The following is a 144,179-nucleotide window of genomic DNA, read 5'->3' on the forward strand; positions in this document are numbered from 1 at the left end:
ATTCATTAGAATCCTAAATGTTATTGACATGCATTCTTAATTATTCCCTGCTGGAAACAGTAGTGTTCCTGAACAAGTATTTTGCATTTGTTATGTCCTGCTGCTAGCATAGTTAATAAAGTATATAATAATAAAATAAGAAACTATCAGAGCAGAATAAGAGAATTTATTAATATGATTCAATATAAGAAAATTGTTACTTCTCACTTCCACAGCCTAACAACAACATTTTCTGAATACCTTAAGCACACAAAATCTTTGGGATAGGTCTAGCATGGAAATGACGCTGCCAAAAGAAAAGCTGGCAAGATGTCACCTGCAGTCCTCCCTCCAAAAGCATTAACTGGAGTGGTTCATCCTTAGTGGAGCTCAAGGTGTTGCCAGAAGTTTTCAAAAGCAATATTTGGATATGTGTCTGGAATTAGTGTTGTTTATTCAAACAGAAAACCCCAATCCTAAAAATTATATTTTTGCTTCAGAGTTTTCCCATCTCTTCCTCTCTGCACACACATATATACATTTTGCTGTATGGAAAACCCAAAGGTTTCTAAAAAATTAAAAGCTGGTTGTGAAAAACTGTACAATATTCAGGGTTGCTCTCTGGTAGGAAATCTAGAAGCACGAAAAAAGTCAGTAAAATTACAGCCTTTTGTTGTGTTGTACACCAGAGTGCAAGTGATTTGCCACTATGTCCATATCCTTTTCCTTGGTAATTTCCATCTGGCTGCAATTCCTTAAATACATGGCTTTGTGTGCTGTGCAATTAAATATCATCCAGTTTCTATGCTGTCATCCCAAAGATTGTGCAGTTCAGTCTGTAGGATATTTCAGTCTTCTCTGATGCTGATAACATGTCTCACCTTTGACACTGACAAATATCACCTTCTGCATATTTTTAATGATAATGGCAAAATTAAATATTAAACAGATGTAGTCCCAATTTCAGACCATCTATGAACCAATTTTCAGCCTTCTCATTTTGGTATAATTTATCAGTTCCTTGGTTTGATCAGATCTCTTGCTGCTTTATACTTATTGCATTAAATGTTTTCCTCAGCCTGAAAAACCTGAAGTGCTGTTTAATCACAGCAGGACTAAACTACCTGGGATTTCTTATCAAAGCAAATATTAGAATGATCTCAAGGGTATGCTACTGGTACTCTGATACAGGATATTATCTTGTTGTCCATTCATCACTTCATCTTCAGTATTTTTTACCTTTAAAATGTATCTTAAAATCTTAAAACCTCTTAAAGATAGGACAAGGACAACAGGCTCATCATTGATTAGATTGTTTATCTTGCTGGTTTTTTCCAGCCATTTGCAGGTTAACTGTCAACAGCTCCCTGTATCTAGAAATCATAGTGTCTTAGAATAATTTGGGTTTCATTGTGACCTCCAGAGGTCACTTAGGCCAGCTCCCTGCTAACAGCAAGCCTAATGAGATGAGGTTGTGGTGGCTTCTGTCCAGGTGAGTCTCAAATACCTACAAAGAAGGAAAGGACATTCCACAGCTGCCTGGGCATTTGTACCTTCATGGTAAGAAGATTTTCTGTCTAATTGCTTTCCTATGCTCCTCCTTGTGCCTTTTGCCTTTATCCTACTGCTGTGCACTTTAAGAAGAATCTGACTCCATCTTCCCTGCACCCCCTGCTCAGGGAAGCACAGACTGTAGTAAGGACATCCTGTGAGTGTTTTCCAGCATTAACAGGCCCATTTCTCTCTCCCTCCCTTCTTCCATCATCCCCCTAAACCATCTTGGTGGCCACTCACCCAACTCACTCCAGACTGTGCTGGAGACACCAATACTGGATGTTACATCCCAGAGAGGTCTCACAAGTGCCAGACAGAGGGAATGATCACTTCTCTCAACTGCTGGTCACAAGAATGCAGCCCAGGCTAAAGCCTCGTAGGCTCCTGTGATCCAAGGAGGATCTGCTGCTGATTGATGTGAACTTGTGCACCTAGACCTTCAGTTTTTTTCTGCACAGCTGCTTCCAAGAGATTTGGCTCCAGCCTGTCTGGGTTGTGAGGGGCTGTTCCATCCCAGATGCAGGAATCTGTATTTGCTTTTGTTGTTTAACTCCCCAGGCTCCTGTCAGCCCATTTCCCCAGGCTGTTCAGGTCCCTCTGATGGGCTGCCCTGCCATCCCAAAGCTGTGGTATCTGCAAACTTGGCAAGAGGACACTGTGTGCCATCATCCAAATCGTTAATGAAGACATTAGTGCTGATCCCAGCCCTGGTCCCTGAGGGACACCAGCAGTGCCTGACTGCCGGCTAGACTTTGCATCAATAGTTATTATTGATGATTTCTCTCTTGACATGCCAGAAACCAGCAGATTTGGGGGAGATTTGTGTCTTACTCACATTTGTAGTGACAGCACCAGTGGAAAGACAGACACAGTCCACAAAAAGTACTGGTTACTAGCAGTTTCCCAGTGGAGTTTAGTTTGAGTACAAAGCTCTGGGAACACCATTCAGGTCATGCAATTTATGTTGTGAATAGAAACCATTGTCTAAAACTGAAGTCTTTAGCCTGAAGAAGCCTTTCCAATAATGATTTCTCATATTCCATGCATTAATGTGAGGTTTTTTCAAGCAAAATATGTAAAATTAAAAATATTTCCATATAATTCAGCTGGAAATCATTGAAAAGGCCATTAAAATAAAATACAGAAATGGGCTGAAAACAAAATATTTTTTTTAATTGGCAGTACTAAATGATCCTCTTTACCATTGTTTTGTGAAGAAAAATGAAAGGATAAAACAGAAGAGGCAAAACTGAAAGCAGAGCATGTTGTGTCCCCTGTGGACACTTTGGTAACTTTTGAGATTTATTCTCGCAGTCAGAATAACTGGCTGATGCTGAAATAATCCCTTGCCAGAGTAACAAGAATCACTAGCCTAAAAAAAATTTTTTACAGCACATTTTAGTATCAATATTGTCAGCTCTGGGACTTGTGTTCTGTCACTAGTTTTGACAAAGAAGATAAAGCAATTATAGAGCTGAAACATGTTTGCCATCAGCTTACTTGAAAAGCCTTCAACTTAAAAGTGTGTATGACACGAGATTGGGTAATGTGTTAAAAGATATTTAAAATGTACAGGAATAAAGGCTGAATTAAGCTCTTTTCTTACAACACTCTTCAACTTCAGGAAGCAGTCAAACTAATCCATGCTTGATGTTAAGTAATATTTCTCTTCTGCATCCATTCACAAATTACCTGAAGGTAAAATTCTGCAAGATGACATAGACAGGAGTTTGGTGACCCTGTGAAATTCTGGGTTAACATAACAATGTCTCAGCTGTAACCTGTATCAGAAGAGCAAAAAATACAAAGAGAAAATGAAATAATTAGAGGCAAGGCTGAGATAGTAAGGGAAGTATTTTTTTACACTGCTCTTTTAAAGAGAAAATTTGTAGAACAGCTGTTTCAGAGGTACTACCTGGGATCTTATAAGATAAAACAGTAACCTTGTGGGCAGATCTGTCTGACCTGATCATGTTCAGATTTTTAAAGCAGTCAGACAATGAATGTCTCTTTCTCTCCAGGCAAGACATTCTTCAGTATACCACTCCTGTGTGAAGTTTCATCTGTGTTTTACCAGGGAGCTCACTAATGAATGGCTTTGTTCTGTTGACATTGAGGGCAAGAACTGGATATAATCACATGTGACAAACAGGCTGCAACTCCAACAGGAGTTTGTCCTGTAATAACAATGTTTGAGGAGCAGAGGCATTGTAATTCAGACTCTGTATTTGGAGGGTTGAAATGTATCTTCCTTCAATTTCTCCTGAGTTTGGGTTGGTTTTTTTGGTGGTTGTTTGTTTTTTTGGGGGGAGCAGGATGTGTGTATGTGCTTATTTACACTAAACTGTGCAACTTGAGACCCAGTTTGCCAGACTGCAGTTCTAGTCTTTATGCACCACTGCTGTCTGACACAGAGCAAAGTCTTTGGGGGATGAGATTAAACACACTGTGAATCTCCATTTCTGATGAAAGCTCCATGGGAACTCCACTGGGATCCCTGCTACTTGGCTGGAGTCAAAGTTGTGTGAGCCCGGTTGCCATCCCTTTGTGCCTCAGGGAGACAGCAGTGTCATGGATACAATGGGCGTGCTCTGCTTTCATGCTTTAGGGCATTCTTTGCAAAGAATAGCAATGCTTTCCTCTTGTCCTCAAAGCCACTTGTTTACCCACCTCCTTTGTTCAGAACTGAAATATTTCACTTTCAAACCAGAGAGGAAAACTGTCATTTTTTTTTATTTAGCAGCTGTAGGAAAGTCACACAAAATCACTGTCTCTTTTAATCAGCTTATTTGTTTAAGCATGCATGGTGGTAAATTGGCTTTCTCTTTTCCATGTGGTTTAATACCACCCATCTATTGGCTGAGGACAAAACAGGCCATAACTCAGTTTTGTCTGCTGTGGCAAGTGCTAAGATGAATTACATCTTAAAGACCTGAATTATGAGATCCAGTATCACAAGGGCCTAAAGTGTAGTGAACCCTATGCTGACTGGACTATGAACTGCATGTTTGTTGTAAGAGTGAGTAATTATGTACATTTGAGAGGGAAAACAATACAGCCAAGACTGTTAGTGCTAGACTTTTGTAAAATAATGTCTTTGACCAATTCTACTTCTTATTTAGCAATTTCAGTGAGGAAGCTGTTAATATACTGAAGACTGCTACAGTTAACTATCAGTTTATTCAGTGTAAAAGTTTGAAGGTGCCCTGAAAGGTTTCAGCTGGGATAGGTTAAACCACATCAGAAAGTTTATGAAAAGTTTCACTGCTGCAGGGGGTTTCTAATCTGTCAGAGTAGAAAAATCCAAACATACTTAGAATGCACTGTAAATAGGGGCCTCTGAACATTAGACAGTACCCTTAGATAAACACAGATTGTTTTATAGTCTGCTAAGAAACAAGCATTTGCTCCTGGTGTGCAAGTTAGCAAATAAAAAGCCCGCATACAAACAGTGCAATCTCATTTTACTCAGAGAAGGTTTAACACATAAACCCAACACTTATACAGTGGTTTTACTTCTCTAAATACAAGCAGCCAGAAAAAGAGATACTAAAGTTTCACAGCACATCCTGTGCAGGCTTTAGTTGTTCTTTTCCCCAGCTGTACCTAGTCCATCTAAAGGGACTATGTACAGTTGGGGAAAAGAACAACTGAGCTCTTGCCAGGCTTGCAGATACCACAGCTTTGGGATGGCAGGGCAGCCCATCAGAGGGACCTGAACAGCCTGGGGAAATGGGCTGACAGGAACCCGGGGAGTTAAACAACAAAAAGCCATAAAGTCTTAAAAGCAGGTACTGGAGTTACCTGGCAGAGTTGGTGTGTTGAGTTTTGATTGTGTTTTTGAGACACCTCAGGTTATCTCCATCATTCCCACCTGGCTTGGTTTTACTTCTCATGATTGGAGGTGGAGAAAATCTGACACCAGTGTCACTGAGAGCAGAATATGAGAGGCAGCTTGCTTTATATCTGAGCCCATTTAAAGGATTTTTTAAAAAAAGTCTTTAAACATGTACCTAATATTAGCAGAATTCAGCAGAACTCAAATACGTATTAAATGTAAGAATGCTTTCTTCATTCAGAACTTGCACTTGACTCTGGGCAAGAGGCTTGCATTGCTATCTTGCTTTTTAAAAGGGCTGATTCTCCTCCTCTTATTCATGCTGATGTAAACCTGAAAAAACCCCACTGAGGTCACTGGGGAATGACAGAGCTCTTTTTGTGTGTCTGAAATCAGCCTGCAAAATAAGCACAACCAATATAGACTACTTAAAAAACTCTCAGAATCTACTAAGTCTGCCGTTGCATGGGGACACAAAAAATCACTTAAATGTTTCAAGTTCAAATTCAATTTTACAGCTTCCATTTTTGAGGGGCAAAAATAGACAATTTTCAGTGGTTCTTACTAATTTCGAGCTTCTGAAAAGAAATATCAAACAACTGGAGTGGGGACGGGTAATGAAATTCTCAAAATAGAAAACTCTCTTCACTTGAAGGCTGTCAGGAAAACAAGCCCCTGGTTTCCTGCAGCTGCAAAAGCAGCCAGAGCTCACTTTAATGGCAGTCAGTGAGGAAGAGGCACGTTGCTCTATTTTCTCCACATTTGGGCTGCAGCTTACAGTGTATGCAGATGTTTGGTGTTGGGATACACATCCAATCCCCAGTTCTCCCACAGCACAGACATGGACAGGAGGTTCCACACTGGGAATTGTCTGTATACCTTGGTATAAGTGTCAGACTGAGAGTATTCATGCCCTGCCTGTCTGGGTGGTAAGGCCCTGGCATGTATTCCTTACCATGCTATGTGTAAGGAAGTGTTTTGGTGGATCCTTCAGGTCTTGATCCTTAGATAGGAGCTGTGATCCCTCACGTGGGTTCCCTAACTCATTTTTGAGGGGACTTGCAGCTTTTTCTGGGTAGCAGTAGTAGTAAAATTCTCCCTGGCTGTCCAATAGCTGGAAATGAAGCTCTTTAATCTGCTGCAGCTGGGTCACTCTTCACTTGAGATGTGGGATTAATCCTTCCTGACATCTCCATGCATATGGATATGTTTGTTTTCAGACATGTGCTTGAGCTAATGAGTGTTTGGGCCCTTGCTTTGCTAATTCTTTTCATTATGGGCAGTCTGATGCCCATCACAGGACTTGTGCTATTTAGCTCCTCTCTGCAGTGGCTATGATCAAATGGTCTCTTTTTGTCATCACACACTGCACATTATTTGCCTCTCTTACATTCCTCACTCAGTACCCTCCCATCTTTGCTTGATCTTGTCCTGCCCTTGAAACATGCTAGTTAGCTGCATGCAAAAACTAACAAGACAAAACCATCAGTTTTTCTGAAAAGGGAAAAAACAAGTGACAATTGTCATTGTCACTCTGAATCCTGAGTGACAATGACAAATGATTTCCACTGGCAGACACTCTTGATTAACTCTGAATTCTGATAGTCTGCATTCAGCAAGATAGAGGTGACCTCTAGGACTATCATTTGGCCTGATATTTGCTCATTTAACCTAAAAAAATTACACTGTCTTTAATATACTAAAAATAGAAAAATTACATTTCCCCTCATGATATATGAAATAAAGGGCAATCTCCAAATAGCCTTTTTAGCATCTATAATTTTACAGAGCACTCTAAAAGTTACAGTGGTTTGTAACCACTGTACAAAAAAGTACAGTGTTACTTTTCTGGCTGGAAAAATGTCTCAGCTGTAACCAGTATCAGAAGAGCAAAAAATACAAAGATAAAATGAAATGATTAGGGGAAAGGCTGGGATAGTAAGGGAAGTATTTTTTTTTACACTACTCTTTTAAAGAGAAAATTTTTGCAAAGAATAGCAAGCCATCATCAGAGCCATTGAAGTAAACTTTGCTGCCAGCCTCTTGCACATGCTGGACCTTAGGCTGTGGGAAAGTGTCATTCTCCTGACCCAGCATCACATCCCAGCTCAGCATCCTGGCCCTTGCCTCTCTGGTTTGTGTTTGCCATGCTTCACATGTATCTGCAGTGATCGTGGAAATCTTGTAAGAGCTGATTGTTGAGAGCCAGGGATGCTCTTTGTAGAATATTAAAAGAGCTGATTAATACACCACACAATTCACTGAGGAAGGTGCCTCTGTGAAGGCCGTAAACAAGAAACGTTGTTCCTATGGAGAAGCAATAAGTGGCCCTAAGGAGCCCTAACAATGTTGCCCAGCCTCACTGGTTGCCCCCCACCCAAAGGCACCAGAAGATTTAGGAATTAACTGCCTAAGGGTATCGAGTAGAATGAGAGACTTTCTTTGCTTTACAGAATGTACTGGCAAAGATCTGTAAGAACAGGAGAAGCCAAAAGGAATCAGACAGTGCTACAATTACAGTTTTTTAGATATTCTGGGTATACTGTCTGTTGCCTGCTCTTAACTTCTGTTCACAGCAAGTTCCTCCAGGCTGCATCAAGTATTAAAATATGGCTTTTTCACTTCCTTGTCTACAAGCAAGTTCTGCTAAGAGTGGGGCTACTCTTAAGGTTACTGGATTGCTTCCTTTGACAGACCTTAAAGTAGCGAGGAGGGAATTAATTCTTGAAATCCTCACCATATGTGGGTACAAAACAGAGAAACCTGGCTTAGCCAGACTGTTTTTCCTCTGACACACTGAGAAAATACTCCACAACTCATTCATCTCTACATTCTATACACTTCCTTATTTGTTCCTACACACTGGGGTAGTGCCTTCTGTATGTTAGTGCAGAAGAATTGAACCCTTAAAGCGAGGTGTATTCTGACATGAGTATCAAATGCAGCTTGAAATAAATTATATTGAAGTGTCTGGTTTTATAACTGCTTGGTATGTTGCTATTCTTGCCTTGGAGCAGTTACATGTGTTGGTATTGGAAGTTCATCTGATACAGCAGGATATGCATGTGCATGTGTTTAAGTCTTCTGCTGATTCACAATATGTTAGTCAGTGTTAATTATAAGCAGGAAGAATTAAAATTTTGGGAGGGTGGATCTTGCAATGCTATTTATCTCTACTTAAACTAGGACATGGCTCCAGACTATATGTGTTTTGCATTCTCAGCCAATGGATTTGTGCACAGAAATAGGATGCTAAGATACTCAGATACCTAAATTATTCAGTGTTATTCATATTTCAAGTAGCAATAAATTTATATTATTATTTGAAGGTTTTTTCTTCTGCATCCACCCATGTTATCTGTGTTGATGTACACTTTGTTTCCTGGTGGAGCATCAGGTCTGGATGCCAAATGGAGCTGTACCTGCTGGCTTTGATGCAAAGCAGAGTTAGTGCCTGCAGCCTAAGGAGCCTGACATTCCTGTTCCATATGACTTTGCCTCTCTGGTGACAAAGAATACGGTATCAAAAATATCTGTATGTCAACACCACCTTCTGTGTGTGTATGTCCAGAAAGTATTCCAAGGCTTTTCCCAACTTCATTTTGGACAGACAGCAGTGTGGGACATACATGTGCCCTCGATATTGATTTTAATGGAAGAACTTTGCATCAAAGCCAGCAGGTACAGCTTCATTTGGCATCCAGACCTGATGCTCCATCCGGAATGACTCAGGAGGAAACAGCCACCACTTTTCCTGTCTTGCTAGGGTCCCTCATGAGCTGGTTTGATGTGTATCAGAGAATGGGGTCATAAGGAAGCTGGAAGTGATGTTGTCCTGGCTGAAGACTATTTTTCCAGGTAGCTTTCCCCAGTTTTACTTTTTAAGTTAGCAGTTTCCTTGAGAACTAAATATAACAGGGAAATAATATCATGTGCTTAAAATTTTCCTAACTTTATGAACAACTCTTCAGTTTTGTTCTGCCAGAAGGGTCAGAATTCTTCCCCAGCAAGATACCTGGGAATTCCTCAGAAGCCAGGAAGCATTCAGACACTAAAGCCAGTTTTGCTGGCATATCACCATCTGATCCTAACTCACCCAGCAACAGAAGGGCTAAGAGCTGTCACTCTGAATAACTTTACTGCCTACATCTTTGGCAAGTTGAGTCTGAATTTAACTAAAATCACAGCTTGCAGCAAGAATATTTATGAACTAGGAAACCCTCCTGAATCGTATAAGGGCAATCTTTTATATATATACATACAGATATATATGTGTGTGTGTGTATATATATGAATTTTCACACCCTCTCCCCTTCCTCCTATCTTCGTGTTAGCAGCCAGCAATGTGGCCACTCTGGTTGCCTAGGAAGCTGATTGCTGCTCCTAAAGGATCTGTTTAAAATTCTGATCTGGATTCTAGTCAGGTACGTGAGACCCTGGGAATGGAGCTCTTGAAGTGGGGGGTACTTTCCCTTTCCCCCCTCTCCTCAGCTCCTCTGGACTGAGAGAAGGCAGCTGTGCTGCTTTGCCAGACAGAGCAGCTGGGCTTGGTTACCCCTAGAACCAATTAAGTGCTGGAAGAATGGCTTGCCTTATTCCAGGGAGACAGAAGGAGCTGTTTGGGATCATAAATGACACTGGAGAGTAGCTGTGTATGCATGCAGTTATTTTAAGTGTTGTTTTTGAGGCTTTTTCTATGCACCTGCCGCCTTTTTGGGCATTTGTACTTTTATCTGCATTGTTTGAAATGCAAATAAAAGCAATGATACATATTCAGACAATCTGAGACCTGTGTTTCAGACGACTATGCTGAACCTTTTGTGGAGTTTCTTTTCAGAAGCTAATTCTAGTGGAAAATTACTAAATGGAGCTTTAAATAGGTGAAATAGTAAGCTGGCCAAATAGTGCACCTATCAGTGAGGCAAAGGAGGGTGCTCTCTCCAAGTTGGTTTCCATCCCATAGCTCTACTATTTGGAGAGACAAAGCAGGGTTTCTAAGAGGAAAGTTCCTTAACATTTAATTTTGGCCTAAGGCTGTCCCAAAAGCTGTCTGTCACACCTCATTATATGTGCTGTTCAAACCTAGATAGGCATTCAGAGTAACACCTGGAGAAAAGTCTATGAATACAATTACTGATTATCAATGCAAGAGATACTCATTAAAAGAGATCTTAGATAGTAGCAAAAGCTAGAGTCACTTGTTTATGCTCTTAAATGAGTGTAGGATCTCATTTAAAACTGCTTTGAAGTGTGAGTTATGAACAGGAACCCTTTGATCAGAACTGAAGTATGATGTGTCATAAGGTGTATGCCAAAATAAAGAAACCACTTAAGCTTTTTCTCCAGAGGCACTGAGCAAAGGAGAGCTATGGTTCCCCTACTGTGTCTCATGCTAGCAAGTCCATTTCTCCAGCAAGTGCTGGAGAATTTGGGCTGTGAAGATTGCTGCTGAACATCTGAAAGTGGGAAATGGCACTTGGTTTTCTGCTGGACTAGAAATAAGAAATGCTCTATGTAAGTGTTTTATTAGTGTACTTATAAAACCTATGTTCTACTGCATACATTCCCCCCCCAAGTGTGGTCCCACATATTTCCTCTTTCAAAAGTTTTGACTTAAATTTGTGGTTAACTTCAAATTAAATTTGTGGTTACTGCTGCTTGCAGCAATTTCTCCACAAAGAAGTGACAACCAGCTCTTTTCTTCAAAATACATCACTCTGAACACTTAGAAAAAGTACAGCTGGAATGTGATGGGCAACACTTCCATGTGGTGATTCTGTCCCATGAGTGCTAAACTAACTTTGTAGGTAGCTGACTGCATTGTGGTTGGGTGACTTCACTGGTCTTTGCCATTCTGCCATGCACTGGCAATACTCTTGTGGCTCCTGCTGGGATAAAACATGGACCTGCTGGGAGCAGAGGCCTTTATTTTAATCCAATGATTGATCTGCATCCAGCTCCATGGCAATGGGATGTGGGGAAAAAAAAAAAAAAGAGGAGGAAGTAATAGGCCAGACTAACTGTCCAAGTTACATTTGCTCAGAGGTCCTAGTTTAAGTCCTGCAAATAAATCAGTAATTTTCCAAATGAAGGGGTATTATATCCTTCAGGACACAATAATGAGGAAATAGCATTCTTCTGTTCACTCTGAAAAATAAATGGAGTTTTCTATAACGTTTTGAGTTTTCTATCCAAAAGAAAGGGCAATATTGGCATGCACAGCCAGATAAGGCATATTCTTCTGTATCTTTCTTCACCTAGAAACAATGTAGAATTTGTAATTATTATTTGGGATTTAATCAATCCATGAAAGAGTAGAGGAAAATAACGAGATATGTGGTAATATTCCTAGTATGTACTTTAATTACTGATTGCTTGATTACTGCTGAAACTGATGAGGCTGAGTGTGATATTATCAGGAACTAAATCCTGATAGAAGGAGATGAAAACATAACATTTAACATGATCATGATACTCTGCAAAATAGCATCTTTGAGGGTTGGATTGAGCTACTCCCTGCAGAGATAATTTAAATGCTGTAAAGCCATATATGTAGAAATGTTGATGAATAAGATAATAGGCAGCCTCTAAGGAAAACAGAAGCTCCTTTAATGCAAAAGAAGGGTTACAGAAATCTCTGTGCATGGCTGTGGCACCATATCCAAATCAACAGTTACAACATTATTAAAAGATTCCAAAAGATCTAGTGAGACTTAGAGTCTGGGAATTTAATGGGTAATGATATTTTCATCCTAGTAAGTTACAGGAATATAGTTTTGAAATATACATGAGTCACCAAGGCACTCAAAGCTATAAAATCGAGGGTAACTTTGTCAGGCATTGGACAGATACACCACATGACATCTGGAATGACACAGGGACATGCACAAAGCAGCTGAAAGAGGTGACATCAGACCTCAGGTATGTGGTGGTGAAAAGAGGCATAAATAACTGTTTTCAAAGGGGTTTCCTTCCAGACTTGGCATTTTCTGTAATATACTTAAAAGCAGTAGGACTGAAACACAAAGCATCTCAGCCAGTAATTAGCAAAATGAAAATAGTGCTTGCTAAGAATGTCACCTTTTACTAGATGGAGAGTGAGGACTCTCTGAAGCATCCAGGCGTGTAGCTGAGAAATCCAGCCCAAGTCAAACAATGGAACTGAAAGAATGCTTCAGATCACTGAAACTCCTCTGTTCCTAAAAGAAGAAAAATCCCCACCCACAGACTTAGAAGGTCTGAAACTGTCAGTGAAGAAATAAACCTAGAAGTGAAACAAGTGCATGCAAATATTACTTCATATAAAATACTCTCACACAGTCCAAGGATACAATAGCTTAAAAGTGCCCCAAACCTTTCTTTATGCACAGAACTGGCTGTAAACCTATCTATCAGGCAGTAGATGGGATCTAGCTGGTATTTTGGGTAAAGTATTTGAGTTTACTCCCTGATTCTCCTTTCTTGCAGAAGTATTAACTGTTGGATTAAATAGAAAAATGAATTATTTTATGCTGTGAAATCGAATTGATTGTGTACAATGTGTGTTAGAATTTGTCTGCATTTATGAACTAACCCCTAACTAATCCTTCTCCCAAGGATCTCCACATGACAGTTTCTGAATCCTAAATCCTTTTTGAACTGCACTTTGTTCTGGAGGGCTGTGGAAATGTGACTGCCCTGGCAAACATTTGCCATCATGGCAAATCACTGTTTCCATGCAGAGATAATTGTTCTGTAAGGTGTTTTCTGCTTTCTGGGTAGGGGAAGATCACATTTCTTTGTGCTATGGTTGGGCATTTTGCTATCCTAACATGCCTTAAAGTGATCTGGTGAACTGCAGTCAGAACTCGCTGTCCACATCTAGGGGTCCATAGTTTGTCTTCCACTCCTCTACCAGCCATTTTTTTTTTTCAGATGGTTACACTGGTTTTATACAAAATAAGAAAATTATTGTGATCAATTAGGTCTAGTCTGATGTGATGCTGGTAGCAGAGAAGAACAGCTGTGCCTGCATTTGATGTGCAGCAGTGGTTTGCAGGCTGCTGAGCAGCTCTGGGGATGGCTTTTGCAGAGCAGCAGTGGGGAAAGGCTCCATTCTGCTCTGCAGCTGAGCAGCCCCTTCCCACACTGCTCTGCAGTCTGTTGGTTAAAACTAGATTAATTCCTACTTCTTATCCCAAAGAGAAAGTTGGAGAACCTCAGCACATTTCCAGGTGAAATCATACCAGTCATGCACAAGTACAAGTTTAGCCAGGAAACCATGCCCAATCCTTTTCCTGGATATGTTGGCTCTGTGGAGGTGCAACATCAAAGAAAGAAAACTTGGCTCCGTGCTGCTGTTGTCAGGGCTGTGGTCACCAGTCACAGTGACCCAAGAGCAGAGGCCACAGAGGTGAGTGTGTCTGCTGGTCTGGCAGAGCAGTGTGACAGCACAGCTGGAAGCTGGCAGAAGTATCCAGGGCTGCAAGTGGAACCATGGGAGTGTGAGAACCACAGAAATTCTTCAAGGTGCCTCCTTACTGCAACTAAAGATGCTGATGCCACATTTTTTTGTGACAGTGCATAGTTTTGTACAGAAAATCACTCTATGAAAAGGCAGTGTCCTTTTCATACAGAGGAGTCTTTATTCAAATAAAGGGAGAGAGTCCACTTTCTCTCTCAAGGTTTTCAAGGGTGCAGCCTGCCTTTTACCCTGAACCCCCAGTGTGTGTCTCTCTTCCTTTCCCCACTGGCTGAGCTGCTACGAAGGCTCAGCCTTCCCAAACCACTTACCCCATATTCCCACGTTGAACCTGGCATTTTACCCTTGTGCAGACCCTTGTCTATTCCAGGAGTCAAGGTGTCTTGGCCCGGTAAGGAACCCGCTTTTTGAAGTTGGCAGAGACTCCAAGACCCATTTCAAAGACATTAACACCCATACCTTCACCCATCGAATTGTTTGTAAAGACATTAGCACACATCTTTCCTATCACTTTTGATCACCTAGCATTCACATAGGCTCTGCATCCACATGCCAGAGTAGGTGTGTAAAGGGAATTAGGGCATTCCCCAAATCTGCAGAATTGATTTTAGGGTCTGGTTTAGGGATACATGAAAAATTGGTGTATTTGAAAGGTTGCAGGATTGAACAAGCACTCCTGCTAGTGGAGTAGAATTGGCTCCTGTGAGGGGACAGGCTGGTTAACTGGGAACTGCTTTGTTTGGAGCAAATCCTGGTGACTACTGTGCAAGTTATGGAATGAATTCACTTTTATCAGCTGCACAGGAGAACTGTTTGTTATATCTTCGTACTGAAATTTGTCGCATTTCTTCTAAAGGGCCGTGACAGCTTCCAGCCGTACTCCGGTGAGTCAGGAATCAGAAGAACGCGCCAGCGGAGCGAGCGGCGGTACCCACCGCGCCCAGCTGCATCTCCGGGGAACCGACAGCCATCCTCTGCAATGCTGCCAGCTAAAAGCAGCGGGAAGTTGAAAACCAGGGCTGGGGCGTGGGGAACTCGGGCTGGGTGCCCGCTGTTGGCCCCGGAGCCTCTCGCTGCTCTCCGCCGCTGCGGCTGTGCGAGAAAGCGGCTTCAGAGGGCTGACCCTTCCCGGCTCCTCGGCGGGCGGGCCGCGTATGCGGCGGGGGGCAGCGGGCGCCGGTCGCGCGTGGCTGTGGGACCGGCCCGTCCCGTCGCGGCCGTGCCGTGCGGAGCTGCCCGGGCGGTGGCGGGGCGGCGGCGGCCGGCAGGGGGCGCGGGCGGGCGGCGTGGCCGGGGGGGCGGCGCCAGGGTGGGCCGGGCGCTCGGCGGGCGCGGAGCCGCGGCCGTGGCGTGGCGGCTCCGGTGGCTCCAGCTGCGGGCCCGGGAGGAGGCGCCGAGCTCGGCCAGGCAGGTAAGGGGCGGCTGCGGGCGGGGCTGGGCCCCCTCGGGCAGGTGGGACAGCGCCCGGGGCGCGCCGCCGGGGAGCGCTGTGCCTGGTGCCCCGGTACGCCGCTGCCGGGTCCGCGGTGCTCCGCTGCCCCGGTAGGGGCTCGGCGGAGCGGGCGGGCGGTCGCTGCCGACGCCCGGGGACGGCGGGGGTGCGGCCCGTGCCCGGCTCCGAGAGGGGCGGCGGGAGCGCTGCGGGCGCGGAGCCTCGGCCCGGCCGGCCTGGCGGGCGGGGGCTCGGCCGGCGGGGCCTCGGGGCGGGTCAGCCCCGCAGCCCTGCCCCGGACGGGAGCGCGGCCGGACCCGGGCTGTGCGAGACCCGCGGGCAGCGAGCCGCGTGTGAGCCGGTGCCGGTGTGTGCGAGCGGTGCAGGGCAGGGGCTGGCGGGGCTCGTTCCCCTGCGAGTCCCCGCGTGTGCCCGCCTCGGCTGGCAGCGAGCGGCAGCGGGGCTGGAGCGGCGCTGCCGCGGATACCGGCGCTGCTCCGGGTCCCGGGGCTGCTCCGGGTGCCGAGGCTGCTCCGTGTACCCGGTGCTGCTCCGGGTGCCGGGACTTGCCATCCATTGTTGGCGGATACACTGTGGCCGGAGTGCAGTAACTTCGTGCATCCACCTGTTTCCTGATGCCTCTTTAGCGTGTCCCACAGCATGCTTTGCATCGCAAGTAGTTAACCTAGATATTTCTAGGGCCTTGAAAAGACTTCTTATTGTATTTCTGTGCTGCAGGTTCCCGAATAATAGCCCCGAGCGTTTTGACGAGCGTGAGCTTCTCATTGAAAGTGTGTTCTGAGGTGGACCCTGTCTTGGCCTTTGTGCAGTGTGACCCTTAAAAAAAAACAAAACAAAACTCTGAAAGTGTGTTCTAAAGTGCTGGGAAGTAAGGAGTAAACAATGCATTTGTAAACGCTGTAACCTGAATTTCTGGACTGATCACTTTACATAAAGTCTTTGAAATTACAGGGTAGGAAAAGCATGTGTAATGACTTTAAAAGCCTTTTATTTTGTCTGGCATCATAGTCTCAGATGGGCATCTGAGTACAGATCTTAAATTTCCTCTTCTACAAATTTTACAAAGATATTTTTATGTGATGAAAAAGTCAGTACTGAATAAGTGGCTCTATCTTTGACTAACTGCAAAGGCTGTCACATATAATAAGTTATTGTGCCAGTATTACAATAGTAATGGGATATTAAACGAGCACATTTTGGCAGTAAGTAGCTGTAATACTCATGCCCTGTTTTGACGTCTCTAGAAGGAGGATTAGCTCAGACAGAACTTGTAGTGGGAGGGTGTGAGTGAGATGAAAAGCAAAAGCTGCTTAATTTTAATCTTCTCAAAAAGGTAACTACAAGTAGTGCACATGGTTAGAACACATATGCTCCTCTCTAATGGCTTTTAATTGTAGTGTCTTGATTGTGTAATGTAAACTCAGTAGTGCTGAAATACTACATTTATAAGACTCAGTCCATACTGAACAAGCTCCCTCTTCTGGGGCAAAGGAAGCGTTGAGGGACAGAGGTGTCATAGGAAGGTCTGACAACAACAGATCTGTAAAATGGCTTTGGTGTAACTGAGGCTGTGTCTGTACCTGTGTAGAGGTGTGCCTCAGGTTAGGCTGCAGGCTTTAACTTGTTAAAAACTTGTTTAACTTGTAAAAAACTTGCTTAAATAGTTGAATTTGCATGATTGGGAGCTTCATTTTCTTTAAGAGCTTTCTTTTGTCTTCTGAGCTTTTTTTTATTTTTGTTTGGTTTTAGAGGTGGGCATCTTGGAGTGAAGAAACACAAAAAGCAATGCTTCATGGTGTGCAAAATCACTGTTCCCATGAAGTGTGCTTCCTCCAGTGCTTTTATTAGGGGTGTGTATTTTTACACACTTAGCATAACCTCCCTAGACAAACAAAACCTAAAGTGTCCTTTGGGGTTTCTTATGTATGTCTTTTTTTATTTTCACAATCTCTTAGGAGACCTTTGAAACTAGACTTTTGGGTAATTTTTCTGATGAAGTTGCAAATATTAAAAAGAAAAAAAAATCTTTTACATATAAAGGCTTTGTATCTTAAGTGTGTCTGCATGTTATTGCCCAAAAAATGAATGGTGGATTCATGTGGTTCTAAGTGTGACTTTTATCTGGATTTATGGTCAGTTCTAGTTGCATATTCTCATCATCTCCCCACAATTTTATCTTTTGGCCAACAATAGCATGTTGGCAATTAATTAAGTGGAAAACCACTGTGAGATATGTGTTGCTCACAAGCATGCGTCACATGAGCATAGGAATTAAATGTTAATCCACCTACTAACATATGCTTTATGATTTAGATTTTTGGTTTATGATGGATGCCAGAGGGGAGCTGGTGGTACTTTAATTGTCACAAAGGGTGGAGTCTTCAAATCTGCCTCTACCAAAGGGATGAAGGTGCTCTCTCAAGGAGCTTGGGAATGTGCACAAAATACTCAGCTAGTGCTTTGGCTGTTTGGAGAATCATTTGGTGAAGGAGGTGTGAGCAGACTAAAGAAGATGGAGTTTGTTATAGGGGATGCAGGAAAGTTTTGGGAGTTACTGGTAGATAGTTACCAATAATGTGCATGGAAGGGTATTGTGGCAGCCTGACAGGCACTGGGGCAGCACACACACAAATGTTGCCAGACAGCAGCCTCAAGGGTGAGAAAAGAGCTGCTTAAAAAGAGCCTCAGTGGTCCAAATATTGGACAAAGAATGTAGTTTGGGTCAAAACCGTCCCAGCAGTGCATCGTATTTGGGAAGTGTTTGAACATAGCCTTTAATCTTGATTCCCTGGGAGAGGGAGGCAGTAAGTGAGCATTGGTTCACATTCAGAAGGGTGTATTTAAAAAACTCTGGCTTGGGTGGTAAATTATATACAAAAAATAAAACTTAAATTTTGGAGCAAAAAGGGAAGAAATGTCAAATGCTTGGGAGGAGACTTAAATGTAGATTTCAAGCAAGATTTTTACTTGCATGGGTTTGAGTGTCATGGTAATTTTAATGGACTTGTATTAAAATACTGCAGTACTGATAAAATATTGTGCTTCATAATGCATATTTTCTTATTTTCTTTTATGTGCTTTTGAGAATGCTTTCTGTAACAGCGAATGGAAATGCAGGCCAGTGTATGGCATAAGTTACACAGAGACAGAATTGGAAACAGTTGCTCATAAAGCTGTGCAAAGGCTGATGATGACTGAAGGTCTCTGTAGCAGTTTTCCAGGATGATACTAGGAATGCTGTACAGACTGTGACATGCTTCATATTCTGTTAAAATCAGGCTGAATCCCAAAGTGAGTCCCCTGAAGCAAGCATGTAGCTTTGCACACTATTTAGGGCAGATGAATTTGGGAAATTTTATTGTCTAAAATTTGTAGGGGAGGATACATGAGTCTTGACTTAAGTCAATGTAGGAGCACATGGCTTGTTTTGTTCCATTTGGTTTAGGTTAGAATTCAAAATTCTTGTTCTTGTTTGTCTTGAAAATATTAGATATTCTCTGATTACAGCTGGGTGAGGCATTTTCTTGTTCAGTGAAGAAATATAAGAGTGGGAAGGTGTACTGTGACAAATGGCATTTACAATTCTTTTTGAAAAAACAGATAATGCCTGAATCATCAATGTAATGGTTCATCCTAAGCAGCAAGAAAGAGCTTTTTTTTTTTTTTTTTGCATTGTGCAAGCTGATAATAGAAACATTTGCCAGGAGGGCTACAAAGGTAGATGGTAAGTGTGTGATTAGGCTCTAAGTGGTTCTGATGACAGGCAGAGGATTCAGAGCAAGATTGACAGGCTATTTCATATTGATTAGAGAAGTAAACTGGGTTTTGAAAAGATAGACAGCTGGCATATTTCTTAACTGATTTTTGGAAGCTGACATAATTAGGCTTATTTGTTTGTGCTACATGGTGAGCACTTTCAGAATGGCTGTCTGGAAATACTCATCAGGGGCTGTTTTTCAGCTGATCCATTCATAGTTTCTTCTGCCACCCAAAACTTCAGCATGAACCAAGAATGAAGTCAGTTTCCCCTGAAATTGTCACACTCATGGTTTGCCTTGTGAAGATAAAACCACAGACAGCACAGTTGTGTGTCAGGGTGTGCGCTGATGAATGTCCCCGTTACCTGGGGGTGGAGGGTGCTGTGCTGTGCCTTGCTGCTGCTGGCAGTGCTGATGGGGACCCTGCAGACACACAGCTGGTACCCTCAGTGCTTAATCACTGTTAAAAGGACAGAGTGATGCTGGCACAGGTTCTTGCACTTTGCCCTGCATTTCTCATGCATTATTCTCCTTCCCTGTGTCTGTGGTTGTGATGTTGGTTTGTTGATTGCTCCTGAGTCTGAACACAGCCTTGTGTTTCTTTGAAGACCTTTGGGTACCTTCATGGGGAGCTTCTGTGGGCTGATAAAATGTAAAACCAGCTAAGCAAATAAAGCAACAGAACTGGAGCCAAAGGGCCCTTCCAAGGGAATGCTGGGACGTGATGTTTAATGCCAGCACTGTTTACCTAAACCTATTTTTATTTTTCCTTTCGAAGCAATAACTCTCCTGTCTGCACCTGTGTGTTCAGCTGTCTCTCTGTGTAAGATGATGTGTTCCTAGTGGTTAGCTTGTGCTGCTGCCATGAGGATCCAGGGAAGAGCCAGGCATGCCCTTTTGCCAGCAGCATGGCACTTTTCCCAGTTTGTTGCCTGTGTTATTCCCCATTCAGCTCTCAAGCAGCCAGGCGAGTTGGCAGCTGTGCAGAGTGCTGTGGGGAGGAAAGGGCAGCAGAAAATGCTGACTGTGTGCTAATGCATCTGTGTAATCACCATTCTGGGGTTAGATTGCAGGAAGATGACAAAACTGCTGAAGAAAGTATGTTTAATCTTTTATTTTTTTCCTCTCCAGTATGAGTTGCAGTGGGTAATAGTAGAATGTGTGGAGAAGCACAAGTTTTCCATTTGGAACAGAAGTGTGTATCTGCCCTGTAATTTTGAATCCTTGAGATTTTATGGAAGCGGTTGAATATGGAAGTTTTAGGTGACCTGACATATAAAACCAGGATGGAACAGATCTCATGCAGGGCTATAGGCAGAAGAAGACTCTTTTGGGATAAGGGTCAAAATATAGCTTGAGCACAAGGACAGGATAGAGTGGAAATGTGATGGGTAAAAATCCATGTCATCCCTTCCATCCCTCTTGCAACACTTACCAGGTTGTTGCACTGCCATTTTCCACATCTATAATTAAGCTAATTTAGTAAAATGGTGTTTTACTGCCTGGAAAGCTCTCAGCAGTGGCCAAATCAGCAGAGGTAAAATGGTGAATTTTGGGGTGAGAGTGGTGAGTGGTGCATTTCCCCCTGACAGCTGTGGGGGAATGGCTGGGGCACTGGGTTCAGATTCTGGCAGTTCCCCAGAGGGTGAGTGTGAAGGACCAGGTGAAGATGGGGCACAAGACAGGATGGAGAATGGGCTGAAGAGAGAAAGGCTCCCTAAATCCATTCAGTTTGGATACTGTGAGCCAATCAACCTGTGTGGGCCCCTGAGGTCTGTGAGTGTGTAACTTCCACCAGCAGGATATGTATGTGTGAGCTAGGGTATAAACTGACCCAGGATAAGGTCATTTGGAATGAAAAGAAGTGCAGATTTGGGAACTCAGATCACATTCTGAAATCAAATCTAACCTGAGTGGAAGAGCTGACAAGCAGTGAAAAACACTGTCCTTAATGCTAACATCATCTTGAACATTACATGGGATAAATTTGACTCAGTGTGGGAAAATAAGCATTTCTCTGTGTTTATGAGGTTTCTTCACTGATCTGTTTATTCCACTTGTCTTCCCTGGTTGTTCACAACAGGCTTTGAGTGCATCCCTGCAATGTTTACTTTCAAAGTTAGTGCCAGAAGAAGTTATTTGCCTCAGGACACAGCCCCTGACACTGGGGCACAGGGAGGCTCAGGAAACATGCACAGGGGAGTGTTCTAGCACGAGATGGAGTTGTTCAAACAATTCAAACTGTAAAAAGTAAAACCTTAACTTAAAAACAAACCCCAAAAATAATTTAATGATTTAAGCATGTTAACTGCTTTGCCTTTGTGTGCTTTTTTGGAGCTGTGATGTTATCTGATCAGCCACTGGCTGTGATCTGGGGGTGATTAGGACCTATGCTTATAGTTATGAGCATATGGCATATGGCTTTTAAATGGTAAGTTTAAAATAATTACATCCTGGTGCTGTTTTTAAAGAATTATTTAATTATCTCTATGTTCTAGAATGGTTTTGCTTCCAGTTAATATTCACTTCTGGCCTGGAGCCATCAAAATCATAAGGTTTCCTTCAAGTTTCATAATAATGTTAAAATAGAGTTGCTCAGTTTCCTTTAAGGAAGTAAAAGAACTTCCTTTGCTTTGAGTTTTACTTTCTCTGCAGTTCAAAGGCTTGTATGACCTAGTATTGCATAGGAAAGGGAGTAGGAATATGGGGACGTTCCTGAAGAGCACAACAGAGACTTGGGCTTCTGACAGATTTTCCTGGGTATTAAAATTTGGTTCAAGCAGAGCCTCCAAAGTGCTGTGCTGGACTGATGGGTTGGTATTGACTTCAAGTTTTTTAAGACTTCTACACAGTAGTGTATGACATTGATCTTATTTCCAACCAAAAGGAGATAATCAAAGCCAGATCAAAACACTTACTGAAAAGTTTGTCTGAACTGAGGCATCTCTTGAGCTAAGGGTTTACGTGGTCCAAAGGAAACCAAAGTTAAGGACACCTACTCCTGGAAGTATTTAATGATCTCCATTTGCTGTTCAAATGAGTAAACCATGTGAAACCTATAAAGTCATAGCTGGAAAACCAAAGGCCAAAGCAGGGGGACTTTCAACAATTCATAAAAGGAATATGAAAACAAGAGAAGAGATTTTAAGCTAGCAAAGAAACTGCAGTGGTCTCTTCAGTAGTTAAGATTTGGGTATGCCATGAAGTCTGACTTTTTAAACAGAGGAATTGCTTATGATCCATTGTTATTTGAACTCTGTTGAAGGCTTTGTAATTTGACAGATTTTATTATAGATTGGATTTTATTGGTAGACTGTAACACACCAGAGAAGCTTCTCTGTGGTCTGAGGGAAGCAGTTCATGCTGTATCTTGTTCTGTCCAAAATGCAGCTTCAGATTCAAACCCACATCCATCTTCAGGGATTGTGCTGCACTCAGAGCCCTTAGAGCAGCATTGGCTGTGCCAAGCAGACATTTCTGGGAAGGAGCTCAGAGATTCCTGTGGGTGCTGTGTGGAGCTTTCCTTGGCATTTTCCATGCTGGGGAGCAGAGCTCAGGCATGGAGGTTCCTACCTGGGCTCTGAGCCCCCAGAGTGAAGTGATGCATCAGTGACTAAAAGTATGAATCAAAAGGGAGAGCATGTGTGAGCTGGCAAGTGTGAATTTTGCTGCTGACCACTGTTTTGTCCTCTGGTCTAAACAGATGTCTAAATCTGTGAGAAAGCAGAACATAAAGGACTCTGCAGACAGCTTGGAATAAACATTCCATAATTGTTTCTATGTGCAGCCCTGCCTTTTCCCTTTGTTTACTGTCAGAGCTAATTTAGACTTTTGTTATGTTCCTCCAGGCAGGGGCATGTCATCCCTGTGTCCTGGCTGATGGGAACACTGGATATTCTGTGTCAACAGCCCAGTGAAGCTGGTAGGAGCAAAAATGCCTTTGCTGCCAGGGTGCTGCCAGAGCCTGGGCACAAAGGCAGCAAGCTGGCTCCAAGCTGAGCCTCTAAAGGAAAAGTGTTCTGGGAGAAAAGGAGACTGAATTTATAGTGGTTTTATTTATTTATTTTTAATGAAAGGATGTACAGGATGCAGAAATAGTATTTGAATTGCAGCTGTTGGAGAACTTCTCTCACATATACTGATAATTCTAGGAATAGCAGAGAGCATGGAGAAGGAAAACAGTGTTCTGGGGCAATGACTTCATCCCCAAAGAATCAGATATTTATAGTATCTTATATTTTGAAACTATGTTTTTATCTCTAAATTAATTCATGTATTTACTTATATTTTTCTTATTAATAGTTCTAGGAACCACTGATTATGTAGAAACTGCAGTACTGATCCCATTTAGAGAATTCATGTCAGAAATTATTGTGCTTGGTTTAAAAAAACACCCCTGTGTTGGTATTCAAGCGTTTATAAGGGTATTTGCAGCTCACAATTATGGCATTTCTTCCAAAGGTACTTGTTTGAATTCTCAGAAACATTTGGTTTTAGAAGTGTTTCTTTACAAGACGATTAGTGGTCAGAGTACAGGGAGGTAAGATGACACACCTAAATGGTTTGCTGTGCAAGGGTGAAAAAAACAATTAAAATCCAACACTTCAAGATCTTTGCATGCTTTTTTAACAGTTCTTACGCCTTTTTTTTTTTACTCACTTATGTTTGTTCAAGATAACATGGGCATCATTTCATCAGAAAATTGATGAATTGAAATTCCAGAAACTGGAGATTTCTGGCTGCAGAATAAGTCAACTTCCAATGCTGTGAAACTCATAAAGAATAGTTGCAGTATTCTAAGGTTACACTGCATTAACTATAACATTAATACACAAAACTTAAACATAGATGTCTCTGTGTGACTGTGTTTATTGGCCAGTTTCAGGAGATTCATAGACTGGTGGGTTCTAAGTTCAGTAAAACAAATACATTCTAAAGGACTTAGACTGGCAAAATCAAATGCAAACCCAAACTATGCAAACACTTGTTCTGCTCACATCTCTTGGCATCTGTATCTGAGAGAAGGCAGCTCCTAATGGTGACTGAGTAGGACAGAACTGAGAAGAAGGAAAGCCCTCTGAGGGATGCAGACTGAAGGTGGCTTTTCTAGCTTTTCCAGTGTGAAACTTTACAAGAGTCCTGCTCAAACTTGAAAGCTGCTTAGGAGAAAGAAGTGTTTAAAATGTTCACCAGTTTGTCTGCTTGTGCACCTTGAGGTTTAAAAGCTTAGATTTTGGAGTCAAGAGAACCCTGTATTTTGAGAGCAGTGTGTTATCTTTGAGGTGTGTCAATGCTCAGCCTGGCTGGGGGTCCCTTCATCACTTCTGTGTGCTCAGCACTCATCAGGCTTACTAAATTCAGGGGTAAATCTGCTGCACAGGGAAGGTGAGCGCTGCACAGAGGAGCAGAATTGTTCAAGTAAGATCTGTTTGATCCCTTGCCTTGTGTGAAGTGGGAGCTCATGCTGCTCACTTGAAAGGCTGGGCGCTACTGCTGGGCCACTGCAATAGCTCTGCACTGTGCAGGACCAGCTGTGCCACCATGGGGATTTTGGAACTGCCTAGGTAAGGAGGAAACTTGCAAATGGAAGACAAGAAAAAGTGGATGTGGACATTTTCATGTGATAAAATATATTAAACTTCAGTGTCTTAGCTGTCTTTCTTTTTAAATCAGATACTTGTTGGTAAAATGTTAAGTGATTAAAAAATAGAATTATCTTCTAAGTAACTGTTAGTTTTTACATATTAACGTAGCCATGCTCTATTGGACAGGCACTTGCTTCTTGCTGTTTCCATGCTTTACTTGTGGAGTGGTACAAATTGTCCTTTTTATCAGGGCTTACTTTATCTTCACTTAGGTGTTGGGGGGTTTTTTTGTATGTGTGGTTTTTTGTTTGTTTTTGTTTCATGAGGCTGCTGACCTGTTTGTACTTTCATTTGAGTTTTGTGTGGCCTGTGGTTACTGACTTCCAGTTTAACTCATGGGGTGGGTGGGCTAACACAATTAACACTACTGAGCAGGTTTTATTTAATATTTTCAATGATGAACCAGTTTTACTCTTTTTAGAAATGCATTTATTTGCACCAAGTGTTGTGACCTATTTTTCTTAAATGCTTTTTTTTTTAAAAAAAAGAGTATGTTTCTTGTTTTTTTCCAATGGGAAAATGGAGAATTGTGCTGAACAGTATCCCAGATGCTGTGTTACTTTGTGATGCTGTGCAAAATGCACCCTCAGTGTTGCAGGGATCATATGTGCAATTTAAATTGCTGCTGCTACAGTGACTGCAGGGGTTTTGTGAGGGTTTCCTCACTGTGACAATTACAAGCATCAGTAACCAAGCAGGTCATGCTGACCAGAGAATTGGTTCTGCTGCATGTTCCCATTTCCACTCTGTTCTGGTTCTTGTCATGGGTCTTTATATCTCTGGTCCATTTGGTCATGATCAGAAAATCCCAGCCACTGCTTTGCATTCCTGCAGGAAAAAAATGCAAATCACTTGCAAAGTGCCAAAGAAATGGTTTGGATTGTGCCATTTGCTGACACAACAGTTTTCTGTAGTTGCTAATTCAAGAGTATGAGCTCACTGTCTGAAGTTGTCTGGGGGCTGGACTTGGGAGTAGATGAAAAATTGCCTGGTAGGCTGCTGCCCAGTGGCTGGGGAGTCATTGGTGGAGCAGCACGAGTTAAAGTGAAAGTCAAGGCAGAACTTCTCATTATAACTGATCAGGAGTTGTCATCTTTATTTCAGATGCCTTCAAAACAAGCTTTGTCAAAAAGTAAGCCTACAGATGCAAATGAAAGGCAAAAGATAGATCAAAAAGAAATGATAGTTAAAATCTCTTATGCAGTGTAGAGGTATCAGACTAATGGGTGGGTCCCTCTGTCATTCTGTGACCTGTTCTAAAACTACCTATGAATGTTACTCCAAATCAACCTTATATTGTCTGTGGGCTTTTTGTTCTTCCTCCCACACTCTATAAGCTTGCTCCAAAATACACTTTTCTCTGTCTTTGGCACATAGTTATTTACAGACTGAGCATTGCCTTCCTTTTGGGGCAAAGTCTCCATTTGTCTTTGCTGGTTTTTTCATTGTGACCACTTTTGCCATCTTATGTTTCAGTAGACAATGTCATTTTGATGCAGCACATCAGATAAATACAGTAATTTTATTGAGGCAGACTTTGAGGAGTACTATTGATTATTTATGGAGACATGCTGTTTTAATCAAGTAAACTCATTTAAGCTGTCATGGTGAGTCAGTATAATTCTGTGCTTATGCTTCATGCTGGAGAGTAGGTTTGTATTATAGATGATGCTGGTGATTTAGAGGATGTAACAGCATCAGTCAATTGGCACAGGAGTTTGGCAGTGCTGGTTTAGTGTCTCATATAATCTCACAAGTGCTTTGAAAGCATTGATGTAAAGTTATTTTCAGGGCCTGACTTAAACAAAAGAAGTGTAGCCAGTCTGGAAATGCCTTGTCTCTGGTTTGCTGAGTTGCTGGTGCTGCCAGGGGAGGTTCTGTGTGATGCCCTGGCTGGCAGTGCCCCTCCAGTGCTGAGCAGAATGTAGGTTAGTGCTGCCAGCTGCTCTGCCTGCCTGGGCTGCAGGCTGCCTGCCTCTCTCCCAGCATTTCTGGGTAGTTAATAATTTTTCCTGCCTCCCTGGGCTGGCCTTCACCATAAGGCTGTTTTTACCTTTGTGTGAGCATGCAATAACACCTTCCACCAGCACTTGTGTGAGGTTAGGTAAATACTGAGGGTGCTCTGAGTGCTGTGAGCCATTCTGGCATGTTTTGATGAGTTGAGAATTTGGATTGTGTTTAAAAGGAAAAGTTCCATTCTCTGGATAGGTATGTAGGTAGGTATGCTGCAAAAGGTGACTGAGAAGGAGCCTTTTACTTACCTGCATTTCAATGTAGGATGCTTTATTAATGACTATCCTTATGATTTTCTAAACTGTTTAAGTGTGCCACATTTAAAATTAGTGTGACTGAAATGTTTGGAGTTGTAAAAGTCACCTTTATCAAGTACTGCATTTCTACAATAGAAACAGAATTGTGGAATTGTTTAGGTTGGAGAAGGTCAAGTCCAACCGTCCCCCAGCACTGCCAAAGCCACCAGCAAACCCTGTCCCTGAGCACCACATCCACAGGTCTGTTGAATCCCTCCAGGGATGCTGCCTCCACCACTGACTGCCCTGGGCAGCCTCTGAAGAAATTTTCCCTAATATCCAATCTAAACCTCCCTATCTCAGAGATGAGCATCAATCACTGCATTTTGGGCAGGAGCTGCTGCTCCTGGCACTGAGTGCCACCTCACTGTGGTGCTCAGTGCCCTCCAAAAGCAGTGGGTGCTTCCTTGGCTCTGAACCACATTTCTGGAGCCAGCCAGGTGCTGCTGTCAGCTGCTGTGGGATATCCCTTGCTGTGGATGGAACCATCCCTTCCTGGTGTGGAGATGTTGGGGCTGAGCAGGGCCTGCACTCTGTCTGGGTAAACAGATGAGGATCAGCAGTGCCTGAATGCCAGGTTAGCAGGGGATGCTCTGCACTGCTCCTGCTCTCTGATAGTCTGTCCTGCACCCCCCAGCTGTGTTCTGCTCTGTGGTTTGTTTTGTTTCATCTGCATGTAAGAATAGGTTTTGTGGGAAGATAAGGTTGGTTTGCTTTTATTTCTCCCCCCTCCATGCTTTGTTTTACCATTTTTAGCTTAGCAATGCTCCCTTCAGTGAGTGCCCACAGTGGTTATTGCACTCCTCGTGTGCCAGCCTGGAGGAGCAGAGGCTCCAGGATTGTCTCACATCCCTTCACCTGCTTCCCTGCAGCTTCTTGCCGAGGAGGAGCTGATGGCAAATTGTGTTGACAGGCTTTTAATTAACAGCTTCTCAGCAGGAGCTGTTCCTATGCCTCATAAGTCACAACAGAGCAGCTTTTAATTTGTTAGCAAGCCAAAGTGTATTCAAAAGAAAAATCTTTCCACTTTGTAATTTCTTGAATGATGCCTTTCACACTCAATGTGAAATGATCTTGCAATTAAGGCTTAAAGCTCATTAAGCTTACTCAGGAAAACATTTTGCTAATATGAAGTGTGTAAGATCTCCTATTTTTCAGTCTTTAATTTTTCTTTTTTGTGGCAGCTTTATTTTGTGCAACAACAGTATTAATCTGTGTAGACTGTGCACAAGACCTCTTGTTCCTGAGAGCTTTTTAAAAGATTTTACCTTCTCCTTCCTGCTAAGTCTATTTTTTGCCTTTTCCTGTGGTTCCTTCTGTTGTCCCATCTGTTTGGTTGAACTGCTTTATTCTCTCCTGGTGTTTGACATACACTAATCCTTTTACCTTCTATCCTTCACAGCTTTGTTGAATTGCAGTGTGTAGTTCAGTTTTGCTTCTGCCTGCCCTTCACTAGGATGTTCGAGGATAAGCTATGATTTTTTGAAATTGAGAACTGTTGAAAATTGTTCCTTCCAACTTTCCCCCCCCTCTCTTTTTACTTTATTTTTATTACTGCTTGCACATGCCATTTATGGTGCTGTTAGCCTTTGGGAAAAATACTGTAATGACTCTGGTTTCTTGCTTCTCAGAATCTCCAGATCTTTCCATTTTTCCACAGTTTCCAAAAGCTGTAAAGGTAGTTGTCCAAGTAAAATGAGTTGGAAAGACCTCAGTCCTGCAAAATGTATGTGTATAATGGATTTCACTTACTGCAATCACACAACTCTTTTCAATACCAGCTCCAGTGGGTAAAATAAGTTCAGTGGCTCCTGAGACCTTTTTAAATACCACTAAGAAAATTAATTGGAGAGGAAGGGAATTGTGTAGAAAAAAAAATCAGGATTTTGAGGTTCTGGTTTTATCAGCACTCAGAGATTAAAATCTAAGATGGTTCATTTTTGGAGTCCAGAAGAGTTTTGGTAAGCAAATATATATTAATTACATGTGTATGTAAGACTTGTCACTCTCAAAAGCAGGAAAAATAAAGAGAGGCCTCTTTCTGTGAGGAAATAAGTTCTGGGGCAAAAAGAAGCAGTGGAGGGGAAAAAAAGTTACTTTCTGTCAACAGGTTTGAATGTTCTGTCATAAACAGAACTCAGTTCAAAGGATCTGGGAATCTCAGAAGAGTTCTTTCAAGACTAACCAATTTCCTGCAGCACACTCTCAGTGCTAGGAGGAGGCATCTCTTGCATGTAAGAGCAGCTGGTTGTTTAAAAACAAAGAAAAGGCATGTAAAGGGGGAGAGCAACCCCTTCTCCTACTTATTTAGAGCAGTTTTCCACAGGAGAACGTACATCTGTGAAAACAGGGCACTTGAGCAAATTCTATACTCTTCAGAATGTCATTTTGCAAGGAAAAGTGTGTTTGAAAGTTTTCAGGAGAGGGCTTGGTTTTTTTTGTATTTTTATTTTTGCAATGACTAACAACTGCTGAGGCGTTATTAAATTTTGTTTACTGTGTAGTGGGACTGACAGCTTTTATTACTCTATCTTAAGAATTGTGAATGTGAGTATTAACCTTGTGTTAGTAGGAGCAAGCTTAATTTTATGGAAAATAGAAATCTTTTTTATTTACCTGAAAGTTTTGTTGTGGAAATACAGTTAATCCTATTGTTAGGGTGAAGGCCACTTCTCCATTCTGTTGTTGCCAATTTGAATTGCCTTATGTTCTTGACATTATAGAATAACTGATGCTTCCACATCTGAAATATATATTTGCCTCTATTTTGTTGTTTGCAGGAACCACAGATATCTGAAGATGAAGCCATGAGGAGTGAGCAGAGTGAATAATAATGCTTTTCCGAAACCGCTTTCTGTTCTTGCTGGCCTTGGCAGCCTTGTTAGCCTTTCTGAGCCTCAGTCTGCAATTCTGTAAGTGTCCTCATGTTTGTTTTCTACATATGGTGCTCTATAGGTGGGTTTAAATATTTCCATGATTACATGTTGTTTAAGCATTCTTTCTTTATTGAAATACTTGGGGTTTATTTTGGGTTTTTTTGTTTGTTTGTAATGATTTTTGTTTGCATGTTTTCCAAAAAAGTAAGAAACAGTTTTGTGTGCTGTGTAGGAATCTATATAATCTAGAGAGTTCAAATCAGGCTACTGTATTAAAAAAAAAACAAAAACAACAGAACAAAAACCTGCATTTTGTAGTGCAGTTAAGTAATTGAGTGTGATTGAATCCTTCCATGAAAGTAGGCAAACGACATTGGAGTGAAAACTGCTGCAATTCCAATTTTACATTGCATCAGACCAGATGGGATTTAGGAAACTGCTCTGAGAGGTTTGAGTGCTGGAACTTCTCCTGGTTTGTACCCTCCCATCAGGGAACTTCAGGCAGTTGGATTGGTTCATCAGAAGTGGGTGGTTTGTTCAAGAGCAGATAAATTGTGTTGTGCCTCCGAGGGGCAGCGCAGGTGACAGATGGGCGCTGTGCCCTGGGCCTGTTATCACCTGCTGCAGCAGAGAGAACATTTATAGCTGAAGCCATGTTTTGGGATCATGTGGTCTGTACCAGTTAATGCACAGCAATGTAGTGAGTTGCTGTCAGAAGGCAAGTAAAAGTACAGCCCACAGGATAGGATAACATTCTTTGTTGTTCTTGTCATGTTCATTGTGTGTTACTGAGCACAGTCCTTCTGGGCTGTGCTTTTTTCTGCGCAGTGTAAAAACCCCCAAACCCAAAAGGTTACATTAGAATTAGAATGTGTCTTTTGTACATGACAATTTCAAAAAAGGGGGGGAGAGAAGATGAAAGAAACTTTGTGGTTTTCTGTTGTTATTTTAGTGTGCTTAAACTCATCTGCATGTCATTAAGGGACCTGTGGCTCTGAATTGCTTTTTCAGCCTCCTCTTGGCACCAGCCATGGGTCTGATTGCAGCTTGTTTTGCCCTTTTGGCTCATTATAGCTCTGCCCTTGATGCTGTAGGGTCGGTTGTGAATTGTGCATAGGGTGAAGGTCCTGCAAGAGCTGCAGCTGAAACATGAAACTGAATTGTTAACTAAATGAGTTTTATTTAGAGATGAGGAGGTAGGCATTTAGGAGAGTGAATCACATTTCATCTAAAGATAAAATGATTTTCTGCTTAATTAGAACATAACATTTCTGCTAGAGATAAGGATGTTTGAGAAGAGCTTTAAAAAGCATGTAAGCTGCTGGAGGCAGCCAAGGTGGAGCTCAGTGCCAATACCAACACTGATAGAGAGACCTTTACACCATGAGAACTGCAGGACAGTCTGCTGGGAGCCAAGACATCCAGGTAGCCTGATACTTTAACTTCTGCCAGCTTCAGGATGTAGAGCAATTAGTCCAAACTTGGAGCAAAGTCCATCTCCACAGCAAAACCAAAAACTTTTTAGATCTTCTTGTGCTTCTAGGTGAGCTGTGCCAGCTGGGCACCCTGCAGCTTCAGGTGCAGTGCTAGCACTTGTTGTTTTATCAGGAACTTTGTCACAGCCTCATCAGTGCCTGTTTCTGTCAGGAAACACTGATTTTTCACATCCTCAGAATAACTGTGGAACTTTGAGATGGGTGAGTCTGGCTGGTCTCAGCTTTCTTCAACACCAAAATTAGCACAAACCCCTCCTCCATCCAGCACTTACAACTTCTTTCAAATATGTAAAATTTGAGCTGTTTTACCCCCACTTAGGCAGAGCATTCTGCTACAGGCCCCTCATGACAAGACAGAAACTGAGATCTGGAGCAATTCCCCAGTGGAGCTGGTGCAGGGTCTGGAGCACAAGTGTGGTGAGGAGTGGCTGAGGCAGCTGGGAGTGTTTAGCCTGGAGAAAAGGAGGCTCAGGGGGATTTTATCACTCGCTACAACTACCCAAAAGGAGGTTGTACCCAAAAGGAGGTGGGGATCAGTCTCTTCTTCCAGGACAAGAGGAAATAGTCTCAAGTTGTGCCAGGGGAGGTTTATATTGAGTATTAGGAAAAATGTCTTCACCAGAGGTGTGGTTTGGCATTGAACAGCCTGCTCAGGGCAGTGGTGGAGCCACCATCCCTGGAGGAATCTCAAAGACATGTAGATGTGGCACTTGGGGTCATGGTTTGGTGCTGAACACAGTGGTGCTGGGTTAATGGTTGGTGTTGATCTTAGAGATCTTTTCCAGCCTAAATTATTGATAATATGGTTTATGTTTGTGGAATGAAAATGATTGTTTATACATTTAGACTCAGGAAAATGCCCAAGCCAGTGATTTATTTTGTTTTGTTAGAAGGGAGGTACCTCCTGAAGCATTTGGAGTGGAAATGAATGTTTTATGCTGTTGTGAGATTGTGAATCTCTGTTAGCAAGCAGAGCACAGCTTTGTGGAGGAGGGCTGGTAATTTTAAAATATGCTACTGCTTTTCTGAGCATGAAGTGCTTAAAATGTCTGTTCCTTTCTGTCATAAATTTGTTTATAAAAGCAAAACAGTAACACTAAATGTATACTTATACAAGTGGTACATATCTTCTATTTTCAAACTTCTTCTTTAGAGCAGAGCATAACTCCTGTAAGCACTTGATATTTTATCCCTCTTATCCACATGTGGAACTGTGGCATTTGAAGCCAGACTTGTGAATTTTAGCTGACTGAGGCAAAGGGAGTAGTAAAGGGCAAGCTCAGCTGTTTTTCTGTAGGTTCTGATTCAATATTACAAACAGCCCACACTGGGCTGGCTGACAAGGTCACAGTCTGGCTCCTGCTTCAGCTGTGAGGGTTCAGGAATTGCTTGCAGCAGTTTGCCACCCAGTCAAACAGAAAAGGATGCTGGTTGACTTTAATGTGCTGTGCTGGGAAGGACCTGGAACTGTTTTGTGAGCAGTGATTTCTGCAGCCACCATGGGGTGGAGATGGTGGGTGGTCGTGGGAGCAGTCCCAGTCAGTCTGTCCTTGCTTGTAAGACAAACTCCTGAGGCACTTGTTCCAGAGCTAATAGCTGTCACATCTCGAGTTCAGCACAAGGAGAGAAGTGCTGGGGAAAACAACCAGGGCAGGACCTCAGAATCTTCAGTGTTGGTAGCTGGGGATGAACCCAGGATTGATAAAAAACTCTGTCCCCTGTTGTGATGTTTGGTTATTCTTGGTCCCTTTCTTTTCTCTTATGGTTTCTGAGTGCTGTATTCTGCTTTCCTGTGCTGTTTTCACCACAAGGCCGGTGCTTTCTGTGGACACTCACAGCTCAACTCACAGGGTAGATCCTGGAGAAAACTTCCCCCAAAGGCTCTCTGAACAGCTCTGAGAGCTAGAGGTGTTCTCTCCCATCAGCAGTCTGAGGATGGACATGGAGCAGCTGGCCAGGAGCCGGGTCAGGAGCTGCCCTCACTCTGTCCCAGGGTGGGGCAGGCAGCTCCTGGAGCACTTGGTTTGTGTTTGTCACATGTGTGTGCTGGCTTGGCTGGCTGCATCAAATGCCAGCTGCAATTCCTTCATCTCCTCACCCTGGCTAGAAGGAGACGTGTAAGCAGATTGCTGCACAGCTGGGGACTCCTTTTAAACTATAACAGTCATTCTTCAAGGTGATGTGGTGCTGTGGATCCTGTGAGACACAATCCTTCCTGCCAGGATCCTCTGTCCTGTACATCTTGGGCAGTGGGGCCCTTGGCTGGTTCTGCTGCTCATGTCCTTGAACAGGAGCAAAAGGCCCAGGGGCTCTGTTGAGCTTTGTCTGCCTATGGGGCTTGCTGCTTTCCTGGGAATTTCACAAGGAGCAGTAGGGTAGGGGAGCTGGCTTCAGGAAGTCCTACTGTTTTCAAGCTCTGTGTATTTATTGAGATAAATAATGCCACATCTTTTTTTTTTTTTCCTGAACATTCCTGGTGGATGATGGGAGAAATGCATTTGAAACACATTTGAAAATTTACTAGGATATTTTAATACCTATTCATAGTTTTGTCAGATTTGGTTACCATTTGTAGTAGGCACATAGAAGACTTTTAACAAGGAGTTTATACTTGCTGGAAAGGTACAAGCCTTAACAGTTCTAGGCATCTTTAATATAATTGTGTGGCCTGGACTTCAAAACAAAAGGCTGGGGCCAGATGTGCCCTCAAATTCAGTTTTGCTATTAATGCATTGTACAGAGTTAAACTTGGAGAAATCTGCAATAGAGGGAACCTCTCTTTAATGGCAAATGCCACTGGATTTTGTACTTGTTTGAATTTTTACATAGTGTAGGAAAATGACAGTGTTAAAAGTTAACATGAAAGAAATGTTCCAGTGCTGGCTAGAAAAATACTCTGATGTCTCTAATGGATAATTATATCAATAGAACATTTTTGTTTGGGAAGCCCATTGGATTGGGAAACTGGTTGACTTCCAAACCAAATATGACTGGCAGATTAAAGTTTTATTAGGAATTGTCATTGTTTCCCTCTTGTTTTATGTTTTGGGGCCAGATCTACAGAAAATAGTGGAGAAGTATTTTTCTTATAGTGTTGATTAGTCCACATGTTTTTATTTTTCTCTTCCTTGTTTATGTAAATGGGCACGGTTGTAAAACAATTTAAAACTTCAGCATTAGAGACAAAAGGAGAACTGGTTTTGATAGACTTGTCAGTTAAAGCTGTCCTAAAATGTAATTATCTTGTTTTTATCTAGAGTTTTCAGTGTTTCACTTTATCAGAAAAACTGCGGAATGGAAAGATGAGCTGTTCTAGACGGTGTATTTTTGTCTCTGTAAATATTATCTATAATGCTGTTGACTAAAACTGGGCAGTTTGCTTCTGTACAAACACAGAATATATGTAGGGACACTTCATTCTTTTTTTGCCAGAAGAAGAGGTTGCAGTGGCTGAGGTTTTTGTTCCTGCTCTGTGCTGTGTGACTGCCTGGAGCAGTGCAAAGGGAAGGTAAATGCAGTGGCTGGGGGCACCTCTTGCAGTTCAGGGACAGAGGATGCACCTGCATCCAAAGGATGTGTTAGGATTCAGCTGTGGTCCTGCAGCCTCCAACTAAGGAGGTGAGACAGAATTTAGGACCCTGTCAATGTTAATTGCATTGGTTAGCCCTTAGGTCAGCTCAGGAACAGGAGTTTACAAGTAGGTCTGAAGAGCAGCCTTCTTTTTGCTCCAGGGATTGGTACCTGAGAACCCAATTACTGGGCAAACACCGGCCTTTCATGACATTCATTAGAAACATCTGTGACTGGCAGCAGACGCCTCAAGGTGGGACTCCTTGAATAAACCTTGGCTGAACAAAATGGAAAGGCAATTTAAAAGCTGTCTCTTAGAATGCCATGTGTACACTCTGTAAAATTTGCTTGACAGTGGTTTTTTTACTCTGCAATCAAAGGCACGGAAATTAATTTTTCCATGAAGTAAATACTTTTTGGTTTAATTTTTTTCCGTATTTACTGAAAGCCTAAGGAAAAAAGTAACAGTTAAGAGAAGAGGACTAAAATGATAGTGGGAAAGCATCCCTTTCTACAGGGTTGTTTTTTATAACCCTGTGGCTGACATCCATTCCAGACTGTCCTTCTGAGGGCTCTGGCTCTCAGGCAGCTCTTGCCCATGGAGCTTCTCTTCTGGTTTAGAGTTTGTTTTCCTACATCCTTGGATACTTTGATCAGTGGCTTAGGCTTGCCTTTTGATAAAAAGGATTTTGGTGACTGCCACTGCTTTTTAGGATGTTGGCCACTGCCCCAGCAGGGTGCTGGTTCCCATGTAAAGTGTGGAGAGCTGTTTTATGGGTTTTTGGGAGTTTTTAAAAAATACTTTCTCTGCCTCGATGGGTCATGCTTGGGTGTTGGTGTATCAGCATGTCTGGAAGGGACATTTTGCTGCTCCAGTAATAATTTCCCTCTACTTTCTGTCATTTGGTTTCACACTGGAGGTTTTGGTTTTAAAGATGAGTCACAGGAAACAGAAATTGGGATTTTCCACACAGAAAAGCAGAAGAGTTTTATTTTGTTGGCTTGAGCTTTGCCAGCAGCTCTTACTTGAGGACAGTGTGGGCATCATGTGCAGCACTGACGTGTTTGGGGTTTAGCCTGAGATCTCACCAAGGCTTCCTGCAGCCCCTGCTGGGAGCCAGAGCCCTGGGGCAGTGGCTGCTCAGGTGGGGATTGCATTTTGCTGGTGTATCCAAGTAACTATATTTAAAAACCCACAGCTTTAGAATTCTTGATGTAGAGAACTTGTTTTTGTCATGTGTTACCAGCATGTGAAATTAAAAGGAGAACAGATATCTCCCTTCATGAATTTTGCCTTCAAGCTCATAAGCATGGCAAATTTTCCACTCATGAGAAATCTCTCTGGGTTTTGCTCTTCAGAAGTGGTAATTTAATCTGAATTTAAGATTAAAGGGAAAAACGACCCACAAATAATAAATCCAAGGCTCTGTGTATTTTAGCAACAAATGAAGAGAGCTAACTGTAAATACAGATGTGGTTAGTTGGACTGTATTGTAGCAGAATTAATATGAAGTGTTAAGGCACATGTTTGATGGCTACTATACAGTTGATTCTGTAGTGGTAGGTCAGGTGATTGATTTATTTATATATTAGCAAATTCTATTTTGTCATTAAACCAGTTCTCTGCCTTTCCTTTTTCACAGCTCTTGAAAGTAGAGTCTGGCTGCCTTACAGGTCAATGCAGGCATGTTTGAGAATGGCATGTTTGTCTTTTAAATAAAATAAAATTATTCCTAGGATTTTTCCATATGTTACTTGTATACTAAACTATGTTTTAACAACTGAAACATTGTTTTTAAATTTGGATATTCACCCTATTTTGCTTATTGAAATAGCAGAAGGAGAGTATTGTTTTAATGTGCAGCTGTTCCATTCTGTGTAAATGGTGAGTCAGAGTTAGCTCACACAGGTGAAATCTGCACAGTGTAAAGCCTCAGTTCTCCCAGGAGCATGGCCCCTCTCTGTGGGGTTTGCATTCTGGCTGTTGTTTGGGGTTTCCAGGATAGCTGATGGCAGTGTGGGGTTTGGGGTTTCCAGGATAGCTGATGGCAGAGTGGGGTTTGCATTCTGGCTGTTGTTTGGGGTTTCCAGGATAGCTGATGGCAGAGTGGGGTTTGGGGTTTCCAGGATAGCTGATGGCAGTGTGGGGTTTGCATTCTGGCTGTTGTTTGGGGTTTCCAGGATAGCTGATGGCAGAGTGGGGTTTGCATGCTGGCTCTTGTCCAGGATAGCAGAATGCAGAGTGGGGCCCCGTGCCCAGCCCTGACTGCCAGGGCTCTCTGGGAGAAGGGCTCTGGGCTTTGCTCACCTGTGGGTGAGGCAGCCAAGGCAGAGCTCACCTGTGTGTGGTTCTGCCCTCCCTGCTGGGTGCTCTCTTGGGGCTGGCTGGGCACTGGGCAGTGACTCTAATCCCTGAAGTTTGCTCTTTCCATAAGCAATTGCTCAGCTGATCATCCCCTTGCTACAGGGCTGCTTTCCCTTGTACTCCAGTTTTACTCATGTTTTACAGAGATGGTGACATCAAAACAAAACCTAGATGTCTTAAGCTTTGTTCTAATAAGAGTCTTTTGTTAATCTTTTGCTGACCACTCTGATTTTTGAACAGTTTTCTGAGAATTCACAATCATTCACACTTTATTAGCTTTATCTCTCTTATTTTACTTTTACCAAAGATTTTAGGACAATGTTATCCATTAATTGCAAATGAGTTCATCATACTTTAATAATTTGCTGTCCTTTGTTTGAGATTTGGGTTCTGCATCCTTATCAGAGAATATTCTGACTCACATTTCCCTTCTCTCCTTGTTCAGTGAGCAGAGTTTCAACAGGACAGTATCAGGAAAACTACTTTAATATCACTGGGTTTGCAGGTTGTGCTTTCCCTCTTTCTAGACCATGTGCAGTCTTCTGAAAAGCATGGAGGGCTACTTAAACTTCATGTTTGATGATAGGTTTGTTTCTCTGAGCTGTCCTTTGTTCTTGCCTTAATCCCCACTGTGCTGCTGCAAATGAAAACCATTGGGGTTTATGGATGTGCTGGTTCCACTGTGTGTATCTGAAAGAGAGATGCTTAATATGCTTCATACAGTTGTTCATGTTTCTCCTTAGTCCTTTTAATTTTTCTCTTGTGAGTTGTCTTTCAGGCAGTTTTGTTCTTTTCTCTGTGCTTTTGCAGGAATATCATTGCTGAAATGATACAGTGACTGACTTAATCCAAAGTGTCTTGTCGCTTGACTGTAAAGATTTTTGAAAAATTTATTGTGTGTTCTTGGGCATGTGGAGTTTCTGTGATTAATGAAGTGTCTCAAACTGCACTGATTTTGAAGACTTTAATGCCTAGAGGCAGTTTTTTATTGCCTTTTGTTTTTTCTAATAAGAATAATCTCTGTTCCCAAAATTAGTTCCCTTCTGGCTTTTCAAAGCTCACTCTCTGAGAGCAAAGCAGTGCTTGTACATACTAAATGGCATTGTGGTTTATTTTAAATGAGGCAGGGTCTAAGTAGTTTGTATTTAAAAACTGGGGCTTTTGTGGACTTGCTGCAGTGAAATACGAAGTCTTGTAAAATTCAAGTGATCTCTCTTCATTACTTTTGTGAGATGGCTGGATTAAAAGAGCTGGAAACATATGTGGTGTAATTTTGGATTTACCAACTGTGCACATTAATGCTGAATGAAGACAAGAAATAAGATTCACTGTCTTCCCCTAAGCTGTTTTATGGCAGGAGTCCCAAAGATACCAATAATTCTCTGATCCAGAGAGCACTGCTCTGAGTTCCTGAGATTAATGACTGTCAAGGAAGGCATCCCCAGCACAAAAATCTGTCAGGTTCTACTGTATTAAATATGTTTTGAGGTTTGCTGCTGGCAAATCCATGGCAGCTTTCTGTGCCTTGGCCTGGTGTTGACAAGGACAAACAAGAGAGCTGGCTTGGCTTGGGTAAGCAGTGGCATATGGTGTTGAGATCACTTCCCTGAGCAGGTCACTTTGTGGACAGAAAGCAGTTGGGATTAGATGTGAAACAGAAAAGTGCTAATTTAATGCAGTAGTGAAAATATTGATTTGAATTTGTAAGGCTTTTTATCTTGGAAGGACAGTGCTGTAGAGAAGTGCCAGATGTCTGTGGGCTGTGTCTGACTGATGCCATTAACATATGAGGCGCTTGGTGCCCTGTGCCTTGGGCTGGCAGAGCTTTGATCTCTGCCTCCAGCCAGGTGTGAGGCAGGGATGCTGCAGGGAGGGCAGGGACAGGTCAGGAGAGGCCCTTACCAGTGAGCTGATGTAGTTTGCAGCAGCCCAGAAGCTGCTGCCTTGGTGTTTTAACACCAGGGGATCAATACTCGTGAAGATGTGGTGGGTAGAGCTAAGGTATGGTTTTAAGTCTCTTTATTTCTCTGTTTTCCCTGTGTATTTTGGGATTCTGGATGTTCCAGTACACATCCTAATGACAGATGACTTGAATGTCCAAAGACATTTTGGGATGAGTCTGAGGAGACTGAGTCTCCCCGTTCTTAGTCTGGGGAGAGCCCTAAGGAAAACAGGCACCTAGGCTGAGAGAAAGGAGAAGTGCATGCTTGTCCTTTGTGCAGGGAGGGCTTCAGCTGTGGAGAGCTCATGTCAGCAGCAGATTGCTGGGTAACAGAACAGCAGCAACTCTTGAACCATCTTGAACTCTGCTTTATGGGTTGTGTTTTTGTATCATGCCCAGCTGCTGTAGATGAAAGGATCACTGAAGCCTGAGGATTTGTAGCCCGTGTTCCTGAGAAAATACTTTTTGCTGTGTGTTTTTCTGCTGTGCTGAATCTTCTTGGCTGCTGTGTTGGTGTTCAGTTCATGTGTGAAATCTGCCAAGCATCCTTTTTTCAGTCATGTTGCAATTGCTGCTGCACAGCTTCCCACTCCACTGTTTGTGGGACTCATACAGGACAAAAGGAAAGAAAAAACCAAGCAAACCCCAAACTAAAAGCCAAGGTCCCCACCCCCTGGAAAAGGATGGCAGAAGCATTCAGTGCAGTGTATATCAGTGTAGAGCAGTTGATCTTTAATTTGGGACAATACTATGGAAATGGGAAGAGTTGCCAACTGTTTCTGAACACAGCTGATAAAAGCTGTTTGGAAAATCTGTTCCAGGACAATTCAGTTGGATTAGTTCATTTAGCTGGTGCTGAGTTCTGTAGACAGAAGCAGGACAGTGCTTTAAAATCTTCTGCAGTGCTCATGACTCTTGTTGGATAAACAGCAGTGGCTGGATCTACTGTATTTATAAAAATCGTGCTCAGGCCACAATTCCCCCCTGTTTAGTCTTTGTGTATTTAAGCCTTGTTTGGTGGCCCCCAGGACGCTGATTTGGCACAGATGAAGTCTTCTCACAGCATGATGAGATGTGGCAGCTCTCAGCAATAGGAGGGACTTGTCCAGAGCCTGGTGGTTTATTGCCCCTCTCACTTGGCAGTGCCACTGAGGCTGTGGTGGCCCAGGACTGACATAATTGTGTCATTGCAAGCACTGCTGGGCTCTTTTTGCATCTTGTCACTGAACAACCTGGAGAAGGAGCACGATGTGACTTGAGCAATGTGTTTATAGAGCAGCAAATCCATCTGTTTGTCTGGGTGCCTCATAGGAGCCTCCCCCACTCCCCCCAGACCAAGTGCAGAGCCAAGCCATGGTGGGTAATTAGTGACATGCTGGGAAAGAAAGCTTTAGCATGCATGTGTATTTATTTTAAAGCAATTAGCATATTAAATTGATGAAAATATAAATCTGTTTGGTGGTGAACATTACATGTAGAGTTTCAGTGTAGTAGGAAAATATGATAAAATGCAGCAAGTAATTTTTCACTTTGGGAGGAGAAGTGGAAAATGCTTGTCATCTCTAGAGCTTGAAAAGGCTCAGATTTGCAGTCAGCATTGCTGTGTTATTGCTGTCAGGCTGAAAATCCTGGAAGCTGTTTAAGCAGTGCCATATGCCCTTCTGAATTGTCCAGTGAAAAACAATGGGGGGCGGGGGGAAACCCCTGAAATGATAAAGCTCTTTTCAGAGCCACATCTGGACTTTATAATGCAAGCACATTGTGTAATTTAATGTATCTGCTTAAATTAGGTCTCAAACACAAGAGTACAAGGCCTGCCATGTTGTATTTGGTGCAAAAAGGATTTTCTTAACATATTTATTTTCCTCATGTAAGTTGGATTGTAACCTTGTAAAAAAATCTGCTAGCCGTGCAGCTAATGCAGCTGGAAATAAGAAACCTGTTCCCTGCAGTACTGGTGTTTAAAGCTGGTAAGCTACCAGGCATGGTGGTTGTGTGTAGTTATTCTATTTTACCTTTGAACATGAACACACAAGTACTGAAATCTGGTTTTTTGCCCTGACTCTGATATGGAATAAGGCCCTGGGTCAGTCCTGTGAGCTGTGGCTCCATGGGCAAGGGCTGCATTGGGCAAACGCCCCAATATGAGGAAAACCTTTCAAGAAGGTTCACAGCTTGTGAGGCAGAAAATAGGCAGACAAGTAGGCTTTGCCCCACTCCTGGGAAGGGGTAGGAGGGTTGGCTATTTCTGTCCAACTCTGTGAAAAGCAGCTGAGGAGAGCAGCCTATTTATAGTCGCTCTCAGTTGTCCACAGGAACATTTGCATCTCCAGTGGAAAACTTTAGGGATCTGAAAACTAAGAAGGCTGAAAACTCAGGTGGCATTAGACTGAAGAATAAGCTTTTGGTTGCATTTCATGTAAGAAAATGACACCAGGATTGATTAGAAAAACTAAGATGCACTTACCAGTTGTAGCTGCAGTTATATTATTATTCTGGGGAGAAAGCAGGGACTGTGGTGAAAAAAATGCTGGGGTGTGTGTCTAGGCTTCCATTTTGTTTGTGTGTGGCAGGAGAGACTTAAGTCTTTTAAGTTTTTTTTCCTTATGTCCAAATGTCTGTGATTTTCTTCAAAACATTAAAAATCTAAATACTCTAGAGCTCACACTCCTTCCCCCTTCATCAGATCTGACTTCCACTGGGTTAGCTGAGCTCCATCTGCAGCCTCCTAAATTCCCTGCATTCCCATTTTCTGTCAGTGAACCTAGGATATACAGGATGCTTCAGAAAACTTACATTTCCTACACTTTGAACAGAGTAACAGCATTTTATTTAAAATTTCCCCTGGGTATTTTTGCAGTTGGAGGAGAGGGTTCCTCGTGTTGGCTGCCCTGCTCCCATTTCCAGCACGTTTTGGATGGAGAGTGGCTGTAGCTGAATTCTCCAGGAGAAAGACAGGAAGGGACCTGGTGCTTCAGGCTCTGTGGTGTGACTGAGTGTGCAAGGCTAAAAGAAAAGGGAAATCTACCTCTTTTCTTGATTAAATCACAAGAAGGAGTTGGGGGAGGAAATGGGACTGTTAATTCTGTGTTGTCACTATGAAACTGAAGATGTTTGAAGAACTGCATGAGGAAATATAAACATAGCACATAACAATTTTAAAAGCAGTGTTTTTTCTGATATTGACTCAAGTAATGCAGAAATTTACCCAACAAAGATGAGTGCACTAAAATGGACACACACCCTCCTCATCCACCCAACTAAGTGAATTTAATCAATTTCTCATGATGGGTTAAAATTTCTCTGTAAGAATTTGAAATATGATGCTCTGTTTCACAAGTCTGCTGCAGCATTCCTCATGGTCTTCCAAGGTAATTGGTTTTTTTGCTGTAGGAAGGGAGATGTCCATGTTTATTTGATAGGATCGATAGAACTGTTCTAGTGGATTTTAATTTCTGGTGTCAAAATATGCTGTGCTGAAGGCCATGGCAGAAGTGTGGCTCTGCAGTATGAAGTGCAGGTGTTCAAGGCTGCTGTAGCAAGCATTTTTCAGCACTTTTGATTAGAAACACTGCCATGAAAAGAATATTTATTCAATGATATCTGCTACTTGCTTGCTACACCTTAGTACTCTTTTTTTTAAGTTTGTCCTAGAATGTGACATGTAGGCTGCTGGCAATAGAACTGTGCTGTAAGACTACTTGAAAAGTCTCTAAATTATTATGATTTCTTTTACAGAGGGAAAAACAGCAGCAGCAGTCATAACATTGAGTGGGTTCAATAGGTGTATGTGTCTGGGCACATGTCAGCCCATAACTCACCACTGGTGCTGAGTGTTTGCAAACTGTTGGAAACTCAGAGGGGATCTGAGTCTCTGCTTGCTCTCGTTTGGCTCGATCCCATGAGCTTGGAAGTTCCTGCCTTGTTCCCTACTGAGGCTGTGATGAATCTGTGTTGGATCACCCATTTTCAGAGTTTGGGCAGGTAGGATTTCAGGTGTGTAAGGAGGGAAGGGCTCCCCTCTGCTGCCCTGCCACAGCTGCACTCTGAGGGTTGTACCTGTGTCACCTTGGAATGCACACAGCTGTTAGGTTGAAATATTGTGGAGAAATTGCACTCCAAGGAACCTTCTTTGTCTTCTCAGGGGTTTGTTAAAGCAGAGCATTTCATTGTTGCTATTCCAGGTTAAATTTAAGTGTGTGCCCTCCTCCATTCCCCACTGTTTTTCTCTCTATTACCCACCTCCCCCATAGCTCCCTTCACTCTTTTTTAATTTCCTTTGTGATTGTGCTCAGAGAATTTAGCAGCACTGTGGGAAGAAAACCTTGAAGCTCAGAGGCTGTTCTGTAGTGCAGAGGGGGCTGTGGCTGCCCATGAGCACCTCTGGGCTTGAAGGACCCCTTTTCCCCCTGCTCTTCAACAGGCAGGACACACAAAAGGAGTGGAGAAAATGGAAGGGCAAATGCTTGGGGAAGCAGAGTTGTGGTGAAAAAAGTAGTTAAGGGATTGAGATGAAGACACTGAGGATTGTCATTTGTTTGTAGGTTCAGTGTGGACCGATGTTACATAAAAAAAAATTCCTCTTCAAGTTCTGTAGGGCAGGAGGTTTGATTTAAAGTAAAAATTACTGGGGTTTTTTTGTTAATTAAGCTACACATTCTAATAAACTAAAAACCAGTGAAAATTTTAAGACTGTAAAAGTTAAGTAGCTCCATTTATATTTTATATAAATGCTAAATCTAAAGTTAGAAACTTGTGTTCACAGGCTTAGAAAGCCTTTCAAAAGACCTTTATGGTTATTTTTTAGAATAGTACTTGATAGTTTGACCAGTGTGAGGTTAATAAGCCTTTTTTTGTTTGTGTGATTACTCACCATTCATATACAGCACATTAGTGATTGTGGCCTTATGCATTATGGATGAAGGCCCTTGCTGTTAACACAGATCTCACCTTTGAGCCACTCAAAGCCTTTATTTAGCAATGCAAAAGCAGAAAATGAGAAAGGTGGGTTGTGTGTCACACAGGCACATTTGAACTTCATTAATACCCAAATGTGCATTTGCAGTCCAAGGCAGAGCTCTAAGGCTGATCCTGGGGGATGAGGGTGGGGTTTGCAGGGATCACACCTGGGACTTGCAGGCTCATAGCCAGGGTCACAGGATGTCAGAGCTCTGTGCTCAGGTTGCTTCATTTCTCCACTGCCTGTGTCCCTTCAGTGTTGCAGGATGTGCTCTTCAGCCCATGTGTGCCTTAGCTGCTTCTTCCAGATTGTTTTTCACTTTCTTTTTTCAGACTGTTTCTTCACCTTTTCCCCCCTACCTCTGTTATTTTCAAGAATTCCTGCCTCTTTTGGGTTGTTCTTCTGTACAATACTCCTGTTCTAGCTTCCATTTTTTCAGAGAGCAGCTAGAAGAAGAGCTGGGAGCTGGGGTGTTTAACCTGGACAAAAGCAGGCTTAGGGGGACCTTCTCTCTCTCTAGAGCCTCCTTTCAGGAGGCTGTAACCAGGTGCCAGTCAGTCTCTTCTCCCAGGTATCAAGCAGCAGGACAAGAGGAAATTGCCTCAAGTTGTGCCAGGGGAGCTGCAGACTGATCTGAGGGAAAATGTGTGGATGTGGCATTTGGGGCCAGGTTTTAGTGGTGAAGACAGCAGTGCTGGGTTGACAATTGGATTCAGTGATTTCAGAAGCCTTTTCCAGCCTTGATGAGTCTATGAATCTGTGGAGTCCTCATTCGTCACCAGACTTTGAGAAGCCTGAGTGTTCTGCTCTGTGCTAGGCAGCCTTGTTAACTGCCCTGGTAGGAGCAGAAAGGGGTGGGGGGAAAGGTGTGAGTGGATAAATAACTTCTTGTGCTCTCAAATGTGCGTTTGCTTTCCTTTACCCGTCAGCAGTAGGTTCCTTACAGTGGGCTTGCTGTTCTTCATTTCTGCTGTGTGGCTGCATTTCTATTTGACTGTTTTAAATAGTATGTTTGCATGGGGCTGAAAGGACCTTCTGTATTATAAAAGATGAAAACTTCAGCTCTCTGTTAAGTCAGAAAATTGAGACTAACATGGCTACTCGTGCTGCTGCTTCTCAGGCTGTTTGGAGCTATAAGGGAAAACAACAATGGAAATGGGTTTTATTGCCTGTCTTTCTGATTTTAGGTAAATATTCTTGATTCCTTTTCATGGATAAATGTGTTTCTTCTTGGTAAACAGGGTTGCTACCTTTTGTATCTCAGCCTGAAAGTAGGACTACAGGAGGGAGGGAAATTGATAATGAAGTGATTTAGTGTTGAATTTGGTGTTCTTTCTACATGAATTGCACTTTGTGTGTTTGGTTTTCTGCTGTACTGAATTCTGTCAAATTCATGTCAGTTTTGTAGCTCTAATGGGTGTCTGGCCTCCTGCTTGGGCTTCAGAGCACAATAGCTGATTTGGTAAAATTGCTATTTTTCCAGTTGCTGTGTAGGAATTGTTGTCATTCCACTGAAAGCACGTCTGAGTCCCTCTTGCTTGGAAGCTACTTCTCTGATATTTGGGGGTTTATATATTTTGGGCATTCAGGAACTTGGTGGGGGGGAGGGAGTATGGAAGTCATACAATTAACTTCTTGCTCTTTAAATTGGTCCTAATTAATGTACACTGGAAATAAAACCTTACAGTGTTTGAGATGCTGCTGGGTTTGTTAAACACATTTCTTAGTCAAGCTGTTGAGTTCATTTTAGAATGCTCTTCAGGTTCTTAGGTGTGATTTAAAATAAAAGGTTCCGGGAGGTTTTTTTTCTAATTAAACTTTGTATCAGAATTTGGATTTTAATTCTTTTGAATTGTGTTGACTTAAAAAAAATAATCTGAGTTTAGAGCTGCAAGAATTCTTGAAGCAGTGATTCTACAGCACTATTGAGGTGTAATCTTGTGTGACCAGAGCCTCTCTGTCTCACAAGGCAGCAGCTGCTGTTTGACTGTTCCATCAGGTCTTACTTCTGCCTGATACCAGCCCATGTATTCAGTTTTACTTTGTGTTTCAAGCAATTTTAGCCTGGTGGGACTCTGGGAAGAGTTGCATTGAGCACTTTCCTTTTATTGTTTCTGTAACTTACTACTTTTTCCCCTCGCTATAACTTTTTCAAAATTGTTGTTTCAAAGTAGTTTTTATGTAGCTTCTTTAGTTACAAAAATAAGTTTATGAATATTGGGAAATAAAAATGTTTTCTCTTTCCCTTTCTGTTGTCAAGCTAGCTCTGTAATAACATGTCCATATACTTTATAGTTTCAGTGTTGGCAAGGGTTCCAGTTAGATGATGAAATATGTTTCAGATCTATTTTATTAACTGCTCTGGTTGGGCTAAATGCACATCAAAATCATCTGTTACATTTCTGGTTTACGTTGTTGTATTCCTGTTGTAGTGAAACATGAGCTTTGAAAGGCACAGCAGTGGAAAAATCCTGCTCAAAACCTCCCTTAATCATAGATTTAAGTGTGACTATGTGCACACTGGCAGACTTCTGTTTTGGGCAAGTGCATGTTACTGTGAACTAATAGAGAAATTCACATAAAATATTGCTAAGCTGTAAAAAACAATGTGAAAACTGTGTAGCAGTGTTCTGACCTTGTAATGATTTACAGCTGGAAGAGCAGAACCGAGTATGGGAAAAAAGAACAAATTTCAGCTTCATGTGAGGGGCTTTTTAAAGTTTATTTTTATTTTTTTTTCTTTTCCTCTCTGAGCTGTATCAGTTCAATACTGTTTGTACTTTTGTCCCTTACAAACAGACCAGAAAACCCATGGGGGAGACAGAGGTGGCATTGACACTGCAGGGGAGGATTTCAGCAGGGAAATACTTGGATACAGAGAGACTGTCAGCTCTTCTTCAAAGAGCTTTAGAGAACTGCTCTGTGTGGGACAGGGAGTACAAAAATGAAGGACCAATGGAGCCTTCTGTGCAAAGGGAGCTGGAGAGGATGAGAGTGTGAAACAGGACTGGAGAAGTGGGATAAATGAGCACAGCAAGGGAGCATGAAGGCCAAGTACTTGAAATGAGAAGGGAGGGAGAAAGGAGAGAACATCATAAATACTAGAGGCACTAACAATGTCCAGGGAATGGTAGGAGATGAGGAAATAATTGAGAAGCAACTAAGAATAAAATTGAATATTAAAGATATTCAATATACACTGTTGTTTCAGCAGCCAGAAATACAAAGGGAGGATGTGTTACTTGGGATCTTCATCCCAAAGCTCTGAAGCTGCAGGAGTGTTGCAGCTTCTGAGGAGCTTTGACAAGGGCTGAGGAGCACCAGTGTGGCTGGGTGGGATCTTCAGGGTGACTGTGCTGAGCTATGGGACGGCAGCTCCAGCTGGGATTCATCTCTCCTTGGTGCTGTGTTGTCATTCTTCCCTGTTCTCCTCCTCCTCCTCCCTCCTATCCCCATTCCCCCAACTCTGAAATCCTTGTTATTTTCATGTAAAAGCACCTGGTGGAGATTTTTAGGAGACTGCAGAGACTGGTGCCCAGTTCATGTAATTCCTTTTTCTATTTAGCTACATTAAGTAGATGACCAATCTGTTTGAGTAAGTAATTTGATTGATTGCCATTATTTTCATCCAATATGTGTTATTTCCAGTGTGTTAAAAGCAAATACTGCTTATCATAGATATTTTCTTCTCCCTTGTATAAGCCAAGCATATTCACTGTATAATAAGGACAAGTTTTACCAACTGTGACATGAACTATTGATACTTCTAATCTCTGAGTCCATTTCCAGTCCACAAAATATTTTTGAGTCATACTGACTTAAGAGTCACCTTTAAAAATGTTCTTTCAGTTGCTTTTTAAATTGCAAATGTATTCTGGCAGTCCTGCAGGTGTTATTTTAAATATTCAATGTTATTCTTAGTGTTCAATGTTATTCTTAATCTTCAGTTTTATTTTTAATATTTTAAAGACAGTAGATGCTTCTCTGTAAGATTTAGTGATTTTCCTTATTCTTGAATTTGTTGGCAGTGTTATGGCATTTATTGAACCAGTTTGATTAGAAATGAGACTTGCTTTCTGCAGAGAGGTATTTGGCCTCAAGAGTCATAGGCACTTGATTTTAAAAGCTGCTGTATGCATCTGCCCTTAATGGTCTCAGGACAAAAATGGGATCTGTAGGATTTTTGTGGTTAAAACTGCCTTAGATGAAAAAATTAGGATCTTTATTTTACTTTTAAATTTAGGATCAGAGTTACCTTGGAGTTTTTGCTGTTGGGGTATGGTTTGCCCTGTCTGCTGAAACACTCTGTGTCTAAGCTGACTTGAGCTACTTGAGCCAGCTCTGAGTCTGTGACATGAGGGAGCAGTAGCTGTGTTGTTTGTGGGTTGCTCTAGAGAGAATTGCTGCAGAAAGCTGGGAGTTGTTGCTGTAACCTTTTCTGGCTTGGAACCTCGGCCAATAGAATGTTCCTGTAATTTGTGCTGTGGACAGATGCTGTCTGTAGTGCTGTTTATTTGCAGAGTCCAGTCACTGTTGTATGACATGCTTGGGTTTGAGGTTTATACCCCAAGTGCAAGTGCACAGCACAGCCCAGAGTTCCCAGCCTCTGGCAGGTACTGCCAAGGCTCTGTGTTACTGCCACTTTCTTAGGCAGGGGTTTGCAATTCTCATAACCATGTGAGTCTAAGCAAGGGGTTAAAAATTGAGTCTGGTAAATAAAGGCTGAAATGGCAGCTGAGCTCCACAATTAAAGTGTTCAAAGTCAAAATTGCAGTTTAATATTCTCACCAAACACAGCTGAAAGCAAAATCTGAAACAGCTTAGTGAAAAGTTTCAAGTCACTGCACTTGGCAGGTATTGGCCTTGTCAATAGCTCTAGCAAGGCTGTGGAAAATGCTTGGGTTCTGGTTTTGGCAGACAAAGAGTGACCACATCAAATATTTGAAGTGTAATGTATTGTAGTGTAAGAATGAAGAGCCTGTGTTTATTACTGCTATGTGTTCATAACATCTGTGTGTGTTTTGCTTTGGTTTGCTGTCTTCATTGGTTTTCCTGGTCTGTACAACTATTTATTGTGGAAGAAATTCACCTCTGAAATTGAAACTGGGAGTCAAGATGGAACTGAGGAACTGACACAGAAGAATTAGTAAAGTTTTGCTTTGAAATTTGTTGTCTCATCTGTTCTTTCTTTTTTTTTTCCTCTCAAGATAGAAGACTAAGGGGCTATAAATATGAACATTTTTCCTCCTCTTTTCTACCTCTAAAGCTTCTGATTGAAATTCCAGAGAATAGAATAGAATAGAATAGAAGCATTTGTTATTACAAGTGTAGTCTGGTTAGACTCATAAATTAAGACTCACTGATGCTCTCACATTAAGGCAGGGTCATTACAACTCTGGCCTTACATTTAGATATGCTTCAACTTTCATCTACATGTCAGAAGACTTAGTGGTGATATTTCTGTTACCTCTCCTCTGTATGTGTTTACTGCATTTCTTTGTGTTTCATATTTTTTTGGATAGTCTCAGTTTCATTCAAAGAAATGTATTTTCTATGGTTTTTTAAAATTTATTTTATTTTTTTTTAAATAAGCCAGACTGTTTAAGGTTGACAAGGTGGCAATGTAAGGACCAGGATTAGTGAGGAAAATTATGAATAATCCAGTCCTTCAATCTTGACTACTTTGTTTTCCCAGTGGTTTGTACTGCCCTCATCATAGCTGTGCTGTGTCTTTTGCTGATGTCCTTCAGTGTCAGTTTTTAAATAAAAATGATGAGGGACAGCCAGACCTATTGTGGCACTTTTTCTGTGATTCATGCTGAGAGACTGAGAGAAGAAGCAGCTTCAAGAAGAGTGCAAAACTCAGAGTTGTTCTACATCGGGGTCTGCTCCTGAAGTCTTAGCCAAGCATTGACTTAGCTAAAGAGCTTTTCTGGGCTATGTAAACCAGGAAAAAAAAATCACAGTGAAGTTGTTGCATACTGTTGAGAGACATCCTTTCACGAAACTATAATCTTTGTGCATAATTACTTAAAAATAATGATTAAAAAGTCATAATCCTCTATGTCCCTAAAGTCTCTTGAAGATGTATGATGTATGTTTTCTATCTTTCAGTGCACTTAATCCCAGCAAACCCTGTGAGGGAGGATGGGTTGAATCCCAAGAGCAGGAAGAGAATAATGCCTGATTTGCTGACGGAGCCCCCTGCCATAGACCCCGTTTATGAAGCCCAGGTGTACTGCAACGTTCCCAGCATCGCCGAGCGCAGCATGGAAGGTGAGCTGGGCTGGGGAGGGCACACCTCAGCTCAGCTGCTTCTTCCTTTGTGCTGTTATGGGAAATGAGAACTCTGTGCACTGGCAGTTCATTGCTGCTTGGAGAAGGTGGAGCAAATGCCAGCTGGTCACTGAGTTACATTAAATCATTCAAAACCTCCTTTCCGCTTTCCCCTTTCCCCTTTCCCCTTTCCCCTCTTGATTTTTGGAAATTGTTCTGTCCACCCACTAGTCAGCTATAGGTCTAAAACTGAAAGGGTTGGGAGGGGTATAGATATTTAATATTTGAATTGTAATTCTTGTTACACATCAGCTGCATTTCAAACAGTTGACTTGGAATTCAGGAAGAAAAACCCCACTGAAGTAATTAATTTTGGAATTACAAGCCATTAGACATGGTCAGCTAGAAGGCATATTTGCATTCTTTACTCCACAGCAGCTGCAGCAAGTTTGAATGAAGCCCTTCATTAGCATATCCTACTAATGGTTATCAAATAAATCACAAAGTAGTATGTCAGAAAGATCCAGATTAGACATGCTGCAAAATCCATCATTATGATGGGGACCTGAAGAGAGGTGTTATGAAAGTGGAATAACCTTATTGTGCTTGAGTAGTGTTTTGTGTGGTTGGTGGACTTCAGATGTACTATGGAGATATGCTAGGAGCCTCAGTTTTGTATAACTTGTCTTGCAATCTGAAGTAAAATCTTGCTTGTATTGGTAAATTGTAATTTCCTAGGGGTGTTTTCTTTCATTTCAATACCAATGCTGTCAAGCTAATGATACCTACTTTCTTTTTGTATTAAAGGTAATTTAAAATTTAAATTATAGGTAATTTTTTCCCTTGTTTTCTCTTTCTTCACTTTAGGTCATGCCCCTCATTATTTTAAGCTGGTGTCAGTTCAAGTGCTGATTCGACACGGCGATAGGTACCCCCTGTATGCCATTCCCAAGACAAAGAGACCTGACATCGACTGCATGTTGGTGCCCAGCAGGTAAAATTCTTGGAGGTTGTCTTTACTAAGCTCTTTTTTTGCTTGAGAATATTTTTTATCCTCTTCAGGAAACAATTTGTGCAGCCTGAAGTACACTGTGACTTCTGACCATTGTGTATTGCCATGGTTAAAAAACCAACCCCTGGATCAGTGGTGCACAGTATTTTCTTTGAAACAAAAGCTATAGCATGTTACCAGTTCAGACCAGAGTAAGTTCTTCATATTTCTTTAAAAAGCAAAAGCTATTTAGTTGGATATTTAAGTTGCCATTCCTCTTAGATAAGTTTCTACATTTCGAAAATGTAAGTGCATTTTTTGAGATGATCACTTCCCTTCATGCTTCTCTTCACCTGAATACAAAAAGCTCTCAGGCAGTTCAGCACTACCATAAGATATTTGTATTTATTTATCCATATTTGTATTTATTTTTTCTTTTACTCTTCAGAAATATAGGCTATCAGAACTTTCCCTTAATGATTTGTGTCAAAATTCAGGAAAAAATGGGAGTTGTACATTTAACTGTTAAAATACAAGTTAATGACAACTCCCCCTTTCCTGTAGTTACCTCTCTCTGTTTAGATCTGTCACAAGTTAGTTATTTGTGTCTAACTGCTACTAAAACATCATTTTCCTTTCTGTTTCAGTGTAGTGCTTTTGTCTAACACCATGTCTTTGTAGGTTGCTGAAAACTGTTTTCACACCTGCATCACTTTGAGCTGCAGATCTGATCTGAATTGCTCTTTGTGCCAGTACCTTCCTTGTTTGTTTAGATTCTACTCACTGATACAGGTGAATTATAGTGTGCAACATTAGCAAAGCCCAGTGATGATGTAATTTCCCAACCTTTGCCATGGCTTGTTTGATTACATGTAAGTACTTTTAAGTAGGATGATGATGGTGATTTTTCAGCAGAGGACTTACCAATGAACCTACTGAATACTTAAAATTAAAATACCAAGATATTAGCAAATATCTGGGCAAATCTACCCTTTCATGCTGCTGTCCCCTCAGCAGTGTCAGGTGTGGAGATTTCAATGGCTGAGGGCTGTGTGTTGTGTTCCTGCATCCATTACTCAGGAAAAGAGGCACAGTAGGTACACAAAGCAATGTAGATGGACCATAAATACCTTTTTCCAGAATGGTATGGAATCTCCTCTGTCTTTAATTCCAAACCAGAAAAGCAAGAACATTATTTCTTGACTCACAAATGGCTTTACTCAGTTGTGCTGGAGATGTTAATGCCACACTGAAAGTACATCCTTTCACCTTGGTGCCTGGGAGATCATGGAGCAGATCTTCATGGAAGGAATTTTTAGGCAAGTGCAAGACAAAGAGATGATCCAGGACAGCCAGCACAGCTTTACTCAGGGCAAATGTGCCTGACCAGTCTGGTGGCCTTCTATGATGGGGTGACTGGCACAGTGGTCAAGGGAAGAGTGACCAGTGTCATCTGCCTGGAGTCCTGCAAGGCTTTCAGGGTGGTCCCTCATGGCATCCTTAACCCAGCTGCAGACATGTGGATTGGAAGGGTGGGCTGCTCAGTGGTGAATGGATGCAGAGGTGATCAGTGTCTCTGTGTCTATGGAGGCCAGTGGTGTCCCTCAGGGCTCTGGGACCAGTGCTCTTCAATCCCTTCATTACCAACATGGACGTGGAATTGAGTGCACACTCAGCAAGTTTGCAGTGACAAGAAATTTGTGTCCAGCTTGAGAAGCAGATCCATGAGAAACTCGAGAGGGTCAAGAAGTTCAAGAGGTTCACCTGGCTCAGGGCAATCCCAGACATGGGTACAGACTGGGAGGAGTCACTGAGAATAACCCTGCAGAGGAGCTGGGGGTGGATGAAAAATGACACGAGCCAGCAGTGTGCACTGGCAGCCCAAGAGGGCAGACATTGGCTGCTGCTGTTCTGTGTTCACATTTCAGCTTCTACCAAAATGCCTGTTTTGTCAAGAGGTGTCATCCAGGGGTCTGGTCCAACATCCTTCAGGAGAAACTGGATTTCCTTGAGAGGTCCCTAACCCCAGAAGCACTCTGTGCCCACTGCAGACTGAGTAGCTTCTGAAATGAGATGTGCATTCCTGAGGCTGCAGAGAGGAGACCAAACTTCAGTTATCTCTGCCATAGAGTGGAGTGGGAGTTGCTTTAATCAAAAATTATTTTTCTAAAAGATGGAAAATGAATTGTTTGCTAAAAGCTATGATAACATTTTTAATGACCTGCTTGTAAGGGGTGAGATTATTTTCAGCATGAAATTCTAAGTAGAGAAATATGATCCAGATTTCTATTGGAGTTCCTAAAGGCTCTGATCTTCTGATCTTTCTTAATATCTGTCATGTTAGAATGTATGTGAGAAAGCTTTATTGAAAAGATGTTAACAGCAAGTGACAGTGTTAGATGAGTAGCTGTGGTTCTCAATATTAGTGTGCCACATGAGACCTCAGTTTTGTATTTGTCAGAAAAGCTTTTATAGCTGTTTCCAATTCAGTTTCAGTACAACATGAAGGCCCTGGAGTCAGAAAAACTATCCCTAAAAGGCAAGGAAGCAGTGTTGCTTTGACACAGAATGACCAAGTGGAGCAGTTGAGAGGGCACAGCCAGGCTCTGGGGAGGCCAGAGGGGACACCCGTGGCTCTCACTGATTTGTGAGCATTAGAGCATCACTGTGTAAATGACACATCCCTTACCACTCACAGCCACTGAAAGACCTTGTCTCCTCAAGAACAAAATTTATGTAAAAGAGCATCTCCCCTCCTAATTTAGGGCAGCAGAAAGATGAAAGGAGTTGGCTCTGCACCATTCTGTCCAGATGTGTTAAAGCTGACCTTACTGAATAAAGCTAGAATGGAGCCATTGTTTTGAGTGGAACATTCATTACTTCAGCATCAGGAAGTTATTTGCTGTGTTTGGCTGTCAGGCTTATATTCCTTTGTGATGTAAATTTGGAGCTTGATTGTAAATGTGTTTATATGGGGAGTGTGACAGGGTCTGTAATCACTGCCTTTGAACTGAGGCTTTCTTGCTGCTGTGCAGTTGAGCTGAGATGTCTGATGGAAAGTCTGGCTTGTTTAAGCTTTCTGGACTTACAACATCAGATAAGCAAGCTGCTCATATGCAGGCTGCTCTTTATTTGACTTGGCATTCAGCTGATGGAATTCATTAATTAAGCAGATTATGCCCCAGCCCCGTGGACTTCTAATGGATATGCAAAATAGCCTTGAGGTCACGCTTGGGTTTTGTGAGTTATGGATTGTGACATATAAGTGTGGGGTGAATATAAGCAAATGGATTAAATGCTTTGGAGATTTTTTCCATCTAAAACTTCAATTAATATTATTGTTATAATTTTTATTGTTCTGGATGTAAATTTCCAAAGGGAACCAAATAATGCATACTTTTTTCCTCAAGAAAACTACTTGAATGATGTTATGAAAATCTGTTCATTGTAGTATTTGCTTATGGGGGAAATAAATTAATCCCACACATTTTTTTCCTTATGTAGCTCACATTTATAGTGTCAGAAGTAAAAAATATGCAGTGTTTCTTCACTGAGTTTGTGAGAGGGAAGAAATGCTTTTTGGAAGATGCTAAAATGATTTCAGAAGACTGCTGTAATTTGATATAAGCTGAGTTAATTAGCATATACTTGCAGACATTTTGAGAGGTGTTGATGGTAATCATAAGAAGCTTAGTAACAAATACTGAAATTTTAGGTTCAATATGCACATGTTTTGAAGCTGCCACAGAAACAAGCTGGGAGGTGGGAGATGAGACAAGTATCATACTGTGAGCTGAAGGGGGTGTGGATCTGACTTGGAGCGAGGTCAGAGTAGGATCCAGACCAGAGTCAGGTGGAGAAAGGTCTCCTGAGGCCTCTGCTGGCTTTAAAGAGTCAGACAGCAGTGGAGGAGATGGAATTCCAGAGCCATAGAATGGTTTGGGCTGGAAGGGACCTCACAGATCCTCTCATTCCCCCTGCCAGGGGAGCACTGAGGAGTTTGTATAAAAGTGTACAAGCTGTGAGACCTTTATGAATAAATAATCCCTAACTGTACTACTGCTGCCTTAGGATCTCTTCTGTGGACTACACTGATCTATTGTTGGGTGTAGTGGCTTTTCCCATTCATTGGTTTTGTGAAAAGCACACACTCTAGTAGTCCTTTGATCTCACACGTTTTTTTGCCTACTTGAACTTCACAGAAAATGTTATTTTTGCTTGAAGTTCTAAAATGATTTTTTTGCATTTTAAGTAAAGAGAAAGAGACTCACTCTTGGGATAGTTTGCAGGCAGAATCTTGTTTTGTATGATCACAGAAAAGTCATGTTTGTGTGTCTGAAGCCTGGTGGGGTCATGTTTACTCACTGAGTGATGCACTGAGGGCTCTGCAACTCCTTGTGAGAAGCCTGCTCCTTTCAGCTTTTGCCATGCATTTTTGTATTAACTCCTTAAGGAAAAAGGAAATTTTATTGAGGGATGCCAGCTCTGTTCCTGGCAGAAATACATAATATAGTTCAAAGAGTTGTGCAACATTTTTCCCTTGTACACTGGTTACAGTGTAGCAATAAAAGGTGATATTAGAGCATTTTAAGGCCTTTGCAAATATGATATTTAAGTGTTGATTAAGGATTTAAATGTTGGTCCATTTTAATGCTAGTGCATGAAAACCAGAGTATTCAATCTGGGATCTATTATCCCTGTACTTAGGTTGTAAATAACAAAAGGATCAACTGAATTAATTATTTGAGAGAAAAGAAGCATCCTCAGTTTTGTTACAGATAAAATTTATTCTATTGTACACAAATAAAATTATTAAAAGGCAGATTAACAGATGTTAAATAAGGGAACAAAGTGCTAAAATTGGGAAGTGTGGCTGTTGTTAGTGGGTTTAAATGAAAAGCTGTTCCATTTTCTGACAAAATTTGGAATTTTTTTTATACTCCTACCTTTTGCAAATGTAGTAGCTTGCCATTGTAAGGCCAGGATATCTCTTTAGTTCATTTTTATTTTCTGATTACTCTTATGGAAATAGAATTTTAAGGATAATTCAGTCTTTTCAACTGTACAACTGGAGCAATTTCCTTTGCTTCCTGCTCTAGCAGCCCCAGCAGCCTCAGCTGTGTTGCCTGGATACTCCATCTCCTGCAGCATCTGTAAATTGGCCAATTCAACAGGAGGATTCATATTCTAAATAAAAGCCAGGTCCTGGGGTGGGAGGGGGAATGCTTTGTCAGCTGCGAGCCTGAGTGCTGCTGCAAGTCTTGCTGCTGAAAAAAATAGATGTTTGTTTGCCCAGTTGTGCAGGGATATCTGTTTAACAAGGAGTAAGCTTTGAATTTCTATTCTGAAAGATGTCCAAAAGTAATATTTCATATAATTCATAATGCAGTTCTGCAGGCTTGGGCTTATATTGTGCTCACTTTAAATCCAGTGTAATCCAAAGTTAAGTAACTTGCATCTCCATGTCTAATATTATTAATACACTGTATTAATACATTGGAATATAAAATCATCAATTATCATCCCTTTTGTAATTTGATCTTAAAAGTTAATTTATTTTGCCTGCCATTTTTTTTCAGAAAAATCCTTTTGCAAAGTACAGATAACTAGTTTTCTTTCTTCTTCCCTTTCTTTCTTCCCACAAGTGATTGCTGGCAGTTTTATCAGCACAGATTTGATTCCATTAGCATTCTTTCAGGCTTTTGTAAGCAAAGCAGCAAAAGAAGCAGAATGGATAAAGCAGTTCTGTTAGTTTTCTTTCACATGTATTTACAGAACTTATTAATTAAATGAACAGAGTTTAAGGAAAATTTTGATTGTCAGTTTATTCATGTGTAGAGTTTTACAAAGTTCAAAATTTAGAGAATTGGTGGTTCAGCCTGCTACCTCTGTAATAAGCTTAAAAAGCCATTTTCTAATGGGTGTAATTTAATTTTCTCAACTTAATTCTTCCATTTTTAGATTTCATTTCTGGGCTGTGAAAATAGTGCAATGTACAAAATGTTCTGTTGGAAATGTTCATCTGGAGCTGGCGTAAGCTTCTAATGTACGATTGTACCACAGGAAGCCTCTACTGCTTGAGAAACAAAAATCAGGCTTTGTTCTTTCTCTGCTTTGCAAATACTGATCTTCAGTTGCCCTGTTAAAATTACAATATACAGAAGAATCTATGGATTTAAAATATCATTAATTGGCTGGTTTTCCTTTAATTTGAAGTAAAATGAAAAAATTAGTCTGATTTTTAATCTCATTATGCTTTCTGTCTCATTTTGCATTTTTTCCTTACTGGCAGTTGTGGCATAATAGTAACATTTTCCTGACAGGATTTTTTTTTTCCTGAAAAGAAATTGAATACTGGAAAATTCAACTTTTAGTAAATGATATGAGCTACCTTTCTGTTGACAGACACTGATTCTTATGAGCTTTCCTGTATATGCAGGCTGTGAGCAGAGCTCTGCAAGAAGTCCTCTCATGTGTGGCAGTTTCTCAGTTGGCTCTTCTAAGTGAGCATGGATGTCTTTGTCCCAGTAAACTTCTATTCCAGACTCTCATTCCTGCTTTAGTGGTGTTACTGCTCCCTCTGGTGTGTCATGCAAGTCAGGTTTCTTTTTGAGACCTGAGATTTTTATATTCAAAATAGTTTATCCTTCTAACAACTGTAAATATGAGCAGTAAACACAAATCCCAGAGTTATTTAAGAGATCCCTGACAAAATTTATTTTATATCTATTTTTTTAAGCAACATGGAAATAACTGTATTCAAACTGAATATCCTTATTAAGACAAGAGCCATCTGGAGCAGACTTGGGTTGCCAAGCAGTTTCTGATGCAGTTCTGCACAAAATTAGAGAGGTGACTGTGTAACCTTTGGTAACTGCTGACATTTAACAAGGAAGTCCCCACCTGTGTAATGCATTTCTGCTGTAGGAATGTGATCAGAGATTTATTTTTTAAAGGTTCAGGTTACCTTTGGGTTACATTGTGGGATTTTTTGTACCTGTAGCTTTCTGTACAGCAGTACTACAGTGAGCTGAATCCATGGTGTATTTGAAATTTCCAATGCAGTATGGGAGATTTAAGCATTCTTTCACTGACTTGAACTCTGTTTCAATGAGTTAACTTGGATATTTTAGTGAATATCTCTTCCAGCTGCATTCATTACTTCCATGGCAGAGTATCTTGTGTATGTGTCCAGCAGTCTTGGCCTCTTTTTTCCTGGATAAAAGTGCAGTACCCCAAACAATGATTCCAGTTTTAATGGGGACACTGGGTGCTGCTTTCCTGTCCCACATAACTGAGACTACACTTGCAATTTGATTTGAGGCTGAAGCAAGTAGAAATAAAAGCTGAGATTGTGGTCAGTGTTGCACATTGCAAAATCTGAGAATTCCTTCAAGATCACCTACTTAAAGTACTGTATTGAACCCCTTTAGATTGTAACTGGCTTTGCCTGTGCTGTTAAAGAGTGTTGGTACTTCAGAAACGAGAGAGGTTTGGAGGGTTTTTTAAGGATTTTTAAATATATTTTCTTTTTCATTTTAATTCATACAGGCATTAGTGACTGAATTCAAAGCAACCAGAAATTGCTCTAAAATACTTAGTGATAGGTATCATAATTTTAACGTGACAAGACATAGTTCTTTGTAGTTCTTTGGTAGATAGTAAGTAGTTAGGTTTCTTTTCCATACTTGCAAAAGTCCTGAGTAAGAGCAGATGTTGTCCCAGTGGGAAATAACTTCACATCATGAAATTTCTGAGCTGACATACTTGGAATACTTGACTCTCTCGAGCTGCTTTCCCATATGCTTTTGGAAGTTTCACATTTTGGTTTTTATCTCTCTAGGAAACCTTCTCATCCTCAGCTTGAAGCCTTCATTAAGCATATGTCCAAAGGGTCTGCAGCCCAAATGGATGGTTCTCTGAGCAGCCTGCCTCACTTCCCCAGTCATTCCCTGTGTGAAATGGGAGAGCTTACACAGACAGGTGAGTTCCCCTAGCAGCTCTGTCTCATCCTCTGCTCTGTTGAACACAGTCAGCTTGAGAAGGGACCTTCTGATTCTCTTTATATTGACATAAATGCTTTTTTATGGCATCTTACCATGCTGGTCATATCCTCAGCTATGCTGGGCTATGTAACTCAGCTGTAAAAGTGGCAACAGTTGGTAGAAGCCATGCTTTGTCCTATAGCTTGACAATCCTGTTACACACTGGTCAATCTTGGCATCTCTTTTAAATTCCTTTGTAGCAAGTCAAAGCACCTTTCTTTCATGTTGCTTCACACCTCAAAGCTGCTCTGTTACCCTTGTGACAAACAGCACTGCTCAGTCCCTCCTGAGGAAGATCTGGTGCTCTGTTACTGACAGGGTTGGGATTCAGAGGGACTCTGTGTCCCCTACAAGAGATGCTGATGTAGCAGACAAACCGGGCATTATGGAAATGCTTTATACATCTGGCACCTGTCAAATCCTTGTGTGTTCTGGGATCCCTTTGGAAGGAATCCTTGGCCACTGTCAAGTCTTGCAAAGTGATATCAGGAGAAAGCAAGGCAGGACACCACTGAAATTGCACAGACACAGATTGTGTCACTGAGCTGGCATCTGGGGACTCCTGTGGATTGCAGCAAGGTATGCAGAGGTGTTCTAGTGCATAAAGGGTTCAGGCCTATTGCTTTGCTGCTGTGCAAGAAATGTGGATTCTGGGGTAGATGTTTTGGCACATGAGAAGGATACACTCCAGCTGGATAAAGGCAGAACTTTAGCATAAATTATCAAGCAATTTAAATACTCCCTGAAGGAAGATGGAGAAGGAAGCTGGATGCAATTGCTACACCTCATGATTGTTTTGTGAGTTTGTACACTAATTTACATTTTATGTATTTGTGTCCTGACTGCTGGTGGTTTTATTGGCTGCCATAAATTTTCAGGGGTGCAGCATTCTCTGCAGGCCTGAAAACCTGACTGAGGTGCAGTCTTCAAAAACACCTTACTTTTATAGTCATGTTAGACCCATTCGGTCTGTGTCTTAGTCCAAAGAATTAATATTAAACCACTGAGGTTATAAACAAACTTTATGGAACTAACTTCTTTTCTGTATATCAGGCTAGTTCCTAGAATATGGGAGATACTGAAGAATAGCAAGTTTCTCATGTTTCAGACAGTTTTCTTAACAGTCATCATAACTGCAGTTCAGTTTTGTAAGTTTATCAGTAAGGCTACTAGCTGTAATTTTTTTTTTTTTGCATAACTGCAAAGATTCTAATCAGGTGTTGTAATTTCTGTCAAAACACAGGGGTTGTACAACACTTGCGAAATGGACAGCTGCTCAGAGAAATTTACATCAACAAACACAAACTGCTCCCCAGTGACTGGACAGCCAAGCAGCTCTACCTGGAGACCACGGGGAAGAGCCGAACCCTGCAGAGCGCCCTGGCCCTGCTCTACACCTTCCTGCCAGATTTTGACTGGAAGAAAATTAACATGAGGCACCAGTGGAGCACCATTTTCTGCTCAGGAAGCTGTGACTGTCCCATGAGAAACCACTACCTAGAGGAGGAGCAGCGCAGGCAGTACAGCTTACGGGTGAAAAACAGCAATTTGGAGAGGATCTACGTGGATATGGCAAAGATTGTGGGCATTCCCACCAGGCAGCTGAGAGCTTCTAACCCTATAGATTCTCTCCTGTGCTATTTCTGTCATAATGTCTCATTTCCATGTACCAAAGCTGGCTGCATTGGTATGGAACACTTCAAAGTAATCAAGAGACACCAGTTGGAGGATGAGAGAGAAAGACAGGAAAAGAAACTTTACTTCTTGTATGCGCTGTTGGCTACTCATCCTCTCCTCAACCAGACTGTCAATAGGCTGCAGCGTATTGCAGAAGGCAAGAAGGAGGAAGTGTTTGTCCTCTACTCTGCACATGATGTCACCCTGTCACCTGTTCTTAGTGCCTTGGGCATTACAGAGGCCAGATTTCCCAGATTTGCTGCCAGATTAGTTTTTGAGCTGTGGCAGGATGGGAAGAGGCCCAAAGAACACTTTATCCGCATCCTGTACAACGGTGCTGATGTCACATTCCAGACCTCCTTTTGCAAGGATCATTATAAACGTTCCAGCAAGCCAATGTGCCCACTAGAAAAACTTGTCAACTTTGTCAAGAGGGATATGTTCTTAATTTTTAACAGTACAAGCTACTATGATGCATGTCATAGGAGAGCACTGTAGAGAAGGGAGGAGGAAAGGAGGCAGTGTTAACTTATGTCGGTGATCTGTTTTCTGGCAGAGGCACAGTTCAGTTTTCTTACTTCTTGTGTTTTCATGTGTAAGTACAGAAGGGTAATGCTTGAAACATTTTTCAAATAGTTTAATTTTCATTCAGGCTGCAGATGGCCTTTAGTAGAAGAACAAATGCCAAGGGTTATGCGTGTGTGTACACTCACAAATGCTGTTAACTGTTGTGATAAACCATGTGGTGAATGTAACCTGGCCCTTGCTTGATAGAGTGAGAGAGCATAGACTTTGTGTTCCTCTGTTCCAGAGCAATACTTGGATAGCCTAAGTTTAAAGCCAAAACTCCATTTTTTTCTAACATCATCTCACAGTCATTTTAAGCACTTCATGTCAGGGTCATTATGAATTCCAGGTGTCTGCATTAAGGCATTTTAAAGGAATTTTTGAATTTCTTTACTCAGAGGAAGCCATAATATTAGAATATTATGGTCCTTAAAGGAAAGTGCATGTGTGTGTGTGTGTGAATACTTCCTGAGCATGTACAAATGAGCGTGTGCCTTCTGCACCTCACAGACCTAGAAACCCTTGGCTGTTGTTGCCAGTGCCAGAGAAGGGTGTACTGGAGAAGGGATACAAAACTCTACTCTCTGATTGCACTTTCAGCACTTTGAATAGTTCAAACACAGTATAGAAATATGTGAAGGCCTTGTGACATTAAAATAGGTAGCAAACACTAACAGTACCACTAAACTTGGTTGGGAAATTAGGCTTAGAAATCAGTTTTATGGTGAAGTGTTGGGCTCTTTTCCATTGTGAACACATTCAAGCTGTTGTGCTATGGTACAAATCAGTATTTTAGGAATTTGCTATGGTGACTGCTTGAGACAGCTTGACTAAATACTGAGAAAACTTTGTAGTTGAGTTAGTATTTTTATGGACTAGGAAGCTCTTATTTTGTAAGACCAGACTTGTACATATTGTACTGTGTATATTTATAACACAGTAGATCTTTCTTACTTGTTTAGTTTGTAAAGACTTGTGGAGGTCACTTTTTAGACATTTTTTCCCTTGATCAGGATGTTTAGACTTAAGAATAAACTGTCTCTTATGGGTAATTTGAACAATGAGTAGATATGAAAACTTCAGACTGCTTTCATCTCTGTAGGAGTAGTAAATTGAGAACCAATTTTTAATAGAATTCCTAGAAATTTTATAATGATGGAGGTTTTGTAACTTCTAGAAATAAATTAGTCTGTGAGTTGTGATTCAATGGTGCTAGTTTGTCAAAGAAAACATAACTCAGCATAAGTTCTCTGACTCTTGGCATTCCACTCTCTCTGTTTTCAATGCTGCATTTGAACATGTTTCTTTAAATAAAATTCTGGGGTCTCTTTGTGTTTTTGTGTTATGTTCGTTGTGACTTCCTTAGCTGTTTGCAGGAACAAGATGGATATTGTTCAGCTGCTTGTTGCATTTCTGATTTCTGCACTCAATCTGTCCTGGGCCCCAGTCTGGGCAGGAGCAAGTAAACATTTCATGAACACTGAACTAGAAGTCCTGATAGAATATTGGGGCTTTGGTACCACATTGGAGTGGTAACATTTCTGTCTAAGAGACTAGATCTGCTTGTGTGCTGGAGACCAGACAGGAAGAGAGAATCTGAAAGTTGAGCTGACTGTAGAAATTATGGCAAGGGGACCTTTTGCCCAATATAACTAGCAGAGACCCCATAACTTTTCCTTCATGTTGAGGTGGGACCTCCTGTGATTGTGCCCCCACTGCCTCTTCTCCTGTCACTGGGCAACACTGTGAAGATGTCTCTTACAGTTCCCTTCAGGTATTGATGAGATTTCCTTGAGCCTTCTCTTCTCTGGGCTAAGCAGACCCAGCTCTACCCTCATGTCAGGTGCTCCAAATCACCTTGGTTGTCAGCGGGGACTCTCCAGCAGCTCCATCTCTCTTGTCCTGGTGTGAAAAAGAGCACTGATAGCTGTTTCAGCCAAAAAAGCCTCCACTGTGGTCAGGGTAGTGACAAGAAACCTGGACTGGGGAATTTAGGTAATCTCGAACTAAATTTCAGCTACAGCTTCAGGTTGTCAGTATCTGCTCACCTGTATGTTTGAGGGTCACTGGGTGGGCAGAACCAAATCTTTAATGTAAAAATAATTTTTTAAAAAGGGAAAAAGCTAATTATTCTTCAGTGTATGCACAGTTCATTAAGATCTCCTGTAAGCCATACACAGAGAGGATCTGCAGCAATGAAAGCCTTGATGCATCTCCAGTGTCACCAGAAGAGCTAAAGGAAAGAGCTGCAGGGCTGAGATCACTCTCACAAACCTTGGACCTGGCTGTGGACATGAAGTGATAAGCAAACTGCATTACTGAAGTTGATTAATCATGACATTTTGAAGTTTTGACCTAATTTATGATTCAATTTGTAATTTCAAGTGGATTTATATTTGGATTAAGGTAACAAATGTAACTACCTGAACAATGAAAAGAGGAATTGGTGGGAATTTGTTTATCCTGGAATTGATAAATAGCCTTTCTGTAGGGGTGCACTCATGAATTAGATGTACTAACTGAGAAACAATGGCTTGAGCAGTTGCACAATTTAATTAAGTGCTGCTGCTTTAAGGAATGCTGCTTGAGATCTTGCTCTTGGCTTGAAACCGATGTAGGAGTGGGCTGATTTGTTGTGTGCTAAACACGGTATTCAGAAACTGATGTTTAAACATGTTGAGTACTTGTGCTGTGAATGAAATCCGTGCAGTGCTTCCTCACCCGATCCAGCTCATTTTCCAGCGCAGTGCCGATGTCCCGTCTCTCCCTGCCCGCTCCTCCCCTCGGTTTGTTCCATTTCTAGGAAGCCGTAACAGCTTTAGCTCCAAGCGCTCCTTGCACGCTGTGAGTGCCAAATGGCTTGGCCTGAGCTGCCGTGTATTGTTAGTGCATGAAAAAGGGAGGGAAGGGCTCCCGAGGCGAATTCCCGGGGGTGCGGGAGCGGGATCCCCCCGGAGACGGGAGCGGCAGCGCGGCGGGGCTGCGGCGCCCTCGCGTGGCGACTCCCTGCGCTGCAGCTCGGACTGCGGGAATTACACCGGGAAAGGCTCTGGAAAAGGAAGAGTTAAAACCAGGTCACCTGTAGATGGATTTCATCCTGCAGGCCGAGAAACCCGCGGTTTAAGCGAACGGGTATCTATGTGAGATGCTCAAACCCTTGTGGGGTGAAGAAGGAGTAACGACAGCTGTGGTGGTAATTTTGAAGTGAGTAATTCATGTTGTTGAGCACAGGTGTATTCTGCAGGTATTCTGCAGCTTTGCTGGCCTGTGTACTAAAATCAGCCCTACACTTTTCAGCAGAGTTATTTTTGAAATTAGTAAAGCCTATTCTATATGGATGTATAAAACAGAGTATTATTTTTTCCTGTCAGTTTTCTGGTTTGGTCTCAGTTTGCTTGCCTTGCAGTTTTGTTCCTTCCCCCTTTTTCACATGAAAGTAGCTATGCTGCATGTGAGTACTAAGACCTTATTCAAGCAGTTAAGATGTGACAGAGTCTGAACTTCGTAAATTTCCTTCAAACTGAAATCGAACAGCATTAAGCTTGTTATTTCCAAATGTTCTGAAGAGCCATTTTCAAAAGTGATTTAGAATTACACTTAAGCTATTCCTTTAGGATCCCCTGGCCAAAATAATAATTATTTTTTTCTTCTGTTCAAAGTAAAAATGTAGGGTGAAAGGAAAATGATGGCATTCTAAATGTAAAGCAGTCCAGTTTGCATTCTAAAAAGTCTTTTTGGCAGGGTAAGAAAAATCATCTGTTTGGCAGTTTGTCTCAGTTTGAGACAAATTAGGAGGAAACATCCTGAAATGAACGTGTTCTCTAAAGAAAGGTAGGTTTGGGCAGCCCCTCCCCACAGGTTTGAAAGGAATTTCTTGGAGGAAAGTGAAAAAAACAAAACACCCTGTTATTTAACAAACAAGAGTGCAGGCCTGGAAAAAAAGAGAATGAATTACGTTAGGTAACAAACCTTCTCATTGTGCAGAAGGCTGGTATCTTAGAGTCCGGAGGCGGGATGTCCCTGCAGCCTCCCCCGCCGGGCCGCGGGGTGGGGCTCCCGGTGCTGGCCGGGGATTTGGACCGGAGCACAGCTGAACAGGTCCCCGAGAAGCAGCCACAGCCCCAGGAGAACTTCGTGCCTCAGCCAACAAACAGGAGCTAGCTAAAAGCAGAGACACAACTCTCCTGGCTGCACAGCAGAGAGAGATGGGGAGTCTGTGAGAACTGAACACAAACTGCATGCTGAGGAATTTCCCTGGCTTCCCCCTCCCAGCCTTAAGTCACAGGACCCACGTTTGGGACTAAAGCCCATGGTAGGTGATACAGTGTCATAACATCACCCCAGGACACAGCCTTACAGATGCCATTGTAGAATGGTCATGGGAAGATGTGGGAGGGGAAAGTTTGAGCAGAAGTTGTTGCTGTAGGTCCTTGCAAAACAGGATACGTAGGATAAGAGATGAAAAATAGAAAATAGCAAATAGACAGTGTGGCTTCTTGCATCCACCTTTCCTGGAGCAGGTACAGAGGCAGTGGTTTGAAGCTGTTACTAACCAGGAGGCTGAGGACAACAGCCAGCTACAGGACAAGGAATGGCTAGGGGCAGCTGCAGGGTGTCTGCAGGGTGTATGTGTGACTGCTGGGGTGTAGGCAGCAGTGGCTGAAGTAACTGGAAGGTTAAAGGTCCAGGGCCAGCTACTGGACACACCGAGTGCTGTCCTACTCCTGGTTGGACCTGTGTAGGCACAGCTGCAGCTACTGGGTAGGCCCAAACAATTTTGTCATCAGAAGCAGAGTGATCTAAGAAAGGATTCTGCAGATTTAGATGATGAAAGGGATGATTATAATACTGTTTCATCTTTATAAAAGTCTGTCTGTCCCCAAAAGTGGTGAGTAACAGAGATGGAATCAAGTCTGGTTCCTGATGAATCAGTATTGATCCACTGGTTGCTAATTTCATTTTCCTTTTTGAACTGATCACATACTGAATGTTCTTTAGCAATGCCAGTTATAACAGGCTTTTGACCAATTCAGTGCCTTAAAAAAAAAAAAAACAACTTCAACAACCAAACCTTTATAAGTAACAGGCTGCAATGCTTTTCTTCTTTGCTCATACATGCATAAGCATATCTTGAAGGATGATTAATAGCTACTGTAATTTTTAGCTGTCAAGTGGACAACAATAATGGCTTGAGTCCTATCTCAAGCACTAGAGAGATGTCTTTTTGCTTAAACCTCTTCCAAGGGGGATTAAATGATGTCCATGACTATGTAATAGGACTGGTGTAAGATGACATTTGTCAGCAATTAGTGTACTCTCAGCTGTGTTCCTAACCCTTTAGCTGTGAACCCAGAGGTAAGTAGGTTTAGGGAGAGTTTTACCTGTTAATATTTAACTTGAGTCTGCAATGTGGTAATTGGGGTTTTGGTAAGAAAGAGCACTGCATCTTGTTGAAGAGTGATAAAAATACTTTCCTTTTCAGAGGGGACTGGAAGCAGGCCGTGCTGCTCTGAAGTGGTGTTTATAAGGAGGAGGCAGCCAGCTTAAACACAGCTAGACAGGGGCTCATTAGCTGTGAGGGCTTGTTGTGAATCTGGGCTGCTTCTGGCAGTGCTTGTTCTGATTGGCAGAGAATGGAAGGTAATTGTCACAACAGGACCCATGTGTCCCTGTGAAACCACTGGATTTGACTGAATCTCCTCTTTTCACAAAGGACTGACTGCTTGCCATCCGTAATTTTCATAAAGCACTTCGCTGGGGCGCAGACCTTCGCTTTGCCTGCTTTGCCCGGAGGAAAACTTCTGCAAATGCTGGAAGCCAATGGCAGGAGGGAAAGCAGCCTTTGTGTGTCCTCAATAGCTCCTGGGGTGCTCCTTGGGCCCTTGGCTGGAGCTGCTGGAGCCGTGGGGTTCACAGTGGCTCTGGCCCTGCGCCTTCCCCGCTGCCCCATCGCCTCCCTGCTGCAGGTTAGATCCTGCAGGTTTGCTCCTGCTCGGGAGCTGTTGCCCTTTTCACTGCTGCCATCCTCTGATCTTTGTGGAGCAAACTGAAAAATGCTGTCTGGGGCCTTGCCAGTGACTTGGTGCACACACAGTTTTAATAGCGGTTTGCTGACCTTGGCCGTCATCAAGGGTTTCAATTCTAATTGGGGGTTGCGGTGTTACTTCCTCAACATCAGATGACAACGCAAACGGTACACCTTGTCTTTTGTCAGGGAAATAGACCCCTTTACTGTCTTCCAGCTCCTTCATCCGATGCAAAAAGTCGAATTTTCTAAGAGTGGCCCAGATTCTCAATCCTGCAATTCCACCTGCAAGGTTCTCTCATACCGAGGGCTCTGAGGGGGCTGTGGGGGGCACACGGGGCTGTGAGGGGCACACGGGGCTGTGAGGGGCACACGGGGCTGTGGGGGGCACACGGGGCTGTGAGGGGCACACGGGGCTGTGGGGGGCTGTGGGGGGCACACGGGGCTGTGAGGGGCACACGGGGCTGTGAGGGGCACACGGGGCTGTGGGGGGCACACGGGGCTGTGAGGGGCACACGGGGCTGTGGGGGGCACACGGGGCTGTGAGGGGCACAGAGGGGCTGTGGGGGGCACACGGGGCTGTGAGGGGCACACGGGGCTGTGGGGGGCACACGGGGCTGTGAGGGGCACACGGGGCTGTGAGGGGCACACGGGGCTGTGAGGGGCACAGAGGGGCTGTGGGGGGCACACGGGGCTGTGGGGGGCTGTGGGGGGCGCACGGGGCTGTGAGGGGCACACGGGGCTGTGGGGGGCACACGGGGCTGTGGGGGGCTGTGGGGGGCGCACGGGGCTGTGAGGGGCACACGGGGCTGTGGGGGGCACACAGGGCTGTGGGGGGCACACAGGGCTGTGGGGGGCTGTGAGGGGCTGCAGGTGCCGGCCGGGCCGCACGGAGCTGAGAAGGAGGAGGATGCTGAGGATGCTCCGGTGAGCCGGAGCAGCCCCGGGATGCCGGAGGAGGGCACCGGGACCGTGTCCTGCCCGCTCCTGCGGCTCGGTTCGGGTACGGACTGCCGGGATGCGGTACCCAAAGCGGGGAACGTGCTGTGAAATCAGGTCGGAGTGAAGCTGCACTGAGACACCCCCGGGCCGGCCCTGGGGAGCGTGTCCTGGAGACGGGCCCGGGACGGGCCGCGCTGCAGGATCCACGCTGCTCCCCAAAAACGGGACCAGCAGCAAAACTGCGGTCACCCGGGCGTTGATTCGAGGTAAGGGAATGGCTCCAAAGGGCGCATTCCGAAGTGGCTCGTGTGTAAGATGTGGCAGCTGAGGGATGGTGGGGCGAGGCTGAGGCACACGCTCCGCTCCCCGCAGCCCTGTGTGTGTCTGCGTGCGTGAGCAGCTCTGAGCAGCAGCACAGCCCCATGGAACGTGCAAGCCAGGGCTTTCCCTGGGGACAGGATCTCCTCTCCCTCCAGCAAATCCCCAGAAAGTATTTCCTCCAAATAACTGGAATGCCACCCTAAGCAGTCTCCTGCTTCATCCAGAAAATTTGGATGCAGGTTGAGTTCATGCCCTGTGCTGATGTTGTACCCCAGCTTCAAATACTTTTAAAATTTCCTGTATTTATGCTCTCATGTATCTGTAGAGGGAGTAAATCAGCACTGGCATACTTGACAGTCATACTTGTTGCACAAATGTTTATTTCCCTATAAATATGGTATAGATTTCATCCACCTTTGGCTGTTGTGAAGATATTTTGTTAGCTATATACTGGGCTTGGAACATGTCTGATCAGAGAACATAAATATTAAAAGTATGTGAGTGAAATAAGAAAAATACAGAATGTCAAATATTAGCCACTCATAACAGCAGGTGCAGGGAACATTTTGCATGCAAGCTCAAAACTGAAATATGTTATGAAATCCCTTTGAATATTTGTGGATGTGACACTGAGAATATGAAATTGGATTGATGATCCTTCAGCCCAGACTGTTCTGTAATCCTGTGTGGTTAATTTGTGGATGGAAAGATGATAGATTAATAAATGGTTCATTGTGCACACTTCTAACTCTAAACACAGTATGAGCAATTTACTTATTGCTATGGAATAGGAAATGTAGTATTTGCTTTACTTTCTTTTTTAAATGGCATCATTTCATCAGTACAGAATCCAGGTCATGTTTTTTCAATCCTATGTGCTTTTAAATAATGAATATGGGTTGAGTATGAAACATACTCAACCCATATTCATTATTTCAATTTATCACAGAAGCAGTCACAATTCTTTGGCCTCTTGGAGCTCTCGAGCATGTTGAAACATATTATTTCACCAGTAGGAAATAGTGTTAAAATACCTGGTGCAACCTTTGAAGGTTCCTCTCATCTATATTTATTAGAAATAGCTCTCAGGATAACTCAAAGAATAAGTGCCCTGCAGACTATACTAATTAAGACAAAATACAACTATTTAGCAACAACATTGACAGGGGAGGAAGGGGGGTCTTTCTCAGAGCCTGGATGGGGCTCTGTGTTCCTGAGGGTTGTGTGAGAGAGAACCAGAGCCAAGTGGTGCTGCTGCCTGGGGAGTGCAGGAGGGAGATCCAAGGGAGGAAAGGATGCTGCACTAAGGAAGTGCTGTGGCCCAGGGAATGCATGGAGCCATCCTCCCTCTCCCTCAGAGCTGGTGAAGGGCCTGCCTCAAGTGCCATGCCCTCTTTTGAACATCCAGAACAGTGAGAAAGCTCAAAACTGGAGGGAGATTACTGACAGAAATCAGGAAGGGGAGAAGGGTTCAATCAAATGCAAATATGGTTACTATGAAAAAAAAAAAAAGAGAGAAGGATTTGAATCTCCTTCCTCATGGTTAGGGCTAGAAGTAATTATAGCTAAAAATACTCAAGTTGGGCATTTAAGAAAGAAATTGTGGGAGTAAGAGTAGAAGAATGGTGGGATGAACGGGTGGGAGAGGTTTGAAGTCACAGACCTTCAGTGTCTTTAGGAACAGGAGATATGAACACCTCCCTGAGCATTTATGTTCTTTTGTAATGAGGAGATGAAGAGGTGACTTCTAAATCTCTCTCATCCTTTATTTTTCTTTGGTTGTAGGGAAATACTTCCCCAATGTCCACTACTTCTGGCATGTATAGTGGCAGCCTCCTGGCAAACAACTCATGGGTTTGGGTGTTTGGAAGCTGTGCATTTCTCCCCATGTACAGCAAGTTATCTAAAGCCTTTTCATCCATCCAAATGAGGCCACATAGCTTGGCAGGGCTGAGGTTTCTCTCAGTTCCCACAGGAGTGTGCAAATGTAGATTTCATTGCTGGCTTCCTGCCAAGAACCTCCTCAGGGAAAAATCTGTATCATCTTAATCTGTTACCTTTCATTACTTCCTTCATTCCCATGCCCTCCCCTCACAATTTTCTCTCTTTCTAAAGAAGCTGATATATTTTTCTCTTGAATCAGTGACCACTCAGGCAACTCCAAAATGTTGAAATATGTGTTGGGGGGATTCTTTTCCAGACACAGAATTGAGAAGGGCTTATTGCATCTCTCATCCAGAAGAGAAATGCTTAGAAATGTTATAAAATTATGAATTTTAACTTGTTATTTGATCTTGTTGCAAAGTTTGGCTTTTCCAGAACCTAAATGGTGCCTATGAGTTCCTGTGCATTTGTTTGTGTGCCTGTACATAAATACAATATCTTTCAGGGGTTTCTCATAAAGCTTTTTTCACTGTTTCTTATTTACACTCAGATGTCAAATTTGTCAAGTCAGAATTGGGATTGAATAGAACACTTTGTTTTCTGTGCACTGTTCTCTTTCCTCAGAGTCTCCTAAATGTGAATTTTCAAAATTTCTTTATGTGTTTTTCCAGCAATGTTCCCTGTACAGAATGGATTATTTTTAATAAGAACATGTTGCTGCAAGAGGAGATTAAAGTCCTGAAAAATATTGATCTAAAATTTAAAGCTTGTTTACAGCATTTATCAATCCAGTTTCTTTCAAAACTTCTGGGATTTGTCTAGTTCATCTGGACAGACATAGGCAAAGACTTTGTTTGTTAACTCCTTCTGAAAATGACTTTGCCACTGGAAGAGAGTGAAGTGTCCTTACCAAACATTCTCAGCAGATGTCTTCTCTATTGAAGAGTTTTCTCAGGCTGACAGAGTGCCAACATCTGCTGTTACCCTGGTGGGCCAGCTCTGTAAATCACTGATTTGTTGGATGTGTGGAGAAAAGAGCACAAAGCTTTGGTTCTTTAATCTGGTACTCAACTGAATCTGGTCTGCTGGGAACACCTCAGCACAGGAGAGAAGGGTTTTTGTAATCTCACCTGGCACTGGTTTGGGGAGAGGTTTCCTCTTGGTAAATTTTGAACATAGGTGGATTTCAACATTTGTCAGGAATGTAGAAGTCACCAAACTCTACAGATTTTGTGAATATATATGAGGAGAGAGATTCTCTAGGGGAAGTTAAAGACTGTTCTGAGACACTGAAGGTGATCAGAGGCAAGATAAAAATGCACAGATACCAGGCTTCTAAAATCCTGAGCCTACTTTTTTCTTTGTTGTTTTCCATCAATAGACACTTGTTCATAAATGTTGTGCAGGTAAAGCACCATTTCCAGGTTCTGCTTGTGCTCCCACAGAGCTGGCCTGAAGAGAGAGGTTTCTGTAAGGACAGCAGGAAGGTAAGTTCTAAATGATTTTTTTGCCATGGCACTCTGCTTTCTTGATGTCAAGAGAAGAAGCAATTTCAGATGAATCTGCTGGAAATGTTAGCATGCTATTTGCATTAAGAAATGATACATGCATCTCCCGGGTGGGTGTTATTAGTAATGAGCATGGCCCCTTCACAGATGTGAACCAAACTTTGGAAAGGCTTCCCCTGCACTCTCATTGAAAATCCTGATCTGATTCCAACAAGAAATACCTGTTGGGAAGCTCTGCCAGAGCACAATTCCTTTGTGATTTTACTGATCACCGAAACTGAGAGTCAAGTGAAGAAATGTCAATCCAAAATAAGAATGGCTGGAGGAAAGCCTTTTTAATAATTTAAGTTTTACAGACTTTCACAAGAAACAGTGAAGGGAATGTCATCCTTAGGATTCTGATGAAATTCCCGACTCTGTAATTATATTGACTCTGAACTCCACCTGCAGTTTCTGTATAAAAACTGCTCTGCTTCCAGCTGCAGCCTGCTGTGCAGTGATGCTGCTCAGTGTCAAGCAGATGCTCCCTCATCTGAGAGGGAAATGATAATACAATTTATATAATTTATACTGTGCTTTGTTGCATATTTCAAAGTCTGTTCAAGATTCCTCTGGATAAAATGCACAGCAGAAATGAGATACTATTTGAAGAGATTTTTATGAACCTGGCTGATTATTTAACTTTTTTGGGGTGCAAAATTGTTATGCTTACTTGTGGGTTTTGCCAAAACTTAAAACATAAATGCACTAGATCAGTGTATACATACAACACCAAGAAATGCTAAGAATTTTCTTTTTCTTTATAAATTCCAAACTATAATTGAATGTAGAACTGTTTGAAGTGACTGGAAGGCTGGGGCTGAATTTAATCAGGGCTTTAATGTATGTTATATATAAGTCTCATTCCTTCCTAGAGGTAATTCATATTCTGCTAATGCTTGAATGAGAAACCACTGTGTGTGTTGGGGTGGGGAGGGGGAGAGCAAATGATTTGGGGAGAACTCCTGACACTGTGGGATGTGACTCAGTGTGAAATGGCAGCCTGAGCCTGCAGGTGATGATTTAATGTTAAGTAACTTGAAGGAAGGAATATTTTCCTGTTTGCCTTGGGCACTGAGAACCTTTGTGCTTAATGCATCTTAGAAATTTTCTCTGCAGACTTTTTCAGGCTGTGAGAACTTCCTAGGGGCTTCAGTGCCTTATCCTTGCTGTTCATCCCTGCCTTGAGGTAAACAGTGCCTGGATGCTCCTGGAGCTGTGAGGAATAATTCCCCTTTGATCAGGCATAGCCTGAGCCATGTGCTGCTGCTGTTCTTCCACTGATGTTTTCTAAATTGGGCTGCAAACTGAGAGAAGTACCTGCAGTTTGATCAGTTGTAATTTATTACAAACTTGTCATAGCACAGGAGACCGTGGTTAGAAGCTCTGCAAATGAGAGCAATGTTAGCAATGTCAAATGAAGTTCAAAATTCACATCAGCGACCACTCTGACCTGTGGTTTTCTCTCTCCTTGCACTCTTTTTTGCATCTAATTAAGATCCAAGTCAGCAGTGTCAGAAGCTGTCCTGCTCTCTGCACACAGCCATCTCAGGAGGCAAAATGAATTCCCCAGGTGTTCGTTCCACTCTGGTGTCGGAGGCATTGCTGCCAGTGTGAATATGCCATGCTGGAATCCAGGTGCTCATTTGGGAGCCCTGTACCTGTAAAGGTCTTTGATTTTTAAAGGCTACAGGCAGTCAGGAACTTGCCACACTGTCACCTGTAGCCTGGTCACTGGCACCACAAACCCCTGCTCTAGTCACTGCTTTCTTATTCACCCACAGGCAGTAGCATGTTGATTAATATTTTGCCTCTTGGAGGCATTCCTTTGAGAAGTTTCATAGGTTCTTTTATAAATTTTGCAAATGACATCCTAAGCAAAAATGAGTGGATTAGTGAGAACTGCCATAATCTATAATGATGTGAAATGATGACATCTTAAAGAAGTGAGTGAAGGAAATGTGTAGAACTTAGACTTTTAGCCAAGCACGATGACCCTTTGTTTCCATCTGAGATATTTGAATTTTTAACTTTAGGAGGTAACCACCTGAATGGTGATGTTCTGCCTGGCTCAAAGTGTTGTATTTTGTGATGCAGGGAGTCAGTCCACCAATGGGATCCCCCTTGTGGAGGATCTGAATTTGAGTAAAAAGTCCTGACTTATTTCATCTAGAGGTTCCTGTCTTTATGATTCTAAAATAGCTGTTAATAATGAAATGTGAATGAGTGATTTTTCTGAAGGGTGCTGTATCTAACAGTGTCTTTGTCAGTCCAGAGAAGAATCTTTGTATATCAAGGGGAAGCATTCCTACTTATTGTCATGATACCAAGTGTTGTGGTGGTTTGTCTCCAGATCCCAGGAATATCACTAATTTCCTATTCTTTCACTACTGGAGCAGAGGAAGTGTGTCTCTTTCTCCAGGAGAGGGTGTCCCATCACTGCATGCCAGAAAGATCTTACACTTAGGCTTACACACACTTTGCTCTGCTTTTTCCCATGCTGTGTCTTTCAGCCAAAACCAGCTTGGAGAAATGCAAAGAGACTAAATAAAAAAAGAATAGAAAGAATAAGGTGTTAGAAAAGAGTATTGTTTTAGGAAAGGAGAAAGATTCCACATATGTCTCTTTCACTTTCAGGCTTATTACTATTTACAAATCCTGCTGTTGAGCATAGAATATAGTTAAAGTGTCCTGGGGGAATTGTACCTATCACAATTCTTTTTTCCTTTTCTGTTTCTGTAACTCTCTGTGTTATATGGGGTATTTCATTAATTCCTTACCAAAATGCAACACCTAATTTGTGGGCCATATTTCTGTCCTTGTTAAATTTTGTTTTCAGAAACAAGTTTCAGTTTATTTACAGCAACTATAATGTTATAAACACCTATGCTGTGGAGTACCTTTATTTGATTTTAGCTCCTCTTCGACAAGAATGCACTGTGCCTCTTTCCCTCTTTTCTCTCTAAAATGATTCGTTATTCAAATGCATAGCAACTTTAATGGAAATTTGCATGGGGTTGTAGAAGTCAGGCTGGCAGATGGTTATGGAATGAATGTGTGCAAAATTTGTTTGGGACTTCAGGTTCTTTGTTATAGTTTTGGTTGTTATTGTTTTCCAAAACCCTGGCAGCTGAAGAAGGAGAAAAAGAATAAGCAGAGAGAGAGGATCAATAGCAGGAAAATTAACTCATAATGTAAAATGACAGCTTGACAGTGAACACAGTCAGCATGAATTGCAAATACAGCAAAGTCTGGGAACCCTAATCTCATACTTTTTTCCCCTGATTCTATGTAATTCTTCTACAGATAGTATTATATGTATTAACATAGGATCATAGGAGGCTTAATATAATCAATATTATATTGCAAAAGCATTCTCAATATAATTGGAAGAGTCTCATGCCTCCTCAGCAGAATTTGCAGATAATTTTTTGCTGTGGTAAATGTTAGTTTTGGGGGAATACACATAAGTCCAAGGAAGTAGTCTCTGCTCCATTGACTCACTTCATAAGAATAAATAATTTCAAGACTTCTCTTCTCTGGTGCTTAGATGTCATGGAAGTAACTTAAATTGGTATTATTAGAGCTGAATCAAAGCACTAGTCCTGACTTGTCTCATGAATTGTGGTGGCAATCAAATCCAGGCTCAGGTCCTCAACTCTTTGTGTTTAAGGGGATAGCTGATGGTAGTGTGTGTGTGGTGTTCAATTTCTGCATTGTGTCCTTGGCAGCTGGGGTTCAGCTGCTTCTCCAAATGCTGTATGTAGTGTTTGGGTTCTTCTCTTTAGCTGATTTAGTTTGCTAGACCTGATCCTTGCCCTCCCTGAGCTTTGAAACAGCCAACACACTTTTCATCCTGTGTGAGCATGTACATAGCCCCCCTGGACTTTCCTTTTGTGTTTTGGCTTTCCCAGCCTTTGCTGTGTGGCAGTCCCAAAGGACCACATGTGGAATGTTTCATCTGAGATCCCTAAAAACAACAGCTAATTCTTTCAGATACTTTCCACAGCTGCAAAGCATTCGTTAGAACCAACTTGATTGAAAACTAGGGAAATGTCTCGTTTAGTAGCAGTAAAAGGATTAGAGCTAGATGTGGTTTTGTGGCATGAGCCTGTTTTATGTCTGAAGCTTAACATGTAATAGAATGTGTGGCTGAGAGACTCACCTTGCAGTGGTGTCACACATATTCCTGTGCTTGCATGTGTCCAGTGGAAAAGATGACATCTGAGGAAAGCCAATGCTTGACTGTGCTCCCTGAAATTTCCTACAGGGACTTAATGCCAGTCTCCTGAGAACCCCTTGCAAATCCTGTGTATTGCAGTGGTTCAGGTCCTCTTTCACAGCTACAAACAGACCCATCAATTATTCTACATCTTAAGCCAAGAGGTCATTCCCTGAGCCCCCTGCTTGGCTCCTTGGCCGTGGATCACAGCTCCTGCACTGGGGCTCATGCTCATTCCTTGGGCTGGTGGAGCTGGAAGATCCTCACAGTGATGGGAGTGTGATGATGTCTCTCTCTCTCTCTCTGCCCGAGGCTCAGTAGCGCCCACTCCGCCCCTCTGGAGGGAGCAGGGACTTTGTGTGCAGGTGTAGGAGGGGTCACAGCGACACAGAATCCATTTTAGCAGCTCTGGCTCTTCCCTGTGGGAAATAAGCCCGGGATTCCCATCCTGCTTTGTGTCACACCGCAGCACTGCTGGCACATGCTGCACACCCAGGAGTGTGCTCGGGCTCTCCTGGACTGAACCCCGCAGTGAGAGACCCTGAGCGTGTGTGTGAGTGTGTGTGTGTGTGTGTGTGTGAAAGTGAGTGTGTGTGTGTGTCAGTGTGTGTGTGTCAGTGTGTGTGTCAATGTGTGTGTCTCTGTGCGTCAGTGTGTGTGCGTCAGTGTGTGTGTGTCAGTGTGTGTGTGTCTGTGTGTGTGTCTGTGTGTGTGTCAGTGTGTGTGTCAGTGTGTGTCAATGTGTGTGTCTCTCTCTGTGCGTCAGTGTGTGTGCGTCAGTGTGTGTGTGTCAGTGTGTGTGTGTCAGTGTGTGTGTCAATGTGTGTGTCTCTGTGCGTCAGTGTGTGTGCGTCAGTGTGTGTGTGTCAGTGTGTGTGTGTCTGTGTGTGTGTGTCAGTGTGTGTGTGTCTGTGTGTGTGTGTCTGTGTGTGTGTCTGTGTGTGTCTCTCTCTGTGCGTCAGTGTGTGTGTGTCAGTGTGTGTGTGTCTGTGTGTGTGTCTGTGTGTGTCAGTGTGTGTCAATGTGTGTGTCTCTCTCTGTGCGTCAGTGTGTGTGCGTCAGTGTGTGTGTGTCAGTGTGTGTGTGTCAATGTGTGTGTCTCTGTGTGTCAGTGTGTGTGCGTCAGTGTGTGTGTGTCAGTGTGTGTGTGTCAATGTGTGTGTCTGTGTGTGTGTCTGTGTGTGTGTCAGTGTGTGTCAATGTGTGTGTCTCTGTGCGTCAGTGTGTGTGCGTCAGTGTGTGTGTGTCAGTGTGTGTCAGTGTGTGTGTGTCTGTGTGTGTGTCTGTGTGTGTGTCAGTGTGTGTCAATGTGTGTGTCTCTGTGCGTCAGTGTGTGTGCGTCAGTGTGTGTGTGTGTCAGTGTGTGTGTCAGTGTGTGTGTCAGTGTGTGTGTGTCTATGTGTGTGTCAGTGTATGTGTGTCAGTAGTGAGTGTGTCAGTGTGTGTGTCAGTGTGTGTCTCTGTGTGTGTCTCTGTGTCAGTGTGTGTCAATGTGTGTGTCTGTGTGTGCCAGTGTGTGTCTCTGTGTGTGTCAGTGTGTGTCTGTGTGTGTGTCAGTGTGTGTCTGTGTGTGTCAGTGTGTGTCTCTCTGTGTGTCTCTGTGTGTGTGTCAGTGTGTGTGTCAATGTGTGTGTCTGTGTGTGTCAGTGTGTGTCTCTGTGTGTGTGTCTCTGTGTCAGTGTGTGTGTCCATGTGTGTCTCTGTGTGTGTCAGTGTGTGTCTCTGTGTGTGTGTCAGTGTGTGTCTCTGTGTGTCAGTGTGTGTCAATGTGTGTGTCTGTGTGTGTCAGTGTCTCTCTGTGTGTGTCAGTGTGTGTCTCTGTGTGTCAGTGTGTGTCAATGTGTGTGTCTGTGTGTGTCAATGTGTGTGTCTCTGTGTGTCAGTGTGTGTCTCTGTGTGTGTGTCAGTGTGTGTGTCTGTGTGTGTGTCAGTGTGTGTCTCTGTGTGTGTCTCTGTGTGTGCTTGCACATGCCCAGAGACATGGTGGGTACTGTGCCCAGTCAGAGATGGGAATGGCAAGGCATTCCACAAAGCCTAGAAGGGATAATAAAAGCATTTATGAATACTAGTCATAACTGTTACATTTTTTAAGACCTCCAAAGGCTGGACTGATTTATAACAGTGCAGCTCTTAAAAAAAATTTAAAAAAATATCCAAACTTACTACATACAAAAGAAATTAGGGAAGTCAGAAACTATGCCTTCAAAGAACTATCTAAAATAAGAAATACAGCTATAAAGTTTAATATCCCACTGAGTAAAGGAGAAGGTTTTTCTTGTCTGACTACAAGAGCATGTGCAGTTTTGCTGAAATGTAGTTCTCATTTTGCCTCATACAGTCTCTATGGCAGTGATTGCTATTTTTACTTTAGATGGGGGCTTTTTAATTTCATTTTTTATGTTTTCATTAGCATCATAAAGGAGGTATTGTGACTGTTCTCAGCATTCTGCATGTTTAATTCCAAACTCTGACATGCAACAGCCCTGGTTTGGGCTACGGCAGCTGGAAATTCAGTACAACTGGCATGCCATCTCCAAGTTTGTGACAAAAATACAAACTTTGCAATAGAATAAATGAAAAAAATGCTCACAGAGACCAACTGGTGTTGTATTACACTCACATTGTGACTGCTCTCTGTCACTGTCTGCATGCTTAGTGTTTTTGTATAATTTTGGCTCTGTATTCTTGGGTGGTGTGGTAGGGATTCAGTGTTACAGCACAAGTGTCCAGACGTGGAAGTTTGATGTCTAACCATGGCAGCCCAGGGTGCACAGTGCAGTGCTCTCATCCAGTGACAGAGATGCACATTTTGGTAGCCTTAAAGAACAGTCACTATGAGAGAAATTCTGGAAGTCAGTTAAGGGAGTGAATCAATGGAGTGAGCAGCTGCTTGTCCCTCTCAAACAGTCCCTATTTTTACTGATTCTCCTGAAGGACCTTCTGTTTCGGTGAGAAAATTTTAGCTATTCCACTAAGTCTCTACCAGAAGTGTGAGCAAAAACTTATCAAAGTTTTGCTTCTTTTCAAAGAATTGTATATTGGCTTATTTGTCATGCTGATAGTCATGTAAGAACTGGCCCGTGCAAGTAGAAATGTGAAATCTAGTACTGATGTACTTGATTCTTGGATGTAGAGTTCTTGGATGGAGAGTGTAGACAGGACTTTGGCCAGCCAAGGTGTTCTGGCACTTGAGAGGTCTGACTTTTAGAGAGAACAAAAACTGAGTTTGTTAACAACCACTGAAAATGAGACGTCAGAAATACAGTAAATAGTAGTGCACCACTTCATAAAATTTAGAATTCCAGTCCAGAAGTTTTAGCTTCATATAAGAATTTAATAACACAAACATTTATTTTAAACTGCTGCATTGACTACTTATAGGAAACCAAATTATTTTCATTATGCACAAAAGATGCAGCTCTCAGAAAATACCTATACTTTATTTTTATTTTTATCTTTTTAATACGCCTTCTTCCCAAGGTGATTTGAGTTGCATTAAAGAAGTTATGATAAACAGAGCCTGAGAGCTGGATAGATTTATGTTGCTGAAATGCCTCCTTAGCCATGCAGAGAGATGGCAGTGAGAGTTTGTTAATTATCACCTGAAGCCAATTTCAAGCTGTTTTTGTCCATGCCTGATTTCAGCCATTGGTCAGGAAGACAATAGGGAAATGAGAGTTTAAACACCAGCCCCTAATTAAATCTCTTGGAGGTTTATTTCTGGCCTTGCTTTGTGCTTGCTGAGTGTCCCTCAGCCAGCCTCAGATTTGCTTTGTTAAACACTCATGCACATTGAACAAAGGTATGAATTGATATATAGAGTTTTGGGGTTGATTGGATTTATTTGTTTGGGATTTTTTTTACTTCCAAGTTGTTGCAGTTTCTTCAAAACCCATCAATTTCTGTTATTCAAATGTTGAACTACATTAGACAAGTGCAGGCTTAGGAAACTAATGCAGGACAAATGCAGGCCCAGAAAAGTCCCACCTGGAAATGCAAATTACATCTTAAAGCCCTTCTTCCCCATCTTGCCCATCTCGGCACACTGTGAGTAGTCTCCTCTGGAGAAGGCAGTGAGATGAAAACCATATGAATGCTCTGGAGAGGGGAAAGGCCCAGAGCTGAATCAAAAGCATCATTATGGGCTCATTCAGGCTGCTGATTATCAGAGAAAGCTGAGCCTTGTACCAACTTGCTAAAGGTACTTTTAAGCCATTAACACATCATCATAATACTATAGGAGTTTGGATGGGGGGAAATGAGCCACAAAAATAGTTTTCTGTGACTGTAACTTAATCTGCTCAATGACAATATGTTCTCAATGCTGTTTGTGTAGTTATCATTATGATTGTGGCCTTAAATAATTAGTTAATAAACAAGGCTATGGTAAGGCCTATGTTGCTGCTTTCATCATATGCTGGAAGTATTTCAGAGGTTAGGAATGAATGGCAGGGTCAATGAGGTCTCTTTGAACTCATTTGCCCCTTAATTCTTCTATAATCTTTAAATCTGCATTCCATTACCTGTAAAACATTTGCTGAACATGATTCTATGTCAGTTAAGATGCATATTCCTGGGTTCAAATAACCTCCACTGCCCTCTCTTCCTCTCTGTGGCCTCCACTGGGTTCCACTTAACTGCATTTCAAGCTCTCCAAGATGTGGTAGCTATTTGGGAAAGCAAAATCATGTTATTTCTTCTTTTGTGATAATGGCTGCCTTCTTGAGTGCTTTCTGTCAGATCTTGATTTTCCCCATTCAGTGTTTCTGGTACTGATGGCTTTCCTTTCTCTATTCTTTATGAAAGAACCACTTGTAATTTCATTCTTTTGTCTCACCAAGCTGCTCAGTTCAGTGAAACTGTTGAGATCAGTAAAATGGGAGAATTTCTGCATAATTTTATGGTCAGTGTTTGAAGTTTAATCTGTAATGTCCTTTCATGTCCCTTTTCTTAACCTGATCATAAGTGATTGTGTAGTGCTGGCTCTAGGCCTATCTGGTTTTTTTTCTGTGATCATGTGGCATTTTCTGTGTTTTTTAATGAGCAGTTTTTTGTTTCTTGGTAGTTTAAGGTTTGTTTTTTTTTTTTTTTCTTTTCTACACTTGGGAGATAGAACTTAATGTGTTCTCAATGCCTTTCTCTCATATTATTTCTTGATCATTCTTAGACTGTGTTCTAGTTTTTCATCTCTCATTTCTTCTCCTGTATGTTGTTATTCTCTGGATGTTGGCATTGCATTCTCTTCCTCCTTGGATTTTGTCACCAGCCCATCTTGTCTGATGATTGTCCCTTTTTCTCTCCAGCCACACCTCTAGCATCTCCCTCAAAAGATCTTTCTTCCTCCTTCTGTCTGAGGGTGGCACACAGAACCTCTCTTTTCTTTGCACCTTTCCAGTGAATATTCTTGTCCCTGATTAATTTTATTGGTTATAATGGAATTCAGTGACTATCTCTTTGTTGAAGACCATTAGATGGGCCCATTTCAGATCTGATTCCTTAGGGCCAAATTAAATCTTCATCTGGTCTCTCATATCTTGTGGATGTCAGCTGCATTGCAGGAGCTCTGATCTGAGTGTGTTGGGAGAATCTGCCCACATTTCATGGCTTGTCTGTTAACAGAGACACAGCTGTCTGTGCAGACACTGAAATTGTACATGGTGCTTTTGTTTTTCACTTGCTTCCATGGGTTTTCCTGATTGCTACAAGCTCTCTTTCTGCCTGTTAGGTCCATTACTTGGAGTGCTTCATGTGAACCTTGAGAGGGACCTCTGTGGAGCCAATTGTATTTGTACTGGCTTTTGTACTTGTTTTAGTCTTTCTTTCTCATGCCTTTTGTGCTCAGAAAGACATGCTCCATTGTATTACAATCTCTGGGACAAAATATCGTGAGCTCAGAGGGTGTTTCTTTGTCACCCTTCTGCTAAGAAAATAGCACTTCTCCAATCTTCCATGGTCTTTCAGCCTCCTAAAAAGATCAGTGGCTGGATTTTGACTTCTCTAACTTCCTTTTTAGCTCTTTAATAGTTATGTTATTAGTAGAAAATGAGAGTTCTTTTTCATCTTACTTAAACTAATTTTACACCTGTATATTCCCACAAGCATTGACTTTATTTACTGTAAAGTGAATGGAATCAGAATCAGGACCACTGAATGTATAAAACATGCTTGGGTGTGCAGGTCTGATGAGCTGTGAGATGTTTGATGGCAGTTTTGAGTGCAGGATGGTATACAATAACACACTGTTTGGTACTCTGGGAGAGCCAGGCCCACAGGGCCCACAGGAGACAGGCAGGAGAGCTCTGTAAAAATGAGAGAGGTGACAGAAGAGCAGGTGAGAAGAAGAGAGAGGGAGAATGTGAGGACAGATAGAAGAATGTGTAAATGGACTGATGAATGATGAGGGAATGTGCAGCTGAATTAAAGAATGTGTGAGCTGATAGATGGGAGATCGGGCAGGCAGACAGAACCAAATGCATTTTAGGGTATAAAGAAATGTTCCAAGGAGCTATAAAGAGGAAAAGAGGCTTAGGGGATATAAAGTTTAAATAAAGGACTCAAAAGATAAGGGCATTCACAGCCAGGCTGGCAAACATTAGAGTGGCATGACCAGGAGAATATTGCTGAGCAATTAAGGAAAGGAGAAAGACAGCAGGGAAAGGCTTCAGTGAAACTTCTAAGTGACACCAGTGTGGCAGGGCAAATCTAGTAGTGCTTTGAAATGCCCTCTGAAGAAGCTGGCTTTTCTTCTGGGGTAGTTCAGAGAGGTTTTTGAGGCCATGTATTGTCTCTGTTCTGTGCATGTTAACTTGGATGGATGTGCAAACATAGCCTGGGTTGAGAGCCCACCGATGGCAATTGGTTGCTAACCCTCCAGAGGCTGTGGTATACCCACATATTTGTGTTTCCTGAAATAACTTTGGAAGTCTAAGGAACAGCTTGAACGATGTAAGCTCCTAATCTGGCACAGAAATCAGTTCCCTTAGATTAGACACTGTAAACCTCCAGGTCATGAGGTGCAGTATGCTCAGAGCATGGAGATGGAAGTGATCTCTTCAGTACAGCTTTAGGGAGATTACTTAGATTTCAGTAGAGGGGACTGGGTCCACTCTAATGAACAGTGAGAATCAGCATAGTTTTTCCACTTATTCCTTGTCTATTTCTTTCCCTTAGAAAGCCTTAACTCATGGGAAATGCTGGTAAGAACTGTCTATGTTGTCATTGTATGTTTTGGCTGGAAGACTGTGGCTGTCACTTCTTATGGAGTCTTAGCTGGAATTTACTACTGGAAACTAGTCTGAATTAAAATTAAGTGCTATTTTTGACTGGTCAGATTTTATTCTCCATCTGCTACATAATCTGTTTTGCCATGGTGCTGCACAAATGCTTTTGCTGGGATGAGAAATGAGGTTGTTAGGGACAGAAAGAGGCAGCTGTCGAGTAAATCTGCTTTTTGTTGGGCAATGCTACCTTAAAAGGGTGTGTGAATCTATAGACAAAGAAGCTTCTTACTTACAGTGATTTTTAATTTTTTTTTTCAAACTGATGTAACAGAGTTCACCATGGGTCAAAAGAGGAGGGTGGAGCTTTCTTGGACTGCTGTCATGCAGCAAGTCCTATGTGACAGTATAAACCAGCAAGGACAGGGGATATGTGCTGGTGAGGGACTACTGGCTGGATTCATCATCTTTTAGGCATGTAGGAGCAAGATTTAAGTCATTCTTACTCTCTGGTCCCCAAAGAGAGAATACTCCTATGTTAACTCAATATGGAGCAAACTCATTGTAACAAACACATCCACAATACATAAAGATTTGCAGTCAATCAATTTATTTCTCTTTATAATTCATGAGCATTATTTTGTCAAAGTAAATGATCTTTTTTGAGTACTGAAGCCATCCTATCTGATTGCTGAAACCAATCAATATCACTAAAAAAATAAACTATGACAGTGGTCATTCATGAAGGGCTGTTTTCTGCAGAGATTGTTTTGGTAGGCAGCAGAGCTGTAGAGGTTGCTGCATTTTTAAAGCAAACCATAGCATGCAAATAAATCCAAACTATAAGAATTCTCTTTCAAGAAAATTATTTTTGACATATATTCCTAAAAATTCCATTCATCTATTACATCAATTTACTATCTGTGTTCTGCCAAGAGCTTTATGAAACAGAACTGCTTCCTCTCCACCCTTGTTATCTGAGATGTTTTTTCAGGTTCCAAGCACAAGAAATGCACTGATTTTACCAATTTGGGGCAAAGCTCAGCAGAAATCATGGGAAACTTTGCAGGTCATAGAATAACCTGGGGACTCCAGTGGCTCCAGGCTGATTGTGGCACGTGTCATAACTCGCATGGTGTAACTGCACTGTGTGCTACAAGACAAAGCAATGTTAGAAATTACAGGGTCAGAACAGTCACTTGAAAGCAAATGGGCCAAGGTAAATTAGGACAACATTCAGGGTACTCTGCTGGGAACATCCAACTCAGCCCACAACCCTCCTTTTTCACAAGCTGTGGTGGGTTTATCAGTAAACTCTGCCTCTGTTTCCCAATTCCAGTGCTGCCCAGCCTTGCTCTCCAGGACTCTACATTCAGGGTGAACCTGTACAGTACCTCTGTCCTTCTTCTCTTCCCCCCTGTCCCTTGCAGCCATTAGAACAACCCAGCCTTGTTCTTTGGGGACAGATATCATTCTCCAGTATCAGCTGAGAATCCTTGAGTCAGCCCTAGAGCCAGGCTAGGCTGGGAGAGCACAGCACCATGCTGACACAGCCAGCCTGCTGCTGGGAGCAGAAATGAAACCTTTTGTACCACAGACAAGTGTGCTCTCGTGGAGCTGGGATGTGTGTCTGTGCAGTTATTCCCTGTCAGGCCCTGGGTATGAGCTTTGGATAGCACAACTCCAGCCAAACAACAGTCAAATAAACTCAGTTGTCAAGAAAACATCCCAATTGTCTGTTAGGTACTCTGGATTTCTCGTCTGGTCTCTGTGCAATATTATGTTAATCTTGCTTATCTTACATTTTGCCAACAAGGCTTCCTTTAAACTAACACTAAAGGGTGGCTATTCTGCTCCCCACCACGACAGACTTAAAAGTAGCTCATGTGCTAGACCTGTGTTTCTTCTACACACCTGCAGAGCAGGGCAGTAGTCAGTAGCTAAAAAAAAAAATTATGATGGATAGCAGCAATTATAAACCAATAATATACGGGAAACAGAAAAGATTGCTAAGAATTTCCTGCCATATGCATTGAGGAGGCATCTGGACTACATCTGGGAAAACACACACTCAGGGAACTGCAGCTTGCTGGAGGTGCATGTCTGTGTATGGAGAATAATGATAAAATGCTGCTATTCATGTTTACTTCTTTGTGTGCTGAGGGGAATGGAATACTCAATAGGAAGCATTTCTCCAAACAGAGTACAAGGCAGCATTAATTGACTGAGGAGTAGGGGAGATCACCTTGTGAGCTGTTTGCTCATTTTATTGCTTAATCATATTCAAGATGATTGATAACATCCCTTAAAGAGTGAGGTACTGTGATTGTGATTAGCATAAGTGGTGACATGTAAATATGACCGACCTTAACATTTACATTTTGCCTTAGTGGCCACAGGGACAAGCTGATGTGGAGGAATGCATATTGCTAGAGAGTCATTAAAAACAAGGAGGATTGGAACCCATCTGAAAGTCGTGCCTGCTGTGTCACCAGAGCAGAATAATTTCTTAAAAAACAATGGGATGCCTGTTGAGAAAATTGCAGAAGGAAGATTGTTTCTTAAAGAGTATTTTCTTATGTGTGGAAAGTTTTCAGGTGGTGATTTTTTCTTGGTCATTGCTCTCCCCTGATGAAAACTGATTTTCCGAGGGGGATCTGGCTTTCTGAGGAGCTACTGAGAGTTTTGGTGAACAGATTTCTTCAGTTTTTGTGCACATTCCTGTAAACAGTGAAACAATTCATAGTTGTCTGTGAGGATATTTAAAAAGAAAAGGAACGAAACCCCAAAACCTAGCTAGGTTTCCTAATTCTACTGAAGTAAATTCAAAGAGTTTCCCCCTAGTGGACAGTGGACTTTTGACCTGGACCACTTGTACTGTCTGTCAGAAGAAGCAGTTTAAAAATGCCTTCACACCAGAGTACCAGTAAAATGTTCAAAAGCCTCAGTGCATCTGTCTTCTGGAGGATCATTGTAAGGGACTTCTCTTGCAGCCTTTAAAATTCCAAACTTCAGCTAATAAATCTGACTTCATGAGTACACCAGGGGGACAATGATGACTGGGCTTGTATTTTTACACTGGCCCTAAGCTGATTCTTCATTCCATCAAAGCTTATATGTTCTGGAAGTTACTGTAAAATAGATTTCTGTTTGATCTTCCAAGGCTTGCAATTACTCTCATATTGTCTTTTCTGCAGAAAGACTGATGCAGGCAAAAAAGAAAATGCTTGTTTTAAAGCAAATTTATTTTACTGGAGATGAGCAACAATTTGTATCTGAAGGATGAGTTTCATGATGGATTTTTCCACAGCTTCAGACATAACCTGTGGGTGTCTAAAATTCATGTGTGACATAGGGGACAAAATGCTGTGTGCTATAGTTAATCCATACTTGTCAAGAAATAGCAGCACAGTCAACTGCTGGATCCTTTAATAACCAAGGTGTTACGTCAGGACTAATTACATCCAATCCTTCTGCTCTGTAAATGTCCATCCCTGGAAGAAATTTAGAAAAATTATGAACCCAAGAACCATTCTGAAGCTGAAATGGAAAAACTTTCTACTATAAGAGCAATGTTTTTCTGGGTCTCCCTCAGGAAAAAAACATTGTTTACATCTGAAACCTTTCTTGCAGGGTTTAGAAGACTGAGTTGCCATTTTTTTCCTTGCCAAAGTAGCCTCTAAACACAAGTGGGTTTTAGTCACCCTGTCAAGATAGATACTTTGAGTTGTAACCTGCCTGTGGGGTAGCATGGTTCAAGAGGACTGGTAGATCTGCCTTATTACAAACCTCTGTGGTCCTTGGGAAAAGCAAATAATGTTTAAAAGCTTCTATTTCCTTGCTTCTCTCTGTGTTGTACCCATTTGATAGCGTTTTCTTGATTCTGTAGCTGGTTCCTACCAGTGCTTGACTGCACCCGAATATCAGCTGAAAGTTGGGCTGTTCTCACTTCTCCTACCCCTGCAAATGGGCAGGTTACTGGACAAGAATATTTTCTTTCTTTCCTACTCCTCTGGGGAGGAAGGAGCTTGGAAATCCAGGTGTGGTATCATAGGAATTAGAGGCACCTGGAGATTTCTGTGGGGAGCATGGACTGGTTATTCTGGCTCTGCTCCCTGCTGGCTCAACACTGTCTGCTGGAGGCTGACCTGGAAGTTGGTGACTGCAGATGTTGCAAGTCTGTCTAATGCACCTCAATTCCCAAAGTGGCCTTTCTGCAGTCCCTTGGCCATGAAAAAGGTGGCTGGTCATATCTAACACAAATCTCAAGGGTATATCATGCCTCGTAACACTTTCTGTAGGGCCCAGAGAAGTGCACAAAAGAAGAGGAAACATTGCTGAAAAGAAATGCAAATATTATTAAAAAATAAAGTATTCTGATTAAAATTTTCAACACAACAGGATATGCACAGTCATCTAGAGAGCAGATGACTTACTATCATCCTAAGTGGAAGTGCCACCCCAGTATGCAGTAGAACCAATTATTGTCCTCTTTTTAACCTCAGGCCTGCTGATCCTTGTGTGCTGAGGAGGTGGACTCCATACAGACTTGCTTTCAAGTGAAATACAACAATCAAAGCAATCAAAGAAATGAAGGATGTTGATGTTTTATTATTTCCTTTCCAGGCTTTTCCAACCTTTTTTTTTCTTTTTTTTTTTTTTTCATTTATGACTCCATTCTCATGTCTTTCAGCTGTTGGGTGACTCAAGAGCAGGGGTGGTTGGTAAGTGGAGGCTTCTCTGAGTGCCTCAGTTTGCTCTGGGTGAGTGCCCTACTCTGAGCAGTGGCATCAGGTGGGCTGAAAAACTGGGCATTACTCATAGACCAGTTGGTTCATCTGGTTGTTTGTCACTGTGCTTTACAGTAGCTTAACAAGTACCAGTCACAATGAGCTTGATTCAGACAGGGAAAAGTATGTTGGGGTTTCTGCAGCATTGTGAGACTGAATTGTAAGAGTAAAAATTTGGCCTTTCAGACAAATTCCATCTGTGATTCATGCAGGGGATCTATGGTCCATTCATGCAGCATTTTTGGGAGTTTCCCATACATCTGTAGACAATATTTAATGGAATTCTTTTGTGAGACTTATGTGAAGAAATACACATTTGGTGAAAGTATCCAGAAAAGAAATGTTCCTGAAGAATGTTTCTGAAGGCAATTTCTGCTTTTTTGTTGGACCTCACATTTAAAAGTAACATCATAATATGTTGATGTGAGTATCTTGTTGGAAAGAAAGGAGCTGAAAAATATACTTTGATTCCAGAGTGAGGCTTGAGAGTGATGTGTGTAAATATTGTACTTTAAATAAGCTCTGAAAAAGAAGTAAGACTCTTCCATAAATAAGTTTCCTTTCTTCCCATCTTTTGCAATCTTTGGGGATAAACTGGCAAGATTCACAGGTCCTAAATATGAAACCACTGGATGAGAGGAGTGCAAAAGCAAGTCAATGTTGTCTGTCAGCCTCCATGGAAGAGTTTCTAAATGATGCAGTAAGCACTGAACTCAATCTGGATACTTTAAACAAAGAAAATGTGTCAGAACAAGAGCAGAAAATATCCCTCAATGAGGTCCAGAAACTGATGTGAAAATGAAACGGAAGTATGAGAAGTGTTTGGAGGCCCTAACAGTAAGTATTGACATCATTTCTGCTAATGAAAAAAACCCCACCCCAAACCAAACAGTAACCCCACAACAAAACAAAGAAACAAGTCTCAAAGCTAAAAAGTGATTAATTTTCATCAGTGAAGTTACCAGACCTGCAGATGACAGTATTACTTCAGGAGACCCAGTGGCTAAGAAAACCCCTTCCTGTGTTCTTTACCTTTTATTCTGTTTTGGAGAAAATGCTGTTTGTTTTTTTGTTTGTGTGTTTGTTTCTTTGTTTCTCAACAGGAGCAGTGTGTGGCCTGTAAGCATCTTTCAAGTTTACACAAGATTTCTGATAGCTCCACTGCTTGACCAGGTTGTAATCTTTTGGTGAGTCTTCCTTTCAAGTGTGAGTTCCACTTTACCACCTAGGAATGGCTCTGCTTTGAATTCTGAGCTGTCAGACACAATAGAACAAAAAAAACCAAAACCAAACCAAACCCCAAAAAACCCCCAAAAAACCCACTTAGAAATCAGCCCCAAGTGTGTAGAAAAAAGCCCAGATAAAATGGAAGAGACATCCAATGTTGGGTAGCCTTGTTCCATGAAACTGCACAAAGGAGAACTGACTGGAATCAGCAGTTGTTCTTACTGCATGAAGAAAAGTGTCAAAGGAAGAGAAGCAAAGTGTGGCAATGGGCACATCCTCCAGAAATGCTTGAGCTGCTCTTTCTTCTTATAATTTCATATCTTTTTTTTTAATGTATTTTTTCTCATGTTCTAGTTTATAGCTAGTGTAAAAGTTAACATCTACCTTTACAAAAGTTAAATTAGAATTACAGCTTTGAACACACAAAGTTGATGAGATCCCATATTCAAAAGATCTCCAGAAACAAGGGAGGCAAATAGCATAGATCAGAAAAGGAGCATTTGAAAATGGGCAAGACACCCCCACCCAATTAATTCTTAGAACATAAAGAAAAGCAATAAGTAGTAAATCTTCCATGCTTTTCAGTCATTAATATGGCCTCTCAGAGAAAGCTGTTAGAATTTGAGCACCCTGCATGACATTAAAAATTATGAAATATTTTAGTGTGTTGTTTCAAAGGGCAGAGAGGTAATATAACAATATCTGAGAATACTTAACATGTTGCCTGGTTTTGTATCCCTTTGAAGGCTCAAAGGTGAAAAAGTATAATTTTTAATAATATTTTTGTTTTTACCAGGAGTTGATTCTAGCCATATTCAACCAGCTTCCTGCAAGCATGTGTGTGGAAAAGAGAATAGGAATTTTGCTTTTGCTTAGTCCTACAACCTCAAGCAAATCCCATTTTCTTGCCATTACTTTGGGCTTTAATTTTTCTTTCCCCCCTGCACTGCTCCAGTCAACCTGAGCTGGGACCCTTTCAGCTGGGGTTTGCATTTGTTAGTACATTGATCCAGCAGAATGGGTTCCTGTCACTTTGGGGATCTCTAGGTGTGCTTTCATTCCTGTAATAGCATCCCAGTTGCATTGATTTTCCCCTCCTCAAGTCACTATCTGCAGGTTCTTAAGGTCTGATCTTCCATAAAAATTACTATCAGCCAAGGTGTCGTTGAATTTTGTTGTCTTTCTGATTTCATTCTTGCAGTAAGACATACATGCTACATCTCCATGTTTTCTGAATCAAACAGCCAAGTTTTTATGTTTAAATGGGCTTTCCCTTTTTCTGGTTACAAGGGAGCTTCACAAAAATTTAAAGAATCAAAACCCATCACAAGAATGATCTTTTTCATCTTTTGATTAGCTCTGCCTTTAACAGCTGTGGCAATGCTAGAGCCGCAAACCTGTGTGATATGAGCTGAGCTGCACTCTGTGTCTATGAACTATCAAATAAATCTTTCATGGCAAGTGGAAGGTTGTTCAGTGTTACAAATGAATATCTTGCTCCATGGTGGTTGCCTCACCCCCGGCACAGTGTGGTGTTCCAGGCTGTTCCCACACAGAGCCCTTTCTGGCAAAGCCAAGCCTCCTTGTGCTTTTTCATCAATGTGTGCCTTTGGTCTAGTTTTATCTGGCTGCAGCTCTTTCCTTCAGCAGCTAATTTTTATTAATGTTTGCCCTGATTCTTCCTTTCTCCATGCTGATTGATCCTCCTCACTCTGCTCCCTGCTGGACAATTGTCCAGATCAGCACAACCCTCTGCCACAAGTGGCCTTAGTGGAAAGCCTTGCTGAGTGTGTAGGATGGGGACAATGGACAGCCACGATCCTTTTGGGAATGGATGTCAGTAGAGCTGCCTGTCCATCAGCAGAGGAGCAGGGAGCAGCTGGTTCCATCCCAGCTCCTCTCAGCAGAGTTACTATAGCAGCACAGCTCCTGAGCATTCTCAGGTATGACTTATTTCTCATTCCTGTTGCTCCTCTGAATGACTCTGAATGACAATTGCTACACTTTCTCATCCAAGCTGCAGGGCAGGGGTGTTTTTCTGTCACAGTGTTCTGGCATTTTGTTGTTTTCATTAGGGGTGAGGGGTCATTTCTGCTGCTATTAGCCATTCTGAGTTGTGTGCCAAAAGCCATTCTCTGAGGAGCCCAGTCCTAGCCTAAAGGGTATAGCAATGCCAATAACCAACCAGCAACATGTTTTCAGAGCAGGAAGGACATGAGACACTGCTATACTGAATTTTCAAATCTACTGCTGTCTTAAGTCTTCCATGGTATTGATTCCCTTTATATTAATAGATATCTTTTTGCATTGGTGAATTAAAGTAATACTGTCTGTGAAAGCCTGGCCCTTAGAGTCTGACAAAAACCTTTAGCAATCATCTCAATGGATCCAGGCTTTCACCCTGTTTTTAATTTGGAATTATATTAGAATAATCAACCACAAAACACATATTTTGTAATCCTATATTGTTCTGCTGCAATTCCAGTTGTGACAGTCTCTGCCAGCATGGGAAAGAGAACTTCAGAGGTCCCAGCTGGGATTCCTGGCCTCTCTGGGATGACACCAGCCACACCTTTGGCAGCACAGGCAGCAGAGCAGACGGGAGCTGTTATGCATTTTTAAAAGAGTGTGTAAACAGAACCAGCAGGGAGCCATGCAGTGTTTATTGTGGTCTGTCATGAAATCATAGAGAGCTCTACTGCTCTGCCCTGACCCTCCAAAAGTCTCAGAGCCTGGGCCAAGAAGCTGTCTAAGGCTATAGATAATGTGGTAACATAAGAATTTCAAACAAAACAAAGCTAAAGATTCAACCAGTGGAGAATGTGCAGTGTGCGTAGTGGCTTGCAAGTGATGAGCTCAGGAGGGCCTGATGTCCCAGTCTTTTTAAAAATCTTACCAATAGTGTCCCATTTGAGCAGGTGTAGCATTGCAACAAACATGAGGTATACCATATTTTACAGCTTCAAGATTTCTTACCTTCTTTCCTCAACAGAACTATTAAAATTATAATGTTGGCTTCTAAAACAACACAGTAAAGCAGAACTTTCACAGTTCTGGGTTTTTTTTTTTGGAACTCTGGTTTTGATTGTTTTCCCTGAAGCCAAACTGTTTAGTGGAGAAGCTGCCAGCTGTTTGGTTCAGCCTAAACCCCATCAATTTCCCTGTATGAGTGTCATGGCTGTGCAGAGTTCTCTCTCTGCTTATTGTTCTTGCAAGTTGCTGATCAAACTGCTGACTCAGAGCTCTTGACTGTGGCTTTAGGAGGCACTTTCCTGAAGTAGTAGTTGCAAACTCACATTTTTGAAAGCACATTTGAACATGGACATGGTTCAGGAAGCCATTTCAGTGCTTTATGGGGCAGCAGAGACATTGTAGTTTGCATTTTAGTGGAAGACTCAGCTATTTTGTTCAACTGTAGTCTGGTTCCCCACTTCAGGCTCTAATGGACTTCACTTTGTTATGAAGTCAAAGGGATTTTGTCCTCTTGTTAAGCTTTACTTTTGAGAAAAAATAAAAGGAAAGAAATGTGAAAAACCTATGTGGAAATCACATGTAAGGCCAGTCTGATGAAGATGTTTGTTTTGTTTATCAAGAAACATCTTGACAGCCATCTGTTATGGCATGTTCTGAGTGAACATTGTAGGAACAGTCCTGCTGTTCCCTTCTGCCCACTCTTAGACCTTCTGTCTCAACCCAAGGAACATTTTTGTGCCTGCTTGCCAGCATTCAAACTGGTTTTGTAGATTATACGTTAGAGAATAATCACAAACACATAAAACATGAAAAGCCTAATAGAATCCTAAACTAGAATCATAGAATGGTTTGGATTGGAAGGGTTCTTCAAAGGCTATTTAGTCCAGTGATCCTGCAATAAGCAGGGACATCTTCAGCCAGGTCAGATGGCTCAGAGCTTCATTCAGCCTGGCCTTGAATGCTTCCAGAACGGGGCATCTGGCACTTCTCTGTGTGTTCCAATGTTCCATCCTCATAGTAAAAAACTTCCTTATACTTTGTCTGAATCCTCCTCTTTTATTTTAAACCATTACCCTTTGTCCTGTTGCAACAGACCCTGCTAAAAATGGTTCCCTCATCTTTCTTATAAGCCCCCTAAAATCTGCAAGGAGGTCTCCCCAGAGCCTTCTCTTCTGCAGGCTGAACATCCCCAACACTCTCAGCCTGTTCTCACAGGAGAGGTGCTTCAGCCCTCTGATCACATTTGTGGCCTCCTCTGGCCCTGCTCTAACAGGTCCATGTATTTCCTGTGCTGAGGACACCAGAACTGGATGCTGCAGGGCAAGGTCTCATGAGGGCAGAGAAAAAGGGAAGAATCACCTCCTTTGTGCTGCTGTCCAGCTTCTGGGCAGTGAGGTTAGGAATCTGTTACAGGCCACTCAGGATTAGACTGCATTTTCAGGAATGCAGAGTAATGGCACAGGAGCTGTAGCATGTTGTGGAATAGAAAGGATAAATGCTCAGAGTTTATATTTCCTAATACGTGCAGCTGGTTGAGTGAAATCTGTCACTGCATGGAAGCCCCTGATTTGAGGTATCAATATGTTGACCTGTAAAAAATTATTTTACAATACACTTCACTCCTTCCCCTGCTTTGATTGTGCATTGAAACACCTGCAAACGCAGTGACCTAATGTAATCCATGTGGAGCTACAGGCTCAGATCCATCATGATTCTCCACCGGACTTACAGTATGATTGTGTCTTATTTAAATTCCAGTTCCTAGGTAAAGTTCACACCTTTGTACTGCCAAACTGCCTGCCTGGGAGGAAGTGTAGCCAGGGGACCTGAGAGCACAATATTGTGGAGTGTTTCACAGTACTGGCTGAGGACAGGAGAGCAAGTGTTGAGTGTGATCTCTATGTTGGTCTGATATGCAGGTGACTCCATTTGCCTTTCTTGAACCACCCTGATTACATTCTTGCTCTGAGCAATCAGAATGAAACTGGAGCTCTCTCAGCTTCTCAGTGGGAGTCTGCCAGGATCTCTTCAGGCAGCAATGACTTCATGTGCTGGGTCAGCAGCTCTTTCTGCTTTGAGGATGCATTCAACACTCTGTCTTGTGCTTTTGTCGGGTGATGCAGGGTTTTTCAGCCACTTACTGGATTGAAATATACAGTTTTTAATGTTGTGTGCTTTTTTCATTGTTGATTTTGTTTTGTTTTGAGGTTTTTTAACCTTTTGGCAAAAAAAAAAAGCTTCAAAAATTTGCCAGAGGCAGGGTACAGAGTATTCCATATCTGAAGTGTAGAACTGGGACTGCCTGGACAGTGAAGACTTGATTCTGAGCTCAGTGAAGTGGGTTGTCTTTAAAGACATGGTATCACCAGTCAGCAGTGCCTTGATCTCTACAAGGCAGAAGTTCCTGGTACCAGCAAGTTGGAATTAATACAACAGCATGTTCAGAAAATTTTAATGCCCACAGAAAATTTAATACCCTTTGTGCAGCTCCAGCACTGCACAAAGGACATCTTTTATCTGAGCAATCTGGCAGCAAAACATCCAAACATCTTTTAGAAGTGCCCTCTCATCTTTGGGGCAGATTGTGAAAGCACAATGGAATCCCCAGGCTAAAATGCTGTTCAGCACAAGTCTGGTGCTCAGCCACACTCAGTGTGGATGCAGCTGGGTCAGAGCAGGATTTCTGGCAGCTCTTCTAGAAGAATACCAGGACTGGAGCTGTGCCCTCCTGCTGCAGGGCTTGTGAGGAAGAAGATTCCTTCTTTGCTCTCTGGTATCAGCTCTGATCAGCCTTGTCTTCTGTGTGTGGGAAGAAATAGAACCCAGCATTTGTGCTTGGTTAAAATTCAGATGGTTTTGATTCCTCCCGCCTAGAAATATTGTGATTTACACTGATTTTTCTTTATTCACCAGGTATGCCAGACACAGTAATTTCTGATACTCCTGTACATGCCTTGATTTTTGTCACGTTGTCCTGAAATTGATCTGGGATGCTTCTCATAGGACTTAACCTGCCAAGAATCCCTGGCTAATTTTTATATGCCCTGTGCCACTTGTCAGCAGACAGGTATGAAGAGGTGAGTGTGGACCAGGTAGTTTCAGAAGGTCTTTTGCTGTTGTTGATAATGTCGACAATGTAGAAAACAAACTCAGAAGTTGCAACAGAATTTTTAAGCCTATGTAATCATGCTGTTCTGGTCCCAGCTACAGAATTACTGAATATTTTCTAGCTTATTTGAAAGAATATATATAAGTGTGAGTGTAGATATATATACACACACACACACACACACATAAAAGGAAGTATAAAATCAATAAAAATTTGTTTGCAACAGAACTTATGTGATTTGTAATACTGCCCTTAAGCATAGCCTCCATGTATTTAGACTTCTTGATATTAAAACTGAAATAGAGAAACTGAACCAGAGAAAATGATTGATATGTTGCACTATTTATGCCAAATTTCACCTTGGCATGGTCCTGACATTACATGATGTTAAACTTCAAAGGAGACAGGAGACAAGTGTTTCTCTCTTGCCCTCTGCAAGAAAGTGGAGGAAGAGTGGTAAAATGAATACATCTTCTACCTGATGAGGGAATTCTTTTCCAAAATAGACTTTTTCACATTTTTTGATTTCCTATATATAAAATATGCTTGGAAATTTGCTTATATGCAAAATCTTTTTCAGCTAGATTTATTTTTCCTATCAAGACGCTTCTCTTTTTTGTTTATTTGATAATTTGAAGTATGAGGTTGCTTCCTGAGGGAATTCAGTAAAGCTGGGATTTCCCTTGAAGAAATAAATGGCTAAATCCTGGAAAGTAAACACCTTGAAAATATACATATATCTGATCTGAGACTCTTCAGCAAATGCATGGAAACAAAGCAAATCCCCAGTACATTAATAAATGCCTGAATACTAAAATTATTAATTAAATTATGCAATACCACATTTAAGATTAATCTTGATAGGCAAAGCACTATCTGTCTGTATCTGTGTTTGAGGTGATCCCTTTGACACCCATGTCCAACCTCTGTAGTAGTTAATAAACTTTGAGAAAAAATCCTTGTGTTTTGGAAATTCAGGAAAGTCTTGGTTTAGTTTTTCTGCAAAGTTCTGTGTTTAATACTTTCCACTTGGAGCAAGCAGAAATTTGTTTCTGGAAAGATCCTGCCTGCATCTGTTCCCACTGTGCTCCATCTACTCCCCAGAGTCAGATGTAGTGTCTTAAGGCACAGCTGTTGGCTGATGGGGCTCAGAGATTTTCTGTGGATAGATGTGCAATCTACTACAAGCAATTGCTCCTGAAGCAGTAGTAGCAGTGGTAATAGCAGTAGTTAGTGCTTGATTCAGATCTTGGCTGGGGTTTGCACACACATCCCAGGTGCTGAGCCTGCCCCAGTGCCTGTGCTCCAGGCTTGCCATGGAATAAGCTGGCATGTCCAAAGTGTGAAAGACTTGTTAACACAACAAGCAAGAGGGCAGGGAAAACAATTCATGTCAACAGCTGAGCTGATGAGACTTGATTTTCTTGAGATTTATGACCTGCATGGCAGGATTACACCCTGCCTGGGCTGGAGTAGCTGATGTCTAATAGCAGGCTGAGATGCCTTTTGCAGTCTTTTTCTCTCCAGAATGCTGAACCTCTCTCTCTCCTCATTGCAGCTGGGTTTGGTGTAATTTTAAGAAATGAACATCATTTGGATTCCAACCTTTTTGTCAAATTGTAAACTAAGCAATAAAGTTCAGCACTTACTAGTGGAGAGACAGGTAGAATATGATCATAGGAAGTTATGGTATATCTATATCTCTATCTAGAATATGATCATAGGAAGCTCAGGTATTTTAGAACATCATCTGTGCTCTGAATGAACCAGAACTCCTCGATGCAGGAAATTTTTCAGTGGGGTTTGTCTTGGATGTCATTATGAAAGAACATGATGATGTTGAAATTCATAAACTGAAACTGGAGAAAGAAAAGAGCCCCATTTATTACTGGCTGTAATTTACTGTCATTTCCACAGAATAATTTTTATTCCTGGTTGTATATTGCATTATTACAAAGAGCACGATTACATGCAAGGTGATTTGAGATTAAACTTGCTTTTCTGAATGGCTTGCAATAGGTGTAATGTAAGACACTTTTCTGCCATGTAAATGGATGTTTACTTCTGCTTTATGTTTTGCACTGCACTGAACTGTGGCAGTCACTTTAAGGATATTACATTTATGGGAGTAGCTTAGAAGTACATTTCAAGTATACATTTTTACATCATGTCTCTTAGGACTCAGGAAAATATATATCCCTGTAGATAAAAACCTTTATGCCATTTGTAGAAAGTGAAAATCAGATTTTGCTTATAAAATATTTTTCAAGTCAGAAAATACTTCAAAGTGAACAAATTTTTTATGGCAGACCCCAAAGGCATTATGCTAACTTGGCCATGTAACTCTGAAATGACCACATATTTTGATTTGAGAGTATTTTTTGTTTTCCAATTTTCATCCAAACAAATGGTAATAATGAAAAATTGGAGTGATGAGTTTGCTGGTTTTTATTTTTTTCCCTGTGGTGTTTTCTTAGGTACTTTGTGTTGTTTAAAGAAGATTTCTACAATAGTAGCACTAACTGGGTATTTCACCCTGTTAGTATTTGTTTTAAGCTGTGTGCTGACCCTGCTTCCTGTGAGTGACAATCTTATTCAGAGGGTTTTAATTCCAATCTAATCCTAACACATATCTGAGTACACTTTGGTTGAAAAATGCTCTCCCCTTTTCAGCCCTGATTTCTTTTTTTTTACTTGCACCTTTTAATTTTCAATTAAGAATTCCTTAGTGAATGAGGACTTGGACTAAAGCCAGTTAGAAGCCATTGAAAGTCTTTTCATTGACTGCAGTGGGCTTTGGGTCTACAGTAAGCATATTAAGAAATACTTATTGGTGGGTTGCATGTATAGCACAGTCATCTAACACAGTAAAACCAGTGGACACCCAGTCCAAATGAGACTGAAATCTGTTTTATTAACCAAAGGGAAACTCAGCTGGTTGCAAGAAATATTTTTTATCCTCAAACAGCAAAAGCTTTTCTTGTTAATATTGATGCCTCCTGGTACCTACCCAAACATCATCCTGGCAGTTTCATTACATTGGCACAACAGAGTCCTCCTGCCCAAGTCCTCATCCCAGGAACATTTCTATTGAAAGGGGACACTCGTGCCTGCAACAAAACATCTCCTATAATATATTGGTGGGCAACACTTAAATTACTGCCTGTCATGAGATGGAACCTGTTAAACCTCTTCAAAATCAAACATTCAATTACAATAATAGGTTTTGTTATTTAGGGAAAAGATACATCAATCTACAACTTATATCTATAGGTTTAGTGAAAGAACAAATGTATATAGAAGAAAAAGATTTTCAAGGCCCCCACCCTGTGTTTTAGCTCTTCAGCTGTCTCTAGGCTCAGTCAGGAGTGTTATCCTGCTCAGGGCTCGCTAGATGGCAGGACAAGATAATCTTCAGGAACAGGGAATTTCCAGGGACTGAGACAAAAAACTGGAGTTATGGTGAAATTGAACAATTGGAAATAAAAGGGAAAGAGAAACTGAACAAGAGACAGAAAATTTGTTTCTCCATGATTAAAAAAAATAAAATTGAAAAATAAGAATTTTAGATTCTTAATTTGACATTCCAACAAGTACAATATGATAATGGCTAAATTGCACATGCAAGTGTGGAACAGTGGAGTCTTTATTTCCGAGAGACAATGGAGCACATTATAAAGCAAATAGCTTGACAGTAATTTCTCCTTGTCTGTTTCTAATGAAGACCCATGTATTTGAATAGAAACTTTCCTCATTGTCTCTAGGAGCTCCTCTTTCAGATATGTCATAACCTGTATTCATAACCTTATGGCTCTGTTGCAAGAAAATGGATCATGAGAAGGAGAGCTGGAAATGGCCCTTGGGGTCACATTTTTATCTCAGCAACACTGCTGTTAATCCAAAGTCAGAGTGAGCAGAATCTACCCCATTATGTAATACAGTTCATTCCCTTGTCAATAGAGGATCAATTCCTGCAGTGAATTTTCAAGCTATTTGGCTGGTATAGCTGAGATGTTACTGAACAACTAATTTCCTGGCACTTCCTCTGGAATAGTAGTCACCAGACAAAGAGAGTGTCAGTGACTTCACTCCAGAAGAAAGAGCCAGCCAAATGTGCTTTCTACAAACTATGTTTTTACCTCTCAGTGTGTGAACACACCATTGCATTTGTATTCCACTTTTCACCTTGTTACAGAACTGCTGAGAGATCTCAACTGTCTAAACAGCAAAGAGCTTACCTGTATCAGTACTGCAAAATATACCAGAGCACACAGCCTCAGCCCCAGATGATGGTATTAGACTGAGTGTCCTTGGCTTTTGAAACTGAAAAATTTACTGCTTCACAAGATTTCCACAGAAATGACAGAATTGTAAAATGGTTTGGGTTGGAAGGGACCTTATAGATCATTTTGTTCCAACTCCCTTTTCATGTGCAGTGTCACCTTCCACTGTCCCAGGTTGCTCCAAGCCCATCCAACCTGGCCTTGGACACTTTGTGGGATAGGGCAGCCACAGCTGCCTCAGCACCCTCACAGGGAAGGATTTCTTCCTTATATCTAATCTAAACCTGTTCTCTGGCAGTGTGGGCCCATTCTCTCTTGTCCTGTCACTACCTGCCCTTGTCAGAAGTCCTCTCCTCTCTTGTAGAACCCTTGGAGCATTGAGAGCTGCTCTAAGGGCTCCCTGGAGCCTTCTCCCCTGCAGGCTGAGCAATGCCATCTCTGTCAGCCTTTCTCCACTGCAGAGGTGCCCCAGCTCTCCAATTCATCTTTGTGGCCTCCTCTGGATCGTCTCCAACAGATCAGTAGGGCTTCATATATTGGGATGCAGCACTGCAGGTGGGGTCTGACAAGGGAGGAGCAGAGGGGGAGAATCCCCTCCCTTGCCCTGCTGGCCACACTTGTGTTACAGCCCAGGTCAAGGTTGAGTTTCTGGGATAATTTTGGAAATTATCTTGGTCAATTTAAGTCCAAGTGTTTATAATACACTGGAGGTTTAGTCACTGAAGTTCTGAATGTAATGGAATAAAAATTGTGAAAATTTGACAGTAAGTTGTCTTGTAACGACCAAACAGTAAAGGTTTTTAAAGTTCTCGTATTTGGAAATTTCTGATCTGATAAATTAATTATTTTAATTTGATGAACAAGTTGTTTAATAATTATGATCATCATCCAGAAACTCAGTTAATAGCTGTTAAAAGCTGTTATTTTTACTGCTACACATCTACATGGATTTTAATTTGCTTGGAAACATAGCTCTGAACTGAGAACCTGCTGTGCTTTTAGACAGGCTCTCAGTGGTCAAATTGTCCAGTACTCTGAAATGTAAACTCATGCATACAATGACCACAGGAAATTGGCAATAAATTAACAAAATGAACATCAAAAGTAGATTTTAAAATGTTTTTGTCATCTTTCTTCTGTAATTTCTGCCTGCTGCCATATTTTAGGGTCTTTGAGTGACAGGACTAACCTAACAGGTTCCAGCTCTGCCCTATCTGGGACCAGTCTCAAGATCTATGGGAACATAGTTACTTTTGAAACTTCCACACCTTTTCTATTTTGTTTAAATTAACTAGCAAACTCAAAGAATATTTGAGGGAAGATAGAGCACAATCACACCAGTTCTATTCTGTATATTTTCTATTAAGAAGTTGGGCTAAAAACCCTAGGAAATTGATTTAAACCAGTTAAAAAATGTGGCCAAAAATAACAGTTCACAAAAAAAATGTGGTCAAAAAAAAGTTAGAGAATTTAAAATCATAGTCCTTTTCACTTGCTCTATTTATCCAGCCTATTTCCTAACAGAACTTCTTATACCCTAGAGACTAACAAAAAGTTATCTTTGCTGGGATTCATTTGGCAACATGATCAAGCAGGAACATAGCATATCTGGTTCCAGCTCCCCTGCTATGAAGTCCCTTAGCTCATTTTTTCCATTTGTAAAATGGTGAAAATGGTTGTGATGTTGTTTGTAAATATTTTATTTATGACAAGTCCTTAATAAACACCAAATATTACTGTACCGTTTGTAGGATGGAACTCCATCCAGCCTTATCTGTATTTTTTGAGAAGTTAAGAAACATGTGTGAATGTGGGCACTGAGAAAATCTGAACCTCCTCCTAAAGTTTCTGTGCATGATTTTGTGATTTGATAGGGGTGTGAGGGTGGAAAAAAGCCTAAAAGAGAGAGCAAATCTGGTAACTGCAGATAGCTGGCCACCTGGGGTTTTACAGGCTCTGATTCTCTTGTTCTGGAATCTACTGCCTTACTTTTTCTGTCTTAAAGTTCCAAGAGGCCACAATCCATCATGGATGTCCAAGGATGTCGCCTCTACTTGAAGTAATATAAAAGAAAGGATCCAAGCTGCTGAAATGGCTTTCCTCATGTGGTGCATGTTGCAGCTGTTCACAGCTGGATGATAGATTTGCTGTTTCCCCACCGGGGAAACCCCTCAGTCTGAGACACCCTGAGACACACTGGGCCCCAGGTGGGGGACCAAGGGGGACACTAACTCTTTCCATCTTTGCAAGCATTCAGTAGTTTCTGATGCTGTTTTTGTTCACTCTCCAGGAGGCTGCATGGCTGGAAAGAGAGAGTTTGTCTCACAGCTCTATTTAGACCTAAGCCTGGTTAGTAGAAACAGCATTCCTCACAGTTGCAGGATAATGTAACATCATAAATAGAGCTATCAAGAATGTCAGGCAGCCTTTGTGGTTGTCAGAGCAGTGATGTTAAAAGAAAAGGGTTTTTTTCCTGTCTTTTTTTTTTTCCCTAAATAGCTTTCCTCAAACTGTCAGGAGAGCACCTGGTGAAATGAAGCTTTGCTTTTGCTGTGTAGCTTTTGTTCTTAGAGATGGTTTAAGTAATAAATATGATGAAATAATTACATAGAAAAATAACAACTTCATTTCCATCAGAACACTAAGGGGTGGTTGTGATTCTTCAAAATGCCTTGAATACTTGAGAAAATAATTACAGCTGGGATACAGCTGAAATACTGCACACAGTATCCCAGTATCTGTGGATAGCAGAGGATGTGTAGTACCTGAGAAAGCAGGGGGAGTGAAGGTTGGATGCTCATGCTAATTATTCTGGTGATGGTTGATTGGGAATGAATCACCTCTCATCTCATTAGCATTCAGCAGCACAACTGCTGGATGAAAGGGAAACAAACACTTGGGATTGCAAGGAGAGGTAAAAGAGGCCAGTTTCTCTGTTGATGGTGGTTTTACAAGGAATTCATTGGAGCTTGGAATGATTTATGTGTGCTGAGGACCTGGCCTTAAGGAACCAGCTGAAACAAAATTTAGATCTTTAGGGAAGTTGTGAGGTGACACTCGAATCTCTGCAAAAGCAAGCATTGGGTTTCTGGCTGCCAAGGGTCTTCCCACATCTGGTCTGATTTATCAATAAATAGATCCTTTGGTTGCTTCCTACAAATGTGAGGGAAGAGGACCATAAGACTTACAGAGCGTTTACTTTACTGGCCTTACTGTTAAATGCTCAATCCCAGCCCCTCAGCTCCTTGTCCTCAATTCTCCCCACAGGAGGTGGTCGTGGCTAAAGAAACAGCAAGGGAAGAAACAAGGTGCTTGCTATTATTGCTAATTACTGCTGTTTGGTGCCTTATTATCTCTAACTGCTGGCTTTGCGTTTAATGAGATGGTTCTCACCCACCCCACCCTTCAATACCACCTTCTTTCTGTTAGCCACAGGATACCAGGGGAACACTAAGATGGGGGAATTTCAAGAGCAGTGTTGAAGCCGCTGTGATACCTCTGGAATAAAGGTAAAGAAAATAGTAGAATAAGTCTGTTTCTGCCCTGCTGGTAAGCAGGCTCCCAGCATTGATCTCTCTTTCCCTTCCTGTTGTGTGTTTATAAATGCCAGGGAAAAAGGGGTCTTCCTAGGTGGCTTTTGAATACCAATGAATGAACCTCTTACTGTGACCTGCTACTCTAGGGCACAGTCTGGGATGACTCAAACCAGAAGCAAAAGAAATTTCAGCTGTTTCTTTGTAATACTGTTGAATGGTATTTTTCTGTTTTCCACACTTGGCAGTGAAGCCCTCTGAAAATGTGTTTTGGGTTACTTGGAGTGGTTTTCTAGCTCTTTGTCAATAGGTTGAACGCTAGGACAGAGCATTTATGGATAGTCTCTGTTTCTCTTAACATAAGATACAAGAATGGTCTAAGTCTGGTTTACAGCATAAAAAGCTGTAGTAAAGGATACAGAAGTATGGCAGGTCTTTTTGGTGATCAGTATTTTGCTAGCAAAATATGGAGTGCTTACTTACCAGAGTAAGAAAATGATTTTTTTAGGAATGTTTTCATGCTGAGAAAAGAGGTATATCTGTGTCTGCTTCTGTCTGAGAGTTTGTGTGTGACTAGGAGAGGAGAGACAACTCTGCTCTCTCATGTCAGCTGTGACAGGTCAGGAGTGGCTCACACCCTCAGGGCTCAAATACACTTTGTAGACCAGTCATGAGCCTCTACAAAGGGCAGTAGCCCACAAAAAACAGATGAGTTACAACATAAGTGGATGCAGTTTGGTACCTTTCATATTGAACAGCTAATGGGGAGCCCCAGTGCTTTTTTTATTAGACTTTCTTATTTTCTCTACAGGTAAAACCAGACTTTTATTTGCTGTCCTATTTCCCCAAAGTCAATCCTTTCTTTAAAAGTTGTGAATAGTACAGCTAAACATTAGAGATTTGTATGGTTAGCAGCAGTGTTGGAGGTTAGCACAGAAGTGTCAGGAGATTAATAGCAGACCTGTAAGTGATGTGATGTGATGCCTAGGACAAACAGTTGTTGGACTTTGTAGCAACATCCTAAATAGAAATTATTTTATGGGTATAAAGATAAACTGAGGCATCAACGTATATTCTTGGTTTCTGCTGTGAAGTTTTTACCAATACCTTGCTGTAATTTACTATAATGTGCTAGGGTGAAAGCAATAAAATATGAAGGCTTTTGTCCCATTTTTTAAATATCCTTCTTGCTAAGGTCAGCAAACCTGGTGGGTTTGTAATTATGGCAGGGAAATGTAGGAGTAAAAATATTGTGGTCATATTCATGCTTTGTAGCAATTAAATGAATCAAAAGAGCTCTTTCTTGAAGAACAGGAAATCCTTTTGTAAGGATATATGTTCCCAATACAGGAGAGCTATTAGGGAATCTTTCCTCATTCCTTTTCTTTCTCTGCTTTTGTCATTCCCCCTTCATTTTGTCTGAAAGCAATTTCCTCTTAATTAAAAATACTTATTTTCCGATTGAATGCATGATGCCAGTATAGCCTTGGTCTCCATTTGTTTGGGTTAGTTAACTTTTTAAAGGGAATGGGAATTTGAAGGTGACAGAAACATTTTAATTGTGCGTTTTAAGGGATTTCAGGAGACTGAGCTGTTTGAGGTCTCTTGCTAATGTTATGAACCATTTCTTTGGTTCATAACATTAGATATTTGGAGATATCTAGTCCTTCAAATTCATGCATATTGACTGGCCCCTGCAGTGTCGTAGGGCCACACAGCGTTAGTCCTCGTGCTCAAAACTCCTCCCTCTTGCTCCCTGTCTAGCATGGTAAAGACTGATTTCAGAGCACTATTACCTTTTTGACTACTGCATACATTTTGGGGACTGCTTGTAATTATCATGGATTTGATTTGGGTGCTACCCCATGGTCTTTCAGTCACTGTCACTGTTGCTCTAGAGCATCTGTAGTGTTGGGCTGTGGTTGCAGAGCAGTGTTTTCCTCTGACATGGGCCTCTTCCTGTAAGAGGAAGATGATTAGCTTACTGGAAGGTGCATCCTGCTTTTTGATGCATAAGTATGTGCTTTCTTCAGAGATGTATTTGTGAATATGTGCTTGCATGAGGATCACTTCTTTCTTTGGATGATTTTTTTTGGTCCTGTTATATTTCTTGCCTGTGGGAATGGTCATGCCCAAATGTTATACAGATCCAGAGAACAAATTATCTAACCAGTTGCATGTCATGTACAAAAAAGTAGTACATGTGGTAACACAGCAACCCATGCATGAGAGCTCAGAAAACTAAAATGCTGTTGTAACATGAGGTCAGTCTGTCTTTAAAAAGGGAGACTGCTTGCACAGAAGTTGCTAACAATGCCAGATGAATTGACCACTGCAGATGAATTGACAATGCCAGATGAATTGACCACTGCAAATCTTTGCCTTGCTCTAACCTTATTTTCTTGATCATGTAGCTCCCATTAATGAATTTTTATGAATGCTTAGTGCACATTTATAAAAAAACATACTGCTTGAACTGGGGAGCTGTATCTTTGATCAGGAAGTCATCCCTCAGTTTCAGACAGTTAGCTCTGAGCACCTCTCTTCATAAGATGAAGTTCTTCTCATTCCTTTATTTATCCATCTGCACATTCTGTTCTGGTACAACACTGTTACTCACCCCATACAGGGGGCAAAAAGGAGGAAACTAAAATTGACTGCTAATGGTGTTAATTTATTGATGGGAAGCAACAACTTGGATTCCAAACCCCGTCTATCTTAATATTTTTTCTTTTCCTTTGTGGCTTTATGCACCATCTACTGCTCTTTTAAGCCACATGGGGAAGTGAAGAGTGGTGGATATGGAGTTTGCACTGGATACAAGCTGTGCCATGAAATAATAGGATGGTGCTGGTATGAGGAATAGGACACCAGGGTGAAAACAGGGAGATGGGAAGGTCTTTTGGGCTTGCACTGGAGGTGTGTGCTGTGATCTGTGAGGTTTAGTACCCCAGTAACTTAGGCTCTGTTGCCTTTTCGAGCAGTCAGCTCAGTGATATGCAAGGTTGTGGTCTCACTGCTGAAGCCTGGAATTAGCAAATAGTGCCTGGTCAATATTGAGGCTCTGATTTAGTCAGTAAAGTAAATATGCATTCATTCTTCCCCTATTATGGTTAAACTATTGCCAGAGGGAATATCAGCTGCTGTCATCTAGGTGCAATTGCATTACAATAAGCTGTGAAGCACATAATCTAAATTTTTGTTTATTTGTTGTCATTCTTTTTTTTATAAAACAGTTTAATGTTGTAATTAAAACTGCAAGGAGAGAAAGAAAAATATTGTAATTATGCTGATACGTGGAAAGCTAGAAACATTTCACAGTGTAAGTCACTTTGAACCGGCTCAGTTTTGTTGCTTGCGGATTTTGCTGAGCTTGTCAAACAGAGAAATGACGTTTAAAAACTTAATGGTGAAGCAGCTGGGAATTGCTAGGCAATGAAGTAGTTTCCTACATACAGCGTTATATCATGCAATGGCTTCTTCTATCAGAAATATCTTTAAAGAGTTCACCAAACCGATAATGCCATTCCAAACACAAGTCTGGCAAGATCATCTTTTATTGCTCTGATTAAAAAAAAAAATCTGTTTAAAATTAGTAATGTATTTAATTATGGGGAAGAAGATACCCTTTCCTTTCTTTTTTGTTTCTTTTGTGGGAAAGGGGAGTGCTGATAAAACTTGGTTTACAGACTTGATAAATATGGTCTGAGAATAAAAACTAGGCACTGAATGCAGCAAATTTTATGCTGCACTTGAAGAAATATATAATGACTCCTGAAGAGGATGTGAAATGAAGCATGGTAGGGTGGTCAGCTCAAATAATTTAGTCAGTACTCTTTAACCTCCATTTCACAGTGAAGTGACTTTGTCTCTGACCTTGGGCCATTTGTTTGGTTCATAACATTAGATATTTGGAGATATCTAGTCCTTCAAATTCATGCATATTGACTGGCCCCTGCAGTGTCACAGGGCCACACAGCGTTAGTCCTCGTGCCATAAATGTGCAGAAGGGTGTGTATTTTGTAGAGTTTCTTACTGTGACACTGCTGTGAGTCAGTGCTGCCCATGCTGACATTGCAGTGTCGGCAGTATGCACTCAAATAAGCCGGCAGGGAGAAAGAAGGGGAAGCAAGCATTAATACTCAGTTATAATGGGCTTAATGCCTTAAAATTTACACAGTTTAGATTTTTTTTATATACATGTTTCCTAGTTTCTGGGTTGAGCTGAAAACACTGGGCTCAATTAGGAAGAAAAAAAGTAAATGAAATTTCTCTTTGGGAAGCTTCACACAGACTGCCTCACAGAGAAGATGCCCTCTAAAGCTGTGTGTCCAGGATTTTTGAAGAGAGTTTAGGCTTCCCTTTACATTCAGTGATGAAGGCTGAAGCCCCGTAAGCAAGCTGAGGCAGGGCAGATGAATAAATATCAAGCTCCTAAATCGTTAAGTCTTGCTGTTTCACCATTGACTTAGACCTTGTCTGTGTGGGAGGAAAAGCAACAAATACATTAAACTTTCATCTCTGACTTGAACTCCACGTTTTACAGCAGTGGATCCTGAGCTACAAGTTAACACCAGTCATTTCAGAGATGGAGGTGCAAGAAACAGATCAGAGGCAGGTGCTAAGAGGACAAGCTTTGGTGTAGAATGATTGGCAGGCTCCCCTCTGAAAAGGTAATGAAATCTGGGGTGGAGAGCACCACACTACCTCATTCCTAGCATGTGCTGGGGAGTGAAAATGAAGAAGGTCAGGCAAGAGAGGCTGCCAAGAATTGCTGTTTTAGAGGAGGTGCTGCATTTTCATTTTCTTGGTGGGGCATTTGGAAATTATGTCAAAGCCCAGCACGGGCTGACAGGTATTGCCAGTCATTTGCAGCAGCAGCACCACCTTTCAGTTCTGACTCAAATGTTTTCATAACTTCAGCTCCTCCTGCGTCATAAGAAATGTGTGAAATGCATTGAAGGGCAGTGTTTGAAAGCACATACAGAGAGTACCATAATTATCTGAAGGTAAACTGCCAGATATTGTGATGGAGTGTTTTAGCAGGCTGAATTCCTGAACTGACACACTTAGGTTGCTGATCCCAGTTATACGAGCAAAAAATCTAAATGGCTGTCTCCTGTCCAAATTTACACAGCCAGAATTTTATTTTTTTAGAAATGTGCTGTAAGGTCCCCTAGGGAGGAACATGATTAAGCTTTGTTCTTGGATAAAACACAAAGCACTATCATCTCCCCTTTGAAAGGTTTCACTAATCTCAGGACTTCAGCATGGAACTAAATTTAGCAAGTCTGGATGCCAGTGGAGGCATTTCACGTTTTCCTTAGACAGTGACAAACAGTATATTCTCAATCACTCCTTCAGGTCAGAGTTCAGCTTTCATCTTGCCTCTGGTCAGAGGCTGGACGACATCCTGAACAACTGGCTCCTTGTAGTTTATGATGACAGTGGAGTAGTTGATTATATGATATACAGCCTTTAATTTTCTGGAGAGACGTGGAGTTGATGTTTGATAAGCCATTCATGATGAAAGAATAATTACTATAGAGAAATGAAGAAGAGGCAGCACAGGACGCAAATAGATGTGTTTATTCTGAATGCTATAACTGCTTTTAAAGTCTGGTATAAATGTACATTGTGGAAAGAATGAGAGAATAGGAGCATCACTGCCATTGTATAGGTTTCATCAGAAGGAAACTCAGCTCATCTGGACTTCTAGATTAAAGCACTGTGCTGAAATTGAGTGGTTAGAATCTTATGAATTAACTTTCCTAGTGTGAGCAGGCATATATATGTGTATACAAATCAATAAAGAGAATCAGCTTGTCTTTTATAAGCATGAGCTAAACCTAACAGCTCCATAAAGTAAAAGCTAAGGCAAAGATGTTACATTTGCACTACAGCCACCCTCTGCATCCAGGAGTATTGGTGTCAAAATCAGTGCCAAGCAGCTTGTTTTCAGTCTCCTTTATAGTGTCCTTGACTTCCTTGTCATTCAGTTTGCCCTCTTTATAACAAGAGGCTATACTGACTGCTCAGGAGACAAGCTAAACATCCACAGGCCAGCAGAGAGCTTGCAGTAATTGTAAAAACAGCCACAGCAGTCCCTGAGATACTTTTGCTGTACTTGACATGAACTGGACTTCAGCTGTAGGAAAACTGTGACCTCCATCAGTTGATTTATAAAATTAGAGGGCAGATGTTTAAACAGAAGGACTTCTATTATTAAAAAAAAAAAAAAAGTAGGAGAGGATTTCAGACTATGGTGTTCGGGGCTAATCTGCACCTTTGTAGGAAAATCCCTAAAAATATTAAAAATCAAGTATTATGTGTAAAATTAAAATATCCCTGAAAGTTTACAAGTGGATGTGAGGATAGGAAGCAAGGTCTGTGTCCTGTTGCTTAACAGAAGAGTTAGATTTTCACTGGAGAAGATATTGGTTCTTAATTGTAAATCCTCCACAGGTGGTTCAGGGATATTTTACCTGCTCCTAAGAATTGCCCAGTGGCTCTGACCTCCCACTGGGAAATCTGGCTACAAACCAGAGAGAGGTAGAATGAGATCTGACTGGTAAATCTTTCTGATTTACAGCTTGTTTGCATTACCTGTGCTTTGGGAAGGCAGGGTCATAGAGAAGAGAAAGAATGCTGCCAGGTAGAGTAAGTATTGCTGAAGAATATCTTGGAGACAAAAGGGAGATTTTTAGCAATGATTTTATGTGTCAGATTAGCAAGATTTAAAGTGATGTCATTACAGAAAATGACCCTGAATCGAGTTTCTTTGAAATGAGGCTCTATTCTTGCCTTGAGTTGGATGAAAACTATTATACAGAAGAGCTGTTAAGAAGAAAGGAGCATTCACAGCTGAAATTTAGTGGTAGTAAGGCTTCTGCCCTGTTGACCTCCCTGTTAGAGATGTGGATTTTGTAGTTTCACTGAAATGGGGTGAAATTCTGCTTTCTTCCACCAATCCTCACAAGATACTCAGATTGAATTACATCCTTTTATCTAATGTAGAACCAAAAATAAAGAATATATGGATCGAAATAACTAAGTGGTGATGTGTAGGCACACAGTTTGTGGTAATTGGGATGGGGCTGGCCCAGCCTCATCCCCAATGGGCACAGCTGTGAGCAGCAGGTGAGCAGCACTGACAGCAATGAGCCATGGAGTGCCCAGGGGCACTGCCCAACCACCAAAGGGAGCAGAGGGCACACAGGTGCAGGGCATCAACAGGAGGGGATAAAAGGCTGGGCTAAAGAGCAAGGAGGGCAGATGCTTGCAGCCTTCTGAAGAGGTAAGGTGTTACTGTGTATGGGCAGATTCCTGAAGCCTTCTGATGAGGTATGGTGTTACTGTGTGTGGGTTGGAGCTTTCTGAAATGGTGTGGTGATAGTGTGTTGTGGCCCTCTCAAATGCCACATGTGCTGCAGCAGTGATAAGTACATTCTTAAATTCTACTCCATAATTTATTGCCTCCCTTAGATCTGAAGGTGTATGTGGCTGAACACAGATCAGAACTCAGATTTTTATGTGCAGTAAGTGGGCAATGGTTTTCCTTGTACCACAGCAAGCCTTGGCTGTTTCTGTTATAGCTGGTTGGAAAGAGGGGCTCTGTAAACCTCAGATCTGCCCAAGTTCATGCAGATGCTGCAGAGCATGACTATGTTCCAAAAGCTGTCTTGCCTTGCCCAGATGACTGTGCAGAGAGAGAGAGAGAGAGAGCAGGTCCAGTAGTTCTAACTAGCATAGGAGTAAGCAATGCTGAGATTCTGGGAAATGTTCCATTCCTGGACATTCAAAAGAGGCTGCTGGAACTGAAGGCTACCAGACTCTCACCAGCTTCTGGATCAAACAATGCTGATTTACAGGTGTGCACAATCTTCTCAGGCCACATGCAAGGTTTAACTGCATCATCCTGTGCCTGCTGTTAAGGTAATTGGGAGCTGCTGAGACATAGCTTTAGTCGTGGGAATTGTGTAATGTCCTGCAGTCTCAGAAATGGGTGAAACCACTTCACCTTTGTTTAAGCCTACCTTTCCCCACTTATCTTCTGTGCAGTAAATTGGCCTGTATCATCTCTTATATATCTGAAAAGTGTAACAGCTGCTGTGTAGGGGTGTGTGTGTGTGTGTCTTGAGTTTCTCTGGGCATTCCTGTTTACCTTTTCTCTCTGTTTAAGTAAGCGGTTTTCCTTCTCACCCCTGCCCCAATTGTTTGCAATCTGAGAATCTGTTTAAGATTGGAGCCAAGATCTTCAGATTTTGAATTGTTGCTATGAACAAAGCTCAGAGCCAAAGTATACTCTAGAAAGGCTGATTTTCACATGCTTATAATTTGGAAAAATAAGACAGCAGCAAAACCCCAATGGGAATAGCAGACAAAACTGAATTTAAAGACAGTTCCCCTCTCAGAATATAAAAAATAAACTGAAAACAGCGTGATATGCAGGTCAAGATCATGGCATACTTTTAACCACTTAGCAAACATTTTTAGCAGTGTTTGAGTCCAGCACTTCCAGCGTCAGTTGCACTCCTTCCCCCAGTGAATTAGAAATATTTCACAAAGGCAAGGAAGTGTTATTGCTGTTTTCTACCTGAGTAAGCTAGTGCTGAGAATTTTCAAACTTGGCTGTCCAATGGGAAATCTCCTGTGGGAGCTGCAGATCTGTAGCATTTCACATTGCTTCTAATGATGTTGATGCCAAAACCTGCTGACCTGCTTGAGCAGCAGAGCAGGTCTTTTGCTTGGGTGTTTTATAAATAGGTAGTGGAATAGTCTGATTGAAATTTTGCCATTCCTGTTCAACCACTTTCTTGAGTGAACTTCATTTCTTTCCTAGAAGTGTAAAAGTATTGTCATTACTGAACTACAAAAGGCTCTATTGCCATCAGACCTAAGAAGTCAGTAAAATGGAAGATGCTTGCATTAATGAAAATCACCTGCTAGCAATTAAAACAATACTTTCTAAGCAGAATAGCTGAATGTGCCATTGATTTAATGACCCTTGGCAGTGACTGTTTAGCTGGATTTACAGGAAGCCTCACATGACATTTCATTAGTATCACAGTGAATTAACTTTATAGCAGTGTAGTGCTTAATCCAATTTAGACTTAGTATTATTAATGATGCTACCAGGGAAATAGTTTTTAAGGCAATTAAATAGCAATATGTAATGTTGCCAAGCATCACTACTGATATCCGATGGCATCTCAAAAAAACACATTTTAAAAAGGAATTGAAAATGGGAAGATAGCACTTCCTGGTGATTTAATCCTTTGCACTTGGAAGACTACCAAGCCACATAAAAAACAGATTCTAGAAGATAACTTTTGAGGGAGTGTAAGTAAATACATTCATCCTCCTGCTGGCTAGCAGCTTGAGCCACATGCAGTGCATGTGTTACCTCCAACACAGGCTGCTTGGGTTACAAAGGGGATGGGATGGTGGGGGACACATGCTCTCAACTCCAAAGTCAAATCTAATGGCAAATTAGGCTCAAGCAGAGTTTTCTACACTGAACAGGAAATATTACAACACCTAGGCTCAAACTCAAGCTGGTGCAGAGTACTGCAATCTCACAATATTTGTGTAATGACTTCATCCCTGTAGATATCTTAAGTAAGCAGTGACCTCAGATTTCAGGAGAACATCCTTGAATAAAAAAATTGGCTCCTTTGCTTTTGTCTGTTAGCATTGCTCAGCACCAAGTGCAGGGCTGAACCCAAAACTCACTGACAGTGACTGAAAGCATTGCTGCTGATGTGATTTCTTTGGGACCAGGAATGGGAACAGGTGTTGAGGTTTTGGATTTGTTTGTTGTTTGGGCTACTTTTTCCTAGTAGTCTAGCACCAATTTATATGAAATAGAACAACAGTACAGGGCTCATTTCATCAAAATCCCTGCTCACATCAATTGTAATTTTGCCTAATATATGTCAGCACCCATAATTATCCATAACAGCAAGGAACAATGAATTGGACCAAGTGAAGTGACAAGTGCATTTTAAGAGATCGTAAAATTCCCATTTGCAGGCATCATTGTGTTAATACCCCATGACCAATAACCCATATCATCATATACAAAAGTATTATTAAGCTAAAATTTATGAGGTGGGCTGCATTGCATGGTGGGCTAGCTAAGAGATCCTGCATTTACATGTTTTTCTGGTTGTGTTCTAATTTTATTCACTGTCTCAGGTTTTTTTATTTAAGTTCCAGGAAAAACGCTAAGATCTGATGAACAAATATGTAGGACACCTTTATGTCCCTATTCTAAGCAACAGACTGTGGGCTCTCTTGAGACAGTGTTTTTTGTCATCTGAATGCATTTAATTTTGATTCAAATTCTGTTCCCTCTTAATGTTTGGCATACAGAATATTACAGCTGTGTTTAAGTAATACATTAGTTATAAAGATGATTCTTATACTAATCTTATTCTTTGTTTCTCTTCTTGGTATTTATAGCAATGGAAAAGTACCTTTAATTTTATTTTATGGCATCAAAATGTAGTAGGGAAAGGAAATAACTTGTCTGCACCTTTACACTCTAGTGTTTTACTGCCTACTTCCATGTGCCAAGGACATGTACTGTACTGTGTGATACAATTTAATTTTATTTCCATATTGTGATTTTCCATATCACAAGTCCCTCCTGCCTGTTTTATTTTGTGTAGGCACCCACTTTGTATGTATGGTTTTGTTTTGGTTTTTTTTCTTTAACTAAGGAACAGAAGTCACATTTCTATAACTTCAGTATGCCTGAATAGATCAGCTTCTGTGCTGTGACTTGAATTGAGTAGTTGATACTAACAGAACTTATATAACTGAAGTGAGAAGTTCAAAGCAAACAGTGTGAGTTATTCCCATAATGTGATGTTAAACTGTGGCCTTCCCTACTGAAAGATTAAGTGACTATGAAAAAACTTTTATGGTCCAAAAAGGAGTTTCACATCATTCATGAAGAAAAAAACAAATGCAAAGGAAATGCCTCAGACTGGAGAGTCCTTGCTGCACAATTTTCTGTGAGTGTTAGAGGATATTTCAATGCATGTTTTCCCTTTTTCTGTACTGTTTTGTGGGCATCTACTGTGTTTGGGACTGATTTCATCTATCAGTCTCCATAGTCTTACATTTCTTTATTATGTAGCTAGACTGAAGAGGGAATGTGTGAAATGTATTTAAGCCAAAATGAACCAAACTTACTGCTGTTGATTAATGAAACTGATAGTTCTTCTGCTTCCTAGTTGAAAGGCCCTCTAAAACCTGGTACAGACTTTGTTTACCTGGTTCCAGAGGCCATTGTGCAAGCAGCTATGAAGAGAAGTTACTTGAAAGTTGTGGTTGGTGCTCTCTTGCTCCAATATAATTGATGAAATGTGCTCTGGACCCTGAAGTAATGAAGCCCTGAGGAGATGGAGTGAAGTGCTTTGGGGTGAAGTTTCTGCTCATGAAGTGATATTAATGCGAGTTGAGTTAGGTACAGAACCCCAGGAGGGGATTTGGGGAGAGCATGCTGCAACTGTGGACCCCACAGAGGCACCCCTGACATACAGCATGTGTTAATGTGGGGCTTGTTGTGAGGAGTCCTTTTGGAGAGAGATTGGGATAAATAAGGACTTGAACAATCCCCTGTAATCTGTAAGCAATGTCAAACTACCCCTCTTGGGCATTAGGGCTGGGGAAAACCTTCTGCATAGAGGTGCTGAGTTTTCCTTTCTAATGCCCCTTTCATCAGATGAGTAGAATTCTGCACAGCAAAGAGTTAACCTTAAAGATGATCATAATTCTATAATGACTTCTGTTGAATGTTTTAATTTCCTTTGCACCTCTGAAAGCACAGCTTTTATTGGCATAAAAGTTGTCATAAAACAAATTGGATCCTTCAGTTATGTTAGATAAGTATTTCATTAATAAGGGTCAATTAATGTATCAGTGCAGCACAATAACTATGTCTGAGTTTATATTGCAGAAACACCACTTCCTTTCTTTGTAAAATGCTTTTGTTCTTGGAAAGTTCAAAACATTTGTGTTGAAGCACTGACAGACATGCTGAACCCAAACCTTGCTGTCACACCCGTGTTCCTGTGCTGGCATCACTGGAGGGATATGGGAGGTGTCTGAAGACCTTGACTCTGCACCTTATCCTCTTATAGGGTTAGTTCTCAGGTACACTAATTCCCCTGTACCTCTCCCAGAGGGGCCTGCGGTCTGCAGTTGATTTAAGGGTGCGAAATTGTTGCAGCCTGTTGCCAATTTGGCCAAGGAATTTGTGAATCTAGAATCCCTAAACAGTTGCAAAATCCCAGAAATTACAGATGGAAAGGGACTATGAAGGCTCATTTGAACACATGTGCCAAAGCAGGATTGTTTTGTGCAGTTAATTCTCCAGAGTTTTGTCCAGACAGATTTTGAAAAGCTGTTATATGATATTCACAGTCAGTGCTAGGGAATGTTGTACTCTGTCACACTTCAGTGTATGCTGCTTCAAACCTGCGAAAAAGCATGTATTCACACCACACATGTATGTATCATATGGATGTGTCATTTTCCATGGCTTTTCAGAAAAAATAATTGCTTTCCAATACTGAAGAACTTCTCTCACAGTCACTGCTGGTGCTTGGAATTTAAATGGTATTTGGAAATGAGGGCTTTGGAGTATATGAACACTAAAATGATATTTTTTCTAGAGTATTTAAAAGTCGGTATTTCAGAGTTAGCATCTCACCTTTTTTCCTTTACAATATATTGTAACTTAAGAACTAGAAACTCACAGAAAACATGTGTGGATGAGGGGGAGAGGTCTGGTTATCTTTGCAGCCTTTGCCTGGGTGGTAGAAGTGCCTGTGGTACAGGAGAAGTGGATGTTTCATGAAAGCTACTTCTTTGGAGTAGAAATAAAATTTCAGAGGAATTTTCTTGCACCTGTAATTTTGTTTGAATCCCATCAATCTCTGCAGGTTTTTATGCCTAAATTGTAACTTGGATTTAACATTTTCTGTCATTGATGGTTCTGAACTTGATAGTGTCCAATTCACTGGTCTTGCTTTTTGGTGCAAAGACCAGGAACTTACTTCACATAGAGAATATTGTTCTTCTGCCATAAAAGAGGATCTGCAACTTTTTTTTTTTTTTTTGCCTGATATGTATGTATTCTTTTTATTTTTTTGTCTGTTTGGTTTTTTGCAATGATGTCTGATTTTTCAACTTTGTGACTGAGTTTCAGGCTTCAAGCCTGTCTTGTTAGTGTAGAACTAATTTAAGCAGGTAAAATATTTTGCAGAGGGGAGAGGAGAAGTTTTGAAAAGTTTTAACATCCTCTTGCATCTTGTGGTGTAGAACTAATTTAAGCAGGCACTAAACTGAACCTGACAGTTCAGAGATCACCGCGAACTGTAAATTTAATTGCACTGAGCCCTGTGAAAATGCCACTGAATAAGGTGATTGCTTGTAAAAATGAGGGGCTGTATATCCCCTTTTCAGTGGGGAGAAATCACTTGCTACAAAAATACTGTAATTTGGAAGTGAGAATAGATGGTCACTGTGGTTGAGGATGAGACAAATGAAATTGGAGGCTCAGTGCTTACCCTGGTTTTGGGGTGACTGAATTGAAGGATGACTTCTGAAAAGTGTTTTTGGATGATGGCACAGTAGATAGCAGAACTCAACAACAGTGATTTTAGGCTTTTATTTTTTCTCCTGCTACATAAATAAGTGAGAAATGCCACAGCTATCCCAATGCTTTGGACGCTTGGATGGAGCAATTATTTTCCACTGCGAGTCACTTTTGTGATAGATTGTAACAGCATCAACTTCGTGCCTAGTTAGCTGCCCTGAACCAGCTGTGTTCTCAACTTTTAATCCATTTCAGTCTCAAACTGTTTTGTTTTCTGGGTTTGATCAGCAAAACAGGCTTTTAGTTCCCTGGAAGTAGCGGCTGGGGTTTGTGTGAGTGGAGCCTCCCTCCCACACTCTCTGGTGTGGCTGCTTGTGCTCTGTGGCCTTGGACCTCTGACCTGGGTGCTCCCTTTCAAAAACCTTTGCTGCTGAGAGAGACAGTAGTTGACCATGGGTGGGAAGGAATCTTCTCAGTTTCTCATGTGGTCTGGAAAAAAGGCTGTTTGCAAGTTGTCATGGCTGTTGGAAGGTCTCAATGGTTTCTTTAGTGCTGTTTAAAGGCATATCTTCTATTTCATCAGAAGTTCATGAGAGTTTCCTGCAATCCTCTATCAGTTGGTAATTAATTAACACAGCTTAAGGAGAGACACAAAACAGAAACATTTTCAGTTTCAATACTGCTGGGAAGTCACAATGATTTACAGAGAGAAGTACAGATAATTGTTGTTTGAGGCAAGCTTGCACAGCTTGTACCCCACAGAAGCTTCCAAGAGACTGGAAAGGAAGTGCTGGCCTTGCTGAAATAAATGGTAGTGTTCCCACTGAGTTCAGTGGGGCCAGTGTTTTACCCAAAGATAACACAAACCAAGCAAGAATATTGCCTGGGACTGAAGGAGAGGTGGGAAAATCCAAGTTCAAACACTTCTGATTCAGGTTTCCAAACCCTAATTCTTAATTTATGAAAACAAAGCTAGAGTAAAAAATGCTGTTTCTACTTATTCATGAAGCTTTTTCTTCAGAGAGAGAATTTGCTGGTCTCACAATATTTACTCCTAAACACAGTTCTCCCAGGCTTACAAAGACAAATGTCTGGCCAAAAAAGAAAAGCAATGGCAGTGGAGATCGAGTCTTGCCTACGACTGGATATGCAGACATGAAATCTGAGAATCATTCAAGAAACTTCTGCTGAAATTCATGAGAGAGGAAATTTTCAGATTTCCTGGAGAGATGTTAATTAACTACTTCCTAGGACCTGAGCATGTTTGCAAAAAACTCAATGTTGGAACTCCCACTGACTTGAACAATAAGAATTCTAAGTCCTTTGAGGTTACTGTTATTTAAGAGAGAACTGAAGATTTCTTACCTTGCAAGACCCAAGGCCTGAGTTCAGGGCCTCATGCTCCTCTGATTTCCTTTAAATAGCTGGTGGCATAAATAACACCTGAAACAGCCCTGAGCTGCATTCCTTTGAGTGCTTTTGGTGTTCGGGAAGTCATCAAACACAGCAGGAAACACAAAGCCCCAACAGTTCAGCTCTGGCAGGTAAGCAAAAGGAGGCAAAGGACTTTTCAGAGTAGGTATGTCAGTCTTTGCTCCCACCCCTGCCACCCCCACTCTTTTGCTTTAAGTAGTACACATTTTCTGTTAGACACGAGAACTTGGCAGTCTAGCATTAATTTCCCCTTATTACATTGCAGACAGCTCAGAGGTGTGCATGGTGAAGTCAAAGAAAATGAGAGAACCCCCCAGAAGGGTTTTAATTCTTGGAGCAGGATTAAATCTGTTTAATTTTTGAAGCCCATATTTGTGACAAAGAGGTGCAGAGTGTGTGTACTTGGGAGTGTTTTGGCAGAAGTACTTTTGGGAGCAAGCTGAGCATGTGGGTGGGAAGGGTGCAAGACTGGCAGGGGCTGGTGTCACCAGAGTGAGTGTGGCAGCCCTTTTGGTCACCTTTTCTTGTGGGAATGCGTGGGGTCCTTCCAGCCCAGCTCTGCTGCCTGCCCAGTGCTGCAGCTGGCAGACTGTCAGTCTCTCCTGGCTGTGGTGAGTGCTCTGGGGGGCTGAGCTGGACCAGTTTTGGCTTCTGAGGATTTCTGTTGCTCTTGCAACAGTGCCTGATTATGGCTGGTTTGCTGTAAGGGTGCAAGTGAGCTCTTCCTTCTTAAACCTGCTCATGCCAACACAAAGGCAAACAGGATGGGGGGGAAAAAGAGGGGGAGTGGGCTAGGAAAGAAAGAAAGAAAAAAAGAGAGGCATAGGTAGGAGTATGTAACCTGCAGGTTCCTAGGAAATGCTTCCTTATTTTTCAAGAAAACTCCTTTTGGTTCACAGCATATCTTTCTACCCGACATGGACAAACACAAGGAATATGTACAATGCATACATTGGTTCCTTCACATGAAAAGCTTAAATTAGAAAAGTACTGGAAAGAAGAGTGCAGCTTATTACCCATTATCTTCATCTACAAATGAAATACTTAATATATGCAAGCTAAATCCTTCTTTTAGCATGGAACTAGTCAGAACAGCTTGTGCATTCCCCTGGTCTAGCCACAAAGACTGAGGAGACCACATCCAATCACTGACTTCTGCTCCACTGGCACAGCCTCCCCTTTCAGTGCTGATGGGAATAAGAAATGAAAAACATTTTGTCTCTAACACAGGCATTTTTTAATATGTAGTTGCTGACAAACTTAAGCTCTAGTAACAGTAAGTTCCTTTTGGAAGACAGATCTATTGTGGGTTCTGGTAGAAAAAAAATGTGTTGATTGTATTTTGCTAAGGTTTAGAAGAAGTCCTGTAGGAATGTCAAGCACCTGGATTATGTAATCTGTTGCTATGACTGGCTGAAGGCTTTTAATTATCAAGAAATGGCTGATTTAGCAAAAAAAAGCTTTTGGCCAAGAACAGAAATCACAAAGCCAGCTGCATCATGTGTTTCATTTGGATTGCTCTACTGCTAAGCCCTAATTCTATAACTTTTTAGACTGATATGCAATAGTCTTGGAGGGAAATAAGATACCTCTTGTCTTCATTTCACAAAACACTAGTACCTCATCCTGTAATTTCTCTGGCTGATGTCCAACATGAATTCTGCTGTGTCTTCATGGCTTCATTGAGAGAAAATATTGCCAATGTTTAAACATGTACTGGATTGGGAAGAGTGTACTAAGCCTAAAATGGGTTATAGGTGGATGGCCAACAGTCTTAATTATTGGGATACTTTCAACCAAACCCTGTTTTACCGTCACAGTTAAAATTCTATGTTTGTGAATTCTTGTACTTTTAACCTTACAAAGAAACTCCAATTAATTTTATGCCTCTATTCTTCCATTGTGCTCTGCCAAAGCGATGAGGAAGTCTGTCTGTTTTGCCTGAGGTGAGAGGGTATTTTGATACCTTTTCTTCCACCTGTTGTAGACAATGACTCGTGGTCTAAGTTCTTCCTTCCTGGATCCTGTTATCTTTCATGAATTAAACTCCTAGGCTGAGCTACAATTCTCTGTTAAAGTCTAAAAACTGCATGTATTAATTGCATGTTAGCAGCTTTTCTCAAATTACTGCCTATAAGAAATAATTAATAGTGATTAGTGATAACAATTTGTGTATTACCTCTCTGCTATTGACATCAAAGCACATCTTCAAATGATGGGGAAATATCATAGAGATAAGGCTTGGCAAAAGCTGCAGTAGAGATAGGTAGAGGTACTTATGCCTTTGCCAATTGCAGTGAGTTATTTTTCAATATCCCAGTGTCAATTCCCCTTGAGAGGCTCCTTAGAGTGCTTACAAGTGACAGGGTGCTTGGCACAGCCAGTCAGTTGGTTTTCTTCCTTCAGGAGTCTTGGAATAAGAGGTAGAGGATGGGTGGTTTTGCTCCTTACCTGTGGAAGTTGTGCTCTCAGAATGCAAAGGAAGGGGGAGCCCCTATGCCTTGACAGATTACAAATCAGCTGTTCTGACTCAGTCTCCAGGAGCTCCTGTCTTTCCCCCTTGAGTGCACAGTGGAGCAAGGTGCCTAAGCTGGATTCTTAAATCACACACCTGAAAGTACCTAGGCAAATACCACTATCCCATATAGTGCTAGGATAGGGATAAAATTCAGCCTACATTCTGTCTTCCAACTTTTATCAATAAAAAGATTTTTTTGAAGTTAGAGCTCAATATTTTTCATTGTTTAAAGAAAAAACGGTTCTGTCTCCTTCAGATTCAGACCCTCAGCATTGCCAGCTTTTCTCCTTTTACTGCCTTCTTATTAAAAGACAGTGACAGACATCTGTGAACAACCTCACTGTCTGTGGTGAGGTATTATTTGGTGCAAGTTTTTATAGTTATAGATCTCCTGGAGGGTAAAATACTCAGTTAATGGAATTACATTTGTTTCTATCAGCCAAAGATGCAACTCTGCCGTGTTTTTTTTTTTAATAATCCAAGTAATCTTTTCCACATGTGGGTTGTTCCATGATTTCTTCCCATCTAGTGATATGGGGAAGGCAGGACAGTCTGAACAGAGTTTCTGTCAGACTGCACATCCTGGTTGGAAAGTCTACCCCTGAAGTGTTCAGGGCAAACCTAAGGCATTGGAGACTTTGAAGACCATGCTAAGCGGGTCAGCCTTGCATGGTGAATCCAAACTAGGGATTTCAGCCCTGCCAGATGAAAGCTACTTATTCTTGTAGAAGGGAGCACTGAAGTCTGAGCACAGAATTCAGTCAGTGATCATGTAGTAAAGAAAGCTGCTTTGGCTCTCCTTTTCTATGATTTGGGGTTTCCAAAGATTCAGCAAATGTATTTTCTGGTTCCTTGGCAATCCCTTTTGCTATTCTAAGAACGGAATAGGCTGGATAGGTAGATTTGTGACTATCTGTTTTACTTGCTGCAAATCCTGTTATTATTTTTTTTGGTTAATTTCCCATACTGCATAACTGGTCACTGGCCACAAGAACACACAGTGGACTCTACAGCCAAGAGCTGTTTAATAGTAAGGTGAAAAACATCTGTAGTTTTCACAAAGTTACTTTTTTTAAAAACAACAGATGTTTTGGAACATCTGCAGCCATATCATGTCAGCTGATTGAGCCTCTGCAGAGAGCAGCTTTGGCTTGACTGGCAGCAGAAACATTAATAGCATCTGGAATGGGGTACAATCAATGTTTCCACTTTGGCGACTTTTTGCAGTCTGATGCTCGTTGAGCCTAAATATAGTGCCTGGAGAGCTTTCATGTTTGTGATGCTGCCATTTGATAAACTGTGCTAGTTTAGTCAACCTCAGCACTTCCATTAGAAGAATCCTTATAATTCTGAGGAAAAACATGGATGCTTTGTTTGTAAATAATATATTGGGTTTTTCCTAAGGGTTCTAGGCACATGCAGAACCATATCTACTGTCACAAATCATTTGAACAATTCAGTAGCTGGAGAGGATTCAGGTGTACATCCATCAAGTCCATACAAGAGGAATGGTCTTTTGAGTCTTGTACTTGAGCTCTCTTAACATAGTACAGTTTCTATAATCCAAGTGAAGGAATTAAACAAATGCAAAGTCAAGGAAGAGGAAAACAAACCCCTGAAGTCTTCCCTAAAAAGAGAGAGAAAAAAAAAATAGATGAGAAATGGGGAAATGTCTGACTTGGTTTGTGGAGCAGTTTACATGGGTTAAAGCAGTTCTTTTGTCTGGGTGCATAATCAGGCCATCAGTGTGTGACCCTAGCTTCCAATAAGTAGATGGGAGAACTGTGTTTTCCTTGACATGGACTACTCACATTTTACTTGTGTAATTATATCTGCCTGCTTTAGGATGTCTTGTGCAAATGGACTGAAATAACTGATGAAAGGAAGGGATTTTGCTCAATTCTACTTAGATAAAGTGAAAATAAATCTCTTGATCAAAAAAGAATTAATAATAATACCTTGTTTATTTCTTCAGGTCACTGAGTTTGTTCACTGAGTATTTTTATGTTACTGTTCTCTGGACTAAGTGGATCTGGCTTTGGAACTTTTTCTGTGTTCTTCAAACATGCCTGGCTTCTGGCAGCTTAGGGGAATGAGGATGTTATTAGAAAAGTGTCTTCACAGGGCTTTACTGCCAGCATGGATTTAGTCTCTGCTTTGCTTCTCATAGATTCTATGAGGTTTGGTTTTCAGAAGCTCAGCTGTTACAAGCCTATGTCCTATCTTTTGCATTTGGACAGAGAGCTCTTTATAGCTAATTCATTATACCAGGTTGGGAGCCTTGCCCTCAACAAACATTTAAAGCCCATAACAATGTCTCTAGGCTGTGTGCAGTCCTGGCCCATCTGCTGGAGTTGCAAGGTGCCTTGGGGTACAGTTTTGAAGGGATGATCGGTTTAATTTGGTATGGTCTGGGACAGCAGAAGTGCCATCACCTCTTCAAGAGGTACTTTTTGCAAGCTGTGCTATCTCATCATGCCTGTTGATAACTCATTCAGAGTCTCTTGTAACAGGTCTTGGAAAAGGAAAACAGAATTCAAAGCCATCTATCCAGGTTGGTGGTGATATAGTTTATTTTTGTAGTTTGCCAGTTGAATAAAGTGCTCACAGAATATGAAAACACCAGGCACTCAATGTAACAAGAATGTCCATATGTGATAATGACTTCAGGGGAGGGAGCTGCCCTGGAGAAATCCAACCATTTTCTCCATCACAAAATATTTTAGCTACCTGTCTGTCTGTTCTAGACATTACTTAGTAACTGCATTTGTTTCTTTTGAGCTGTCACGGAATACATATAACTGGTTGTATTTTGAAAGCATGTAGAATATGCCTGATTTAACCAAGATTCATCTCTGAAGGCTGGATGCAAGTATGGTAGTCAACTGTGCAAGTATTTAATCAATTAAAAATGCTAATCAGCACTTTGCTGATGAAGAAGGCACTGTATCAGTAGATATGTCATTTCTTGATGTTTCATTATAGAAATGAGATTTCAAAATGTTGAGCAAAGTGTAAGTGATGTCCCACACAGCTGATGTCATTATTTGGGAGATGATAAAAACCGATTCAGAAGTGGGCTGGGCCTCTTAATGCAAGTATCAGCCCCAGCTCTGCTTCAGGCTCGCTCTTGTGCAACTTTGAGTCACTGGTGAGATTTAGGTACATGAAATGCACAGGCTTTTGGATTTAGGTACATGAAATCTGTAGGTTCTCAGGTTTAGCTCTTATGCATTGGATTTTCCTGTATAATAAAGCTACAATATCACTTCCTTCCTTTGTGGCAATAAGGCACTCTGTCCCATGCTCATGATCCCAAAGTGCACTGACCTAAATGGAACAGGTAGGGTGACACAGTTCCCTGTCCCCAAGGGACCACAGAGCTGCTGTGAACCACTGTTCAATTCCATCAGCTTTGTGCTGTGACATGGATTGACAGAAATGACAGGAGTGCGTGGGGTCTGGTGGCTCACAGGTGGTCTGTGGATATTCTATGTCTGCTGCTCTGGGACAGGAGGAGAAGGGCTGCCTTCTCCTATGTGGGTTTCTCTGGAGCTGCTGCTGGAGAGAGGAGCAAAGGCTGAGAGCTGCTGGGAATGCTGAGCAAAGGAACCTGCTGAGCTCTGACTGGGGCCCCTCAGTGGGAGTGGAGCAGGCAGGGCCAAGGCAAGGGCAGGGGACAAATGCAGAGACTCAGAGGTGATGAGGGGATGAAGCCTGTGCACCTTGGGAATCACTGGCCTGCTTCCAGAGGCAAGAAGATTTATTTACACACCAAGGAGCACCTTCTTGGTGCTCCTTAATTAGTCTTTGAAAATTGATAACGTTTTAATATAATTTTGATTCTGAAGGTCAGTCTAATATTGTATTGCATGATGCTAAATTGCTCTTCTCACAGTTAGGGGATGTAATTAAAAGCACAGGCATGCTGATGTTGATTAAGAGTTTATTTTCTTACTAACTAAGCAAAATTGAGTTTCATGGAAATAATTTTTGGGGTTTAGTTATGCTGTTTTTTAACCTCTTCTTTGCCATTAAACTACTTGTGAGTGCATGGAACAAAGAGGTGTCAGCAGAGCAGATGTACACATCGTTTCCTCTGGGGATTTTTGTAACATCTTTCCCAGGAAACCTATTATGATACAAGATAGAGTGAGTTTTATAGCTGGTACTAGTCATCTGAGGACTCTATAAAACTTCAGTTGGTATCTCTGGCACAGTTATTTATTTCACAAGTTCTACCCTAGTACTGCAGTAATTTCACACAAGTAAAACTTATGCTTGAACACAATGACTGGCAGAGGAACAAAAACCTTGATTATTCCTGTAAGGATTTACTCCTTCAACATTCCTGTCTTGTTTCATTCATTATTTTGGATTTTTTGCAAACAGCAGAGGTGAGTCACATGGCCTAAGCCTAAGCAGAGGTGTCTTCTCCCAAGCCTCTAATTCTCAAACACATCTGTGCCATGGTGCCAGCCCTTAGAGTGAGTGCAGAAACATCTCACGTTCAGTGTGAAAGTAAAATAAAGGAGAAATCTTTTTTTTAGCTGAGAGTGCCATAAGGGAAATGTAGCTTGAAATGTGATCATGATGGCTTAAGTACACATAGGGAAATAACAGGAAATCCACACTATTTTAATTTTGTAAAATTCATGGTTCTTAAGCCGTGTTTGGAATTCCTGGGGATCTGGCTCATGATTTGTGAATGCGTCAAAGTGGCAATGCTGTGCTGTTTTAAGTAACCCAGATCCCACTTATTCACATCATGTAGTTGAATGTCACAGAGTGCTGTTTTCCTCTTCTGTTTTCTCCTCTTTTTGTGTTCTGTTCTAGAGCTGGATTAACCTCATGTTTTCCAGGAAAATGAACATTCCACATCTTGGGGTGGAAACTTACTAGTAAGGCACATTTTCAATGTAAAAAAATGAGTTGAACTTTCTCTCCATATATATTTATACGAACACCGTAGTAAAAATTATTGCAATGACACGACATAAAATATCCTACACATCATGAGTGGCTTCATAGTCAATTTTCTAGTTAGAATAAACTTTGAAGTTATGGGAAGTATTTGAGCCATTTCACATCAGCTCTTTTGTAACAGTGGAAAAGTTTTCATTAGATTCAGGAGCTGTTGGGTGATGTTAGAAAGCTCAGTATTTTTCCTCTCACTTGTAGCAGTTTCCCTGTGCAGCTGAGATATTCCTGACTGGTAACCAGCAATCAGTGAGAGCAGGGTGGATGTGGTCAGGATTCTCCCCTGCCCATACAAGGGGGTGCTGCTTCTGACAGCGGGGAGGGTGGATGGGTGGGTTCCACAGCAGCTCTGAGTGTTGGCTGGGCTCAGTGCATGGGGCATCTCAAACTTGCCAAGCTGTAGGAAATGAGTTAGGTCAGATGCATCTCTGAACTGTGGTTTGAAGGTTAAAAGAAGACTTTAAAATGCTTTTGTGGGTGCAGAAATACTATAGCCTGTTTTGCTGCTGAAGTAGGTTTGAAGGAGAGCCAAAAAAAATCCTTGTGGCTATAGATTATATATGAATTTAGTTCAAAAGAGAGACCACTTGATCTTGTGGACTGACAGGTATTTTCAATTTTCTTGCAGCATGATTTCATTACTCATAGTTAGCTAGATTTATTTTGTCCTGCTGGAGGCACTTATTGGGCACAGGGGTAGATTTAATTTTAACAGAGGTTTGGACCTGGCTGTAGTTATTGTACTATTAGTCTGGGGTGAAGAGGGGAAGTCAAACTCTGATTGTTGCTTTGCCTCTTGAATGAGAGTTTATCAAGAGGGAAGTAAACTCCCAGAAATAAAAGCTGTTCTTGACATTGCCTTAGACAGAGGAGAGAAGGGTGATAATTAAATCGTGGTTACACATTAAAACTTTGTAGCCAGAGGAGAGAAGAAAGGACACAGCAGGATGATGCCTGTCTGTCCCATTGGATGCTGCTGGCTTCTGGTATTTTGCGTTATTGTGGACTCCAAAGAGTATGAAGAACATTTTTCTGCTTCTAATGGATAGGATATGTGGTACCAATTTCAGTTTTATGTACAGTTGTGAGATCATGAACACATCCCTGGTTAACCTTTATGCTCCAATTTGGATTTCTTTCCAATAACTCAGGTTAAACAAGATTGTAGGATCAAATAAAGATGTGGGCTGAAACTGACTGGATTTTCCACTCATTTTTGTGCTGAAGAGAAGAAAGACTTCTTAGAAATATTTTAATTTGCATACAAACTCTTCTCCCCCCACCCCTTGTCAAATGAAGTTTTTCAGAGAATAAATGCAAACCTTGACTGGTTCAGAGGGAAATAAGGACTGTGGTTATGCACACATACCTAAGAATTTTGTAACTCTGCAATAACAGATACTTTGGAGAAAAATGAGCCATACTATCACTGTCTGTGCAGTGCCATGTTTTGGGTATCAGTAGAGTAACTAAAGGGTTTTTGTCCACTGCCTGAATCAGGCCATGATAAGCCAGAGGAGAAGCTGGTGATTGATGTGTGACGTGCAGGGGAAGTTGTTGGGGGGTTGATGCTGGCAAAATGCCAGTGCACTCACAGAAATCATTCACTCATTCTCTTCTGCTGTAGTTAACCAGAGGAGGGGGAAAGAAAATATTTTATTGGGATTCATGGGTTGAGGTAAGGATTGGAAAGAAACACCTTAAGGGCAAAACAGGCTCAAAACTTAAAAGGTATAAAGAAAACTTTGTTAACAGAGTTAAAAGAAGAATAATGAGAACTAAAAGAAACCTTTAGAACCTTCCCCTCCCCTCAGCCCTTCTTTCCTTCCCAGCAACAATGTAGGGAGACAAAACATGGGGTTTTTAGTCAGTTTGCCATTCTAAGAATCTTTTACCAGATCACTTACATAAAATAGTCTCTCTTGCTATGTCATGGGGTCTTTTCCATGGGACACAATTTTCTGTGCACTTTTCCAACGTGGTTCTAATTTTCACAAGTAACAGTCTGCCCAGAACCTGATGCAATGTTCAAGTCCCTCCCACAGGCAAAGCAGTTTTCCCACCAAGGCTTTTTTTTGTCGGCCATTAGTTCATGGGGTTTTGTTTTTAAGGGTGAGCTGTTCTAGTATAAAAGCAAGGGTTATCTTCCTCTCTCTCTGAAAGCTGGGGTTCTCTTTCTCTCTGTTCAAGCCTCTCACCAGATCACAGCTTTTCAGCATCCACATGCTCCAGCAGGAGTACCATCTTCTCATGGATTGTGGGTGAATGCTGCATCCCCCCTACACTTCATGCCTCTCTCAGAAGCAGCCTTTGTGGCTTTTTCTCTGCCCCCGCTAAAAATCAGATTGTGTTAACTCACTGGTCTGAAAGAGAAGTGACTGCAGTTCCTGTTTTAGTGATGGCCTAGAAGGGGAGAACAGCACTGCAGTCATACACTTTGAAGAGTGTATTTGTGTGTGTGTACCCAGAAATGCAGTCCCTGATCTTGCTGGCACAGAGGGGTTCTGTATATTTACAAGACTGCATTTCTCTGCTTTTTGCATTTCCAACTTCTTCATGCTATGTAATCATTATATATAAATCCATTAGTGCTACTTTTTGCCCTATCTGGCAAGCTTGTATGAATTCTACAGGAATATTGATGAAAAGATGACTTAGGAAACAATGCAGTCCAAGGAGACTCCCACTGAACTGTGCACTGCTTCAGTTGTTTGTCTAAGCAATCTTTAAAGACTACCCATGATGGAGACTACATAAACTTCTGAGGCAGTGTGCTGTTTTGTCCTTGTGTTTAGAAATCTTTGCCTTATGTCTAATCCTTTTCCTTACTGTTTCATACACAAACCACATGGGAAGCAGCACATTCCCATCTGTTCACCAGCCCTTTGCACACTTGGAGGTTATCGTCACACAGCCCCTTCACCCTCTCTAGAATAAACAACTCTGGCATTTCAATCATCCTTTGCAAGTCCCATTTTCTAGAAGTTAAAAGATAATGCATTATCTTGGTGGGCCACATGAGAGAAGGAGGCTGCCAAGTGAAATTCGGTGAGAAATTATTCATACTCCAGGATGTGCTAATGAAATATTTCATAACTTCATTAATATGAACAGCAGCATGGTATTTTTTAGTTTCACGGAAGTTTGCTTCAGTGTGGTGTGAATGAAGTTGTTAAGTTTGTTCTTCTGAGAATAAGTGTTGTAGCATAAATTAAAATAAATAGGCTGAAAGTGTGTGTACTGGATGTAGCCATCGGTGCCAGCAAACATGTGGCAATGGCTCAGTGTTAAGCTCACCAGGGCACTGGGGGCTCCACGCTGGAAAATATCAAGGCTCTGTTGATATCAGAAGGAGAGCCAGGCTCTCCTTTTATCATAATCTCCATCCAAAACCTGTCTCTTTCATTGCAACCCTGTTGATTCCATTGGCGATGCTAGTTTTGAAGTGTCAGCTGCCCCTTTAGAAGGCAAATGAGAGCACTAGAAATACTCTGTTAGGGGTAGCTAGTCATATCTAATATTTTTTGTGTTGACACAGCTTGACTATGATATATTGGCATGTAGTTCTCTCCCTTCTCACAAGCTTTTTTTCAGTGTAACCAGTTATGTTAACAATGCAACCTAAGACCTTCCTTTTTTTTTTTTTTTTCCCTTTAATTTTTGTTCTTACCTCAGGACATCAGAGTAAGATTGAGATTTTTGAGCATAGCATGCAAATGAATAACATTATTTGTTTCAACTGCTTCTTTATCTCCCTTAGTTCTTCCTTTTCCTTGTCTTCCTTTCCCTCTTTATTTCCCTGTTCCTTTCTTAAATCCTTGTAACTTCTGCTGCACAGCCCTCTGGGAACATCCTAAATCTGAGAGGAATTTCATGGAGCCTTTTCATCATGAGGCCTGCCAGACATAAATCAGACATCTTTTTCACTCCTTGAGCCTGACATAAGGACCAACAGGAATAAAATTTGATCTCTTTGGAGAAATGGAAGTGGATGAGCTGTTGCTCTATGAAGTTTTTTTTCCCTTCTTTTTCTTTTCCCCATCCCACATGCTGTATGTGGCTGGTAGGAAGAGCAGGACCTTGGTATGTTCTTAGCCAAGAAGCAGCTGTCTCTGTAATTAATTTCATAACTCCTTTGATGCTTCCAGAGAAGTGGAGGGTGAGGGAGAGGCATGGAGACAATCTCTTCTGATAAAAGAAAGAGGAAGTGCTTACTGTTGTGCTCTTCTTGTGGTCTGTTAGCAGATGCTTATCAGATACAGTAGGCTCTCATTTCTCTCAGTACAGGCTTTGTATTAACAAAGTCAGTCAGTCCCTGTGGCTGGTGAGGCTGACAGGAACCTGCAAAGCTGGCTTCAGAGGCAGAAATACTCTCATGTCTGGGGTGTCCCTTATGCCTCTTAATCATATGGTCTGCATCTATTCTGCTAAAGAAGAATGCCCTTACTTCTCTTGCTGATAGGGTTGAACAGTCTGCTTTCCTTTTGGAAAGGGCTTTGCTACTTTTTTGAAGACTCTTGATCAATTAATGGCTGTCAAATTTGTTGGACAGAGAGCTCTGCTGCTATGCTTAGTGCAGGTTTCTTCCAGAGGGTGATGATGTCTGTGGCCAATCCAGCTGTGCCACACAGAGGAGCCTGGAGCTATGTTTAAAACTTGTTGCTGACTGCTGCTGCTTCCACGAAGTGATGGCTTTGACTTGTCCCTCATGTGTCTCACAAAGAGAAGTTAGAGCAAGATAAATGATCCAAACTATTTGAATCTTGTTCCTAGTGGGATATATTTTTCTACATTAATTCCAATTAAATATCCACAGGTAGCAGAAAAAAGAATTAGGAACACATAAGGAGATTGATATAGAGCTATGTAGCTGTTCCTGTAATAATTGATTTAGAATAATTGAATCATTTTCCTGTAGAAATCTCTTCTTCTGCAGAACACTATTATATTCTGCAATACCTTTTGTTCCTTTAGTTAATAGAGCTGTGTAACAAATGCATATCTGCACTGGCAACTGCAGACCATTTGAACTCTAAAATATTAATTTTAAATGTACCTATGGCTATTTTTAATAGTAATTTAAAATGATCCTAAAAAGCACATGTTGAGATAATGAGATCCATAAATACTGGTTGGCATTATTGATTCACATGTATTGCTTCCGTAGATTACTTCCATTTCCCACATTTCTTTTCATGTCTATCCTAATCAGGGGGCTGGATTTTAAAGGTATTTATTTATACTGAGCCTTGTGTAAATACAATGGAAACCAACTTCTCCAGTGGGAGCAGAATAAAACTAGAGTTTACCATTGTGGAAAAATTCAATCCTTAGTTTTTGTTTAAGATTAAGGGAAAGTGTTTAACTTATGCTGTAAGTAGGGATAAGTAACTTCGCCATTTCCAGAAAAAATGGGGGAGCATTCATTATTTCTTGCAGTCTCTGCAGAATAGCCTGCAAAGACAGAAAGGAAAGGCAGAAATGTGCTGTAGGAATGAAAAATCTTTTTTAGTAGACACAAAGCAAACTGGTGCAGGCTTGTCCAAGGTACAGCACATAATCTCAGCTTCTTTGGATGAAATCCTCCAGCAGCTGCAAGAACAGTCAGGACATTTGGGTTACCTTTATAATCTTTCAGTGTGATATTCTATTTCTCCTCCATCCCTGTGTCATTTATCCAAGCAAAACTCCAGCCTTATGAAAAAAAATACAAGAAACACGGACCTCATCTACCTTGTGTTCATGGAAGGATTCCATTATACCCACTCATGTTTCTGCAGGGATACTTATTTTCCTGCCAGGAATTTTTGTTTGTTTGTTTTTGTTATATATAAACCTTTTCCAAAGTGATTTTGTAATAATCAAAATAAGACACACTGAAAGATAGTTAATACCTGGCAGTTGCCCCAGGCACCAAAACAAGCTTTACAGTTGCCCCTTGTCAGAGCAAAGTGCATCCTTATTAGAAGTGGATGTGTTATTACCACACTGTTAAAAGCTACTCACCTATTATTGGATAAATACTTGTAAAGAATAAACAGGTCATACAGGGGTTCTGAAGTCTTCACTGGGTTTAAGTGCTGTCATGTAAAGTGTCATCAGACTTGTCACTCCCCTCTGTGCAGAATACCACTGCAGGCAGAACAGGAATGGTAGAAAATGATTTTTTTTCCACATTTCCCATCATTGCTTTTTAAACGCAAACCTGTTTGTCACATTCTTGCCTGGTTAGTTGATTAACTTAAATTCTGCAGAGACCTTTATGTCCCAGAAGTATTTTCATGTCACATAGGCTTTACGTTCTCTCAACATAATTCTGTTAAAATAGTCCAGAAATGTATGACTACATAGAAAATTTCAGTTTTTTTTTTACAAATTACATCATGTGATGTTTTGCACTTCTTAAAATTTACATTAAGAAATCATATTTCTATTTCTATGCCATGGTACAAATGCAAAAGTGAGACTGAATTCTAAGACAATGTATTGTATGTATTTTTTTATTAATAATTTTGGTTTATTTCTCCTGCTTGTACACACAGAATAATATGGCCCATGATCACCACCCAGCCAGAAGGTGGTACTGATGGGATGGGCAGTGGGGTATTGAGTTACACCCGCGCCTGTTCAGTGTTTGAATTCCTTAATGTAAGGGGCATACATTTCATATGGAATAAGTGTCCTTTTTGTTCCTTACCTGCTTTGAGATTGACAGGTTGAATTACTTACAATCCATGTTTTCCATTCATAAAACTTTTTCCTCAATAGGGTAAAAGGAAAACATAGAGACAAATCTCATGTGGAAGAGATGACACGTCAGCATTTTGGTTTATTGGCCATTGATGATACAGTAAATCACTAAAAGCAGGTTTAGAGCCTAGGAAGCAGCACTATTGATCTCCTTGACTCCTGTTGCCAGAAATTGTATTAAAGAGCTTAACACAATAATGTTTAGCCTCATGGCAGCAACACAGCCAAGAACAGCCCTTCCTAGGGATCAGCTAGCTGAGAGTCCCAGTGATGTAGTGAATTTCCTGGGGAATGTGTGGTGCCTCTTCACTGTCCTCCTAGAGACCAAACTGAGTGTCAGGAGAGGTATTTCACATTTAGGATTTCAGTGTTTTCAAAGTAGTTATCCAATGGTAGAAGAATTCATGTGTTTTCTTCTTTCCTTCCCTCCCTCCTGCATTTTGAATGATGTGAAACCTAAGTTATCTTTTTCTGCTTATCATCCATTTAAAAAAACTAAACTGTGGAAGGTGAATCTAAATGTGTAGTAAGATTTCAGCTAACTCGTGTTTGGGATTGTCAGTATCAGAAAGGAACAGTTTATTGGTTTATTGCAATTTATTATTACAATGTGGTCAGCAAAGTATGCTATAACATAGTTGTAGATGCAAAATTAGTCTATACCAGTGAATTGTTCCAGATTTACACTTTACCCTCTAGTAAAAGGGACTAAATAACACTTACTGAAAGATATTTAGTTTTTTTGAGCTTAAAAGAAACACTTCACTTACTGTGTTTCAATGCAGATTTTCAGTTATTTAGTCCTGCGTGAAATTTTAGATATGAAAGATAGATATGAAAGAATGCTTGCACTTCAAAGTGCTTGTACTGTTGAAGCAGACCCATGAAGAAATAGTGCATGAATGCCCACAGGATTGGAAGAGCAGGAATAATGGTTCAAGCCTTGGTTTAACAATTGAATGAAAAGCCTGCTTAGCTTCCTAAGAATCACACTCCATTTGTTTCTAAATGGACCTGGAGTTTCAGTAATTTGGGGACAGATTGTCAAAATATGTAATTACCTGAAGAAAAGCTGAGAAACAGGCTTTATAGTAGTTCAGTGTTTCACACTCCTGACTGTAGATATCTCACTTAAGTTAGATACCCCTTCAAGACATCAATTGCTGTCATTAGGCATTAGGGTCTACCCATAATGTCTGTGAAACCTGGTTCTTAGTTACTTAAAAAAAGAAATAATTCTGCTTTAGAGATTCTGCCTGTTTAGAGATTCTATAAATGCAAGCCACAGGATTTATTTCTGAGCAACCCTTTTTACGATCTAAGCCATATAAAATAAAGTAAGAACGTGCATTTTAATAAAATGTACCTATTTAAAAAAATACAGCTATTTTCTGGTTGTATAGTACTTAAAGGGAATTGCTGCTGTTTCTCATGGCCGTACCCATGGAGGAATGTGTTTTGGTAGCAATTAGAGATGGACAGCTCCCTGAGGCACTGAGCTCTTAGGTGTTTAGCATTAGCCACCCTTTCTGTTAACTTTGCAAATCGCTTCATTTTCCAGAAGTGGATGGAACTACTCTTAAATGGGGTGGGAATACTCTGCTATTTTAGGTCCTTTGTTCCTATTTAGAACTTAGAAAAAAAAACAGGTACCAAAAGCAAAAAAAGTTAATTGAAATCTACTAGCCCCTCAGTTAAAGTCTTAGACTAATGAAAAAAGTAGTTGTGTTTTTTTCCTATGATTTTTTTTGTCTTTTTCTCTGTGCTAGTGTTTCCTCTCTAATAAGAATGTGCCCTTATTTTCACATGAGTGTCACTTTTATGTGCGTTCATACAGCACTTCAAAAGTCATTCTGATTTATAAGGCAGCTGTCTCAGAAATTGGGACTTTTCTTTCCCATGTGCTCACACATCCCTTTCTACAGGGGTCAATGTAGCTGCAGCATGATTGGAAAACATTTGAATCCAAAAATATGGCTTTATTCCCAATAACTGCTGTGATTGCAAGTCACAAGTCAGTGACTAAAGCTAGAATTACTGCTCTGTAGATTTCAGCACTTCATCGCTTTAGTTTTCATTTCATCCTGTGTTGTTTAGGAAAAAAACCTCTGTGTTTGTATTTAGAGAACAAAACCTTCCACATCCACAGTCAAGATCTGCCTCTAATCATTAGAGTAATGGGAACTCTGATGAATCTTTGTGCCATTAATAATATTTGCACCTGGACTTTTTCAGCAATGATCTGTGTTTGCAAACGGCTGAGTGTACTGTTTTAACCAGATATCCAGCATGTTTTTATGAGATTATTACTCAGAAAACAGAATATGAAACAACCGTGAGAATATTGCTTTCTGAAAAAAAAAACCCAGACCCCAAACTGAAAATGACCCATTCAATCCAAACTCCACAACAACAAAACAAGTCCTTTCAGTAGGAGAAAATTCCTGAAGTACTGTGGCTGGTATTCCAGCTTTTCCTACTGAAAGCAGCCGAAGCTTTATGGATGTGCTCATTTCCACTGTTATATCTGCTCTCTTCCCCTTCTCTTGGAGTGCAATACCAGCTTTGGAATGCACATCTTCAGGTTTCAGGACTGAGGTGTTATTTCTGCTTCAATGACAGCGTTGTTTGTCCTCAGCTGAAATGCAGTACTAGATTGTGCCATAACTAGGTTATATCCTTAGATGTGGAGACACAGACTTAGTTTTTTAATTTTTGTGGATATGAGTAAAGCTTTGGCATGGGAAGAGAGCTCAGCTATGGGATAGAGACAGCCATAGCTGTGCTGATGCTGGGTTCTGTATCTTGTCCTGCAAACTGGAAACACACACTAACCATATCTCTGGGTTTTGTTACTGCTGTATCCTCTAGTTCTATTTTTATCCTCTAGTTCTAGTTTTATTTGTTATTTTAGATGAACTCAAAGCTCTAGCCCTGGATTTTCAATCTAGCCCTGCTGCTGATTGCTCACAAAAGTCATCACAAAACAGCTCTGAAGAGCTTCTCCTGTGAAAGAAGTGATGCGTTTGCAATTCAGAAGTTAAGCGAGCTGCTAAGAACTATAAGGTAACATTTTAAATGAAAGCACATGATTTTTTTCTCCTGAAAAATGATTGTACATTAGGCAGAGTCTCACTGAGGTAGCTTAGGAAAGGGTGTGTTTCTTCTGCAAGGAAAAAATGCTACTAAGTCTGAGCACTTCTATACCACATCAAGTCAAGACTTCTCTTATGAATCTGTTTATAACTTATGGAACAGAGTGTATTTCTTCTGCTCTGCTGAAGGGGTGGAAAAGCAGTGGGAGGAGTTCAAAGACTTGCTAAGTTCCTTGAAGTTTAATGGAAACAAGTGTTCTGAAGGGATGGGACGCATACATGAGCACTGGGTCGGAGAGCTGTAGTTCTGCCTTCAGGCATGAGAGGAACGATGGAAGATGAGTGTGAGGGACAAGGTATCACCTATGAGATGTGTCACCTATCTCCATACTGGAAGTGGGACTGTGAAACAGCCAGTTTCACTGCTGTAAGGTGTTGTGCCAGGGTCCAAAGGTCATATGGGCTATCCATAGCTTTTCCTAGGGAATATCAGCTTAGTACTTCTGTTAGAGAAGGTGAGAAGCAGTAGGAGCTTAGGTATAATTCCTTCAGCCACAATTTTGTGTGCGCCTGTCCAATCTTGTGGAAGGCCTTCCTGTTAAAGGGATGAGATGTCTTTTAAGCATTTTGTGTGGCAGGATTATTGAGCAAAGTTCTCTTAGTGTGCTGTGCCCTCTTCACAGGGCAGTGTGGCAGTAAGGTGAGCCCGTAGCCAACTCCCCAGCTCAAGTTCTTCTGGTGACTCTGAAGTCCTAACAGCACTTGAAAGAATCACCCACTAAGAAAGCCCACATTACAGAATGTGGAAGTTGATGTGGAGACTCCTCACTTTTATATCACCTTGACCTGGATCACCAGGTGTGTCCAGAAGCACATTCCTTTTGAACTGATATTGAAAGATTTGGGGTGTCTTTTTAAGAAAGTTGGAGATGCAACAGCCATAGGTAGTCAGTGTCTTTACAGAAATAATTGTACCATTATTCACATAATGGTACAAAGAATTAAAAGTAGTTGCCTGCATCAATTATAAGGGCATTTATTTGGCAGTTTCCCCTAAAATAATCCATTTTACAAATCCCCTGTGATAATCCATTTTACAAATGCAGTTTCTGATCCAATGTTTCTGCTTTCATAAGGGATTGAGTGTCATTGTTGTGGTAGCTAGAGGGCTGTTCAGATCACAAAAATGATGCAGTTATCCTGTGAGCTGCTGAGATTAACCCTTGAAAAAATGGCATCAGTACAAAAATGCAGGTTTTATCTTTTGTTGCCTGACTCTCATCTCAGTGCTTGCTTGCTGCTTTTCTTGTTCTCCCTCCTCCTAACAGGACAGAAACACACATGTGAGTCTTGGCTGAGGCGCAGCTCTGAAGATTTTCCTTTAAATTAAGTAAAAAATAAACTCCTTAATTCACCACTACAGTCCTAGTGCGTAAGCAAGATGTTTCCTGTTAACATGGTATAAGCAAGCACTGATCCCTGAGGACATCACACCCTGTGTGTTCTTCCCTTTCAAAGCATTAATGTTTTACCAATCCCAAGGGAGTCCATAAACTTCGGGACCATTTTGAGTGTGCTGCCATCTTAACATGGTTTTGCCTTTTTTTTTGGATGTAAAAACTACAGAAACTTCTTTGTGTTCTGTGTGAAGAACTAAGATCTAATCAAGTTCTTAAAGCAGAAGAAATTTTATGGAGATATTTCCATTTCAGCTTAGTTCCCTTTGACTCATGTTTTGTGGGGCGAGACTGACTCATACTTTACAGCTTGTTGGTAGGGGACTGTCCTCGGATGTGGGACAGCCAGAGTAGCTCAGTCACTCAGTCCTGTGCACAGAGACCTTGCCAAGAATTGGGCAGAGCAGACTCAGAGCCTTCCGTGTTCGTGGGGCCACACACGTTCTTGTTTGGACAAAGTTTCATTGCGTAATGGGAACCTTAAGATTTGTTTCAGAGTGGAACAGTCATTTTATTGTCTTGGAGCAGTATCTCCATCCCCATTCTGTTAAGTTTTATATGACTTTGCTTTGTCTGGGTGGCATTAGCTGCTGTTTTATGAAATGCCCCAATTTTTCATTCCTTTTAATAGTTATTAATCTGTGAGAAGGTAGGAGGGGGGGCATTTAGATGGAAATTCTCCAGAACACAGTCTCTTCCCTTAGCAGGAAAATACTTGGGAAAATGAGTGAAAGACTTTTTGGAATCTCATTTGGCATTAAGATTATTTTTCTGCTGAGATGATTAAATTAAAATTTTCACGTTCATCACTCTATATGCTTATGTGGTTTAAGAAGATCTAGAATTAGTGACTATGCTTTTTGATATATTGTAAGAAATCATAACTTAGAGAATAAAGAGGTTTACTAGACATGAGATTTGAGGATCATCTATGAATAATTGAGCCACTTTTTACTGCATGAAACAGAGGTGAGCTGGAAGGATACCAACATCTTCACTTTCCTGTAAACTATTGTTCAGGGAGAAAAATGAATGAGTTAATTGAAATGCATCAGCTGCCACAATAGAGTCATGTTTAGTTTGGGGATTAAATTACCCTGAATTTAGCACTGAACAATAGATTTGCTGTCTAAACAATCCAGCTGTGTTAAATTCTCTGGTTATTTCGCAACGTATTGTTGAACAGAGCTGTTGGTTTTCTTCACTTCAACTTTTAGATTGTTTTCAGTCCTTCCTTACATCTTATTTCCTGAAGTTAGGAGTCATCAGTTGCTGCTTCTTTATTTCCTTTGAGGCTTTCTCTGTATTTCCATACTGGAATTGTGTTCACTTCCCCTCTTTGATCTGATAGAAATAAACTGTCTGGATTCTCGTTTTAGTGATTTCAAATCTGTATAGCACGTTTGACTTTGAAAAATTAGTATTTTTTCTAGATTTCTCTAAGGCAAAGGTGATTGGAACTAGACTCCCAAACCAACTTCTGTTAAATCACCGCCACAGCAGAATGGTGAAGGAAAAGAACGTGACTGGTGGCATATCTTTAAAACAGATCTTTTTCTTGCAGAAATGTTGACACATTATCAAAATCTCTTAAGAGAAACTGTCAAATAATCTTTGTTTTGGAAGCTTTGAACACATTTGTGTACCAGGCCCCCCATCTTGATTTAGGCCCTCAGACTCAGTTTTTGGCAGCTCTCTGGGAGAGGCAGAAGGGTTTGTAAATGGGTTCTTGTGTGAGATGGTGCTAATAATTGGTACAAGGGGGCTAATCTTCCCATTAAAAAGCACTCACTGCTTAACTCATACAAGTGATTGCTGGCTGCCTCTTTGGAGCCACTGGGAAGAGTTCCCAGCCCTCCAGTGGGGTATTGGTGTTTTGGGGCAATGTGTTCTGCTGCAATAGGACTTGAGTGGAAAGAGAGCTGTGGGTGTGACTTCTAGCAATGAAAGCGAACACTCTGTTATCTGAGCAACAGCTTCTCTTTGTTAAAAATAGTTCCTTCTTGTGCCAAGCCTCCTTAATGTTACATGGAAGTGTCAGAAATTTAGGTCTTTATAAATTGGGCACTATACTGCGCCTGTCATTTATTGTGTAAGTGTTTTATTTTCAATCCTCTTATACCTAGTCTTAACAAACCAAAACCCAGGTGGCATAGATTTGGCAGTGGACAGCAAGAATTTAAAATTCCTGAACAGGAACAACTATATCTTACGGGACCATATTTACTTTCATATAATTGTAATAGTAATAAACATTTTGCTTTTATATTGCCTTTTTCATCAGTAGTTCTCAAAGCACTTTTTGGAAAGAAGTTTGGCATTACTGTACTGTCTTGACGGTGGGAAAACATATGGATACCATATGATCTGGCACCAAGATCACTTAATAGCTGGGTGGCAATTAGAGCCCAGCTCCCTCTTCAAGACTGAAATGCTATTTCTTCTCTTCTTTCTCTTGGTAGCTTTGTATTGCCAATGTATTTATTTAGGAGATGGGAACTTGACTTCACAGATTAGTGTCCAAATGCTTGGGGAAGGATGTTATTTTTGGACCTAAGTTCAGTTGTATCTGGAGATGCCAAAACATTTACAGGCCTAGGAGTTCATCTGACCCTTGAAGCACAAACACAGAGAGGCTGGTGTGAGAATTAACTGCACTGCAATTCTCAGTTCTCTGAGTTGCTCGTTCCTGCCTTCTCTGAGGCAGTGAGCTTGAGGCTGAGCATCAGAAACAGCCTGAAGGGAACAGTGCTGCTGGAAATGTGAGCTGGCATAATAAGTATTTGAGTGTTAGAGGTGAGAGTGAGAAAGCTGATAGAAGTGGATCCATCACAATTGTTCTTTCATAAAAGTTGGAAACAAGCAGTACTTTTAATCCATTATTTACTTACTAGATGGTGTCTAACTATTAGGCAATTTTCAAAGTTAGTAAAAGGCTTGACTAATTCCAAATTATATTTTGACTCATGCTGAGCTCTCTGTTTTCCAGATAAAATGTGAGCAATTTTGTTGCTTTTATGGGTAAAATACCTTCTTGTATGTGGGATCTTTCATAATTTCTTTGCTTAACTACTGGAGGAAAAAAATTAAATATGGTAGTCATTACAATGGTCTTTTCCCCAGTTCATTCCATGCATTTTCTATACATTCTGGAAGCTGTAAGAGGAAAGCAAAGATTCAGAAGTTAGTAGAGCAGCCTTGTGTCCCATCTAACATTCCTCCTCTCAGTTAAAAAGCTGTTTGGACAGATCACAAATGATTGTGGTCTATTATTACTAAGAAAACACAGTTATCAGTATAGTGACCTGGGTAAAAATAATTAACTCTCTTTTCTTTTTGGAGATTGTTGGTGCATATAAAAGTAATTTGTGGGCTAAACTTTCAAATATGTCAAATAGACTTAATGTACTTTTGAGCCAGAACAGTCTTGTGGTCCTTGATGCTGCTGAGATTAGTCTCAGGATGGCCTTAAATTACTCCAGCTAGTAGCTTAATTGTTTCCATATAGAACAATTCCTGGTATCAAAGGAATTCTCAATTAGGGTAAACTTGTTATGTGATAGAATAACAGGTTTAATGATAAGGGTGTTCTGCTGCATATCTCTATAAAGACAAACATTTATTCTACCAATGAGCTTAGATTTGTTTTTCCCACATCTTCAAATATTTGGGTTCTTATTTCCAGATTTAACCTGTTAGAGTTGTGGTGGTCTGGCAGGTTCTTGCTGCAGGATTTGAGCCACAGTCACACACATCTGTGTGTCAGGAATGTCAGAACCCAGAGCCTGGTGTTGGACCTGGTACTGTTTAATGTTTGTTAGTTTTAAGTGTGGAAGAAACATCTGTGCTGAGCTTTGAGAACTGCTAAAAAATGTTGTTTTTTCATGACTTACATAACCGCAATTATCTGAAAAATATTTTCAGGGCTCTACAGCAAGAAATATTTTGACCAGTTAATTTGATCCCCACCTTTTTTTCCCTACCCTGCCTACCAAATTTCTTTGATTAATGTCTGAATGATATGCTGAAAAGAGTAAAGGAAATTTAGAAAATTCTCAGTGGAAGAACCAAATAGTCAGAAGTCTCATTGGATCTTAAATACAGCTTCAGTTTTAACTCATAAACACTATTGGCCAGCAAGGAGGAGATGATCAGAGTTTAGCCTAACTTCTGATGACAGCAGATTCTTAAGCAACTGAAAACCTGCAATATATTTTGCTCATTCTGGTAGAGTAGGCTAATTATAAAACCATATGGGAGACATTGGAATACTGTGTTACACACATACTTGATGTGGAGTGATGCCTTTTAAATAGAATAAAGAAAAAAATCACTGAAATTTCAAGACTTTCTTTTTCATCAGTCATAGATCAATCTCAGCATGATAAAATGTGAAAAGAAAGTTGCTAAAGTAAAAAATGAAAAAGGACTCATAGACACTACTGAAAAACCTCCCAGTAATGAGACCCAGTTGACAAATTTTGTCAAACTTTGACAATTTTTTGACAATTTTTCCTTGGGAAAGGAAAGAAATGAGTCAAGTACTGAATGTACAATAGTGGGAGAATTGTTCAGATGGATTAGTGAAGGACTCAGATTTAACAACTGACTAAATGCTCTTATGGGATGGTGTATTAGTAATTAGTTGTTTTTTCTTTGTTAGGTTAACCTCCCTCTAATCCCCAACATGCTCTCAGAAATACGTGAATTTGATTTTATTGGAAGTTTAGTAGAAATTACCATTACATGTCCTACCAATTTTATCTGAAAGTTGTGAAGCACTTTAGGGTAGCTACAATACTTTTTTAAACAAGGAAAATTAATGTTCATGTTGTGTTCTCATGAAGAAAAGGTAGGTCTGACCAAGAAAGGGGGCTATAAAGCTGTGCTGGCCGTCATTATTATTCTTTACTTATTTTTAATATGTATCTATTAAAAGATTTTCCAGCCTGCATCAAATTTTTATTTGGTCAGTCTCCATTTGTTTGCCTTCTAAAACTTTTTTGGTTGCTTTCTTCCTCTCCTTCTGTTTTCTTCCTTGTTCTCTGGAATTACTCATGTTTCAAAACTGCCGGACATAGCAGTAATGCTTTAGACTTCAAGTGGCTGTTTTATTTCTTTTTTTTTCTGGGGGAAATTGCCTGAGTTGGTAGAGTTAAGAACACTGACTTACTTTTTGCCAATTTTCATCTGTACTTTGGAGGGCTCTCAGTGACAATGAGGGACATCACCAACTCAGAAGCCAAGAACACTTTTGCAAGGCATCCCAGTGTGTGGTTCTGTAAATGACTGGTTTCCCAACCTGCAGACCAGAGCCAACCCCATTGGCAACAGTATTGCTCCAGGGTAAAACAGCAAAAGTGAACTCAAAACTGAGCCTAATTCTATTGACTATCACAATGACAATGAGTGGTTTGAAGCATTTTGAGTTAATTTCTCATCACTGTGTGTCTATCTTTAATAGAGTTTAAAGCTCTAAAGAGTGAGAACTAAAGATTTGGATTTGACTGTTTCTAACAGCTGGCTAAAGTTCTTGGACTGACACACAAAATCATGCTTCATAACATATAAACTGAAGGATAATCAATGTATTTTTTTTCTGTTACTTATAAGTCCAGGATGCCATATCTTAACATCTTGAGTGATGGCTCTATAAGTGGAGCAGATTTTAGGAGCCTGTGGAAGTTTTTTCATTATAAAGAGGTTTCTCAAGACCCTTCAAAGACCCTATCATTCACATAATCCTTGTTGTCTTTAAATTATGATAACATTCCTTCTTGTCACATCACACAGACCATAATGAAAGGCAAAGATTAAGCACCTGGGCCATTTACTGCTAAGCACTAATAACTGCAAATCCAGCAGAAAGGCACTGCCGGTTTAGCAGGGCACAGCAGTGACTGCACTTCACAGACAGGCCCATCAGCACCTTAATCCTCAGGAGGTGAGCATGAGAAAACTTGTTCCTTCCAGAGCTGGACCATAATTGTGGTTGCCATATTTTCTCATTGCAGTAGATGTGTTTTCATTAACATTCTAGATGGGTTTTTCCCATTCTGCCTTCTCTTGTTTGATTGACACCAGCTTTGTAGCTTCTCAGAGGATGAGCTGTATCTCAGCATTCAATTTAGCCCTTCAGATAGTTCCTTCTTTCCTTTTTTTTCTTTTTTATTAAATAGAACTTTTTGGAAGTTGATGTTTCTTTTTACAGTATTTTCCAGAGGCTTAAAGCTTTAAGACTAACAACATTATTACATCAGTCAAGTGCTAGCAGAAAAGTCTCTTAGAAAAGAATTGAATAAAGTAATCTCTAATCCACCTTGACTAATGTTTGTCAGACCATAGAAAAGGAAAATTTAGCAAATAGAATTTTTAAGGACTAGCAAGAGGGGGATGGTGGGAGGAAGGCGCATATTTAACAATGATCAGGAATTCAGAAGAGCTTAGAAAAGAGTTTTTTTCCCAGATGTTGTAATGTGAGGAGGCCACATGCTA

At 41.3% G+C, this 144,179-nt stretch overlaps 2 protein-coding genes across 3 annotated transcripts; one reads left to right on the forward strand and one right to left on the reverse strand.

The window, feature by feature from the left end:
* Positions 1-14,942: 14,942 nt before the first annotated feature.
* On the reverse strand, positions 14,943-15,935 carry LOC136560836 (proline-rich protein HaeIII subfamily 1-like). The gene has a single exon (XM_066556903.1). It carries the CDS (start codon positions 15,933-15,935, stop codon positions 14,943-14,945), a length of 993 nt encoding a protein of 330 aa, XP_066413000.1.
* On the forward strand, positions 15,149-63,092 carry PXYLP1 (2-phosphoxylose phosphatase 1). 2 transcript variants are annotated; one of them, XM_066556515.1, is made up of 6 exons: positions 15,149-15,243; positions 29,778-29,909; positions 50,321-50,482; positions 51,350-51,476; positions 59,317-59,456; positions 60,762-63,092. In XM_066556515.1, the coding sequence occupies exons 2-6, from the start codon at positions 29,831-29,833 to the stop codon at positions 61,691-61,693; spliced, it is 1,440 nt and encodes a 479-aa protein (XP_066412612.1). In that variant the 5' UTR covers positions 15,149-15,243; positions 29,778-29,830; the 3' UTR covers positions 61,694-63,092. The 2 variants fall into 2 exon arrangements, with proteins under 2 accessions (XP_066412612.1, XP_066412613.1); XM_066556516.1 differs by lacking the exon at positions 15,149-15,243 and having other exon boundaries at positions 29,668-29,909.
* The last annotated feature ends 81,087 nt before the right edge of the window (positions 63,093-144,179 follow it).

Source organism: Molothrus aeneus, chromosome 10 (assembly GCF_037042795.1).
Source record: "Molothrus aeneus isolate 106 chromosome 10, BPBGC_Maene_1.0, whole genome shotgun sequence".
Lineage (NCBI taxonomy): Eukaryota > Metazoa > Chordata > Aves > Passeriformes > Icteridae > Molothrus > Molothrus aeneus.

Bases quoted from the DNA above. Each gene is read 5' to 3' on its own strand.
- PXYLP1 (XM_066556515.1), top strand. From the start codon at position 29,831: ATGCTTTTCCGAAACCGCTTTCTGTTCTTGCTGGCCTTGGCAGCCTTG. The intron at 50,483-51,349 runs GTGAGCTGGGCT...TCTTCACTTTAG, and splicing joins CGCCGAGCGCAGCATGGAAG to GTCATGCCCCTCATTATTTT. The intron at 59,457-60,761 runs GTGAGTTCCCCT...GTCAAAACACAG, and splicing joins GGGAGAGCTTACACAGACAG to GGGTTGTACAACACTTGCGA.
- LOC136560836 (XM_066556903.1), bottom strand. From the start codon at position 15,935: ATGCAAAGCATGCTGTGGGACACGCTAAAGAGGCATCAGGAAACAGGT.